The 128307-nt window shown below is 38.9% G+C and overlaps 14 protein-coding genes across 22 annotated transcripts in view; 4 read left to right on the top strand and 10 right to left on the bottom strand.

Annotated features, from left to right (window-relative positions):
- Positions 1-6733: 6733 nt before the first annotated feature.
- LOC146325055 (uncharacterized) lies at positions 6734-16341 on the top strand. The gene is made up of 3 exons (XM_084720834.1): positions 6734-7846; positions 9158-9475; positions 14091-16341. Exons 1-3 carry the CDS (start codon positions 7021-7023, stop codon positions 16103-16105), a joined length of 3159 nt encoding a protein of 1052 aa, XP_084576960.1. The 5' UTR covers positions 6734-7020; the 3' UTR covers positions 16106-16341.
- A 4190-nt stretch (positions 16342-20531) lies between these two features.
- Positions 20532-24675, bottom strand: LOC146325054 (cytosolic sulfotransferase 2-like). The gene is made up of 8 exons (XM_084720830.1): positions 24554-24675; positions 23723-23855; positions 23470-23598; positions 22708-22808; positions 22256-22382; positions 21822-21919; positions 21175-21349; positions 20532-21017 (listed from the first exon to the last, which is right to left on the bottom strand). The coding sequence occupies exons 2-8, from the start codon at positions 23853-23855 to the stop codon at positions 20905-20907; spliced, it is 876 nt and encodes a 291-aa protein (XP_084576956.1). The 5' UTR covers positions 24554-24675; the 3' UTR covers positions 20532-20904.
- Positions 24676-27336: 2661 nt separating this feature from the next.
- LOC146325053 (cytosolic sulfotransferase 3-like) lies at positions 27337-35234 on the bottom strand. Of its 4 annotated transcripts, none has more exons than XM_084720826.1 (8): positions 35093-35234; positions 34774-34912; positions 34545-34673; positions 33248-33348; positions 31981-32107; positions 31800-31897; positions 31536-31710; positions 27337-27777 (listed from the first exon to the last, which is right to left on the bottom strand). In XM_084720826.1, exons 1-8 carry the CDS (start codon positions 35111-35113, stop codon positions 27665-27667), a joined length of 903 nt encoding a protein of 300 aa, XP_084576952.1. In that variant the 5' UTR covers positions 35114-35234; the 3' UTR covers positions 27337-27664. The 4 variants fall into 4 exon arrangements, with proteins under 4 accessions (XP_084576952.1, XP_084576949.1, XP_084576950.1 ...); XM_084720823.1 differs by lacking the exon at positions 27337-27777 and adding an exon at positions 31297-31442; XM_084720824.1 differs by lacking the exon at positions 27337-27777 and adding an exon at positions 31297-31442 and having other exon boundaries at positions 34774-34909.
- Positions 35235-37211: 1977 nt separating this feature from the next.
- Positions 37212-40197, bottom strand: LOC146325052 (cytosolic sulfotransferase 3-like). Its single transcript, XM_084720827.1, has 8 exons — positions 39528-40197; positions 39117-39255; positions 38886-39014; positions 38209-38309; positions 37910-38036; positions 37722-37819; positions 37458-37632; positions 37212-37358 (listed from the first exon to the last, which is right to left on the bottom strand). The coding sequence occupies exons 2-8, from the start codon at positions 39253-39255 to the stop codon at positions 37246-37248; spliced, it is 882 nt and encodes a 293-aa protein (XP_084576953.1). The 5' UTR covers positions 39528-40197; the 3' UTR covers positions 37212-37245.
- Positions 40198-40896: 699 nt separating this feature from the next.
- LOC146325051 (cytosolic sulfotransferase 3-like) lies at positions 40897-43049 on the bottom strand. Its single transcript, XM_084720836.1, has 8 exons — positions 42883-43049; positions 42632-42772; positions 42450-42464; positions 42171-42271; positions 41877-42003; positions 41683-41780; positions 41411-41585; positions 40897-41316 (listed from the first exon to the last, which is right to left on the bottom strand). The coding sequence occupies exons 1-8, from the start codon at positions 43019-43021 to the stop codon at positions 41204-41206; spliced, it is 909 nt and encodes a 302-aa protein (XP_084576962.1). The 5' UTR covers positions 43022-43049; the 3' UTR covers positions 40897-41203.
- A 2173-nt stretch (positions 43050-45222) lies between these two features.
- LOC146325050 (cytosolic sulfotransferase 1-like) lies at positions 45223-48748 on the bottom strand. Its single transcript, XM_084720816.1, has 8 exons — positions 48598-48748; positions 48159-48297; positions 47919-48047; positions 47145-47245; positions 46389-46515; positions 46204-46301; positions 45932-46106; positions 45223-45838 (listed from the first exon to the last, which is right to left on the bottom strand). Exons 1-8 carry the CDS (start codon positions 48616-48618, stop codon positions 45726-45728), a joined length of 903 nt encoding a protein of 300 aa, XP_084576942.1. The 5' UTR covers positions 48619-48748; the 3' UTR covers positions 45223-45725.
- A 1700-nt stretch (positions 48749-50448) lies between these two features.
- On the bottom strand, positions 50449-55312 carry LOC146325049 (cytosolic sulfotransferase 3-like). 3 transcript variants are annotated; one of them, XM_084720819.1, is made up of 8 exons: positions 55138-55312; positions 54838-54976; positions 54597-54725; positions 53977-54077; positions 52715-52841; positions 52507-52604; positions 50916-51090; positions 50449-50817 (listed from the first exon to the last, which is right to left on the bottom strand). In XM_084720819.1, the coding sequence occupies exons 1-8, from the start codon at positions 55156-55158 to the stop codon at positions 50705-50707; spliced, it is 903 nt and encodes a 300-aa protein (XP_084576945.1). In that variant the 5' UTR covers positions 55159-55312; the 3' UTR covers positions 50449-50704. The 3 variants fall into 3 exon arrangements, with proteins under 3 accessions (XP_084576945.1, XP_084576946.1, XP_084576943.1); XM_084720820.1 differs by lacking the exon at positions 50916-51090 and adding an exon at positions 52235-52409 and having other exon boundaries at positions 55138-55296; XM_084720817.1 differs by lacking the exons at positions 50449-50817; positions 50916-51090 and adding exons at positions 51843-52140; positions 52235-52409 and having other exon boundaries at positions 55138-55296.
- A 1827-nt stretch (positions 55313-57139) lies between these two features.
- On the bottom strand, positions 57140-61215 carry LOC146325048 (cytosolic sulfotransferase 3-like). Its single transcript, XM_084720829.1, has 8 exons — positions 61089-61215; positions 59579-59717; positions 59350-59478; positions 58665-58765; positions 57895-58021; positions 57705-57802; positions 57433-57607; positions 57140-57327 (listed from the first exon to the last, which is right to left on the bottom strand). Exons 2-8 carry the CDS (start codon positions 59715-59717, stop codon positions 57215-57217), a joined length of 882 nt encoding a protein of 293 aa, XP_084576955.1. The 5' UTR covers positions 61089-61215; the 3' UTR covers positions 57140-57214.
- Positions 61216-62846: 1631 nt separating this feature from the next.
- LOC146325047 (cytosolic sulfotransferase 3-like) lies at positions 62847-66674 on the bottom strand. 2 transcript variants are annotated; one of them, XM_084720822.1, is made up of 8 exons: positions 66594-66674; positions 65765-65903; positions 65526-65654; positions 64769-64869; positions 63848-63974; positions 63348-63445; positions 63079-63253; positions 62847-62984 (listed from the first exon to the last, which is right to left on the bottom strand). In XM_084720822.1, exons 2-8 carry the CDS (start codon positions 65901-65903, stop codon positions 62872-62874), a joined length of 882 nt encoding a protein of 293 aa, XP_084576948.1. In that variant the 5' UTR covers positions 66594-66674; the 3' UTR covers positions 62847-62871. The 2 variants fall into 2 exon arrangements, with proteins under 2 accessions (XP_084576948.1, XP_084576947.1); XM_084720821.1 differs by lacking the exon at positions 66594-66674 and adding an exon at positions 66226-66284.
- Positions 66675-69237: 2563 nt separating this feature from the next.
- Positions 69238-77408, top strand: wdr46 (WD repeat domain 46). The gene is made up of 14 exons (XM_084720804.1): positions 69238-69316; positions 69607-69786; positions 70123-70203; positions 70309-70421; positions 70519-70606; positions 70760-70821; positions 71622-71726; positions 71856-72006; positions 72461-72696; positions 73228-73381; positions 75403-75550; positions 75699-75889; positions 76031-76144; positions 76859-77408. Exons 1-14 carry the CDS (start codon positions 69260-69262, stop codon positions 76976-76978), a joined length of 1800 nt encoding a protein of 599 aa, XP_084576930.1. The 5' UTR covers positions 69238-69259; the 3' UTR covers positions 76979-77408.
- A 17725-nt stretch (positions 77409-95133) lies between these two features.
- b3galt4 (UDP-Gal:betaGlcNAc beta 1,3-galactosyltransferase, polypeptide 4) lies at positions 95134-97870 on the bottom strand. The gene has a single exon (XM_084720813.1). It carries the CDS (start codon positions 96562-96564, stop codon positions 95449-95451), a length of 1116 nt encoding a protein of 371 aa, XP_084576939.1. The 5' UTR covers positions 96565-97870; the 3' UTR covers positions 95134-95448.
- Positions 97871-100868: 2998 nt separating this feature from the next.
- Positions 100869-115066, top strand: nr2c2 (nuclear receptor subfamily 2, group C, member 2). 3 transcript variants are annotated; one of them, XM_084720802.1, is made up of 15 exons: positions 100869-101012; positions 103728-103812; positions 104153-104248; positions 104485-104685; positions 104844-104949; positions 105120-105299; positions 106815-106971; positions 107097-107187; positions 108515-108660; positions 108875-109040; positions 109370-109491; positions 110456-110595; positions 112153-112290; positions 112430-112535; positions 113540-115066. In XM_084720802.1, exons 2-15 carry the CDS (start codon positions 103753-103755, stop codon positions 113712-113714), a joined length of 1884 nt encoding a protein of 627 aa, XP_084576928.1. In that variant the 5' UTR covers positions 100869-101012; positions 103728-103752; the 3' UTR covers positions 113715-115066. The 3 variants fall into 3 exon arrangements, 2 of the variants coding, with proteins under 2 accessions (XP_084576928.1, XP_084576929.1); XM_084720803.1 differs by lacking the exon at positions 113540-115066 and adding an exon at positions 113080-113327; XR_014770698.1 differs by lacking the exon at positions 113540-115066 and having other exon boundaries at positions 110456-110627.
- Positions 115067-118063: 2997 nt separating this feature from the next.
- Positions 118064-120763, top strand: mrps25 (mitochondrial ribosomal protein S25). The gene is made up of 4 exons (XM_084720833.1): positions 118064-118300; positions 119020-119126; positions 119218-119305; positions 120063-120763. The coding sequence occupies exons 1-4, from the start codon at positions 118167-118169 to the stop codon at positions 120250-120252; spliced, it is 519 nt and encodes a 172-aa protein (XP_084576959.1). The 5' UTR covers positions 118064-118166; the 3' UTR covers positions 120253-120763.
- A 2431-nt stretch (positions 120764-123194) lies between these two features.
- The window catches only part of rbsn (rabenosyn, RAB effector), a 10315-nt gene continuing 5202 nt past the window's right edge, over positions 123195-128307 (bottom strand). The window contains exons 8-12 of the mRNA XM_084720835.1: positions 127833-127903; positions 127653-127739; positions 127462-127564; positions 124546-124650; positions 123195-124463 (exon numbers count right to left, since the gene is read on the bottom strand). Coding sequence (XP_084576961.1) covers positions 123357-124463; positions 124546-124650; positions 127462-127564; positions 127653-127739; positions 127833-127903 — 1473 coding nt within the window. The 3' untranslated portion in view covers positions 123195-123356. The remainder of the gene's footprint in view (positions 124464-124545; positions 124651-127461; positions 127565-127652; positions 127740-127832; positions 127904-128307) is intronic.

Genomic DNA, 128307 nt, shown 5'->3' with positions numbered 1-128307 from the left:
ATACGAGTCAACAAAGGTGTTGGGCACTCATTCAAAGACAGGCTCTTGTAATCTTATTCAGTGACACACAGCACACGCATTTGTCCACACATATTAACACATCCTCTTGGAGACTAGGGCTCGGTCATTTTTAGCCACACTAGTGTAGTGGGCCGCAGCCAATTATCAATCAAGAGTTTAACTTAATGGACACGTGATTGGCTCACTGCTGCAGCAGCTACAGTCACATACACTCTGTGGTGTGGTGAAGTCCAGCATGGGGTATTTGACATAATTAGCAGCTCAGCAGTTAAAAATTGAACACAATTTATTAATTGATAATGTTAAACATGGTCCAAAAAATATTGTGTGTATACATTGTCCAAAAAATATTGTGTGTATTAGGAGCATTTTGAAGCCACTGATCACAAAATTGTATTTTAAATGCCACTCAAATGTACACATTAGCCTATAAAACACAACAACAACAACTCACTAAATATGTTATCTGCTCAGACTGAGCAGGATCACAGCGTCTGTGGGTAAATGTTGTCATTGAGCTGATGTTAGCTGCCAGCCTGCCACACAGTGTGGCTAACATTAGCAGTGCAGCAGTAAAAGACCATGTCTGTGCTGAATGTGGTTATGCATTGCTTCAGTGAAGTGGTTATATGTCAGTTTATTATGACACAGCCTACGTACAACCTGGTTTTCACTTTCTACATCAAAATACTGACAAACCGCTCTGTTTTTACAAGCTGTCATCTCTCCAACTTTGCTGATAATGACATCCAGGCCATAGGGGTGTTAGTTAGGGGAGAGGGAGGCTGCCGTACCAGCTCGTGGTGGGTGACCACATAACAGATGTATGGCGGTTTGGATAAAAGCATCTGGTAAATGAATTGTAAATTGTAACATCGTGGAAGCAACACTTAATTGACATAACAACACGTTCATAAACAGTTTAATCGACTAGTATTTATGGTGGTATCTACTGAAGGTGGCGACATTTAATCCTATAATCTACTAATCATGGACACCCCTAGTGTTGGCGTTGTAATTTTTAAACAGCCAAACTATTGGATGGATTGTCATGAGGTTGATTACAGACATTCATGTCTCTGTCAGGATGAACCGTCACAGCTTTGCTGATCCCCTGGCTCGTTGACATCAGGTATAAATTTACTTTGCCCAACATGGATTTGACCAAATACTTGTAAAACTACTCCCATTCCCTTCAGCCTCAGCTATGCTTTGTGTTTAGGGGCGATTAGCAAATGTTACCATGGTAGCACTCTAATATAGTTAATGTGGTAAACACTAGACCCGCTAAATACCAGCATGTTAATATGGTCATTGTGAGCATGCTTACAGTAGCATTTAGCTCAAAACACTGTTGTGCCTGAATACAGCCTCTCAGAGCTGTTAGCTTGCCTGTAGACTCATGGTGTTTTGATATTAGTGCTGATTTAATACCTGAGTTTCAGTATTCTGTAATAGTTTTCTTTCTATTCCTTACTTTGAGGGACATGTTTGTTTTTGTATAAAACCCTTTCTTTCGGAGGCCAAAGTTCTCAGACGTTGTTGTCTTAACCACAAGCAGCTGTGCAAGACCTTTGCCTAAATAAATTGCAGTCTAAAATTAGCAAAATTGTGATTTGAATCAGGAGCTGTCTGTCTGATCAACTAAAAAGATTACAAATCTGACCAGACATTCAATGTTATCTTAGACAGTTTTCCGTTCTCTAAACGGCGGACACATTTCTGTCATTACTGAAAAAGGTTTTGAAACCCAGCCCTGATTGAGACAAGTGTACATTAGATCAGTCTTTGTTGAAAAAGACACAGATCCCTCTGTCCACAAACAGACTCATGTCCGCCCCTGGAAATATTCTCTCAAATTAATGGAAATGTTGCACTGCCAGACTGTCTGGAATCTGGCAGAGCGGAGAGAGAGTGCATTTGCAAGGAAGAGGGAGATTCTCCAAAAACTTCCCTGCCCACCCCACTCCCCTCTGCCTGGTGCCTTATACATATATAACTCTAAAGCATGGACATTATCAAAACATATTAATACATTAGTGTAGACATGACATCACCACTGCAACGATTAACTGATTAGTAACAGCTGCTGTTGTACTGAGTCATATGATTGTATAACCAACAGGTCTATACTGTGGGCGAGGAGTTTATAGTAATCTTCAGATTGTCGCCTGCTGCTGTACTATTGGATAATCATCCGTGGGCATTTCCTGCCCTGGATAAAGAACGTATTGTGCGAAAAAGAATGACGACATCTACACAACATGCACACTCCCACTCCAGATGAAATACAGAGGCAGTCCTGCAGCCCCCGAGGGTCTGAACAAGATAAAAATACTCTGACTGACCGTGCACCCATCTTCCTTCTCCCTGTGGACAGTCACAGAGGGATGCGCTGTCCCATTTGTAAGTGTCTCTATTTTACTCACTGTAGAAAGGGGTGTAGGACACAAGTTGGGCTGCAGCAGTTATTTTAGTAATAGAGCATTCTACTGATCTGTTGATGCTATTGATTTATTAAAGAGCAACAGTAAATATACATGGAAGAAAATAATACAGGTCTTCTAAAATGAACAACTAATTGTTATTCATTTTTAGAAAAATCTACATTTTTATTGCTTGAATTGCATACAGTAATATTATCTGTCAAAACCACACCAAACACCCTGAATATACTTGCTGTATTGAATTGGTACATTTTAGGCTCCAATTGTGACTTACACCACTGGATATTTGGCTTTCTGGGGTATTTTATGCATCACTGTGAGGGGAGCGTATGTGGCTATTATGATGCTCAGGCTTTCACAAATTGACTAAAATGAGTAAAATACAGACACACTCAAGCTTAGACAACTTAAGCCCCTTTTTATACTGGACAAAAAAACACTAACACCCACTAACATCTGGCTTTTATCTTCAGTGGGAAAGCGTAGAATCGACATTCGTTCTCAGGCTAACAGACTCTGCTGCAGTCAGGGGTATTTAGTTCCAGCTCCAATCAGCAGTGATGGAAACATTACAGCCGGATGGACACAATAATTTTCACCCGTTTTCTGGCAGAGGCAAAGAAAGGGCTTGTTGCTTCTGTTGGTAACCTATGAATTTTGCCCCTTTTCCATTCATACACATGTGCTGCTTGGTTTGACTTGGTTTGACTCAAGACCTTTGCTCAGCACAGCAGTTTGCCCCTGCATGAAGGTGTGTATTTAACTCTTGACATGCAGCAAAATTAATAGAACTCTTACACAGGTGAGAGTGAACATGAAACAGTAAAATACAGCAGATGCCTGAAAGTACAAGCAGTGACACAGGAGAGAGAATAAACTTCAAACCACAGAGATTCAGTTGCAAAAGTACTGAGAGTTGAACTCACAGTTCACAGTTCTCTCTTCTCCTGCATACAAGTTTGGTCTTGGCTTTCCAGTTTATCTGCATTAAAAAAAACTATACGCACTACTATTGGTGCACATTTTTGGACATCATAAGTAGCCACCATATTACGTTCTTAACTGGCATTATACGTATGGGGCCATAATTAATGCAATTCTTTATTAGTCTTTACTAGGCATCTCAGCTAGCACTAATATTGATTTACATTAAATGCTAACATTAAAGCTACCTTGTGTCCACTCTGTGCACTGGATGCTCTATGCTGAGATGCTGAAGCATTGATGTCATGCTGTTGTGTTAGGCTAGTTTGATTTTACAATTGACACGCTGTACTGAAGTTTTGTTTCAGCTTGAAATTATCCCAGACTTGGGACACTTTCTGTCATCTTCTGTTGCCTGCCTTTTCTCTTCACCCGTTCCTATTTTCTGTCTTACTCAATGTTGCAATCTGCACCATCAAATCACATCTTCTTCACTTCGCGTGTCCACAGCATAAGCGTGTTTTATGACAGTAATAGTCATGTATGCAAAACTCAGTGCACTGTATATAACTTTGTTGATTAAACAGTAGTTTCTTGAGGAATCATTTCGGCCCCTTACGCAAGAATGTGTGATGGTGGGCCAAGAGCATGCAGATTTTTACTGAAGCCAAACACCAAACCAGCAGATTACACCTATCTAGTCTTTGTAGTGTTTGGTTAGAAATGAAATCCAACATCACACATGGCTGCCTGTTCCTGGGCTGTAATTCAGACCGCATAGAGGAGCTGCCAATCAGTTTAAATTTACTCCATTTGTATCAGCTCAATGGAAACTTGTAGTCAAATTCTCTAAATCCAGTCAAGAAAAATACTGTGAGGAGTCACTGCTGCGCGTGTGTGACTGTGTGTTTGTGCTTATGGTGAGTGTGGAGATGAGATTAATGTTGACAGCATTTCAAATACAGCAGCAGAGTGTTTCTCTCCTCTCGCTGAAGCCTATTTGGCCAGAACCTCCTCTGAGACTCATTAATCTCTGCTACCTACCTTTATACATACACACACATATAGGCTGATGCAGGCTGGATTACTTTGGATCAAGATAGTGGTATGTTTACTGAAAGCCATTTCTCAATTGTCAGGTTGTTTATCTGTGCCTGCCAGAGACTGCGCACCTGCCAGTGAACCTGAAGTTTCTCCGCATGCCTTCCTGGACACACTGCCATATCTGTGCTCGGACCACAACAAACCTGTTAATCCTGAAACACAATTTCCTCATGACTCTTCTTCTCAAATATTCAGCCTCTTAGATTTCTGTCAGTTTTTATCAACTAGCTATCTCAATAGCCTTTACCACTTCTCTCAGTCTTAATTTTGTCACAGATCCCCTCGATTCCTGCCCCCTCCCTTCGCCGTACCCTTCACTGTCAGCCTCATTACCATCACCATGCCTCCTCCGCCTTCTCCAGGCCTTCCATCTTTGTCTTTCCTCTCCTGCCTGTCCTATCTGTGAACGTGCTTCTTATCTCTGCATTCTTATATCCACCTTATCTCCCTATCTTCTACCCTCTCCTCGGAGCACGCTGTTGAGCCATACCGATACAAGGAGAAGAAAGAAAAGGGGGAAAAACGGGGATTAATTGGCCAACAGCCGACTAGACTGAGAGCAGAAGAGGTGGCTTAGACAGGAAAGAAAATAAACATTGAGGCTACTGTAAGTGGGTGGAGATTGAGATATACTACCATTTCTAATGCTCCACTCATGGACAGTTCTTCTCTTCAGCTGCTCTTGTGTAACACCACCAACACTTAGTAAACAGCTTAAAAGCAAGCCGAGATTCATTTGTTGTGCACTAATTTTCTCACACGCCTACAGTATGCTATGACATCCTGCTTGGTGACTGACCCCTTGTGCACACACACACATACTTTAACACGTTTTTTCCATGTGCTCACACACACTTACGCACATCTTACATGTGTTCCTGAGCACGAAATGCACATGCCAGCTGCAGTAATTTCTCAATTCTGGTGCTGTGAATGGGCCCTAGGTGAGTCATAAGCAGCAGCGATGAATCCCCCCATAGGCACTGACTTTTATTTTCCATGCTTTTCCTCTTCCTAATGTTTCAGTTGAAGTTTCTGTATGATCCTGACTGCTCCCCCCCCAAGGTTATCTCCCGCTGTGAGTCATAGGTAGAGGCTGATTTGAACAAGTGAGGTTTATGGAAGGGGTGTTTTTTGATAAGAAGTGCACGTTGAGGGGGATGCGACTAGCAGCTGTTTCGCTAGATGACTCGTAGGATTGTGTAATCCTCAAGGGCCCGGGGGTTTCTCTGTGTCACTGGGCTCTCTGAGCTTCACCACACTCAGCTGTACAGCTGTCAGCTCCTGGCATCCGTGACTCAAACAGAAGTAGCAGAAAAAGGGAGTAGAGTCCTGCTGCTTAGAACAAAAAAAAAAAGATAGACTTTGGAGGAGAAGGAAGTTGATATTCATCCAAAGAACATTTCATGGCACACATAGTGAGGAAGAAAGTCAATGTGTCCATCTGCCACTGAAAGAAACCATCTGTGACTCCTTTTGGTTCTTTTTGGCTTGATCATTTTGATGGTGTAACTTGTTATATGACTTACAAGCTGAACTTTTGCCTTTGTGTGTGTCTCCATGCGTCGGCATATGTGACATGTATTCTGAAACCATACACCTTAGTTACCACTCCCTGTATGGCTGCTGGTGTCATGCTGTTAAATCCTTGTGGGAATGTCTTTGACCTGCCCTCTGAATCAGCATAGCGAGGCTATAACACACACTCCTGAAAGTAGACATCATCACATATTTTTACTGATTCAGACAATTTCATGAATTGAAGGTTCAGTGTCTAAGATTTACAGTGATTTATTGGTAGAAATGGTTGGTTTCAAGTCTTCTTCAAAACAGTATGATGTTCATTTTGTGAATTATGGTCCTATTTAGAAAGAGTGGCTCTTGATACAGCTTGTGCCTCGTGGCTTACTACATGCTTTAGAGGGGATTGTACAGTCAGGTTCACCAGATGCACACTGTGGGTAAGCCTGCGATTGGTCACTTGTTTCAGGCAGCATTATACCTTGTTGCTAATGAAACCTACAAACATAAACAAGCTAGCAGTGTTACTATTTCTTTTGCAATGATTTAGACATTTAATGCCAGGGCTCACCTCAAAATGTGCAAATGTTCCACCAAAGCAGGTTTGACCCAACATCATTTTGCAGCGGCACCATCGCTGAATCATGGACTTCACCATCCCTAGAATAATTTTGATTGATGAGAGATACAAACAAGACAAACAACAATCTGCAAAGCTCACCACTGGACGCCACTAAATCCTGTACCCTGGTCCTTTAAATTAATTATGGGCCATTGCTACTAAATAGACAAGAATTCTGCAATGGAGCTGAACTAGGTTTTTAACTGTATTTCCACACCTGTGTGGTCTTATAATGTTTACATACCAAGAGTGCTTTTTGTGTTTGTTTGATTTCATGAAATGTGAAATGACGTGTTTTTCTCTTTCAACAGAAGCACAGTGGAAGTATGGTGTGACATTCGGACAGACAGCCAGAGGGACCAGTCACTGCTCACCACTCTGATGCAGACCATGGCTCCCATGTTCCTCCTCTTCCTGGGCCTCCTCCTCTCCCTCCTCCATCCTTCAGAAGCCCAGACTGTCATTGGCTCTTCCTCCTTCCCCCGTCTGGACCTGCCTGTTAATTCCTCACCTCAGCCAACCAAGCAGACTGCGAGATTCTGGCCTTCTTTGCCCTCCAGAGGGCGTAGTGATGTGCCTATCAGAGCCACTGCCTGGGTTAGACTGACAACTACGAACGCAGTGCAAGAGGGGCAAAGATTTCCCCGTCCCACTGAACAGTCCACTTTTATATCTGCCCTTTCTACACAGAACCTCAGCAGCGGGCCACTTTCAACTCAACCAACTGCCTCCAGGCCCAGGACTGATACAGCTAGTTTAACATTCAGCAGGGCTTTTGCAAAGGGAGATGCAACTACAAAGGGCTCAACCCCACTTCTGCCCACTTTGCCCTCCTCTGCTGTCGCTGAGTCTGCAGGTGATAAGCCTGTCACAGCAGGAAATCCAGGGGATGGATCAGTCAGAGAGACAGAGGATGATGATTTGCAGGGGTTGGGATCAGGTAGTAGTCCAACAGTAATGCTTGGAAAGGAAGAATCACCTGTTCCGACGCTTGATAATGAAATGGCACAGTATCAGCAACCGGCACAAACCGTGATATCTAAATTTTCGGATGTAAAAACACCACCACATGACAGTCAGACTCTGAAGCCTGACTTGTTTGTACTTACACCAGCCATCAAAATCACTACGACACCACAGACTGAGACAAGAGCCACGCTGTCCCCTGCAGTAACAAAGGCAACACCTCAGTCTGCAGTGCTAGCAGGTGAGATTTCAAATATGTTTGAATGAAGGCTTAGTTTAGTTTCAGTTTATTTCACTCATTTCAGTGTGTATTGTCTAACACTAGGTTTAGCGAAACAGATAATAGTCTCCATCATAATAATAGTCTAATAATAGACTCCATCATAAACCTCTTATATACACTTCATTTTTCAAGAAAAATCTAATATTACCTGCTAGAGCCCAACTGATACTGGATTTTTGGGGTTGATGCCAACATTAGGCAGTAAAAAAGTTTCTCATGTTGATATGATATAATGTACAAAGTATAGAATATATACATGAACAAACATTTTGCATTGATCTCTTTAAAGTGATTAACACTTAACACTTGTAATGGAGGCAGGATTATATACAGTTTATTATGAACTTTTTTATCCAAAAGGACATCTGGTTGCTGAAACAGTAAACTTTCACCAGTATTTTCACTAACTATAAATAAATATAGGTAAATAGAGCAAATGATATGTATATATTAAACCTGAATTAAGAAAACATATCAAATATACATAAAGATCCACTTATAAAGCTAGCAAATAAAACATTCTGCATTATGTTATGATTAAAGAAAAGTTTTCATAAAAGCACATATCGGACAACATATATATACTGATAGCACTATACAGACTGATACATCTGTGATAGGTCAATATCAGGCTCATAGTATTGGTCCATATATCAGTCAGGTTCTAGTGCTCCTTTCTTAATAATAACATAACATCATCAGTCAGTACAGATGGCCTTTTTCCATTTCACACATATTCACATACATTCAATGACACCTTAGCATAAATATTACTCACGTTCACAAGTTCATACTTGTCCCATTTTCTCTATAATTTTTTAAAAATGTTATATTTGAGCAACAATTCATTATTGTCCAGAGAATTCCACAGTTTCTCTTCATATACTTTAATTTAGTGTATGCATACAGAAAATTTTAATTAAATTTCCTTCTATGTGCCTCATAATTTGACCTCAACATAAACAACTTTTGTAGGTTTTCAGCTAATAGTCTGGTCTAATGAATCTTTTCTGTAATACACACAAAGGTTTAGTATTTGACATGAACATGTTGCTCCACACCTCTGTGCAGTATCCAAAATGTGAAAGAATAAGAGAACAGTACAGGATATGAAGTGCAGCAGAATCTAAAGTGTCCTTTGCTTTAAAACTGCAACACTTTTCTATTTATTTATTCTCTGAAGGGTGAATGCTTCATGACAGTAAGGTGCTGTTGAGGTCAAAGTCTTTACACCATGTCACACGTGTCTTTCCCATGTCATTTTTTTAGGTGAACTGACAGCAAACCCTCCTTCCACCGCCAGAGTTACTCCAAAGCATGAGATTGCTGCTGTGACATTACCCCAATCCTCGACTACCACCACCGGCTCCATCGATAAACAGTCACAGACTGCCAAACAACCAGTTACTGCCCAGAGCGGTTCAAACACCACAACACAGCAAGTGACAACTACATCTACAACCAGTGTTCTTAGAACTACTACACAGGCGACTGTGAGAATATCCCTCAAAACCACAAATCAGCCCAACAAAACAGCACAACAGGGAAGAAATACAACCAGCACAACTGTACAGTCATCAAGGACAGGTAAGAAATGAGTCTTGTCCTCTGTAGTTGACTACTTATAGAATGACCTTTATCCTGTGATAATTTAAAATGGAATTATTTGCGCAGCTGGGACTTTTTTACTGGAACAATCTGGAAAAGGCTTCAAAGGAGGGAAAAAAGTAGAGAAACGTTTCCAGTGGAAAGTGGGGAGGTGGTAGCTATAGGATAGAAAGTTTGAGCAAGAGGTGAGAGGGAGGGTTGAAGAGGGGGCGGGTAGAATTGCAGCCAGGCAAAGAGATAGACAAGGGGAAGGCAGCGTCTGAGAAAGAGACTGTTGGGAATACCGATGAGAGAGGAGATTTGGGTGGGTGAACGTGTGGTAGAAGAAAGGTACAGGCAGAGAAATGCTAGGAGCGGGGATGGTAATGAAATCCAGATGCACGGAGAAAGGGATGAAGGGAGGGGAGTTCAGAAAAAAGTCGATGGAAAAGGAAAAGCATGACACATGGGGCATATGAGCCAGTCTCTTAGATACCATGTGAACAACATCTTAATGACTTTTAAACATTCAGACTCTCCTATCCCATTACAGGACATTTAAAGTCAAGTACATTCTTTGGTAGGTCACTGACAGTATTTATGGCCTCCATCCACGGCTGTACCAGTCTGTTGAACATTTATATTTCTGACAACCTTTTTACTTTTACTCTCCAGATTTGTTTACTTTAGTTTTAAAGCATTTGAGTGGAATTATTGACTTTCCACCATCAAGACTGATTTCAACCTAAATGCACTGGGACACACACATGTCGATTCCTTGGTGTATGCATCACTGCAGGACTGACCCAAAAGGGCTCACCTTTATTCAAAGAAGTCTGAGAACCAGCTTCTGCTGAGGCTGAACAGAAGTTTTGGTAGTCTTATAGAGACGACAGAATTGACACTTCCTAAGTCCCACCCTTTTTCATTCCATGTTCCAATGACAGCTGAACAAGCTTGGTACCTTGGCCAACTTTGTCCTTTCCTGTGTCCTTCACTTAGATATGCTATGTGCTAGTTTCGTCTATGTTGAAAAGAAAAATATGTTCTGAACATGGTCAAAAGACATTGCTAAGGAACCTGTAAAAGCAAATATATTCACATCTTAAGTTAGCTAATGTTAGCAAAACACTAGCTTACTAGCAGGCTAATCTACATCAATCATTAGCTAGCTGCTTAGCCAGTGCTTGACCCTATATGTACAGTAGTTTTTACAGGAAAAGGAGAAAGCTGACTTAGGTACCAAGCTTGTTCGACTGTTATTAGAGCACAGAGCAAAATGAGGGGAGACATAGGAAGGTTTCTTACAGAATACAAAAGGTTCAAAGAGAACCGAAGTTTGTTCTCGTGTTAATCAGAACGTTTCAAGCTCTGTTGCTCACACTGAAAACTAATTTGCAGATTGAGGCACTGTCAATGTTCATTATTTTCATAATTTTGTTCTTAAAACTTTATTTTAAAGCTAAAATATGTAACATTTCCACATTAAAATGTCTCAAAACAACAAAGGTTATATATTGTGTAGAGTATTTTTCCTACAATGTTCAAATGCAGAAAAGGTAATGGGGTATTTCCTGCTAGTCGTTGCTAGCTAGTTGCTATTTCTATTACTTCCAAGACAACACAGCATACATCAGATATGTCAGAGAGTGAGGAAAAAGTTGGCTAAACATGACTAAACATAAATTTTATGACATTACCTTGTCCATAAACAAGATCTCTGCCAGTGTCATGTCTGATTGATTTTCATCAGCTGGTTGTTTAAAAGTAAAAGTAACGAAAAAAACTCCCATGATCCCACGCTACTTCACAATGTGAGAGAGACCCCTAGAGGCAGAATTTATATATTGTGCATTTAATAGTCTTTGAATTATTAACATAACGTGAGGGTCAGTTAGCACAGAAACAGTACTTTGAGTACATTTCAGGGTCTGTGCTTTTTCACTTTTACTTGAGCAAAGAAATTGAAATGGAAATCTTACCAGAGTCGTTTTTTTTGACACAAGTATATGTACTTCTACTTGAGTAAACAAAGTGTGTACTTTTGCCACATCTGACTGTATGTATATACCTATATCTGTATCTGGATTGTGTTTCCTATGAACAGGATATTTATTTTTCGGTTCATTGCAACATGTGGGCATATAAAGCTGCGCAAAGCAGCGTATGTGTGTGTTAAAGAGAAAACTCCAGGCTAGGGGTAGGTAGGTTTAAGTGTAACCAGCTGTGAAATGTGATCAGCACATCTGGAATGTGTCTGGATCTTGCTCCTGTAAGAAAAAAAGGTTTGAGGGAAGGAAGTAAAACATACCTTTATATAAATAAATAAGTGTGTCTGTGATCTGTATGCACTGCTTGCCTGTGTGAGTCTGAAAGTAAAACGTGTGTTATAGAAGGGAGTGTAAGTCAGGAAGTGAGACACATGTTGGAGTGAGTCATTAGTCAGTGTGTCAGCTTTATGGGTGTCTTCTACAGGGTGAGGATGGGGTTGAAAGCCCTGCAAGTGTTTCATGGTTTGAGTGTTTTACCACTGATCGTATTGTTCCATCATTCATCAAGTTTAAATGTGAGTGTTGGAAAGAATTCCTTATACATTATTCTAGATAGATGACCTTTAGCCACCATTGTTTCTTATTTCCCTGTCAGTCACGCGTCATTTTTTATGTTTGCCGGCTTATCTCTATAAAATACTTTGGTGGTATCATTCACATAATTTTATGGTGCTTACTCAGCTCTTGTATGCTTTGTTTTGTTTTTATGCTGAGTTATCTTTACAGTTGAGTCCACAAAGTGTTCAGTGATGAATGACCCCATGATTATAATGCGGTTGGGTGTTTCCAGGGTATTGCAGGAGAAGAAGGTGGAGTGCCTTGAACAAACAGAAGTATGTGTGTGCATGAGAAAATGAGAGAGAGACAGAGAGATAATGAGACGTCACATCTCCAAGATGTTGTCTTGTCCCATGAGGTAGTTGTGTATTGTATAATACTACAAATTTACTGCAGATTTATCCCCACTAGTGGATGTATTGTGACACTGCTTTGGTTGTTGTGTAATGTAGATGTTCTTGTTAATTATATAATCTAATCCAATTAAGCCACACAATTACTACGCAGCTATCCTGAGGAGTTCTGAACAGCATAATAGCTCATATATTTACAATATTAAGGTTTTCAGTGTAGATGCTTTGATACTTTTGATATTATATATTTAAAATGAAATATTATCCATTGCTTATAGTATTGAAAGTACCGAAGCTGTAAAACAAATGAAGTGCTCAGTAAAGACCTCGTTTTAGTTCTGTCTTGTCCTGCGAGAAGTTTTTCCTACAGCATAGGAAAACCACACAGTGTTCAGTCAGTGTTAAATTTTCAGTGACCAGAGTGCAGGTTGTTGGTTGTTTTTTTGTTGGGTTTTTTTAAAAAATCTATTTTGTGTGCCTGGCCCTTTTGTTTTAGCATGGCATTGAAAGAGGTATTAAATATTATTTTTGTACTAGAATTGTATCAAAGTTTAAAATTCTGATGTCATTACAACTCTATTTATGATTATAATGTGGATGATGTCGTGGAACTGTATTCAAATCATACTGACATTTTGCATGTTGTAGTTGCTATTCCACTGATGCATAATTAGACTTTACATCCTCTGCACCCTGTATGCTGATATTAGCTGGTGTATGCCTTGTGTTTGGATAACAATTGCAGTTGTGTGTACCATGAGTACATATAGGCTTACATGATCTGTAATCTGCACAATTCTGCTTGTACAAAGGGGGACTATCTGTGGTTTAGATCTATTTTTTCTAAACTAAGTTTTGTTCTGAAACTCACAAACAGCAGAGAGAAAAGGAACTGATACAAATTTGATAAGATTTTAAAAATAGAAGTTATTGAGACTGCACAAGTTCCCTAATTTGATTAGACCTTGTCTTCATAACATGAAGCCCTGGGACAATGTGTCTGTGCAGAACTGATTAGGTTACGACGAAGAACTGAGAGGGTCAGTTGGTTCTAGCTTATGACTGTGGTGGTGAGCTACACCCCTCTAGTGGCTGTAAAATAGTATTTCATGTACTTTTATACTATTGCATTCACTGATTCCACTCAAACCCAACTCTTAGACCTTTACAGTTAGGCAGTAAAAAGAAAGGCAGATTCCATCACCAAGGACCTTTAAGACTTCTTCACCACTCCGTACAGCTATTCCATCAGGCTGCTGCTATGTAACGCCTCTAGCCAAAAAGAGAACTTACAAAAACTCCTTAATTGCCATTGATATATTCATTTTAAACAAGGCCAAATGTTGTACTATCACTATTTTTTAATGCAGCTTTCCACACCAGATCTGATTTAATTGTGGAATTGTCTGTGTTTTAATGCTATTTCAATTTTCTGAGTCTAGTTTTTTTTTTTTTTATCTTTGTGAGCCCCTAGCCTAAGATAATTTTCTGTCACTGTGTGATTAACAAAGTTTTTTTTAATCTTTTGATCTTGAATCTTTGCTCTGCTTTCAAGATAAATGATATTTACAATAAAAATTACTGCTAACATAACTACCTACTATGTACTTACTCAAAAAATTGAAAACCAAATCTCTGTTTCTCTGTTTCTAGGGATCACTTCCTTCCTTGCCACTGGTGTTGTACCCGTTGCCCGAACAAGAGTAAGCCCCACATATCAGACTATTGGTCAGAGGAACCGTTCCATTCTCCTCGGACATCCTCACCAAGCTCCTTACTCTACTTCTGACCCAGCCCCCCCTCTCCTCGCCAGTCCCTCCCCCAATGCCACACTTCTCTACTGGGGGGACCTGAGCCGGACGTTGGCCTTCGCCTGGGAGCTGCATGTCTACGGCTCAGCGAGCCTCTTCCTCCTCCTGTTTGCTGGTGCTGCTCTCGGCCTCACCCTGTCTCCTGGCACAAACTGTCCTCACCGGGGGGCGGTTGCACTTGCCAACGCTCTGTTGTTTCTGGCTGGAGGTCTCAGATCAGCTCTGTTTCTAATCGACCCCTATGGCACACGGAAATTTCTCCCTCGACCCGCAGTTACGGCCATCTACAACCTGCCTCTACACCTACTGGTGTGGACACAGGCTGCCCTGGCACTGCTGGCACTGAGGGTAGCAGGAGTGAGTGTGTTACCTTCGACTTTGGAGCGTCCTCCTCTGGTGGCTGTGTTGGCTGTGTTGCAGTGCACCTTGCTGCTGGCGGCTGATCTGCTTTCCCCAGCGCTGTCCCCTGTGGTGCCCGTCACCCTACAGGTCCTGTCCCTCTGCTGGGGTCTGGGTCTCTGTCTGGGCTTCCTCTGCTATGTGTTTCCACGGATTCGCTGCCCTCCTATTCCCCATCCTGGAGTCCCTGAAGAGGGCAGGAGGAAGGCTTGGACAGGGAGCAAGAGGGTAGGGGTGATCCTGGGGCGAGTGTTGGCAGTGTGTGCAGTTCTGGGGGCACTCTGCTGTGGGCTGCATGTTCATGCCACCTTATGGCTATATGGACTGCTGGGAAACTGGACCCGCTTCAACTGGGGATGGTGGCTGGTGCACTTCTGGGCCCGACTCCTGGAACTGGCCTGGGGGTTCTCCCTCCTTCTCCTGGCTTCCTGGGTGTTCTGGAGGCCTCAAGGTTGTCGAGGAAGGGAGGAAGGTGGAACAGATGGCAGAGCAGCCGGAGACCTGCCGTCCCCTGGCCAGTCAGTAGGCTCCACTCAGAGACATACCTGCTGGTCCAAGATTGTCCAGAGCCTGCGGGGAAAACCCTGTAGAAAGTCTGAGAGTAATGGTGTGGGGGGAGGAGGAGTTGGAGGACCAGGCGAGGTGCCTAACAACTGGGCTGGCCAGGAGCGTCCTGGAGCGGACATCAGCAAGAGTCTGATCAGGAACCAGAACCATGAACTAGCTGTTCCCCAGTCACGCTGTGTCAAAGACAGCAACCGACGCAATCACAGGGGCCACTCTCCAGAACGAGGTGTATCTGACGGCTCCACAGGCTCTCTGCTGCGACTGCAGGCGCTGGGCCGCCCTCCACAGCGTTCAGTGAGTGGCAGTCTGGACCAGGACAGGGACACTTCTGTGTCTCTTTATGAGTTTGATCTACGTCCTCCGTCTCCCATCGACCTGACACGCAGCATAGACGAGGCTCTGCACAGGGAACACCTGCTCGGAGGAGGGAGCTTATTTCATCCTTTGAACCAAATCTCACAGTCCCCCTCCCCGGGCTCAGGGGTCAGCCAGGGGCCCTGGCTCCGCAGGAACAGTGACCCTCAGATGCTGTCTGAAAGCAGTGAGGCCCCAACAGAGTCTTCCATGCCACTGGGGGGCAGCGTTCTCAGCAGTGTGCCCAGCAGACAGGTGACTGCTCCCCCCACACCCTCCCACCAGGGTCACAGGTGGGCTGGGAACACGGTAGGAAGTGTCCCTTCATCAGTGTCCTGCCCTGTGTCACTCCGTCCCTCCAGAACATCAACAGGACATCTGGGGGAGGATGGAGTGGATGACACGCGGCCATTCATCACCCCAGACTCAGAGAGAGCGCGGGGTAGGGCTGGGAGACCAGTGGGGTCACGGAGTTACCTGGAAGTCAGTCGACATGACGACTCTGCCAGTGTGAGCAGTGAGATTATTGATCTATGAACCAAACCTTGGACTCTGGGGACCAATGACTGCACATCAAACACACACATTTAACAAATGCTGTTCAGCAAATATTGGGAAAATCTGACCAGTGAACTGCCTAAAAATGAATTATTTTTAGAAGAGGGAAAATATTTAAAAGTGTCTCTGGGTGATGACCTTAAAGGAAGAGTTTGGATTATTTTAAGTAGGGCTGAATGAGGTATTTCTCTATAGTCAACGTAATACACAAAGTAGATGACAAGCAGTAATAGTTTAAGTGTACATTATATTTAGAATATTTACCCCCCCCTTACCTTGCCATCACCAAGCCTTTTTAGAATGTGTAATCAGCCAGATGTTGCTTTCTCCAAATAAACCAAACTCCATGGGCAAAATCCGTCATTTTACTTCACAGAACACATGATTTTTTTGGTCTACCACTGCGTTGATCTGTTAGTTTGTTTGTATTATTGTGTGACTTTGGTGTTTTAAATGGTTTGTTCAATTCACTGAAGTCACACAAACAAACTGATTGAGGCAGCACTAGCCCAGCAACTCTGCAAGACAAAATTACGGGTATTGCCCATTGAGTTTGGTTTGTTTGGAGTGATATTTGGCTTATATAACGGTGGATTCCCATGGGACAAAGCTCTCTGACGGCAAAGTAAAGCAGTGAAATAATTTAAATATAGCATACGCTTAAACTGATAAAGGGTTTTTGGGTGCACCTATTTTTAAGTTGATAAAATACGATTTATTGCCGATCCTGTCCACAGCAGTACCTTGCTTAGCTTCCTTCTTGGCTTCTCCAAACTGGGGGCATACTGACCGCCATCAACTGTAGGTAATACACTGGCTATCGATAAGTACCTCATACAACCTCACTTCAAATAACCCGAACTATTCCTTTAAAGAATATCACCTAGTTGCATTGTACCTTGTTACAGGGTTAAAAAAAAGTTGTTTGTGGCACAGATATGGTAAAATCTTTACTCTAGGAGTAAAACTGGGAGATATAGCACAGATAAGCAAGACAGCACACTCATAACACTTTTCTTCTTTTTCACACACACGATCTCCCGCTCTTTCTTGTCCTGTTTTTCTCTCAAGCACACACTCCTACATAACACTGGTATAACTTCAAGTACACTGGGACCATGAATACATTTCAACAGGGTTTAAAGCAGGTCCCTGCTTGTGACAGGTTTTAAATTTGTTATTTTTAAATTTTGATCTTCCCATAACTTGTGAAGTCCATAACATAGGTTTAGATCATCCACCCCCTGTCTAGAAACAGCACCATGGAGAGTTTCAGTAAGGTTGAAGAGTAAAAAACAAACGTGGCTCTAAGCGTCTGTGGGCCCCATTTCTATTGTTTCTGTGAAAAAAAAAATGTCTGCATATCAACTGTTGTGAACTTCATGGCTTTCATAGAGGTTTTTTTTTGCTGTTTTCCATATTTCAAGTTGCTTTGTGATGTAAAGACGTGCCATACATAACCTTGGTTGGTTCTGTGCTATTTTTATGGTTGTATAAACCCATTATTTGGGTTAACTCTCTATAGCGTCTTATCAGTATCATAGTGACTCACCTACGGATTACTACTTCTAAGCTCTTAACATGCTGCTGCTGTTGTTGTTGTCCAGTCTGCCTCGTACTGTTTGTTAATGTGAAGCCGATTACATAAAGAGACAGGCAGTTAACAACAGCCAGAAACATGCAGACGCATGCTTACATGTGAAAGTGCTGCTGAGGCTTTTAGCTATAGCTGAAATTGTCAGACTACAAAACAAGATTCAAGCATTCACCTGTGAGTTTTATGCATTTCATCTTATTATTTTGCTGTAGGACAAAGCTTTTGCAATCAATAATTATGTACGAGTAAAGCCTCCGACTGCATTTGATGAAAAATATTATTACATAATCATGATCCCGTCAGTTGCATTGAATCAAATCAGACTGTTTGATATGTTAACAAAATAATAAAAGCTGCATAGCTTTGCAGGGTTGCATCCCCAAACAACTGGCTTGGCATGAACCTCAGATCTCTTATACTAGACCTTATTCAATAACAGAGCACTTAACTGTAAGCCTGAGCACTAGACCTAAGTATTTTACTACTCAAGAGGAAAATATCTTTCAAATATATGATGTATAAGCAACAATGTAAATAATGTTATTTTTGATGTTCATGAATAAAAGGTGTATTTGAAACATAGCTGTAGTTGTTACTGTGAAAGACAATCTAAAGTGGTATTGCTTATGTGTCTGAGCTGTGCAGACAGTTATGCTATTGTGACATCAGACTGAGGTCTGTTCAGGACACGCAGAGCTGTGACAGTTAATACTCGCCTGGGTTATATCAAGGACTCTCTGGGCTGTGCTCAGAATTGTAATTATGCTGGTTTTGCATTAGACCGTGACAAAGATATCGGAAAGAAACAGACAAAACACTTCACATGGAACCATATGTAGTCTGTTAATTAGCTCGAATCTGTTTGGTGATCTTGAAAATAGCCCAGTCTCCTCAGTTTTACATTTAAAAAGTTTTGTTCCATCATGAGATATCTATTTTTTAACTGAGCCTAAAGCTGGCTTGCACCAACATGGATTAATTTTTTAAACCTGATTGAATCATGGTTCAACTTTAAATTGTTTCACCAAATTTTTACACTATCTTAAAATTAAGAAAAGATTCAATTTAGAGCTAAAACTCAGTTTAGTTTTCACTCCAAACCGAGATTAAATTTAATTTGGTTGTACCAACCTTTAAACTCCAATTGAAAATGTGATCCAGTATTAACTTAAAATGTACACTTGAGCAGGTGTAACTTAAAAAATAGTGGCATTTTTTAGATGGATTGAGAAAAATAATGAAGTTCCTCAAAAAAACAAGTTTTTCTCAAAGGAAGAGAAAGTAAAGCTTCTCTGGTGAGCCATCATGAGTAGGCTAACTAACTTTTTTAATTACTTAACAAACACTATAATGTGTTTGTTTTCTTTAGGTAGCTAACAATGCAACGTTCTGTTAGCTTTTTATTTTTTACTGCTTCCCCCTCTCTCACTAGGTCCCAGCGGCACTCAAATTTAACTTTTATTTATTTTAATAAGGGTAAGCAAGCAATTTACTCATTTTAAACCTAGTTTTGCTAAACTTTGATCAGAACTAATCTTAGATTAAATTCATCTTTGTTGATGCAAACCAGTCTTAATGACAGATTTCGATGAATGACATGTTCCAGTGGATTAACGTCATTTTGGAATAAAACTTAGTCCATGCCTCTGTTCCTCATTAGGGTCTGTCCATGACTTGTTTTCCGGTTACCTCGAGGTGACTTGCAGTACCTCCCAGTGATGTGAGATGCTTTTTGACTTGTTTAGTATTTACAGTACAATGGCCTTGTGTTGTTGTCTACATTCCAATGAACCTGTACGATTTCACTGTATCAGCTGTCCCTGTTACCTCTTTCACTTCATGACCGGGGTGGTGCCTCCAGCACCCGTAGTGTTGTCCCTTCCCCTTCAAAGCAGTACGTGCCATAGAAAATGCGATCAACGTGCCCCCTCCGGTCTGTAGTCACAGTGCAGAAGTACAGTGTTAGATTAATTCGTTTATTTTGCTCATTGAAATCTTTTCTTGTATTTCTTGCTGCATTTCATGTCTGGATTCAAATAAAAGTGAGAAAACTTGAAGCCCTTTATTATTATTTTGGTTTTTTTTCCCTTTAAGTATTTCACTTAAGCAAACAAGTATATCATCTTAGTAATAACAGCTTATTAATGTTCTTGCCTGAGGGGGTTCCCAGGCATGGTTTAGCTCAGGAAGCGACTCTTTCATAGAGTGCAACTATCTGATATACAGAAGGTCCAGGATGTAGGACGCCCACATGCAAAATAACCTTATATCTATCACAGTTATTCTGATGATCACGCTCACACCAGACCTCTGCTGCTGCCAGGTCAAAAAATTATTAGAACATTACTTAAAAAAAAAATTAAATAATAATTAACCTTTCATCAATGTGACAACCTTTCCGAAAGGAGTGTGGTTCATAAATGGATCAAGCAAAGGACTGTCACTCAGGAGACGGGGTCCAGTGTCCCATGTGGAGCTAAATGTCACTGTTAAGTTCTTGGGTAAGTTTGTCAAGAAAACTATGTAGGCACGTTTAGGCACAAAAACAACTGGAGTGGGTTTTAGAAACAAGAGCTACTTAAAATAGACTCTACTCATAATGTTAGACAGGCTTTAAGAACAATTAAGACATGTTGTCGAGGCAACGCAAGAGAATTAGCCAATCCGAGCACACTAGTAGTAGCCAATCACAGCAATATAAAAGCCCTACTCTCAACTGAAGAAGGGCTGAGCAGCATTGAGTAATGACATGTCAGGTGGCATAATTACCAGGTCTAGTGATGAAAATGAATAAATTCTTTTAAATAATGAGAATTCAAACTGCATTTATTTTTACACAAAATTTTCAATAGATGACATAAAGTAGCCTGTAGTCTATTGGATACTGTTTCCATTTAATTTCCACAGTGTTGTGACATATGGACAGATCCACAAACATGATAAAAGGAGATTTAACATTTCTGACAGTCACCAAGCTTCAGTTTTTTAGATTTTTTTTGATGATTTCTTTACACTAGTCAACATCACTATTTTGGGAAATGTCCCACATAGATAAGCCAATATCCTTGACAATCAAATTTAAGCAGTAAAGTCATCATTATTATCCATGCTTATCATTATTATCAGTTTATCAAAAGAAACAAAACAGTTCGGTGGACTCTTGCACAGCCTGGCTGGGCCTCTAAACTTCAGTACGAAAACGCAGTGTAGGATTCTTCATTTTCTGCCTGTAGTCTTCATCAAAAACTTCATTCTGGGCCACAGTGAAATGGTTCTTCCAGTCACCAACTTTGCCTTGAGAATCAGAGAGCATAATTCAGGTAATTTATTAAAGATCTGTGATAAATGGTTTGAGCAGATTTTGGTGCTAATAAAGTGCAGCAGACATTTTTGAGATAACTTTTGTCATGATTTGGCATTACAGAAAAAAATTAACTCGAATTCACGGTACCTTTTCTCAAGAAAGGAGACACCTTCTGATTCATAACTTGGACATTGGAATAGTTGGTCATTTTGTTTTGTTTCATATTGTCAAACTTTGTTTCCGTTGCAATTCTTTGTTTCTCCTCAGCTGAAGGAGACAAACCAAGGAAGGAACAGAGTCGGTCTATCTCTCGTCCAGAGTCCTGCAGAAAAATTTTAGCATCTCAGCATTAGTCTTGTGATATGCAAATTCCATGATACAGAGTGGTTACCTTTCTCACCAACATTTAGTCTTAAAAGGCTAAGTTTTTGTTATTAATATTAATTTCTATTAGTCATATAACATAGTAAAGGTCTACATAAAAAAATAGCTTGACATTTTTAAGAATATACTTTACACGCTCTCTTGTCACGAGTTGATAAGAAGTCTACACCATATAATTACCCATAATGTCAATCTAGTGCTTTCATTATAGAGCATGTTCAAAGTTTTTAAGCAACCAGCAGATCTGGAAACATGAAGGTTTAGCTGTGGTCACATACATTTCCTTTTTCCCTTAAACACAGTGTACTGAATAAAATCAGTTTGTAATGAGGACTATGTTGATTATGTAACACAGTAATGACAGTTTTGAAGGCTCTGTTGAAAACAACACAGGCACAACCTCAGCTCACCTCAATCAGATCTTCATAGAACATGTAGTGAAGTTTTGGATAAGTCTGTTTCTTCTCCCACCAGCCGTTCACATGGTCATACCACGATCCAAACACCACTGAAACCAAAGAATAATATATGAGGAAATGAGATGTAATCGTGCCTCCCATTGTGCTCAAAGTGGGTCAATATTGCATTAATAATAGCTCTGCTCTTAGGTTAAATCGTTGCAGCCATATCATTACATCTTCAACTGTAGTGATTATAGTGTGACCCATGTATTGTGAATTTCTTGTCCGTCAGTGTGGTTTTATTTCAAGCTTTTTATGTTAATATTTTGTGTGGGGTTGGCCTTTGGCTTGAAAATTGGTCCAGTCTGTTTCAAACGCCAGGTCTGTGGTTTTAATCCAAGTCTGTCACTGTTTCCTCCCCAGTAAAAATACTTTGAACTCACCCTTTCCCTTTATGAAATTCTGCAGATAGGTGCTCCAGTCCCCCGGGTCTGGCTGACTGCTGTTCATGCGGCCGAAGTGGAAATAGGACACTGCATTGTCCTTTGCATTACGAGCCACATAGACTATCTACACAAAGAGAAAACACTAAATTGTAAGCCAGCGGTTTCCAAACAATCAATTATAATTTGTGAAGCAACTAATAAAAGAGGTTTTTGGTGAAATAAAAGTCAGCATGATAGCATCAACAAAGTCTTCTTTGTTTATTTCCCCTACATAAATCATTTTCATTCAACTTTTTTCACTGTGTATTTCTCCCCTGGTCGTCCACTCCCCCCTGAAGTGTCTCAGGGGAGCGCAGGGGAGGCCCACCCCTCAGTTCTGCATCATAATTAAGTGGTGTTCATAACTCACATATTTCACAGGCTAAATACTGTATGTGCATGGCCTTTACCCTGCAGTTCTGCTCCCAGAAGGACTTGGGTATGAATGGGACTTGTAGATGGGTTTTCATGATACGAGGAGTGGTGGGAAGCTGGTCTGCCATGGCTGTACCTTTGAGAACAGACACATTAGTCACTGACTGATTACAGGCGTAGATAGACTTGTTTACACACCGTGATGAATAGCAAGTAAGTTTCCTCTTTTCCTCCTACACATTTTACTTGACTTCATGACTTTACTCACCAAAAAACTGGTAATAAAACACAAGAATATGATTTTAAAGCAAATTAAATGTATAAAATTATATTAAAAAAGATTAAAGCTGCTATTTTTACTGACACTGTAATAAAAAGAAACAACAAAAAAACACACTCTTGCTCTGTACTTTGTGTGCTGCTGTGCTGCACATTGTCTTGAAGACAGGAAAGATGAATTTAATTTAAATGTGCCACCAAAAGCCAGCTTATGGTCTAAAAATACTATGTCCATAGTGATAAGGGCTACCACAGAGAATGAATGGAAGTAAAGGGACTTAAGCTCTATGGGGGCAGCATATGTGTGCCCATGACAGATTTCAGCGCCCGGCTGCACTGTTGATATCCCATCAAAGAAAAGTGTTACCAGTAAATTTCACACACTAGTAATATGCACACAGCAATCATAACAAAGAAATTATGGTGGCAAATTGAAGCAATGAAGTGACATTTAGAGCTTTTTTTTCCTTTTACAATGTAATAGAAAGACATGAGTGATTGTGACCATATGATTCAACCTGTGGGCAGAGATGGTTTGCAGATCTCCAGAAATGGCACTCTCTTGTTAAGAGGAATGGACGTCTCACGCTCTGGACAGGTCTGCCCAAAATGCAGAAGATCCAGGATGTAAGAGATCCATGTGGTTCCTGAGAAAACATTCTGCTCAGTGGGATTAACATAGAAAACATATCATCCAAGGACAATCATCATATCATCAACAGAACATGTTTAGTATGACAAACTTCTACACTCTTACTCACACAACCCCACCTGCTTTAGGGTAAGTAACTATGAGTATGTCATCTGGTCTGGCTTTGAAGTTCTGTATGTTGTCCCAGTTGTCAGTGAAGTATTTGGTCATGGAGACTCCATGGAAGTCAAACATCGTGGGTCGCTGCTCCATCTGCAAGAATTAATGCTTTTAAATTTCAATTTAATATTATGAATATTGTCCATGCTGCCAGGACAGACAAACAACCAAAGAAAATAAAAAGTTAGTTATCATCGAGTCCAGTCTAGATGAGAAATTAGCAGATTTGTATGTTTGCATTCCCTCTGTGCAATGTTGCATAGAGGGAAACACAAATATTACAACCTTCCTTTTCAGCTTTGTGTTCCCCACCAAACCAAATAAAATACACAGAAATATACAAAAGAACAACAGTAGCCTACTGATTACATTAAAAAACAAATTAAATAAAATCCCTTTAACTTCTGTTCTTTTTTTCCGTGAGTACAAACATAGCAGATCAGTCACTGGAAACGTCTGATTAAAAGGCTTCTTTGCCTTTCCGGTTCACTCTTGTTAACTTAAATATTATCCAGAATGAGTGTGAATGAGCTGTGTGCCTCTGCATTTTAATCATTAATCTCTGCAGGTACGCGATAATGTATTTAACTGTTAAAGCTGCTTGGTGTAATGTTTGTTGCGTATAAGCTGTAACTTTAAGAACATGAGCTCAAATATCATTAATCTGGTCAGTTAAAGATCAGACAAATAAATTTCAAGTGCAGCATATTTTTAAAACATGCATGTTTTAAACCCTACCATGTTATTTTTTGTGAATATTCTCGTTCAAAGCAGCCAAACTGCACACTCACCGTGCTGAGTGGGTATTTCCTAAAACAACGGCTGTATCTGGATCATCCACACCAAAGAAGTGTGCAATACTCACTATAACATGCGGCACAATGTCCTGAAAGGAATATATGTGTGCAAAGACGGTTGCCATGTGTTGCTTTATCAGCTTTGAGTCTGACTGATCAAATATTTGACACACTGTTATCAGGTAAAAGGAATATTCAAATATTCAGGGATTAAATGGTGCCGGATCCTGCTGGAACACAATCTGAGACCTCTAGGGGCATAACAACAAAATGGTAACATAAAATAGAATAAGGTTGAACCAGGTTGAATCCGGTCATAATATATTTTGTTGCACATATTAAAAAGTAGCACCTCATAAATGCCGGTGTCATAAAAATCAAAATACGATACCTTTAGCTACAAATACAAATTGTCCTTTATTGTCCTTCAGCAACATCAAAGTAAAGTTGTCACAGCTGGTGTGAGCAGAGCAACAGAGGCTGAAACCAAATACAGATGATGGAGGCAGAGCCAACTGTGTTCAATGACTTACTACAAAGTAAAATTAAAGGCTTACAAGAGCATGGAGCAGGCAAAGGTCAAAGCCAGAGAGGCAGGCAAAAACAGGAAAAAGAATCCAACAATCCAATCCAACTGTCAATCAAATTTAACATCTGACACAGTAAAGTCAACATTATTATCAAATCATTCACACACCAGGACACTTTCATATGCACCAGTGGGCTAGGCCTCTAAACTTCAGTGTAGGATTCTTCATTTTCTGCCTGTAGTCTTCATCAAAAACTTCATTCTGGGCCACAGTGAAATGGTTCTTCCAGTTACCAACTTTGCCTGAAGAAGCAGAGAGGATCGTTCAGACAGTCGAGTAGTAGATAGTCCATTCTATATGAGAAATGATCAGATTGGAACTGGTATTTGCACCATAAACAGTAAAAAAAAAAAAAAACATGCATTGGGGCCTTACTAATACAGGGCTAAGTGTTCCCCACCCAAAACAAATAAATACACAGAAATACACAAAGGAAAATTTATAACATACTGCTTACATTAAATACCTTTAACCTTTGTTCTTTTTTTCCCTTAAGTAAAAATATGGCAGATCTATTGTTATCAGCAACTGATTAATAGGCTTCTGTGCCTTTCTAACAGATTGTGAATGAGGTGTGTGCATCCACCTTTTAATCATTAATCCCAGCAGCTACACAGTCATATATTAAACTGTTAAAGTGGCTTGTTAAAATGTTTGCTGTGTATGACCTGTAACTTTAAGAACATAAAGCCAAATATTAATCTATTAAAATTCAAAATTTCATGCATGTTTTAAACCCTACCATGTTCCTTTTTGTGAAGTTCAAAGCAGCCAAACTGCACATTCACCCTGCTGAGTGGGTATTTCCCAATACAGCGGTTGTATCTGCATCTACACTAAAAAAATCAGTTTGTTGTGCAGTAATCACTGACATGCTGCACAGTGTCCTGAAATGAATGTATGTGTGCAAATACTGTTGCCATGTAAAATTTTATCAGCTTTTACCGGTCAAAGGTGAACCACTGTTATCAGGTAGGTGAAGGTATACCAAACAAATCAGGTTAAATCAGGTCATACAACAAGATGCAAATGTTACAGACAATTAAAACCCTAAATACTTTGAACTTTGTACAGAGATTATGAAATATTAAACAGGGTGAATGATTCAGATGTTTGAGTTCAGTATTACTTTGTTGCACGCTTTAAAAAGTAGCGCCCCAGAAATTCCAGTGTCAGAAAGATCAAAGTCAAATACCTTTGGCTTCATGTAAAGATGATCCTTAGTTGTCTTTTATCAGCATCAAAGTGGAGTTGTCACGGCTGGTATGAGCGGGACATTTGGACCCAAATGCAAATGAGGGAGGCAGAGTCGATGTACTTCAGTGATTTAATACAAAACTACAAGAGTGCATTCCAGACAGTGCAGATCCCTGCCAGGCAACAAATGGTGATGCCACCATAACTGCCAGATGCGACCTGCAAGATTTTCAAAGTCCTGTCAGCATTAACATGAGCCCCCATATAGGTTGTCCCCAGCTGATTTCAGCTGTTGTTCAGTTGTTGATCACTTGCAGCCCCTAGCTGCTAGTTAAGAAGAATGAGAAAACAGCTGTCAGTGGTTGTATAAAACAGAGCAGTGAAAATATAGAATTCCTGCCTTACAGTTGTGTGCCTCCACTAACCAGTGAAGTTGCAGTTTGCATCTGTAACTTTGAAGGAATTTAATAAAAGTTATTAAGTGTATGAAAAATGGAACTTATCATTATATTAACATGTGATTCCAGTGAACAATTTCCAGTGAGGAACATGCTGTCTTCATTCTGAGACTGTTTTTTTTACAAACAAGTGCAGAGGACACTTCTGTGTGAAATGTTGACTTGTGGCCAGTGTTGTGTTAAGTGTGGTCACTGTGACCTTTGAGCACCAAAATCTAATGAGGCATATTGTATTTATTTTGACTTACATAGTGAGTGTGATTTGCGATAATATTTGTGGGAAGGATCATTTTTGCATAACAAAAAGGGGCTGGCATTTGTAGGTTTGGTGACCTGACTGATGAGGAAACTCTGAGGCCGTATGATGGACAAATGAAGAAATGCAACAGGCCTTTACAGAGAAGCAAGGGGCTGGGAGAAGTGGGATGTGATTATAAGGGAGGACAGTGAGGCAGAATGGGCAAAAATAAACACAAGTAAGGCAGATGTGACACTGGGTGAGTCTTCCTTTAAAATCATTTAATATACCCTGACATTATTTCCAAGAAACTGTTGATTGTAGCTGTTATGTACAATATTAATGGAAATACAGTATGTGCACCTCAATCTAAAGAATTTCCACACACTTGTGACATATTGCAGTTTCCCAAGTACAGTAAAATGAGCTTCAGTGTGTTCATGTTATTGCTAATTTTTGATGATTTTATAACATATTCAACATCACTATAAAGGGAAATATCCCACACAGATTAGACAATATCTGTGCCAATCAATGTTAACATCTAATTCAGTAACATCAACATTATTATCAAATTAATCACAGATCAGAACAATTCATTATGCACAGCAGAGCTGAGCCTTTAAACTTCAGTGCAAAACTGCAGTGTAGGATTCTTCATTTTCTGCCTGTAGTCTGCATCAAACTCTTCATTCTGGGCCACAGTGAAATGGTTCTTCCAGTCACCAACTTTTCCTGGAGAAGCAGAGAGGATCGTTCAGGTAATTTAGAATAATCAGGGATAAATGGATTGAGTATATTTTGGTGCCAAGAGAAGAAATCCTAGCAAGGAACTTCATTCCCCTTTGACTTTTCTCACTGTACCTTTTCTCATAAAAGGAGACACCTTGTGATTCATAACTTGGAGGGTCGAATAGCATCAAAACTTGATCCAGCATTAACTTTAAACTTAGACTTGTTAACCTCAACAAATCTCAAGTTCCTTGAGGACAGTTAAAGGGTCTTTTTTTTTTTTTTTTTTTTTTTTTTTTTTTTTTTTTTTACTTTTTAGCTAGCTCGCAATCAATGCAACATTTCATTAGAGGAGCAGCAGACTGTTTAATCTATCATCTTAAATAACAAAACTTTGATTTCCTCATTTGAAATTAATTTTTAATTGTGCAACAGAGCTCTGCTTAAGATTAAATCTAGTCATTTCAAATCTAGTTTTGCTAAACTTAATAAGTAATTAAGTAATTTTAGATTAAATGAATCTTTGTTGCTGCATCCCAATCTATGTACATGGTTTTTACCCTGCAGCTCTGCTCCCAGCAGGATTTGGGTATGAACTGGACGGGTAGATAAGTTTTAATGAGACGAGTAGTGGTGGGAAGCTGGTCTGCCAAGTCTTTGCCTTTGTGAGGAGAAGAATTAGTTACTGACTGATTACACGCATAGATAGATTTGTTTACACACCATGACTGATAGCCAAAACAGTGAGTTACCTTTGCCTCAATTTACTTGGCTTCACAAGATAAGATAATATATACTTTAATCAGTGCTGCAGGCAGCTGCTATCAACTTAAATATAAAACAATACTGTGCGAAGCCAACAAAACAGTTCAGTGGTACACAATAATAAATACAACAATAAAAAGATTTGTAAAATATTTCACATGACCTGTAAGATAAAAGATATAAATACATAAAATGAGGAATAAAATGATAAAAACCCTAATATATAATTCACAGAGACACTACACAAGTAAGGAGTGAGGTGGCTGTTTGTTAGGTAATGTGGATGCTGGAAGGAAAGAAAACTTGAAAAGTGGTTACAGTCACTGGCTCTGTAACATCTTCCTGACAGTGATAGTTTATACTCTGAATTTATGTATGAGTTTGTATACTGTATGAGAATGCAGGTCATGAGTTCACAGACTCAAAAACCGGTGATAAAACACTAATAGTTTAAAAGTAAAATTAGTAGAATATGTCTGAGCTGTTCACAAATGCACCAGAAAGACGCCAGGACATCAAATACATATATGACAATTATATTCCGGGTTGGACCTGAGCGTCCCGAGCACAGGAAAATAATTAGAATATACGAAAATACAGTCAGAGGGCAGGGTCTCTGCAGATACAGACACCAGCACAAATTTCTAGTGGGTCATAAGTGCTAATTTTTAGAAAATGTTGCTTATTATGGTTTTAATGACTATCAAAAAAGTTGTACAGCTACATTTCATTTTAATCTTAAAACTGCCACTCTAGTTTTTTAATTCACAATGTGTCATAAAAACAATGTGACAATGTGAAAGGTGTTGCACGTAGTGATGAACATACAGACAAGTTTTACTGTGGGTTCACCGGTTCAGTCTTACTCATAGCATTGCATTAACAGCAGACTAATTCCTCAGCACCAAATGGCAGGCAAACACAGTAAGCAACTAGTATTGTGTCCATTGTGGATCATTTACTGGTTGATTCCACCAGGCACGGCATGTCTGTGCCATGGTTGTGATCTGTTTTCCACATGGCTGACCCACCAACAGCGTTTCAGTTTCAGCAGCAGAACATTTTGCCTGGCTGATTATGTTGACTTGCTCAGATTTTGTAGAAGGTATGCTGATCTCCAGAAATGGCACTCGGTCATGAAGAGGAATGGACGCCTGATGCTCTGGACACGTCTGCTCAAAGTACAGAAGATCCAGGATGTAAGAGACCCATGTGGTTCCTGAGATTACATGAAAACATTATTTTCAGTGGCCTAAATATAGGAACCATATAAATCTAGGACATTCATCATAATATTAAAGATGTAACTATAATGTCACAAGGTTCCCACCTGCTTTGGGGTAAGTAGCAATAAGGATGTCATCTGGTCTCACTTTGAAGTTCTGTATGTTGTCCCAGTTGTCAGTGAAGTATTTGGTCATGGAGACTCCATGGAAGTCAAACATCATTGGTCGATGTGGCTGCTCCATCTGCAAGAACGACTTCATTTAAATTTAAAATACTAATTTGACTTTTTGAATATTGTGCATTCAGTCAGGGCAGACAAACTAATAAAAATAAGCCTGTTATCATCTAGCTCAGTATAGATATGAAATGTGAGAGTGGATGAGAACAAAAATATGTTTTTTTAAAAATATGTTTTGTTCCTGGAGAAATCAGATGATTTTAAATGATTCTGTGGCATTTTTAAAATTTACATCAGCTAATAATAATGCTGCCAGGATGTCTTTTAAATTGTGAAAGCCCTTGACACCACATACAGTCAAATAGTTACATGTCACTGACCTGACAGCAATGAAGGCTAACTACCAGCTAGTCCATCAAAATGGGTGACATAAAGACAAAAATAGCCAGTGGAGAATAGCAGAATGTGGACAATACATAGCTGAAGGACATATCAGACTAACTGTAAACAAACTGTTTTTTGAGAGCCACAAACTAGGCACATCATCACTGAGGAAACACCTTTGCAACTGCAGGAGCACAAGCCCTGCACCAACTAACAAGAGCACAAGTATGTGACTGTCTCTGTGTTTTATCATTGGTTGGGTTGCAGGACTTATATTAACATGCTGGGACTGGTCCCAGTGTTGCCCGCTATTTTGAAGCTAGCACTAGCTTCAAAAGTCATTAAAAGTCAGCAGATGATGTCATACGCCCATTTGCTTATTGATGTCTCCATGCCACAGTCATTTGCATAAACTTTGCAAGTGAGAGATCACCATAAGTCATTCTGAAAGGTTGACAGAGAAATCTTTATCCAAATAATTACAAACTCACTACAGAGTCACTTCCAAGTTTCAGAGCAAGAACATCAACCTGACCATAGAAACTAAATACAACTGAGCTGCCAATCCTGCAGCGGCGTCCTCCTGCATGCCAGCATGGTGCAAAGGCAGGAGAGGGACAGAGACACCCCGGCACTGTTTGCAGAATAAGTCGGCTGCACCACGTCCACCAGAGCAGATGTGAGTTGGAGATAATTCTGGATAAAGAGTCGATTCCAATAGACAGGTTTGCGAGTGCGTGTTTGAAAAACTGTACCCGTGCAGGACTCTAATCTGCGTGCTCCCATGAGATGAGAAGTGCAGGCTGCAAATCAGGACATGCTTGTGCACAAAGTTAAAAAAAAAGAGAGGGAGACCTGTTTTTTGGTTGTTTATTACATGACCATTTCAAGATGAAAACAAGGAAACACACAGTCTACTACTACTATGACAAAACCTGAGAAAACATACTGAAATAAATTATTTAAGGAGTGGATGATACACGGGCCCTTCTGCTATCAAGTCAGAATCACGTTTGAAACTGAAGTGTGGGATCCTTCATCTTCTTCTTGTAGTCTTCATCAAACTCTTCATTCTGCGCCACAGTGAAATGGTTCTTCCAGTCACCAACCTTCCCTGCAGAACCACAGACAAAATGTCAAGTATTTTAGATTTTTTTTTTTGTCGTCACACATTTAGTGATTTAGTTTATTTATAAAACTTAGTTACCTTCTCTCATGAACGGACAAATTTTGAAGTCCATAAATGGAATAGTAGAATGGTTGACTATGTTGTTCTTCTTCATATTATCAAACTGCACTCCAGCTTCAATTTGTTTCTTCTCTTCGGTTGAAGCAGACAAGCCAACAAAGCCGCAGAGTTTTTCTATTTCTCGTCCAGTATCCTGTAAACACAATGGACAGAAATGGTCATTTCATCATTACCAGCTAGTGGAGAGCATCAGAAAAGAGCCCACAAAAACAACAGACATACCTCAATCATATCTTCATAAAACATGTAGTGGATTTTTAAATAAGTCTGTTTCTTCTTCCACCAGCCGTTCACATGGTCATACCAGGATCCATACACCACTAAAGCAACAGAATAATTGTGTTCAGTAGAAGTTTGTGCATCTCTGTCATCCAATAAAATCAACTCTATTATTCATACATACTCTTTCCTTCCATGAATCTGTGGAGGTAGCTGCTCCAGTCTCCAGGCTCCGGCTGGGCCTTGTTCATGCGATCAAAGTGAAAGTAAGAGACCACACTGTCTTTGGCATTGCGGGCCACATAGATTATCTACACCAAAAGAAAACACAGAGACATGATATACTTTGACACATCCAGGGGCATCACTTTGTGTTGAAAAGTGGTGGTGCCGACATGAGAGCTAAGATGAAAAAACATCCTTGCATGTGTGTCAGTCAGACCAGAGATAATTATATCAAATATCACTGCCCTAAAGTATGTCATAATAGAAACAATGAAGGGAATAACATGAACAACATTAGCTATATAGGTGGGTTCTACCAATTCCATGGTCGTGGAAAGCGGAAGATTGTTTCTCAGTGGATTTGTCATCTATGAAGGTTAAAAAATAATAATTTAGCAAAAGTTTTGAGAGCCCTGAATCCAAAATGGCTATCATCAGCCATGTTGGAAGTGAGCCTTCATATTAGGCTCTAATGAAAGCTAGGCTCATGCTAAGTTGAGTTATAACAGTTAAACAACAACTAAGTTCACAAAAGTTTCTGTCTCAGTTTCTGGTTAATGAGAAACAAACCAAAGTCTCAGATTTACTAGAGATGAGCAAACCGATTCTGAATTAATTCAGTTAAATCAAATGATAAAGGTATTTATTGGAATACCTTGGCGTACATTTGTACATCAATATGAACTTTATGGAAGTAATATTCAACCTGAATTTGCAACTTAAATACCATTACTTATTTAACTAATCTGAATCTGTTGGTTCTCCACACATCTCTCAACTCATGTTGCCTGCATTTTTCTAAGAGACATGACAGCTAAATTTCTTTTTTAACCTTAATAGGAACATGTCATTAACCACCCAGCCAAATGTGACAGATAAAAAATAACAATAAACCACTCTCCTGATTCAGTGTCAAACACCACAATGACCTGAAAACAGCCTGAAACATGGATGCTCCATCTAGCTCCATCACGTCACTGAGCCATGTTTCAGGTTCACCCAAAAAATCCTGAACGCAGAAATCGTGAAGAACAGTCTACCGGTCTAATTCCAAAATTTAGTACTACATAGTTCTCAGTTTTTTAAACTATGTTCGTACACGTATAAGGAAAAAAACTTCCTTTTTAAATTAAAAATGAGTCCTTAATGCTGCAGAAGTTACTTTGTCCTCTGCTTCAGCATCTTGTGATCAGACATTGATACAGTTCAACACACAAACTACTGACCTTGCAGTTTTGCTCCCAAAAGGACTTTGGCACAAACTGGACTGGCAAATGAGTTTTAATGAGTCGTGGAGAGGTGCTGAGGTTGTTCGCCATGTCAGTTCCTGAATAAAGAGGTAAAGATGGTGTAAGCAAAACCTTGATCCTTTAAAGTGCTTAAGTAGTTTTTTGACTGCTGCAGGGTGGTAAATCCAGTGTCGGTTAGAGACATGACACCACTAAAAAACAAATGGACCTTTCAGTTATAATGATAGTTCAAGCAAAGGGTTAAAAATCACCATACTGTACCCTTGAATAAAAAGTGGTGCAGACTTATTAATTGAGTGACATCTGAAAGTTGAAACTACTTCCAGCCCCCTATCGATTTGTCGATAAACTAAACTTGCCCAGCATTATCACATTATAAAATATAATTTGCCTGTAAAACATTCACAATAACACAATAAATAACATGTACATATTTCAGAGGAGTTCCACAAACAAACATGACTACAGTAAACAATAAAGGAGAAAGTTGAGTGAAGTTTTACTGGATTCCAAGTTTTAAAAAAGGTGCTGCATTTAGAAAGGGTCACTTGTCACCAAAAATGTCTCTTTAAAGCGTAGTTTGTCCAGTATTCATTATTCAGTTAGCAAAATAAAATTCCAAAACATGAATACAGAAAAATGTTGTGGTGTTTCCGTTTATATTGCCACTGCATGCCTGGTTGTTTAAGTTCATTAAGTAAAATACACAAGAGTTGGATTGTGGACAATTTGGAGCATGATCGTCCATGGAAGAAGTCCTTACTCACTGTAAAAAAAACAAAAAAAAACAGACTCAGTATGCATGAAGTTGTGAAAAAAAGAGAAAGCAAGATTAATTAGTTGTGGACTAAAAACCGGAATAAAAAATTTAAATGTAATGGAGATAACAGGTGACACACACTGTTCTGCTCGCTGACAGCTAATTTCATGCCAATAATTTACCCAATAGCTGTTAAGATTATTTACATAACCAGAACTGGGTCAAGGTAACCCAGCATTCTATTACTGATAAATTGGACCCACACTGGTAATTTTTAACAGTATTTTTGGCTGACTTTTTGCTGCCAATCTCACCACAATGTCACTTATACAAGGAACACTATTTGTGGGTATATGTATGTGCACTGCTGTAGCCTGTTTTATCAGTTGAATTGCTTGTGTATAGTATTTTAATTCTATTCTTATTTTCATTTTTATTTACTGGGAGGTTGATAAAGGATCGGTGATGCATGTCTCACTGTGTTTGGTGAGGATTTTTGATTGTATGTTCAACCTGAGGCCACAGACGGGATGCTCATCTCCAAGAAAGGCACTCTTTGATGGATCGGTCTGGATGTCTGACAGTCTGGAGCTGTCTGACCAAAATACAGCAGGTCAAGGATGTAGGAGACCCATGTGGTTCCTATAAGAAAGACAAAGAGAGAGGGGGAAATAAAAGGATCCCAATCCCTCACCTCTATACACATGCCTAACTTAAGTATTTACAGACTGTTTACACTGACCTGCTTTGGGGTATGTAGCGATTAGTATATCATCTGGCCGGGCCTGAAAGTTTTGAACGTTCTCCCAGTTGTTCGTGAGATAGTGGATCATTGAAAGTCCATGGAAATCAAACAGCTCTGGCCGAGGAGGTAAATCCTTCTTTTAAAAAAACAAAACAAAAAGAAAACAAACAGCATTGTTCACCATCAGATGCAGACAGTGAAGTCAGAGGAACGGCTTGTTCCTTGAATGTTGTCCCATGGCAAACATGTACTGAGCTGCGTTTGAAAGTAAAGCACACTGCAGCTTTAGAGAGAGATTCACTTATTCTAGACCTACCTTGTCCAGATTGGCAGACATTCTGATCCCTGCTGGTTTCCTCACATTATCTCTAACACTTTTCTTTTCTCCTGCTTTCTTTTGTCAGAAAAGCAAGCATTTCCGCCCCCTCCTCTCCTTACTCAACACTGTCTCTTTTGTAATTGGAGGATCAGTCCCAGATGTCACATGAAAGTCCAGCCCCTCACTACTCAGATTTCCTCCTGATTTCCAGTGCTTTTACATTTCCTTCCTCTTCCTTTCCCTTCGTGTTTGCAGTGACATGCTGGTGCGTGTCTTAAGAATTTGAGCAGGACAGATGAATGTAACTACTTAACAGCTCTGTTATTATGTTTTTATTACTTTTATTATGATTATTATTTGTATTATTATTGTTGATGAATGTTGCAGTTACACCTTGTGTTACTAACTATATGTAGTCCATCCATCCATCCTCTTCCGCTCATCTGGGGCCAGGTTGCGGGGGCAGCAGTCTATATGTAGTTCTTAGTCAAATTAAATAAAGTTTTTTGTACAGTGCTACTTTATATGCAGTAAAATGACATAAAGCACTTAACGCTGTGGTGTAACAGTACGGATGTTCTATATGTTTAAATACAGCTGCAGGTTCAGCAACTAAAACCTTTATTCTCCAAGGGCACTAAATAGTTAGAGTTGGCCCTGACTCAGTGTAACTATGATGTCAAAGCAAGAAAAAAAATTTCCAGTACCTCTAGGTTTTACAGGTTTATGTTTTCTAACCTACGCTATGTTTGAATTGTGGACCATTTGCCACTGGGCTGTCCATAGAAGAAGGCCTTTAACAACCACACATTTTCCAGCTATATAAGGAGAAACACACTAAGCTTTTAAAAGACATTTTTTTTAGTGAAAATTGACCCTTCCTAAGTCCTGCCCATTTTTCTCTCTGCTCCTGTTGAGCAACCTTGGTACTAGGCAGAACCTTAGCCAACTATCTCCTTTCCTGTTTCCTGTGGTTGCATCTAGAAGGGAACCCTTGATTTGTGAAACTCTTAAGAAATATGTACATGTTATTTCTTTATTGTGCACATTGTACAAACTAATTATATTGTGTGTTGTGTATTATTTAATAATGTGACAGTGCTGTGGTTAGATCCTGGGTAGGTTTAGGGACAAAAAAAAACACTTAATGCCTGCCTTCAAATGGAACTTGTGAACTCGCAGGTAAGTAACTTATAATATAAGGGGGGCGTTCAAATGGACCCCTCTCATGAACACAGTAAACACAAAACCATTTGAGGGCTGCATCATGGCTTGGGTTAAAATGATCACTCTCGCAAGATCTGTTGTGAGTCTGGGATTCCCTTCTAGGGATGGTTAAAAGAAGTTGCTGGAAGTCCCATAAAAGTGACAAATATAGTCACATCTTAAGTTAGCTAATGTTTGCAAAATACTAGTTAACTAGCTTGCTAACAATTGATGTAGATTAGCTATTTAGTTTAGTCGCTATGACTGAGATCTGAACAGAAAAGGCTGTGCACATGTGGAGAGTGGTCCATGAGCTCAGGTTAGTGGTGTGGGTGGTGAGAGGGCTGTTCTGTACAGGTACTGGACGTACTGGTGGATCATTAGCCTGGAATGATAGTTCAAGACTTGCAACCTTTTCTATCCATGGGAGTCGGTCCTGGGTGGTTGCAGGAGGGGGTGGGAGGAGGCCAAGGCACAGGAGGAGTGAAAAAAAAAGACAGAGCGAGAAAGAAAGCTTGGAGGAGAGTTTACCTTTTGTAGCTTCAAAAGGCTTGTGAGTGAACCTCTGTGATTTGATGTTTAGTTTCTCTCCTGACACCTTATGTTAATTATTAGTTAACATTTCACACACAAAAGACAATAATACAAAGAATACAAATAAACTCTTATTGTTTTATTGCAAATATAAAGAATGAATAGAATGAAAACCTTTGGATTCATTTTACTCGGCCTAATCTCTAAGTCTCATTTGAGAGGATCAATATGAATGGTGCGGTCATACAGCTGACCTTTAGTTACACACTAGCCTTTCATTCTTGGAAAGAGTCACGCTAACAGATAATTGGATAATAAGGTGTATATGATTCTATAGTGGACAATGTCTATATTTTTTCTTTGTTTACGAATTTGTGGTTAATTAAATCATCATTTACTACTGCTGCTTATCAGATTTCAGTGCGGAACTGAAGTGTGAGGTCCTTCATCTTCTTCTTGTAGTCTTCATCAAACTCTTCATTCTGGGCCACAGTGAAATGGTTCTTCCAGTCACCAACCTTCCCTGCAGAACCACAGACAAAATGTCAAGTATTTTAGATAAATGTGGAGATCTGGTTTTGTTTCTTGTCACGCAAGTTTAGTGATTTATTTATCAGGTTACCTTTTCTCATAAAAGGAGACACTTTGAAATCCATAACTGGGTTCGTAGAATAGTTGGCCATGTCGTTCTTCTTCATATTATCAAACTGCACTCCGCCTGCGATTCGTTTCCTCTCCTCGGCTGAAAGGGACAAACCAAGAAAGCTGCAGAGTTCGTCTATTTCCCGTCCAGTATCCTGGAAACACAATGGTCAGATAGCATTGTTGTATCATTACCAGCTCGTGGAAAGCATTAGAAAATAACTCAAAAAGATAAACAACGTACCTCGACCATATCTTCATAAAACATGTAGTGGAGTTTTGAATAAGTCTGTTTCTTCTTCCACCAGCCGTTCACATGGTCATACCAGGATCCATACACAACTAAAGCAACAGAACGATAGTGTTCAGTAGAAATCTGTGCATCTCTGTTCCAGTAAAACAACTTGTATTGTTATTCTATTTCATACACACCCTTTCCCTCCATGAATCTTTTGATGTAGCTGCTCCAGTCTCCAGGCTCTGGCTCGACCTTGTTCATGCGATCAAAGTGAAAATAAGAGACCACATTGTCTTTGGCATTGCGAGCCACATAGACCACCTACAGGAGGAAAAAACAACATGACACATTATAAACTTTCACACACCTACAAGTGTTTGTTGTAGTAACTCTAAATTAAAATCTGTATAATACTGCTGAAGTTATTTTGTCCTCTTTGTCCTCTTTTTCAGCACAGTGGGATTCATACACATAATTCAAATCAATTAATAACCTTGCAGTTTTGCTCCCAAAAGGACTTTGGCACGAACTGGACAGGAAAATGAGTTTTAATAAGTCGTGGAGAGGTGCTGAGGTTTTCCACCAGGTCAACTCCTACATGAAGAGATAAAGATAGTGTAAGAAAAACACTGATGCTGTAAAAAGCAGTTCTTTTTTTACTGCTTCAGTGTGATAAATATGGTGTCTTGATGAAGACATGATACTCAAAACATGGGAACCTTTCAGATACAATAGATCAAGTTTTTTTTTTTAGATTATTTTTTGGAGACTTTTGTCTTTAGTTGATAGAGACAGCTGGGGAGAAACAGGGAAGGGGGGAAAGACAGTCACTGCAGTAAGGCCGCAGTACATGTACTCTCTATAAGCTACCAGGGTGCCTCATAAATAAAGTTTATTGAAGTTTAAGCAAAAGGCAGATAATCACCACAATGTTTACTAAAGGTTGAATGAGATTAAGTGTTTGCGGCAGTCACTGAATCATCCCACCTATGGTACCAGTCAAAAGTTTGGCCACACTTCTCATTCAGTATTTTTTCTTTAGTTCTACAAGAAATGTTTCAGATTATACCAACAGTGTGCAAAACATTCATCAAAGCAAAATTAGCTTCATGACATGTTTGTGATGCATGTTCTTGAAATATGGTGAGTGTGTTTGATTGTCTGTTCTACCTGAAAACACAGATGAGATGGTGAGCTCCAAGAAAGGCACTCTGTCGTAGATTGGGATGGATGTCTGACGCTCTGGGGCTGTCTGACCAAAATACAGCAGGTCGAGGATGTAGGAGACCCATGTGGTTCCTAAAAAGGAAGACAGACACAGAGATAGAGGAAAACAAAATAATGCCAACATTTCACCCATATACATATAACTCTTATGAGCTGCAAAGCATTTACACTCACCTGCTTTGGGGTATGTTGCAACAAGTATATCATCTGGCCGAGCCTGAAAGTTTTGGACGTTCTCCCAGTTGTCTGTGAAATAATGTGTCATTGAGACTCCATGGAAATCAAACAGCTCTGGTCGAGGAGGTAAATCCATCTTTAAAAAAAGAGAAAAGAATGAAAAACATACAAAACATATGATCATTGTGCGAGAGTGGTCAAACTGCAGCAACTTGATTGTGCAAAAATTAATACAAACAACGCTGGTCAGTGACAGTTGCAGACAATAAAGTCGTTGTTTCACAAAGTAACTAACTCTTAAAAGGAGAGAAACAACAAAATCATAGCCTTTGCATTCATTTTACTACTACTTAATTCAGTTCTCATTGGCTTAGCATTACTTTACATTAGTTTAACAAGTACACATACCGTGTGCAGTTCAGCAGAAATTCTGTTCCAATGCCGGTCTGTCCACTGTTACTCTGACACTTTCCTCCTGCTGAGACAAGTGAACTGTTTTCCTTCCTCTCTCCTCTCATTGCATAACTGTCTCCATTGTAATTGGATGCTCAGTACACGATGTGATATAAAAGGCCGGCCCCTTCCTGTCCTCCAGATTTCCCTTTCTTCCCCTTCCCCTCGTCTCTGTGTGGTCATATTTGCAGTGACATGCTGGCGCGCGTTTCAAGCCCAGACTTCGCTGTTGATGGGAATTCCGGCTGTTGTTAGTGAGCAGATCCTTTGACTCCCAAACATCTCCGTATTTCTTACCACTTCTGGCTTTTATAATTCATAGAAATTTAGCAAAGATTGTGTGCACATATATCACTTAAGTTGTTCAATGTTATTATACAAAACCTTATAATTTCCAGAATACCATAATCTCTAATTATGTGTGGTATAAAAATCTTAACAGTTCACTCCAAAATCAAAAAAACATAGTTTTTCCTTTACACGTAGTGCTGTTTATCCATCTAGATTGTTTTGATGTAAGAAAGAAGGCCTTCGGTCCCCATCAGGTCTATCAGACCAGTAAATATGAAGAAGACCAAAAGTATCACCGTCCAAAAAAGATCACAGCTACAGAGAAATTACCCAAAAATTAAAAAAGGTGGGACACCAAACAAAGACATACATTTATTATTATTATTATGGTTTGTTTTGTCTTTGTTAGTTATTTCCTGTTTTATTTTATAGTCCTGGTCCTCCCTCATGTGTTTTGACTTTGCATCCCGTGTTTGTACTTTTATCGCCCAGGGCCCCGTTTCCCAGAGCCTTCGTAGCGCTACGTGTGTCGTAAGTTGTATTTTAAGGTCTCCCGGGCTGTTTGACTTGTATCTGATTGGGTACAATGGGGGAAAACTGAACAAAAATCTAACTGAAACCCTGTAAAAGTATTCTCTGGGAACAAAGAAAAACCCAAAAGTCAAAAAATCCTTGTGCAGTGTTGGCTGCCAAATGTTATTTCCTGCTACAAGAAAAAGACACAATTAGTGGGACACAGAATTGGCTTACAGAAATGTGGAAATACAGTATAAATGATACTGTATTCAACATTTATCAATACAATCTCCACAGAGCTTGTTGTGAGTATTTTCCCTCTACTGGACTGTCATCTCTATCACCAGAACGCAGAGAGAGGTGTGCATCTAACTAATGAACTAACTAACTCGTTAGAGATTTGAGAATATTAATAGAAATGATGTAGTCACACAGCTGCTCTTTAGTTACACATTAATTCTTCATTCTTGTGATGAGTCAGAGTAACAGATAATTGGGTAATATGGTGCACAAACTACAAACACACCTTACATTTTTTTCTTTATTAAGCATTTTGGGATAAAATAAATAAACGGTTAATCTTTTTACACATACAGTGCATTCTCCTGTTAAGAAACATTCACCTTCAGACATGACTAGTCATCTGATTTTTATCTTGTTTCATAATAAGTAGCCATTAATCAGATAAAAATCACATCACACTCCAAACCTCTGCTATCACATTAGAGCCTAATATCATTTTATTTTATTGTTTTCAGAGAAATTCCACATGTCCACTCAGTCATGAACAAATCTCCACATGAACACAGCCTGTCCAGTTCTGTTCAGACTTCAGTGCGGAACTGAAGTGTGGGGTCCTTCATCTTTTTCTTGTAGTCTTCATCAAACTCTTCATTCTGGGCCACAGTGAAATGGTTCTTCCAGTCACCAACCTTCCCTGCAGAACCACAGAGAATCAGTCAGGTAATATAGCTGAAATTGGAGATTTTTTTTCCATGTCACACACATTTAGTTATTTATTTTGAAGTCACCTTTTCTCATGAAAGGAGAAACTTTGAAATCCATAATTGGGTTCGTAGAATAGTTGGCCATGTCGTTTTTTTTCATATTATCAAACTGCACTCCGCCTGTGATTCGTTTCTTCTCCTCAGCTGAAGGAGACAAACCGAGAAAGCTGCAGAGTTTGTCTATTTCCCGTCCAGTATCCTGAAAACACAACAGGCAGAGATCATCATTATATTATTACCATTATTATTAAAAATGTTGTCTAAATAGAAAGAACCCACAAAAACAACTGAAGTACCTCGATCATATCCTCATAGAACATGTAGTGGAGTTTTGAATACGTCTGTTTCTTCTTCCACCAGCCGTTCACATGGTCATACCAGGATCCATACACCACTAAACCAACACAACAATACATGAAAACACATCAGGAGTGTTCAGTACAAATATGTATATCTCTACAGCTCTATTATTACTGTATTTCATATATACCCTTTCCCTCCATGAATCTTTTGAAGTAGCTGCTCCAGTCTCCAGGATCAGGCTGGCCCTTGTTCATGCGATCAAAGTGAAAAAAAGAGACCATGTTGTCTTTGGCGTTGCGGGCCACATAAACTATCTACGGGAGACGAAAACATTTAAATTATCAGAGGACCAACATGAGACATGATTAGTTTTACACACTGAAGTGTTTGCTGTCATAACTCAAGGTAGACATGCTGCAAAAACTACTGCACCTCATCATTCAGCCTTAAAATCAAATATAATAACACACAAACTACTGACCTTGCACTTTTCCTCCCAGAAAGACTTTGGCACAAACTGGATTGGGAAATGAGTTTTAATGAGTCGTGGAGACGTGCTGAGATCTTTTGCCTGTTCAACTCCTATATGAAGTGATAACGATGGAGAAAAAAACATTTGTTTTATCTTAAAAAAGTTAGTGTCTGGGCTGCCCTAAAATTTAAGTTGTTTTAAGTTGTTAAGAAAACAAGCAACATGACTTATCTTTAAATGTATTTCCATTAAGACACATGACAAGTTTTGATCATGTTTTCTTCAAACTATAAAAAGAAGGATCTCAGGAGAGTTTTAACTCTCAAACAATGAAACAAACACTTTTGCTATTCACTGAATTTAATTGTTGTTGTTCTTCCTCCTATCTTCTTGAGATTGCAGAAGCTACTAGCAGGTCAGTTTGGCTCATTGCTTTCTGATGCATGATCTGGAAATATGGTGAGTGTGACTGTCTGTTCTACCTGAATATTCAGATGGGACGATGATCTCCAAGAAAGGCACTCTGTCATAGATGGGGATGGATGTCTGACGCTCTGGGGCTGTCTGACCAAAATACAGCAGGTCAAGGATGTAGGAGACCCATGTGGTTCCTACAAGAAAGACACATGGAAAGACAGGAAAATAAAATCATGCCAGCCTCTCACCTTTGTACACATATTTTATGAGCTATAGAACATTTACACTGACTGTTTACACTCACCTGCTTTGGGATATGTTGCAATGAGTATATCATCTGGCCGAGCCTGAAAGTTTTGAACGTTCTCCCAGTTGTCTGTGAAATAATGGGTCAGTGAGACTCCATGGAAATCAAGCAGCTCTGGTCGAGAGGACGTATCCATCTTCAAACAAGAGAAAAGAATCAAAACATATGATCACTGTGTGAGAGGCATCAAACTGCAGCTATTTGGTTGTGCAGAAAAGAATAAAATCATTGTTTACTGTCAGTTCCACACAGTGAAGTTGTTTTAAAACTTATAAAAGTTCTACATGATATCTTAATAGGAGAGGACAGTTTATTTTCATTAGCTCATCATTGCATGTTTAACCAGAAATGAACTCTACTTTAAAGTAAAGCACACTTTAGCTTTAAAGAGATTAGTTTACTGTAGAGACATACCTTTTCCAGATCAGCAAATATTCTGAACACTGTTGTTTTCTCTACTATATTTCTGACACTTTTCTCACCTTCTGCTGTCAAGTGAACTGTTTTCCTTTCTATCTCTTCTTGTTGTTCACCACTGCTTGCTTTATTATTGTCAGCTCAGTCCAATATCTGATGTGAAAGTCCAGCTCCTCCCCATACTTCCAGGTTCACCCGGGTGCATGAGGTGCAGCACAGCAGAGTTTTTGCAACTGCTTTAAAGTGTGTATTAAACTGATGATTGCTCCTCTATTGTCAAGTGTCCAAATGGTGGATTCTGTTAATTCTTCACCACAAAGATCTCCTGATATTTTGTCTTCCAACAGCTTGTATTACGACGCAGCAAAATCAAAAAATGTGTTTTCATCAGCAGTAACTTCACACAACGCTGAACGCGAACATGAAACAGTAAAATAAAGCAAATACCTGAAAGTACAAACAGCGAAGCATGAGTAAAACTAAGCTTTAAACCACAGAGATTCACTTAGAGTTATAAAAGTCATGAGTGGTGAACACTTTTAAAAATATCTTTCTCTCTGCTTTCCTACACAGACATGAGTTCAGATTCAGTAATTTATATTGAACAGTATTATAGGCCTATTTGAATTACACAGTACAGCAGTTTGAAACATTGCATTGCATACAGCATTGGAAACAGCTCCACTGTAAAAAAAAAAAAGAAAAAAAAAAAAGAGGGATTTAGTGGCATCAACTAATGTTCTCATTAACCAAATGTAAATACACAACTTTTATTTATCCATGTTGATTAAACATAATATGTATAGTATTTACTTTCAGAACTTAAACAAAGTTCAAGTTCTAACTTGAAGTATTTTGACTTGAATGTACTCCACAGAGTTCAGTCAACTCACTGAATTAAGTTTCTAAAGAACCATGATCAGCAGACTCCCCAGCATGCATTGTCTCTTGAGATCCCTCTTCCCTGTGTAACTGTTGGATCAACTTAATATCTTAAGCTTATTGAACATGTTTTCTTAAGTACAACTGAATTAATTAGAATTAAACTGGAACAGTTTGTTCTGAATCATTATCAAACTATCCTCAACTTGTCTCTGTAGTGGGTAGTGATAGGACCCAATTGCAGCACACAGAAGATCCAGAACAGTTGGTAATAATGTTTAATACCAGACTTAGTAAATAAACAACAATATAGTTCGACACACACAACCAATCTCCTCAGAGTCTCTGATTGTCTGGTTTGTTCAATGGGCCAAATTGAACCTGGAAACAGGTGTGAGGGTGATGGCGAATGCTCCAACACAAACACAGTTCAGGTGAAGGCAACGGTACGAGAGAGGAGCAGGCAGGAGACGTGTTTGAGGAGGCAGAAGATCTGGCACCAGGTGAGCGAACAAACTGTAACAAGGTAAACCTGTATCAGCACTTTCATTGTAGCTGACCTTCATTCTAGTGGCGCTGACTGGGAGTGGTTTTGTGTGTGCAGTGGTGTCTGTGTGTCGGGGGGAAGGACTGCACTTTGCTGTGAGCCAAAGGCTGTAAGGCAGGCACTGATTGAAGGCAGGTGTGATTGAGGCGTCTCACTCTCTGGGGTATTTAAGCCACACGCTGCAAACGCTGCTGTGTTTCAATCAGCAGGCCAAGGTCTGCTGTACATGCCGCAGCCCTAAGGCCAAGTTTGGGTTCTAGAAAGGTCTAAGAGTGACGCCAGCCTAGTCTATAGCGACAGTCTGAAATCAGCCAGCAAGTGAAATTTAAGTGCGGCAACAAAGGACGACTCTAGAAGCAACCATGCAAACCAAAGCAAAGCAAACATGATGACCATAAGAGTTTTCCACTGTATTTTCTTCAACATTGATCTTCTTTTTTTTTTTTTATCAAATGTCTCACATATGAAGAAAACAATACAAACAAAATGAATGCACTCTTTTTTGTTTTATTGCAAACATTAAGTATGGATATGAATGACAACTTTAATTTTACTGATCACACTAATATGCTGGTTTGATTTGAGAATATTGGTGAGAGTAAATGGTGTCGTCATACAGCTGATCTGCAGTTACAGAATCAGAAATACTTTATTGATCCCTGGGGTGAAATTATTCAAAGTTACACTTTAACTTTTCATTGTTGTGAAGAGTCAAGAGTTACAGAACAGACAAAGCCTGCATTTTTTCTTTATTTCAGGATTTTTTGGTTAATTAAATAATTGGTTACTTCTTATAAATGATGTGTCTAATCATCTGATTTGCAGTGTGTACCACTGTATGAAGCTTACAGCCTTACTTCAGATAAAAATCAAATTACACTCCACGTCTCTGCTATCACATCAGAGGCAACTATATAACTTGATTTTCTCACAGAAATTCCAACATGTCAAGTCAGTCATGGACCAATCTTCACATGAACACAGCCTGTTCACTTCAAACTTCAGTGCGGAACTGAAGTGTGGGGTCCTTCATCTTTTTCTTGTAGTCTTCATCAAACTCTTCATTCTGGGCCACAGTGAAATGGTTCTTCCAGTCACCAACCTTCCCTGCAGAACCACAGAGAATCAGTCAGGTATTTTAGATAAATGTGGAGATTTTTTTCCATGTCACACACATGTAGTTATTTATTTTCAGGTTACCTTTTCTCATGAAATGAGAAACTTTGAAATCCATAACTGGGTGTGTAGAATAGTTGGCCATGTCGTTCTTCTTCATATTATCAAACTGCACTCCGCCTGTGATTTGTTTCTTCTGCTCGGCTGAAGGAGACAAACCAAGAAAGCTGCAGAGTTTGTCTATTTCCCGTCCAGTATCCTGAAAACACAAAAGTCAGAGATCATCATTATATTATTACCATTATTATTAAAAATGTTGTCTAAATAGAAAGAACCAACAAAAACAACTGACGTACCTCGACCATATCTTCAAAGAACATGTAGTGGAGTTTTGAATACGTCTGTTTCTTCTTCCACCAACCGTTCACATGGTCATACCAGGATCCATACAACACTAAACCAACAGAACAATAGTGCTCAGTATAAATCTGTACATCTTTGTTCCAATGAAAACAACTCCATTATTAAATATCAAACGTACTCTTTCCGTCCATGAATCTTTTGAAGTAGCTGTTCCAGTCTCCAGGGTCTGGCTCGATCTTGGTCATGTGATCAAAGTGGAAGAACGAGACCACATTGTCCTTGGCATTGCGAGCCACATAGACCACCTACAGGAGGAACAAACAATTAAATTTTCTGAGGACCAACATCAGACTTGATTACTGCACGCACATAAATGTTTGTTGTCATAATTCAAGGTAGACAGGCCTCAAAATCTACTGGTCCTCTTCTGCTTTTTACATTATACACACACACACACACACACACACACACACACACACACACACACACACACACACACACTATATATATATATATATATATATATATATATATATATATATGTATGTATGTATATATATATGTATATATATATATATATATATATATATATATATATATATATATATATATATATGTACAATTTGATTCAAAAGATTAGTAGGATTTGTACAGTGTACAGATATTACTCTAAATGTCTAAATGTGCATTAGCCTATAAGGAAGGAGTGGCTGGACAAACCATAAACCTTTGAACTAATATAATACATATCAGGCCTAACAATTTGAACATATTTGTACTCAAAAAGTAACAGAAAGTTACAGTACTTTAATACTGTGATACTTGGATTAGGTTACTTACTACATTTTTAAACAGGTAATCAGCAAATGTATCGGCACATATTTTAAAGTAACCCTCGCAAGCCTGAAAATATAATAACACACAAACTACTGACCTTACAGTTCTGCTCCCAAAAAGACTTTGGCACAAACTGGACAGGAAAATGAGTTTTAATGAGTCGTGGAGAGGTGCTGAGGTTTTCCACCAGGTCAAGTCCTATATGAAAAGATAAAGATGGAGTAAGAAAAACCTAGATCCTGTAAAAAGTAATGTTTTTACTGTAACAGTGTGGTTAATACAATAATAATAATAATAATAATAGAAATATGCCCCAAGCAAAAAAACAAAAATAACCACAAACTGATGACAAAAACCTCACAATTTCAAGGGAAATTACTGCAATAGATTTTTGAGTTTCAAAATCAGGTTCACAGCTCACTGTAACCAATTTTTGGATCTTTGATTTTCTAAAACTCAAAGATTCAAGTTCGTCTACAGAAGAAAGATAAATTATCCAAAGTAAAGATTATAGGTCAGCAAAACTTTATGTAGTTTATTAAATCAAGAGTTATAGCTGGGCTCAAAACTCCCAAAAAATACTGCTGTAAATTGCCTTGAAAGTTTGAGTTGTTTCTACTTTTTCTGTTTTTTTTTTTACTGTGCAACAACTTCATGTTTATATTATGAAAATAAATACTAGAAATTTGAAGTTTAATCATTTTGCATATAATAATAAAACCATTTATGTTAATGAGAGAAAAAGTTGATTCCATTAAATTCCTGTAGGAGTTTTATACAGTACAGTATACTTAAGGTTGAATAAGAATTAGTGTTTGTATTTTTGTGATGCATGTTCCTGTAATATTGTGAGTGAGATTTCCTGTTCTACCTGAAAACACAGACGGGATGATCATCTCCAAGAAAGGCACCCTGTCATAGATTGGGATGGATGTCTGACGCTCTGGGGCTGTATGACCAAAATACAACAGGTCGAGGATGTAGGAGACCCATGTGGTTCCTAAAAGAAAGTCACACAGAAATAGAGGAAATTAAAATGTTTCCAACCCCTCACCTCTGTACACACATCTTTTATGAGCTATAAACCATTTACATTGCTGTTTACACTCACCTGCTTTGGGGTATGTTGCAACAAGTATATCATCTGGCCGAGCCTGAAAGTTTTGGACGTTCTCCCAGTTGTCTGTGAAATAGTGGGTCATTGAGACTCCATGGAAATCAAACAGCTCTGGTCGAGAAGATATATTCAACTTCAAACAAGAGAAAAGAATCAAAACATATGATCATTGTGTGAGACTCATCAAACTGCAGCTATTTGGTTATGCAGAAAACATACAATCATTGTTTGCTGTCATTTGCAGACAGTGAAGTCAGATTGTAACTTCTAAAATTTCTACATGACACCAGGAGAGGAAAAACATTGCATGCATTTTAAAACTTCAGTCCATTCTCAGTAGCTCAGCATTACATGTTTAACCAGTAATGAACCCCACTTTAAAATACAGCACCCTGTAGTTTTAAAGAGAGATTAATTTCCTCTAGAGACATACCTTTTCCAAATCAACAGACATTCTGATCACTGTTGGTTTCTCCACTGTATTTTGGACACTTGGCTCTTTTCCTGCTGGCACTGTTTTCCGTCCTCTCTCTCTTGTTACACAACAGTGTGTGCCTTATTTTTGTCCATTCAGTTCAATATCTGACATGAGAGTCCCGCCCCTCTATTTCCTGTATCAGCTCAACACAGCAGATTTTGTGACCACTTGAAAGTGACTATTTAACCAACGACTGCCTGCCTCAAACGGAATTTCATTGTACCCCTTGCAATGACAATAAAGCTTCTTAACTTAATTCAAGTCTTTTTTTCTGAAGCAGATAAATCAAGAAATGTTGTGTTTTCACAACATCAACTTAACACAACTACTAAACGCTGAAAGCCAATTCAAATAAAGCAAATACCTGAAAGTACAATCAGCAATGCAGGAGACTTCTAAAATACTTTTAAAAACCTCTTTCTCTCTGCTCTGCACACGCATGAGCACTCACTCTGTGTGCACAGTGCAATCACGACAGGAAATAGTTAAGTTATTTTCTCTCAGTGAAAAAGTCAGTCAGTGGTCGGGGAGGCTCCCTGACAGACCTGGTAAACCAAAACATGTAATGATGGTGACCTCAGAACGTCCGCCATTTTTTTCAGTAGGTCTTGAACTTTCACCTCTGTACAATGCTTCCATTGCAGAGGTGGCCCGACGGGCTGCAGCCTCGATGGTCGCTGAAGGAAAAACTCAAGTGTGGGAGGAGTTCAGGGAGGCTATGTAGAAAGACTTTTGGATGGCCTCAAGGAGCCTCTGACAAATCATTCAGTGACTCAAGAAGAGAAAGCAGGGCTTGGCCCAGGCAGTGTTCAGCCATGGAGAATTGCTGACCCAGACTGGGGATATTGTCGGGCGATGGAAGAAGCATTTGAGGATCTCCTGAACCCGACTAACGTATCATTTGAAGAGGAGGCAGAGTCTGAAAACTCAGAGGAGGCCTGTTCCATATGGTAGAGTTCTCCTTGGAGGCAAGGCGCCAGGTGTGGATGAGATTCACCCTGAGATGCTGAAGGCTCTGGACACTGATGGGCTGTTTTGGCTGGCACACCTCTTCAGTGTCACATGGAGGTCAAGAATAGAACCTGTGGAGTGGCAGCCAGGGGTAGTGGTTCCCATTTTGAGAAAGAAGGACCAGAGGTTGCTGGAAAGAAGGCTCCTGCCAATTGTCAAACCTCCGATACAGGAGGAGCAATGCAGATTCTGTTCTGACTGTGGAACAGCAGACCAGCTCTTTACTGTTGTGGCAGTGCTGAGGGGGAATACCCTGCTGCCACCACAACACCGGATAAGCAGAAGAAAATGGGTGGATGGATGGATCTTGAGCTTTCTGCTAATAACCTTAAATTGTCTTTTTTATACACATCAACTTAAAATTGTAGGGCATCCTGTGGAAGATGAGCAATTTTGATGAATCATCAATGTATTGATTTTGGGATTCAGGAGGGAAGATGAGCTTGATATTGCAGATCAGAACAATGATTAGAAAGTTCATCAGTCTATTCTATTTATCACAGAAAAACTTCAATCAATTACATTCATTTTACCTTGATTTGGTCAAAAACTGTAAAGTGTAAACTGAAGTAAACTGAAGTGTTCTCCTCATCTCGGTCATCACAGGACAGTGTCAGACTGGCAGCATGTGTGTGAAGTTTAATTGTTTAATGCTCAGTTTTCATGTTAGACATAAACAGCAGCATTAAGATCACATTCAGTCATTTTCCGACAGCATTATTTTTCTCCTGCTTTATTTGCAGCAACAGTGTTGCTTTATCCACAACTCTCAATTATAACAACAAACAAAATGAATAAGCTCTTAATGTTTTATTAAAAAAATAAAGTACGGAAGTGTATGAAAACCTTGGGTAAATGTCACTGATCACACTACTATATTGGCTTGATATGAGAGTATCAATATAAAAGGTGGAGTCACAGAGCTGGTCTTTATCTACATACTAACATTTCATTCTTGTCAAGAGTCAGACTAATGGAATAGACAAAGCCTACATTTTTCTTTATTTCAGCACTCAGTCATTGACCTCCACATGAACACAGCCTGTCCACTTCAGATTTTAGTGCGAAACTGAAGTGTGGGGTCCTTCATCTTTTTCTTGTAGTCTTCATCAAACTCTTCATTCTGGGCCACAGTGAAATGGTTCTTCCAGTCACCAACCTTCCCTGCAGAACCACAGAGAATCAGTCAGGTATTTTAGATAAATGTGGAGATCTGGTTTTGTTTCTTGTCACACACATTTAGTCATTTATTGTCAAGTTACCTTTTCTCATGAAAGGAGAAATTTTGAAATCCATAACTGGATGCGTAGAGTGGTCAGTCATTTTGTTCATCTTCATATTATCAAACTGCACTAAACCTGTGATTCGTTTCTTCTCCTGGACGGAAGGAGACAAACCAAGAAAGCTGCAGAGTTTGTCTATTTCCTGTCCAGTATCCTAGAAACACATCCATCATCAATTTATTACCATTATTCTAAAAAAGTTGCCTGATTAAGAGGAGCCCCCAAAACAACTGATGTACCTCAACCATATCTTCACCTAGTGTTAATAACAAGTTGATAAAAACTGAGTTAGGTGAACTCAGTATTTGTAATTAAACTTGATGTTAGTATTTACAGTGCACATAGGAACCCAGTTTACGAGCTGTCAAGACCTGTCATAGCCAACTCCTGTGACTCATAGGAGTCATGTGCTGTTATCCAAACTAAAGTTATTCACCAATGACTGTATATTTTATTTTGAAGACATTTTGTATTTTATTACAAACATAAAGTATGAAAATGACTTTATTGATCACACTAATATATTGATTTAATTTTAGAGTATCAATGTAAACATACAGCTGATCTTTATTTACATTAACTTTTCATTTTTGCAGAGTCACACAGACAGATTTTTGGGTAATATGGTGAATACTGAGTCAAAGCCTATATTTTCCCTCTTCTAAATTGTCCATAGGTGTGAATGATTGTCTGTCTCTACGTGTTAGCCCTGCGATAAACTGGCGACTTGTCCAGGGTGTACCCCACCTCTCGTCCAGTGCCAGCTGGGATGGGCCCCAGCCCCCACGACCCTTTAAGGATAAGCAGTCACAAACAATGAATCAATGAATGAATTTAATAATTTAATTGGTTATTTTTCTATACATACAGTACTTGTGTTAAAATAGAGTTATTCACCTTACATCCAAGCTAATCATCTGATTTGCACTTTGTACCATAACATGCAATTAACAGCCTTAATTCAGATAAAAAATCACATCACACTCCACGTCTCTGCTATCACATCAGAGTCAACTATAACTTGATTTTCTCACAGAAATAAAAACATGTCAGTCATTGACCAATCTCCACATGAACACAGCCTGTTCACTTCAGATTTCAGTGTGGAACTGAAGTGTGGGGTCCTTCATCTTTTTCTTGTAGTCTTCATCAAACTCTTCATTCTGGGCCACAGTGAAATGGTTCTTCCAGTCACCAACCTTCCCTGCAGAACCACAGAGAATCAGTCAGGTATTTTAGATAAAATTGAAGATTTTTTTTCCATGTCACACACATTTAGTCATTAATTTTCAAGTCACCTTTTCTCATAAAAGGAGAAACTTTGAAATCCATAACAGGGTTCGTAGAATAGTTGGCCATGTCGTTCTTCTTCATATTATCAAACTGCACTCCGCCTGTGATTCGTTTCTTCTCCTCGGCAGAAACAGACAAGCCAAGGAAGCTGCAGAGTTTGTCTATTTCCCGTCCAGTATCCTGGAAACACAACAGTCAGAGATCATCTTTATATTATTTGCATTATTATTAAAAACGTTGCCAAAATAGAAAAAAACTACAAAAACAATTGACGTACCTCGACCATATCTTCATAGAACATGTAGTGGAGTTTTGAATACGTCTGTTTCTTCTTCCACCAGCCGCTCACATGGTCATACCAGGATCCAAACACCACTAAACCAACAGAACAATACATGAAAACACATCAGGAGTGTTCAGTAGAAATCTGTACATCTCTGTTCCAATAAAAAGCCAGTCTCATTATTATTCTACTCTGTACATACTCTTTCCCTCCAAGAATCTGTTGAAGAAGCTGCTCCAGTCTCCAGGATCTGGCTGAACCTTGTTCATGCGATCAAAGTGAAAATAGGAGACCATGTTGTCTTTGGCATTGCGGGCCACGTAGATTACCTACAAGAGGGGGAAAAAAACTATTATAATGGATTACATAATATGGATTACATACACAACAGGATTATGTAATCAGGATACCAGAAAAAGGTAACTGTTGCAGTTACAAAAAATATAGATATATACAAATTATAGTTCCACTTAGTAAAAATTGAGATTATGTGCAGATTACAATTTTAAAATACATTTTTAAAGAACAACATACTTCCAGTCCGCAGTACAGTACTCACATCACTCTGGTCCCAGTGAAAGCAGCTAATCTTACCAATTCATTATCAAGGCCTCTCAGGAAAAAATACTTTCACTGGATGGAAATTTTACCATTATCTTGTCTTGAAATGAGAAAAAGGTCACATCACAGTACAGTGATAGTTCTGCCTTCAGCTGCGAAAAATACTGTAACTTTTAATGTTACAGGTAGGACTATCGCTAACTATATGTAAAGTATATGTTTGTGGCAATTTATTTTTAGTTTGAACATTTTTGTGCATCACAAAACAAGGAATAGCTGGGCAAACAAATGTCACATGAGGGTTTAGTGTGGTGGTTGGATCACTCTTGTTGAGAATAAACAGCAGGATAGAGACAGTTTCTTAAGCAGCACTTTACTTTTCTCCACACATGAGCAGCTTCACAACATTTCCTGGTTACACTTCCTTGTTATGGGTCACATGTGTTGTAACTAACCAATGAGAAGCTAAAAGGACTTAGACTGAAGTAAAAGTGTGTGAGAATCACAGAGGTAGATCCAGCAAATTATTTTAACTGTTTTTAACGATGCTGCTGTGAATATTTTAACATGCAAATATGTAAATAATAACTGTGAACATAAATGCGTTAATAGTTAACTGTACAAACATTGTAAAAGGTATTTTAGCAAATTACTAAAATACATGAATTATGATAATTATGAACTTAACATGTAAACCTTGCGCAATTAATAAAACTAAGAGCTAACACAAAACATAGGTTAAACAATTTGGTGTTGAGATAATCAAAATGTAACATAAAGTAATGAAAATAATCAAGTTACATTATACTTTAATAGTGTGATACATGGATCAGCATGTATTAGAGTATACGTTTAAAGTAACCCTCCAAAGCCTGAACGTATAATAACATACAAACTACTGACCTTGCAGTTTTGTTCCCAAAAGGACTTTGGCACAAACTGGACAGGATAATGAGTTTTAATTAGTCGTGGAGAGGTGCTGAGGCTTTCCACCAGTTCAACTCCTATATGAGAAGATAAAGATGGAGTAAGAAAAACCCTGATCCTGTAAAATGCCTGTAAAGTTTTCTTTTTCTTTTTTTGTTTAACACGGCCCTTTTAAAAAGCAAAAAAGTCACCACACACTGTCAAAAAAAAAATGTTTTAACTTAAAAAAGTTAGTGTCTGGGCTGCCTTAAAATTTAAAGTTGACTGAATTTGAAAAGACAAGTTGAAGTAATTTTGTAATGATTTAGAAAACATGTTCACGGAGGATCTCAGGAGAGTTTTGTTTCATTCTTCCTGACTGCCAGACAGCGGCGCTTTAGCACTCGCATATGCACAGGTCGAGCCATTATACCCACAAAGTCACCTGTGATCAAGTGATGAGGTGGGCTGCATGTTCCAGTATAAAAGCCTAACATCATCACACAATCTGTTCCTTCTATCTCCTTGAGATTGCAGAAGCTAATAGCAGGTCAGTTTGGCTCATCGCTTTATGATGCATGTTCTGGAAATATGGTTAGTGTGATCGTCTGTTCCACCTGTATGCACAGACGGGATGGTGAGCTCCAAGAAAGGCACTCTGTCATAGATGGGGATGGATGTCTGACGCTCTGGGGCTGTCTGACCAAAATACAGCAGGTCAAGGATGTAGGAGACCCATGTGGTTCCTAAAAGACAGACACAGACATAAAGTGAGTAGAAAATAAAATGATCCCAGCCACTCACCTCTGTACACACATATCTTATAAGCTATAAAGCATTTGTGACTCTTAAACTGACCTGCTTTGGGGTATGTTGCAACAAGTATATCATCTGGCTGAGCCTGAAAGTTTTGAATGTTCTCCCAGTTGTCTGTGAAATAATGTGTCATTGAGACTCCATGGAAATCAAGCAGCTCTGGTCGAGAGGACGTATCCATCTTTAAACGAGAAAAGAATCAAATCTTAGACAACATATGAACATTGTGTGACACTGATCTAACTGCAGCTAAACATTACATGTTTAACAGATAATGAACTCCACTTTAAAGTAAAGCCCACTGTAGCTTTAAAGAGACATTAATTTACTGTAGAGACGTACCTTTTCCAGATCAGCAGACATTCTGATCGCTGTTGTTTTTTCTGCTGTATTCCTGACACTTTTCTCTTTTCCTGTTCACGAGTGAACTGTTGGTTCATTCTCTCTCTTCCTGTTGCATAACACTGACTACTTTATTACTCACGTCTCAGTCCAATATCTAATTTAAAAGTCCAGCCTCTCTTAGTACGTCCCGGTTTCCTGTTCTTCCTTTCCTTATGCTTGTGTCGTCATACTGAAGTTTGTTTAAAAATTTCAGCAGGACAGATTTGTAGATATGACTCAGCATCAGCAACCGTCTATAATCCTTATGAACAGTCCCTGCTATGTCCATACCCTGATTTGTTCTTTTTAACCACTGCAAAGTTAAAAATAGTCTTTTAAATTATTTCAAAAGTGTTGGGCTTGAACATGTATGCACATTTAAACAATACCAGGAACTTGGGAACTGTCTGCACAGAGAAAATTTGTTCAACTCCAAACACATTCTTTCTGCTTTAAAGTGCCTTTGATGGAATAAGAGCCTACAATATAAAACTTACTTGAAAGGGTTTCTCTTAGATCCACAGCTTTGTTCTGGCAAATTAAAAACACAAAGTCTGTGGTGTGCCTGAGAACACGCCTTTCCCTCATATGTGTAGATAAAGAGTCTTGGCCCATTTTCAAAATCTCTCATACGAGCACTTATCCAAGGGCAATGCACATTTGTGAATATGTCACAGCACTTCATGCACATGTTTGACATGTGAATATACATATTACACCATGAATATGTGCCAACACCACATAAAACTGGGTGTCTGGTATACAGAGTGATGAGAGTGACAGAAACAAATCATGTGTGGTGAAGGAACAACTCCAAAACATGTCCAACAAGGATGAATAAATAAGATTTCAGACAAAGACTAGCTGAGTGCTGTACAGACAGAAAATGACAATTCAGTTTATTTCTATACTTCAGATTTAAGATTTCATTTCACAGTTTTCAGCAGACTACACCCTCTCATGTGTGAAATGCTTTTAATAGAAATGTGCCAGAAGTTGTCTGCGCATTCATGGGTTAATGTTCACATTTGGTATTTTAGCCCTGCAGTAAACTGTCATATAAATCTATTGAGCTCTCTGATAGATGACACAGTCACCAGAGAAAACTTTACACATTCCTGCACAAAAATGCAGTTTTCTAACTTAAATAACATATGGTGAACATTTTTGTAATATTGTTCTTTATGCTATTGTCAGTTTTCTATGTATGCGTCTTGACTTGCGGTACTACATGATCTAGTTTTATCTTTCTTTGTATTTTTCTCCCGTACCGTCTTTGTTGTCATGTAAGAAAACACCAAAGCAAATTCCTCATATATGTGTAAACTTACTTGGGAAGAAACCTGGTTCTGATTCTGCTGTGAAAAACTTTCTCGACCCTGACCTCATTTACTTTTATCCTACTCTCCTATCATACTCTCACCCAAACGATGAGCAGTCACCCTGTGTTTCCCCCTGGCTTTATAGCTAAGCCTTCATTGTATTGCTTAAATACATGGGCTGGCCAATTTAATCTGCATATCATGGTCCACTCAGTTATCATCCTGATGGCTTGTATTCAAATGAATACAGTACAAAGACAATATTAATGCTGAAAATGAGAAACTTTATTTATTTTATGTACATGTACACTCATTCTGAATTTGATGCCTGCCACATGTTCCAAAAACGTTGGGTCAGGGACAATAAAAGATTTGGAAAGTTGTGAAGTGCTCAAAGAAAAACCTGTTTGGTGTAGTCATATAGCTGATCTTTAGTTACACATTAACTTTTCTTTCAATCACAGAACAGACAAAACTAGTTGATTAAAAATTTGGCTACTTTTTATACACGACATGTGTAATCATCTGATTTGCACTGTGTACCGTAACATGCAGATATGTACTTTACAGCCTTAATTCAGGTAAAAATCACATCACACTCCACGTCTCTGCTATCACATCAGAGGCAACTATATAACTTGATTTTCTCACAGAAATGCAAACATGTCATGTCAGTCATTGACCAATCTTCACATGAACACAGCCTGTTCACTTCAGACTTCAGTGCAGAACTGAAGTGTGGGCTCCTTCATCTTCTTCTTGTAGTCTTCATCAAACTCTTCATTCTGGGCCACAGTGAAATGGTTCTTCCAGTCACCAACCTTCCCTGCAGAACCACAGAGAATCAGTTGGGTATTTTAACTAAAATTGGAGATTTGTTTTTTTTTTTGTTTTTTTTCATGTCACACACACTTATTTATTTTCAGATTACCTTTTCTCATGAAAGGAGAGATTTTGAAGTCCATAAATGGGTCCGTAGAGTGGTTTGTCATTTTGTTCTTTTTCATATCATCAAACTGCACTAAACCTATGATTCGTTTCTTCTGCTCGGCTGAAGGAGACAAACCAAGAAAGCTGCAGAGTTTGTCTATTTCCCGTCCAGTATCCTGGAAATTAAAGGAGTCAGAGATCATCATTATATCATTACCATTATTATAGAAAATACGCCTGAAGAGGAGGAGCCAACAAAAACAATTGACGTACCTTGACCATATCTTCATAGAACATGTAGTGGAGTTTTGAATAAGTCTGTTTCTTCTTCCACCAGCCGTTCACATGGTCATACCAGGATCCATACACCACTAAACCAACAGAACAATAGTGCTCAGTAGAAATTTGTGCATCTGTGTTTCTATAAAAAACAGTTCTTATTATTATTCTGTTTCAAACATACTCTTTCCCTCCATGAATCTGTTGAGGTAGCTGCTCCAGTCTCCAGGCTCTGGTTCGAACTTGTTCATGCGATCAAAGTGAAAGTAAGAGACCATGTTGTCTTTGGCATTGCGGGCCACGTAGATTACCTACAGGAGGAAAAAACACCTAGATCATTTAAAATCAGTCAGGCACATTTAATTTAAATAAACCTTTAATGTTACAGTAACATTAGCTATACAGAAATCCAGTTAGCTACCTAACCTGTCAGTTCTGCTACTACTGAAAAATGTTTTGAGACTGTAGGTGGTGATGCTGGTGACTGGAATGGTGTGTGGGTAAAAATGAAAAGCCATAGAATAAGTTAAGGGCAGTTTACTTGAAGTTTGAATGTGAAGTATTATTAAATACTTAACAAAGAACATTTAAATGTGCATAATTACACTGTAAAAATAGTTGACTTGATAAAAATAGTTGTCCAGTTTTCTCACCTTTTTCATTATACCAGTTAAATACAAATACCAATTAATCTAAATGTGCATTAATGCATAAGGAAGGAATGGCTGGACAAACAATTAATAAACCTAAGGACTAACATAAAGCATATTAGACTAAAACATTTTAACATATTTGGCACTGAGGTAATCAAAAAGTAATAGAAAGTTACAGTACTTTAATACTGTGTTTCGGTAACTGACTACAATTTTTAACAGGTAATTAGTAAATATAGCGTAACACATTTTAAAGTAACCCTCCCAAACTTGAACATATAAAAACACACAAACTGCTGACCTTGCAGTTCTGTTCCCAAAAAGACTTCGGCACAAACTGGAGAGGAAAATGAGTTTTAATGAGTCGTGGAGAGGTGCTGAGGCTTTCTACCTGTTCAACTCCTATATGAAGAGATAAAGATCGAGAAAAAACATTTGTTTTATCTTAAAAAAGTTAGTGTCTGGGCTGCCCTAAAATTCAAGTTGAGGTAATTTTGCAATGATTCAAAATGAATAAGCTTTAAATTTTCATTCAGCTGTACTCAAGAAAACATACTTGCAATGTTTTCATTATTGCAAAAACAAATAACCTTGACTTATCTTAAAGTGCATCAGAAACACAAAAAGATTTTATCTGATATGTTTTCTTCAAACTATAAAAAAGAAGGATCCTGGAGTACATCCAATCAACTCATCATTTCAAGTCAACACTATACAAATGAAAACGTGAAACTCAAATTTCCAGGCAACTCATTGCAATAGATTTTTGAGTTTTGAGCCCAACTCAAAGTCTTAAATGTTGTGAAAACATTTCTCAACTACTAATCTTTTGTTGAGATAATTTACTTTTCTTCTTCTGATAAACTTCAGATACAAACTCACTGAGGTGAAAGTGAACAATGTGCAATAACTTAATATTTTCAATTTAAAAATACTTGCAATTTTTACAGTACCTTGTACTTAAAGGTTGAAGATTAAGTGTCTACCTGAATATTCAGATGGGACGATGATCTCCAAGAAAGGCACTCTGTCATAGAGCGGGATGGATGTCTGACGCTCTGGGGCTGTCTGACCAAAATACAGCAGGTCAAGGATGTAGCACACCCATGTGGTTCCTAAGAGAAAGAGCAGAAAATAAAATCATCCCAATGACGCACCTCTCTACACACATCTTTTATAAGCTCTAAACGATTTATATTGCTGTTTACACTCAACCTGCTTTGGGGTATGTTGCAACAAGTATATCATCTGGCCGAGCCTGAAAGTTTTGGACGTTCTCCCAGTTGTCTGTGAAATAATGAGTCATTGAGACTCCATGGAAATCAAACAGCTCTGGTCGAGGAGGTAAATCCATCTTTAAACAAGAGACAAGGTACTTTTAAATAAGGTACACAAAGTTGAGTAGGAACCAGGAAACGAATGAGGAACGAATGAAGAACTAACGTGCTAGTTAAACATTAGTTGATGAGTGATCCCCATTAGGTTTTATGCCCTCTCAAAGTTTAATTTGGGGGTGCAGCGGCCCCCTATTCTTGAGCCGAAAAGAATGCAGTTATAAAATAGCCATGGACTAATAAATTTAATTGATATTTGACAGGAAAGGAAAATAAATTCATGGCATGTTGCTATATTACTCTTAAGATTTAATATTGATGCGGGCTCGTTTGTGTGTTTTGTTGCTCTCATGTGTTACCAGCCGAGTGCTCTGAGCGCTTTAATTATTTAGTTAACAAGCACAAAGTGCCATGAATTCAAACACCACTGATCATTAACGCACTTAATACAGGAACTTTTTGCTCTGCCATCGAAGTGAGACACACAACAGGATGTCTGCCACCAGCTTTGTGCAGAAATACTTCAAATTATTAAACAATGAACATTCAATTGTATGCTGCACTGCAGGGATAAGTTCCACTGGACTGAGGTTTGCTGCGGCATTTGAAATTCCAGATGAAATCCAAAGTTAACAATGAATTCATTCTTTATCCAGAATACTTGTGGGTGAAATACTGCAGCACCCAATGGATTTGCCCATGACTCTTCAGTACATAATGACGAATTACTAGAGAACACAGCGGGAGATCCTGTGTTATTAAATCACTATGAACATCTGTGAATTGATCATATTGATCTGGTCTCAGCCCTGAACTGGCTGGTGAAGGACACAAAACTAGCACTGACTCATTAATTACTGATTACTTAAACATGACTTAGTCTAAATATTACTTAGTACTATTACTTTTTACCTAATGCTTCACTAGCAGTTAGTTCCTCATTCGTTTTTTCATCAACTTATCTTTAAGTAATCATTAGCAACACATTAAATAACGGTTAACTTGTTAGTTCTTCATGTGTTTCTTGTTTGTTCTCTGGTAACTTCTCAGTTTTTGTGTAAATTATTTGTAAAGTGTTACAGAGAAAAGAATCAAAACATACAATAACATCAAATATGATCATCGTGTCAAAGTAATCAAACTGCAGCTATTTGGTTGTACAGAATAACACAAACATTGTTTGCTATCAGTTACAGACAGTGAAGTCAGATTACTTTAAAACTGATAAAACTTCTACATGACATCTTTAAATAAGATGAACAACACTGCATTTTAAAATTTGAGTTACTTCTCATCAGTTCAGCATTTCATGTTTAACAAATACTGAATCCCACTTTAAACTAAATCACACTGTAGCTTTAAAGAGAAATTACTTTACTGTAGACACATACCTCTTTCAGATCAGCAGATATTTTGATTACTGTTGGTTTCTCTGCTGTATTTCTGACACTTTTCTCTTCTCCTGCTGACAACAGATTGTCTTCTGTCTTCTCTCCTCTTGTTGCACAACTGTGTGCAGCGGCTGGACAGAGTTGTGACTGGACTTTTATATGGGCTGGACTTCTTGTTTTGATCTGGTGCACACAGGGATCTGTTAATCAGTGTAAAAAACTTAGTCTTATCACAGAGGTTAATGTAACCTGAAAAGCAGGGACTTAGTGTGAAAACAGTGAACCACTTATGCTGATCACGGCAGTGATCAACCGCTTATACGGATCAAAAACTTTGATCCATATGCTCTTTAAATACTGTAATTTGCTCATATACATATCAAATACAGTGTTGATTTTGGGCTTTTCATACATAACAGCATATGTAAAATTGTGTTAAAACTATGGTAATTCTACTGTTTTCACTTTATTCCGATGATACTTTGCCTTGTGGGTAACCCGCTGAGTATCTGAGGCTTGTGCTGCGAGTACACTGACATCATGACAGGAAATATAAAGTAATTTAAGTAATTTTCTCTCAGTGAAGATGTAGTCTTCTTGAAGGTTCTGGCAAACTGCCATACACAAGCCAGTGAGATGCATTAGCAAACTACAGTAAACTATATTTTATATACAGTACTGCAGTGTATTATAGTGTAGGAACTTGTTCTTATTTTTACTCTTGGATGCCATTTTCATGAATGAACTCATCTGACATATGGAGCAGGAAGCGTGGCCTCATGTGGTATTATTGAGATGTTATGCTAATACAAGTCTCAAACACGTGCACTCAAATACACACAGACTGGTCATTTACACAGTTATCTGAAATTAGGAGCGTTTGCTGAATCTGATCTATCATGTTCGTACAAGGCCGTTGTATAAAAAAAGAGAAACTGAAGATGAGAATGCAAAATTTTCATGCATGATGCCCAATATTGACAAGTTTTCTCAAATGCAACTGAATTAATACCAAATTTATTTGACTGGAGCAGTTTATTTGTTTTAAATCATTACAAAATTACCTTAACATGTCATCTCAAATTCGGTCAACTTAAAATTTGAAGTCAGCTCAGACACTAACTTTTGTTAAGTAAAAAAAGTTAATAGAATTTTTACAGTGTTTTGAAACAGTTAGTAAAATTCATTAAAATGGCAAATCTGTCTGAGTCATTGCTCTATAATTATGTAATAAATACACAAATGTCAACAATGAAAAAATAAAAAAACAAAAGAAAAAACTTCTCTTATAATCATATGTTTATAGTGATTAATTTGTTCCTGATCATTTTGATATTAAATGTCTCACACATGGAGACAATAATGCTAATAAAAATAAATGAGCTCTTATTAAGTATGAAAATGAATGAAAAGCTTCGGATTAACTTTACTGATCACACTAATATATTGATTTGGTTTTAGAGTATCAGTGTAAACATACAGCTGATCTTTATTTACATTAACTTTTCATGTTTGCAAAGAGCCACACAGACAGACTTTTGGGTAATATGATACTAAGTCAAAGCCTATATTTTCCCTCTTTATTTAATGAGTCAGATTTTTAGAAAATTGTGTTAGCTAATCATCTGATTTGCAGGCAGTTAACAGCCTTAATTCAGATAAAAATCAAATTACACTCCACGTCTCTGCTATCACGTCAGAGGCAACTATAACTTGATTTTCTCACAGAAATGAAAACATGTCAGTCATTGACCAATCTCCACATGAACACAGCCTGTTCACTTCAGATTTCAGTGCGGAACTGAAGTGTGGGGTCCTTCATCTTTTTCTTGTAGTCTTCATCAAACTCTTCATTCTGGGCCACAGTGAAATGGTTCTTCCAGTCACCAACCTTCCCTACAGAAGCACAGAGAATCAGTCAGGTATTTTAGATAAAATTGGAGATTTTTTTTCCATGTCACACACATTTAGTTATTTATTTTGAAGTCACCTTTTCTCATGAAAGGAGAAACTTTGAAATCCATAATTGGGTTCGTAGAATAGTTGACCATGTCGTTCTTCTTCATATTATCAAACTGCACTCCGCCTGTGATTCGTTTCTTGTCCTCAGCTGAAGGAGACAAACCGAGAAAGCTGCAGAGTTTGTCTATTTCCCGTCCAGTATCCTGTAAACACAAAAGTCAGAGATCATCATTATATTATTACCATTATTATTAAAAATGCCTAAATAGAAAGAACCTAGAAAAACAACTGAAGTACCTCGAACATATCTTCATAGAACACGTAGTGGAGTTTTGAATAAGTCTGTTTCTTCTTCCACCAGCCGTTCACATGGTCATACCAGGATCCAAACACCACTAAACCAACAGAACAATACATGAAAACACATCAGGAGTTGAGGAGGATGAGGCGTTGAGGTGCTTCGGGCATCTTGTAAGGATGCCACCTGGTCGCCTCCCTAGAGAGGTGTTCCAGGCACGTCCAACTGGGAGGAGGCCATGGGGCAGACCGAGGACTAGGTGGAGGGATTATATCTCTGCACTGGCCTGGGAACACCTCAGGATCCCCCAGTTAGAGCTGGTTAATGTAGCCATGGAAAGGGATGTCCGGGGTCCCCTGCTAGAACTCTTACCTCTGCGACCCAATTTCAGATAAGCAGATGAAGATGGATGGATGGACATCAGGAGTGTTCAGTAGAAATCTGTATATTTCTGTTCCAATAAAAAGCAAGTCTTGTTATTATTCTACTCTATACATACTCTTTCCCTCCAAGAATCTGTTGAAGAAGCTGCTCCAGTCTCCAGGATCTGGCTGAATTTTGGTCATGCGATCAAAGTGAAAATAAGAGACCATGTTGTCTTTGGCATTGCGGGCCACGTAGATTACCTACAGAAGGAAAAAAAACTTATTATCTGAGGGTCATGATGGATTACATTATATGGATTACATACACAACAGGATTAATCAGGATGTAATTTAATCAGGATACCACAAAAGTAACTGTTACAGTTACAAAAAAAGACATCAGATTACAGATCAGATTACAGCTACATTAAGTAAAAAAAAAAAAAAGGAGATTATTAGCAGGATTACAATGATAAATGACATCATTCTGGTCCCAGTGAAACCAGCTAATCTTACAATTGCCAATTCATTATCAAGGCCTCTCAGGAAAAAATTACTTTCACTGGGTGAAAATTTCACCATTATTTTGTCTTAAAATGAGAAATAAATCACATCACAGTACAGTGACCGTTCTCCTTATAACTTAAGATACAATTTAAATAAACTTTTAATGTTTCAGGTACGACCGTCGCTAATGTTAACTATACGTAAAATATAAGTCTGTTGCAGTTTACTTTAAGTTTGAACCTTTAAATATGCCTAATTACTGCTAATAATCTAAACATGCATTTGCACATCACAAAGGAAGGAATTGCTGGAAAAACAATTAATAAACCCAAGAACCAACATACAACATGTTAGCCTTAACAATTTGAACATATTTCATATTGAGATAACCAAAAAGTAACATGAAACAATGAAAGTAATCAAGTTACATTACTTTAATATTGTGATACTTGGATCAGGTGACTAACTAGGTAATCAGCATGTATCAGAGTATATTTTTAAAGTATACATCCAAAGCCTGAAAATATAAAAACACACAAACTACTGACCTTGCAGTTTTGTTCCCAAAAGGACTTTGGCACAAACTGGACAGGGAAATGAGTTTTAATGAGTCGAGGAGAGGTGCGGAGGTTTTCTGCCTGTTCAACACCTACGTGAAGAGGTAAAGATGGAGTAAGACAAACCCTGATCTTGTAATTTCTTTTTCTTTTTTAAAAACATGTTACTATTAAAAAGTGTCTGGGCTGCCTTAAAATTTAAAATTGACTGAATTTGAAAAGACAAGTCGAAGTAATTTTGTAATGATTTAGAAAACATGTTCACAGAGGATCTCAGGAGAGTTTTGTTTCATTCTTCCTGACTGCCAGACAGCGGCGCTTTAGCACTCGCATATGCACAGGTCGAGCCATTATACCCACAAAGTCACCTGTGATCAAGTGATGAGGTGGGGTGTATGTCCCAGTATAAAAGCCTAACATCATCACACAATCTGTTTCTTCTATCTTCTTGAGATTGCAGAAGCTAATAAGCAGGTCAGTTTGGCTCATTGCTTGTAGCCTTGTAACCTGAGAATTGGTGCTTCGATTTTTTTTATTCACCAGAGGCTGTGGCAAGCTGCTTTTTCACTCAAGCTTAACTTAACTTAAATTTAATTTAATAAATTTGCATAAATAAAACTATTCATGTTGATGAGAAAAGATAACTTGATTCCACTTAATTCCTGTATGATTTTGTTTTACCGTACACAGTACAGTATGTTTACGATTCATGTTCTGGAAATATGGTGAGTACGATCGTCTGTTCCACCTGTATGCACAGACGGGATGGAGACATCTAAGAAAGGCACTCTGTCATAGATGGGGATGGATGTCTGACGCTCTGGGGCTGTCTGACCAAAATACAGCAGGTCAAGAATGTAGGAGACCCAAGTGGTTCCTAAAAGAAAGACACAAACAGAGTGAGTAGAAAATAAAATGATCCCAGCCACTCACCTCTGTACACACATCTTTTGTAAGCTATAAAGCATTTGTGACTCTTAAACTGACCTGCTTTGGGGTATGTTGCAACAAGTATATCATCTGGCCGAGCCTGAAAGTTTTGAATGTTCTTCCAGTTGTCTGTGAAATAATGTGTCATTGAGACTCCATGGAAATCAAACAGCTCTGGTCGAGAGGACGTATCCATCTTTAAACAAGAGAAAAGAATCAAATCTTAGACAACATATGAACATTGAGTGAGACTGATCTAACTGCAGCTATTTGCTGTGCAAACAAACTGTACAAACAACAGTGTTAGCTGTCACTTGCAGACAGTGAAGTCAGAATGTTTGAAAAACTTTTACATGACATCTTAAAATGAGAGAAACAACAAAATCCTAACTTCTGCATGTATTTTAAATACTTCAGTATATTCTCATTAGTTCAGCATTACATGTTTAACAGAACTCCACTTTAAAGTAAAGCCCACTGTAGCTTTAAAGAGACATTAATTTACTGTAGAGACGTACCTTTTCCAGATCAGCAGACATTCTGATCGCTGTTGTTTTTTCTGCTGTATGTCTGACACACTTCCAGACTCTTGAGAATTGTCTGCACAGAGTAAATCAGATCAACTCCAAGCACATTCTTTCTCAATTAAATTGCCTTTGTGGTTACACCCTGATTTGTTCTTTTTAACCAATGCAAAGTTAAAATAGTCTTTTAAATTATTTCAAAAGTGTTGGGCTTGAACATGTATGCACATTTAAACAATACCAGGAACTTGGGAATTGTCTGCACAGAGAAAATTTGTTCAACTCCAAACACATTCTTTCTGCATTAAAGTGTCTTTGAGGTTACACTGCATGAGCATAAGAGTCTGCAATATAAAACTTACTTGACAAGGTTCTTCTTAGGTCCACAGCTTTGTTCTGGCAAATTAAAAACACAAAATCTGTGGTGTGCCTGAGAATACGCCTTTCCCTCATATGCATAGATAAAGAGTCTTGGCCCATTTTCAAAATCTCTCATACGAGCACTTGCCCAAGGGCAATGTACGTTTGTGAATATGTCACAATACTTCATGCATGTTTGACATGTGAATATACATATTACACCATGAAAATGTTCCAAAATGTTTCCCATGTAAAGAGAATATGTGGAAACGTGTTTGACATATTTCACATATGATTTTGCTCATGTGAAATTCATGGGTTTCACATATTACACCATGAAAATGCTCCAGAACCACATAAAAGTGGGTGTCTGGTATACAGAGTGATGACAGTGACAGAAACAAATCATGTACAGTGAAGGAACAACTCCAAAACAAACAAGAAACAAGAACTTGCTGTACAGGCAGAAAATGAAAATTCAGTTTATTTCTATACTTCAGATTTAAGGTTTCACTTCACAGTTTTCAGCAGACTACAATCCCCACCCTCTCATGTGTGAAATGCTTTCAATAGAAATGCTGAAATGTGCCAAAAGTTGTCTGAGCATTCATGTTTGTTCATGTTCACGTTTGGTATTTTAGCCCTGCAGTAAACTGTCATAAATCTACTGAGCTCTCTCATAGATGACACAGTCACCAGAGAAAACTTTACACATTCCTGCACAAAAATGCCCAGTTCATAACTTAAATAACATATGATAAATATTTTTGTAATATTGTTCTTTATGTTATTGTCAGTTTTCTATTTTTGCATCTTGACTCGCGGTACTTGATTTTATCTTTCATTGTATTTCTCTACTGTACTATTTTTGTTGTTATGTACCAAAACACCAAAGCAAATAGACCCTGACCTCATTTACTTTTATTCTCCTGTCATACTCTCACCCAAACAATGAGCAGTCACCCTGCATGTTAGGACATGGTGTAAAATGTAAATATATTAAATAAAATATTTTTGGACTTGTATTCAAATAAATACAGCACAGAGACAAGATATTTAATTCTGAAAATGATAAACTTTATTGATTTTTGTAAATATACACTCATTCTGAATTTGATGCCTGCACTATGTTCCAAAAAACTTGGGACCGGGACAATAAAAGACTGGGAAAGTTATGGAGTGCTCAAAAAGCACCTGTTTGGAACATTCAAAAGCTAAACAGCTCAGTTGGTAATGGTAATAGTTTCATGACTGGGTATTAAAGGAGCATCCTCAAAAGGCTCAGTCGCTCACAAGTGTGGATGGCGAAGGTTCACCACTTTGCAAAACAACTGTGGGCAAAAAGTCCAACAGTTTAAAATGTTTCTCAACACAAAACTGCAAGGGTTTTATGGATTTCAGCACCTACAATCCATAATATCATTTAAAGAAGTAGAGAATCTTCTCTCTGAGAAAATTCTGCATGTAAAAGGCAAAGCTGAAAACCACTATTTAATGCCTGTGACCTTTGACCCCTCAGGTAGCACTGCATTAAAAACCACATTAAAAACCCACATAATTGTGTTAAGGATGCTACATGGGCCTGAGAACAACATTGTCAGTAAACACAGTATATTCACTCTGCAAATGTAATGCAAGTTCAAACTCTACTATGTAAAGCTAAAGCCAACTTCACCCAGAAACGCTGCAGACTTCTCTGAGCCCGAGCTCATCTGAGATGGACTGATGCAATGTGTTGAAGTGCGCCGTGACCTGATGAGTTCACATTTCCGATTGTTTTCAGAAATCATAGATGTCATGTTCACTAGACTAAAGAGGAGAAGGACCATCCAGACTGTTACCAGCACTAACTTCAAAAGCCAGCATCTATGATGGTATGGGGATGTAATTAATGCCCATGGCATCATGGGAAATTGTCTGTCACATCAGTGAAGGCCCCATTGATGCTGAAAGGTACGTAAGGTTTTGGAGCAACATATGCTGCCATCCAGATGACGTCATTTTCAGAGCTGTCCCTACTTGTTTCAGTCAGAAAATGCCAAAAAACATTCTGCACGTGTTACATTAGTGTGGCTTTATAAAACAGTGGCCTGCTGGGCTTACACAACGTCCCAGTGTTTTTGGAATTAGGATTGTACATTTGCTTAAAGGTAAAGGCAGGGTCTCTGCAGATGCAAACACCACCACACACTACAAGGGGCTGATTGAAAGGGATTATGTTTATGTATATCTTTTTTTTGTCAAGGAAAATGTTGCAAATCACCTTTAAGTACAATTTAGAGGTCATTGTACTTTTCTTGAGTATGTCCATTTGTGCTACTTCTTTTGATTTGATTTGCAGTAGAACATTTCAGAAGAAATTTGAAAAAGATATCAGACTAACAAAGATTATTCTATTACTAATTTTTAATAATCCCAATTTCTTTGCAGATGAAAGGTACATTATTAACTTTACTGAGCAAACTATCATATCCATAAACTCATATGGTTTAAAATAAATTTAAATTTAAATTAAAATAAAACTTAAAATTCTAAATAGGTGAAAGCTGAGAACATTTGCTTAATGACGCTGAAAGGGCAAAAAATAAAAATAAAAAACGGATTTTAAAACCAGAAGTGACGTTGACAGAAGTGACGCCACGGGAAGTTGAAAACGTACACAACAAAGATGGCGTCTCCCAGTGAGGCAACGGTGAAAGATTCACACGTGGAGAAAAAGAAGAAGGTAACTAAGAGTAAATAATTGTTTAGAAGACTTTGCTTTCTTTAACGATGTCGAACTTCTTATATAATCAGTTGTAACAGACTAGCACAATGTTTCGTTGTCTGTCGGACTTAACGTAGCTGATTATTTGCTAACATCAGGCAGCTAACACAAGCGCCGCGAGTGTACGGGATCCCGGAGGAGGCGAGCACACACCGTCTCTGGGCACAAATAGATACACCAAACTCTCAGTCCTCTCTTTAAAGTCACTGCTGCTCACTAACCTGCCATGATTTTCTCCTCACTGACAGCCTCCAGCTCGTTACTGGCAGGAGTCGCAGCAGGACGGGGAGAAAAATGAAAACGAAAAAGTGGGAAAAGATGGAGAGAAGACCGAACAGACTGCACAACGAGAGAAGAAGACGACACAGAGGGCAAAGAAAAGAAAGCAAGAAGCGGATCACAGCGATGGAAAGAAATTCGTATCAGGGGTAAGATAAGCGGTGTGAACGACTTGCATCGTGTGTAGTTTGGGGATGCACAATGAACTTTTTACAGCCAGTATTGATAACCGATGATTACCTGCTACTATAAGATAAACGATAATTTCTAATAAATGTATGTAATTGGTAGTTTCTGCACACCAGTAGTGAGCAAAGATGAATAATTTAATGTTTTATAGCTCTGATCGAACCAAATCCAACTGACTTAACTAGTACTATTTTTATTTTATTTCATTTTTATTCACAAATTGCATATTTGTAAATAAAAATGTATACAGCAATGTAAAACAAGTGTATTTTTCTTATTATTGTTTGTTCCCTCAGAAAACGGACCCTTTCCCTGGTCCTGCTCCTATTCCAGAAGACAGGATGCAGAAGTTCAAGAGGAAAGAGAAAACCAAAAAGGTAAGCACACCAATATAGCTTCTTATTTACAGTTTTTAGTAAATAAGTTATAAGTTAGCTGTTGTCAGCTGCCAGCATCTCATTGTTTAATTCTCCTCCTCCCAGCGTCGCCACCAGCATTACAAGCTAAAAGACATGATTGCTCGCTCAGAAGAAGCTTCAGAAATGGCCCAGAAACAGGCTGCCCGCTTTGACCTCCTACTCCCAGAGGATGCAGGGTAATTTCTTCTGAAGGTTGCTGGCTGCTTCGTGTCACAGTGTATGATGTGGCAGAGATTTTCATTGTGGTTGTGACACGTCTCCCTCTAATCTCAGGTTTCTAGAAGGAGATGAAGACGAGGACACATGTACGGTCTCTCAGGAAGATATTGCAGATGCTGTGGATATAGCATCCGGGGCAAAGGTGGGACATTGAGTCGACATGAGTGTAGATGCTGGAAGATTTCAGATTGGGATTTTTGTTGTAAAGTTTCTCAATTTTGACCTTGTTTAAGGTCAAGTGTTGTTTGGTATTTTGTGCACAGACTTGATTAATTTGATTCCTCTTCTTCCTCAGTATTTCAATCTGAAATTGTCTCAGTTTGGACCATATCGAGTGGATTACAGCAAGACAGGACGGTCAGTATCACACGCTCCATACTCATACAAGCCGTTTAGAAAGAGTTGCTTTCATGCTATCAGTTCAAGATTCTGTTTTTTTCATCACAGAATACAGGATTTCACAATAAATTCAGTCCAACCCCCTGACAAGCTGACAATTATGATCTTGCCCCTGCTGGTTAACAGATTACACTCCACTTAAAGAGCTTTCCCAGCCTTTAAGCAATGCAATGGAAATGGGAAAGGAGTGGACCCAGTGTTAAAGGTCCATGAATTCGTGACATTACGTAATTCTAAGCATAGGAAGGGCCTTTAAATATAGCAGAGTCATCATTAATGTTATTAATTACACCTGTGCTCTTCCTTCTATGACAAGTCTAGTGAATGGAAGCAAACAGCAACATTATCATTCATTTTAAGTTGTGTTTGTGTTCACCTGATACATAATAACTGTGTTTCAGCACGGTAATATCTGGCTCTCTAGCTGCCCGGTGCTCTGCTGTGTTCACTAGATTGTCATTAACTTTGTCTGACATTGAATGCAGGTAGTTCTCAGTAGGTTTGCGAAGTGATTTGAAGTCTGAGAGCATTGAGACTGAACCAAAACAGTTGTGATTTTAAACCAAATTAATGAAATGTAAACAGATGCTAAAATGTTCCATAGAGCTGAGGGGCGTTTGGAAGGGAGTTTTTTTTTATTACTCACTTTTCAATATATGCCGGCCCTTACACATTATGTACAATCATTTGATCTGTTATCGATAAAGAAATGTTTGAGTTGTGTGAATGTTGTTAACAGTGTGTTCTCTTCACCTCAGTCACCTGGTGCTTGGTGGGAGGAGAGGCCATATTGCTTGTATAGACTGGCAGTCCAAACAGCTGATGTGTGAGATAAACGTGATGGAGTCTGTCAATGATGTGAAGTAAGTTGTCCAACCTTACACTGTGCAGCACTACATAAAGCACAAAACTTTAGATATAACACACATGCATCACCTACCAGCACCTGTGAACATAATTTCTCTAAATAAAAGCACTTTTTTTAAATTCAGGTGGCTCCACAGTGAGGCCATGTATGCAGTAGCTCAGAAGAAGTGGCTTTATATCTACGACTCCAATGGAATAGAGCTTCACTGCATCCGCAAATTCAACGATGTCCTTCGTATGCAGTTCCTCCCCTACCACTTTCTGCTCGCCACAGCAGTGAGTTCATTAAAACTTTTATTATGGGTTTTCACATGATGTATTGCATTTTTATCTTTATCTTTTTCAGTGATTTCTAAGCTGTGTTCATAGACATGTCTTTGCAGTGGACACTAAGAGTATTGAGATTTGATTAAGTTATGACTGAGAAAAGGAGTTCAAATGTTGACGCAAACTTTGGCATTCAGACACTAAGTGGGTTTTAAGTAATCTAAATCCCTCCATGAGCCGTGTGTGTGTTGCTAAGCAGCATAGACTAATTACCTCACATATTATCTTTTCCTCTCATCTCCTGCTGCATCTCACAGGTCAAAACCCACTGACCTAGACTAAAGTAAAAATAAATTTGACGTCAAACACGCAACTATAGATGCTGTTTTCCGGATCTTTTAAAGCTTTTTCACCAACAGTAATCAGCACTGACAAACCCTCCTGTTCTCACTCTTGTCCTCAGAGTGCCACGGGTTTCCTGCAGTATCTGGACGTGTCTGTGGGAAAGGAGGTGGCAGCCATTTGCACCAAGACCGGCCGGCTTGATGTGATGTGCCAGAACCCTCATAATGCGATCATCCACCTTGGCCACCACAACGGCACGGTCACCCTCTGGTCACCCAACCAGAAAGAAGCCCTCGTCAAGATGCTCTGTCATCAGGGCAGCGTGCGGTCTGTTGCTGTAGACAAGACGGGAACGTGAGTCACCACAAAACATTACACTTCTCATATAGAACCATTAAAAAAGTGTGTAAACATTAAGGCAGACAAGCAGGATCTGGGAATGTTTATTTATTATTTATTAGAGCCTGATTACTGTGATCTAACTTAGGCTGTCCATCCAAATAGAGCCAATGTTTCTGTCTCATCGCTACTTATTATGGCATGTTAAACAGATATTTCCTGGTTATTTTTGTTGTCAGTATGTTTATTTATTTACGTTGCCATCACAATTAAGTCATGATATAAACAAATACTTCTGTCCAAATTTTTTTTGACAAAATGAACACTGATAAAACCCAACTTAAAAAAGTCTTTGAGAGTGTTTGTAATCATTGACAGAATCTTTGTTCTTTTGTGGTGGTTTAACAAGTTTGCAGAAGAAACCTATAAATGATAAATAGCTTTATCATGGTCAGGATGTTACTGTTTTTGTTGTGAGCAGTGAACTGCAGTTCCTTCAGTGTCCACCAGAGAGCAATCTGTTGTCCTCCTCTCCTCTCTTGGCAGATACATGGTGACATCTGGCATGGACAAAAAGCTGAAGGTTTATGATATTAGAGCCTTTAAACCCCTCAAATCCTACTTCCTCCCTGCTGGAGCTTCCTGTTTGTCACTGAGCCAGAGGGGGCTTCTGTCTGCAGCCACCGGGGACATTGTTCAGGTCATTATTACCGCCACATGGCATGACGAATTAATGATTTTTCGTTGAAAAACTATCTAGCACACAGGAAGTGAAGCATATGGAGCAGTGGTTACGAGTGAAAACAGTTGGATATTCACCATGAGCAGAAAGAACGCTGTTGTTTAGTGGAAAACACAGACACTGGATGCTGAAAAACAAACGTCACTATTCTACTATTTCCTATTAATGATGAGGGACGTTTTCCTGTAAAGAACTTAAGTGAAAATGCAAACACAGTTCAGAGACATACAGTTGAGGTGGTGTTAAGTTTCAAGCTGCAGTCATTATTGTTTAATTGTTTTGAGACATTTTTTAAGAAGAAAATGTCCTGATTGTCTGTTTTCCATTTCTCAAATGTTAATATTTTCTGGTTTCTTTAGTCCACCAAGACAATAACTCTCTAGTCTGTGACTGAATATCTTTGGGTTGTGGACAAAACAAGACATTTCAGGATGTCACCTTTGACTCTGGGAAGCTGTGATTAACAATTTTCAAAACTTTCTGAAATTTTATTGACCATACAACTATAAATCAACAAATTGAGAAAGTAATCGTCAGATTAATTGATCATGAAAGCAATTGTTAGTTGCAGCCATAGTTTAATTTAAAAGTCATTGATTTTTAGATTAATGTCACTGCAGCAATCGAACCACAATAGACCTTTTTAGTGCAGCAGAAAAATAACTGACAAACAAAACTTCAACAATAAAATTTGTTGCAAGATATACTGTATTCGAAACTGTAATCCTCAGCATGCAGTGGACCAGTCTACCTCACTTATTGTATCCCACAATGCAACATGCTGGAACAAGTCACAGCAACCAGCCCAGCCAACGAGGGAAAGGTGTTTTTTGTTTTCCTTTTTATTTATTTTATTTTATTTTTTTACATATTTTGTGTGCCATTTCATCACTAAATTCCCTCCCGAGAATTTTTGAGGCAATAAATCAATTACATAGATTCTGAGTACTGCAGTGGAAAGCCAGTCCCACAACTGTTAGATATTTTTAATTTTCATACTGCTGTTATTCTGTCATTACGCTGCATTTTTTGAAATAATTACTGAAATTATGCAGCTAATTACCAAGGGGCAAATTTTTTACAATATGACCAAACCAGCATGGATATTAACATGAACAAAAGTCATGTAAGTGCCATGAAGAGACATCCAGTTTGATTCAAGCAAGGATAGAAAGGATTAAGTCACTCAAAAGTAACAGAGAAACTGAGAGAACTAACTCTGAATTGGGTTCCTTCCATGCGTCAGATAGGCGTGTGGAGAGGAATAGCAAAGGCGCTTCAGTATGACGGTGGTGTCTACATATCAAGCTTCAACAGTTCTCCTCTCTTCCTCAATATTGGGTGTACCTAGGTTTGTTTTATTTACCGCTCAACAGATTGAAAACAAACTCCTTGTTGCTGCTGCTTGAAGCGTCCATGATGGTGAGATGGTGCAACGGTTACTTTGTGGTGGAAGTTACTGAATGAGCAGATTTATGTCAGACTTGGTTTGAAAGGTTTGCATGTGAATATGCCACAGTTTCTTGTTTTTTGTTTCGTTTCCAATATAACAAGGCCTTGCAACTTCTCTTTTTTTTTTTTTTTTTTTTTTTTAGAGCGTTGAGTAATGCTACATGGTTCTGGTGGTTTATAATTAACTGTGCTGTTTTTTTTTACTTCCACACAACACTGGCCTTGCATACTGCAAAATATCAATTTAAAAAATAGATTAGAAAACAGTTTCATACTGCCTACTAATATAAAAAGCTGTATGTAGTACAAAGTTGTCTGTACTGAATACAGCCGTGGTTCCATTCCATCCCGTTTGCACAATACCAGCAGACTGAAACGACAACCGTAATTCCAAAAAAGTGGTGCCGCTGTGTAAAACCAAATTCAGAATGAGTGTATATTTATGACACACAAAAACTTCATTCATTTGAACATGAAATATCTTGTCTTTGTACTGTATTTAACCTTTTACCTTTCCCTCCCTGCAGGTGTACAGGGACGTGTGGAGCACTCCAGTGACTAAACCCTACATGGCTCACAGAGTTCGAGGGACAGTTTGGGGGCTGCACTTCTGTCCCTTTGAGGATGTCCTTGGGGTGGGACACGGAGATGGTTTCACCAGCATGCTTGTACCAGGTCCTACTCAATTTCACATTATACCTTCATATTTAACAGTAGATCAGAAAATGATGTTTTGCTGTATTTTGAAAATGAGCCAAAACATTTTTTTTTCTGTGAAACTGTTTCCATCTTTATCCCTCTCTTCCCCCATTTGCATCCACAGGTGCGGGAGAGCCTAACTTTGACGGTCTGGACGCGAATCCATACCGCAGTGCGAAGCAGCGACAGGAATGGGAGGTTAAAGCCCTGCTGGAGAAGATCCAGCCAGAGCTCATCAGCCTCAACCCCACTGAGCTGGGACAGGTCGACCAAGCCACCTTTGAGCAGAGGCACCAAGACAGGATCGAAGCTCTGGTCAGTGTCTGGAAGCATCTTATCATCACACATTAAATTTTCTTCGAAGATACAGATCTGGACATTTTAAAATATTGACTCTTGATCATAGCGGGCTTATTTTTGTTCACAGCTATCTAAAAGCATTTCTTTTCTTACCAGGGCTATGATCCACTTGCCAGAGAAAAGTTTACTCCCAAGTATAAGAAAAAAGGTCGTAGTTCTGCTGGTAGTGTTGAAAGGCGCAAGAAACAAGTGGGTCATGAGGACCAAAGGGTAAGTAATTCAGAATATAAGATAAAGATTGATGCAGTCACACTGTGACAGGGTTTCTGCAGGTCCTTAAAAATCTAAAATGCAATTATCTGTATTTGAGGCCGTAAAATTAATTGATTGAATTATTAAGTTACTGTTACATTTATAAAGCTAACGTTGTCTCGCTTTTAAATGTGTTTCTAGCTAGCAAAAAACAACTTTTTTATGTATTACACATTATTGTGTAGAAATGTTCATGTTGAATGTGTGGGATTTTCCTTCATATCCTTCATACTTGTTTGCCAGTTTGGACATGAAATCATTTTTAAATTGCAAAAATAATGTCTTAAAAAGGGTTTAAGGAACAGTGAGTTGGATTTAGTGGTGAGCTTGCAGATTGCAAGGCATGCAAACCATGCCTTTGGGAGAACCTTCAGTGGCCACAAAACACAAGAGGCAAAGTCTGGAACCAGGATTTGTCCCTTCCGGGCAATTGTAAAAACATGGCTCATTCTAAGATGACAAAAACCCAACAATTTTTATTGAATGAAAACATTATTATTATTAGAATCCCCTCCTGCCATATTCTGCCAAAGAATAAATATAAATCTTAAATACTGACCCTCTACATTTAACTTTTTTAAACTTGCAGAAACCCTGTATGATCTTATTTTTTTCTTGCTGAATCTGCAGTGTTTTAATAATCTGTTTTGATTTTTTTTTTTTACCCCTCAGAATGTAATCAGGAAAACTGTGGAGGACAAAATGAAAGTGGAAAAAGAGAGAAAGGAGCGTGAGAAGAAGGCGGCAGCGTTATCTAGTCAGAAATCTGCTCTGGACAGATTCAAAAAATAGAAAAGGAGGCCCCATTGTGCAGCCCCAAACCCAGTGACATTCTGTGGGAGTGACCTTTGAACTACACATAAGGGACACATTACTCCACTGTGGGAACAAAACACGAACTGCAGAAATTCTGGATGTAGTCGCTTCCATCAAGTCGAGCCTCAACTTGTGATGGATGACAGTTTGCCTGTAATCAATGTTGAGTGCAGTGATCGGGCCAATCCCATTTAATTTGTCCTGGAGCGCTTCCTGTTCACATGGGTAGATAATGTGAGGTACCAGGACTGGCATGGGTGTGAGAGAGTGACCCAGAATTTCTGTGTAGTATTTTTTTCTCTACTGATGAACAAAATTTTCACTCATTTTTGAACTTGGCTGAACTGACTAAGTGTACGTCAAATGTTTTATATAAATATGTTCTAAAAATAAACAACATAATGCTTAGCCTATGAAATCAGAGTGTTATTTGAAATCACAAACAAACAAAAGTAAAACATGAGAAAATATGCTCATCCATTGTCAACACTTAATTTCGTTGTTAACTCATTTAAGTAAGAATATGCGTGATTTTTCAGTTGATGTTGGTAAGCACATCATTCACATTCGCTTCCTCTTTCCCTCCCTTCCACTTCCCAAAGGAGACAGACATTACTTTGTTATTTTTTCACTGCAATTATGTTGTAAAGTGCAAATTAACATGCAGACACCTCTGCACAATGCAGGTTTTCTGTGAATACAGCCAAAGTGAACCTACATCCTGCTGTGTCCTCAGTCTGCTCTGCCTGTGTGTGTCCATGTGTGTGTGTGCTCTCTGCAGCTCGCACAGACATCGAGCAGAGGAAAGATGCAGAGACAGCAATTTAACTAGGGATGGGAATCAATACTTAATGATGATGTAGAAGATGAAGTATTGCAATTATGTGATAGGATGAGTACTACAGCAACATAAATTGTGATTTATTACCTTTTTAAAATGCAAAGCATGTGTAAAATGTAATTATTATTATTATTACCAAGCTGAACCTCAGTTCAGTGGTGAAGTTTTGTGTCAGCTGATGTTCATGGACTGTGTTTGAGTTCACATCCAGAGTTTTCACCATTTGGAAAGCTTCTGTTTTGTATGTCCTAATACATAAGATGTGAAATGCAGTATGGCCAAGTTACCAGGATGTCCTGTTGCATCCGGTGGCATTTTGCAGGATGCAAGTCAGTGTGATTTTCTGGCTATTCTTACCCACAATCCTTCGTGATGGGTGATGGGCACATGTGGGCACAGTGAAATGAGAAGTACTGCCTCAAATGTATGCATACTGCATGCTACAGCATGAAGTGCAGGAGCAGTGTGAAGTGTGGAATGCAGGGCTTGTTCACAACTGAGGTTACTGAATTCAGGTTCAGGCTTGACTCACGGCATCCGATGCAGAACATGCTGGTGAAGGTCTGTCCATAACTGAGTTGACTTGGACATTTCTTCACCTCAGCTGCTTTTTGCACATGTAATTTGGGGATTGTGTCCCCTGACTTGATGAACTTATTATTCATTTATTGCCTGCTTTCTGCCTCAGTTTCTGCTATTATTCATGATACTTTAAAACATAGTAACATATGTAAATGTTATTGACTGGCTGAAACGTACTGAACACAGCAAAATATGAGAAAATAAGAATAATTCAGAATGATTGAGAGGGATTTCTTTTTGAGTCGTTACATTGTCTTTTAGGAAAAGAGTACGTTTGTCTAGTATGCCTTTGAGTCGCAGTTCAATAACTCATATTAGCACAGCCCCCGTCCCTCCCAACCTCATCAGTCGGCGTATTTGTCTCTCTCTCACTAGTAATAGTGACAATATGTGAGTGGTGCTGCAGAAAATGGTTTTGTGGTCTTCTTTTTTTTTTTTTTGAAAACCGCAGTGATTAATAAAATTATACATGTGCTATACTGGTATATTTCTGATAAGAAGGAGGAGGAAGGATTGCTATAGCAATTCAGGAAGTGATGTGACAACAGAAGCTACATTGTCTGACTGAAGTTACGTTCACATCCTCTGTTGAACTCAAAGTGACAGAGCAGATAACAGAAAGGTTAGCTTTAAGCATTCCTCAAACCAACGGAAAAGGAAAGACTGGCTTCCAGTAACACCTCACCACTGGAGTAAACTGTCAAGTACACTAAAGTTAGAGACTCTCATTCCCCTGAGGGACATGTAACTTCTAATTACTGATGTTATTGATAATATTTTAACTTGTGCATCTCTGTGTGTCTGTTACTTTGAGTATTCTGTTGTTGTCTGGTCACTCTTGCATGAAATCATGAAAAAATGTGTATATCCCATTAAGTGTTTAGTTCTTTGTCAATATTTCATCCTCTTTCAGTCAATATCTATAGATAAATGTGATGCAATTGAACCAAACTTCATTACTACTGATGAAAAAGTTAGGACTGTTATGCCCAAATAACTGTTATTGTCCCCTTTGGCTAAAATCACCTCAATAGCCAAGGCAACGTTCCCATAATATTCCTGGACTGTTGCAGGTTTCCATTCGGCAACCCTCCAACTCCCCATTTTAAAAATAGTGTGCAAATATTTTTGTGCGATATAATATTCCCAAAACATTGTAATAACCCCATGAAACAATGTTTGGGGGTCATTTTTGTAACATTTCCCTGATGTTCCCTGCTGGTAGTCTTTTGGGTAACTCTCCCACAATGTTCTAAGAATATTGGGGAAATGCTTTTATTCAATGTTACATTCTGGAAATGTTCTAATAAACACATTAAAGGTCCCATATTATGCAAAATGCAGTTTTTCATTGTTTTCCAATGAAAATATGCATCCCCGGCCTGCCTACAGTCTACTCTCCCTCTCTTGCTTGTTCCACCTTTCAGCAAATTTGAGCTAAAATGCTCCGTTCAGATTTGCCTCTCAATGTGATGTCAAAAGGGGAGAAGCCGCCGCCTCCAGGCGGGTGACACTCACCATGCAGGGTGTCGCCCACTGAATCCGAGTGAGTCCACCTTGCAGTCGCCATGTTTTTTTTTTCCTCGCTAATGTTGCTCTGGTAAACAAACAAGGATGTCGAAGGTACGAACAAAATGCACCAACTGCTCGGTTACATCTTTGATTTTCTCTGTACTGCACATCCAGACTCTGCCTGACTGCCATGTATTACATGCAGAGCAAAACCAGTGAAGACTGAGCCAACATAAGTCATAAGTGCTACATTCTTTTATTTTTCACTAAAACAAAAATAAGTTATGTACATGTTGCATTTACTGTTGCACTGTAACAGTTATTGTAAAAGTTTCAACACAGTGCCCACATAGAAATTTAAAAGTCTAAACTAAATCTTTGTAATGTTGCACAGGGTATGTGGCTGACTTAATGGACCTCAACTTTGAGAAAGTCTTTCTGGACTCAGCAGCAGACATGGATGAAGATCTTCATTCCAGAGGACCTGAGTGCACAGAATGAGCGACCAGATGAGGAGGAGGGCGTCACCAGCTGTGTGTCCTGGTTCAACCAAGGGGAGGTCTCAATCCAACATGGAGGCCTTGGGCATCAAGAAACACTGTGCGAATCCTAAGAACCACACAGGCTGGACTGACGAGGAAGTTTCAGCACCAGCTGACAAAGCTCTGACAGGCTGATACCTGTAACAACTGACACAACTGGAAAAGGTGTTCAGGTAACAGCTTAGCTTCACAAACATCAATCTTTGTTGTGTCAAACATTTTTTTTCATATGCATTCAGTGAATCCCTAAGTTTTTTACTGTCATGGATGATATGTACATCATTTGACATGTTATATGTTGTGATATAGATGAGATAAAATAAATAAATGCTGCGCATCATGTGTAAGAATTGTCTGTTCTGAATTCACGTTTAATATGCACAGTATCTGCTTACTTTGGGACATGTTACTTTATTCGTGGTGTTTTGTGACCACTAATGTTATGCCCACTGAAGTAATGTAAAGCAAACTGCAAAGAATCTGACATATTCATCTTCATAACTGTTACAATATATTATGAAAATCTTTTCTATCAGTATTGTGAAATAAACCCTGACAGGCTGATGCAGGACCCTGACACAAAGCAGTGGGGTCTTACTTCATCCTGAATTGGTTTATTTCACAATACTGACCTGCTCAATGAACATTATCCCGCTTAATATACAACAACTTCCCATAATAAATAAATTTGACCCAAAATATTGGTTTTAAAATAATTTTACAGCTCTTTCAGAGTTTATTCTAACCCACGTCCATATTAGAGTTCAGTGTAAACATAGTAGCATGGCTCTGAAAGGGTCAAACCACACCCACCTCTTGAGAGGCAAGACTAGTCACACCTCATTTGCATTTAAAGCTACAGGCACAGAATCAGCTTTTTCAGACAGAGGCTGAAATAGAGGGGTATAAAGGCATGCTGACCTGCATGATCCAAGTGGTGTTTTAAGCAAGAAACGTCAAAGGCATGTTTCGAGGATCTCTGAGACATTTAAAAACTTGTCAGAATGGAGCATAATATGTGACCTCTAAGTAACATTTGTGTGTCATTTTTGTAACATTCCCCTGAGATTCCCTGTTAGTAGCCTTTTAGGAAACCCTCCCACAACATTTTACAGTAGAAAAACTTGCTTTTGTGAACAGAATGTTAAGGGTAACATTAAACAAACCTTCCTGGAACATTCTGGAAATAACAGTGTTACTTTTATGTCAGAGAGTTCTCCTTTAACATCCAGGGAATGCTAAGGGGAAATGTTAATGAACCTTTCCTGAACTAACTGTCCCAGAACTTTCTGGAAACATTTCCAACGCTTGTTTTATGCAAGGCTAACTTAATGATTTTAACTTCAAGGGAGCGTTTAGGGGAAACATTCAAATAACCTTCCTGGAATATTCGGCTAATTTTCCAAGAACACTCTGGAAACCTATCAATAATGTTGGTTTTATGTCAGAAAAACCTGCTGTAACATCTGAGGGAAAATATTCAAGCAACCTTTCCAGGATGTTCTGAAAACGTATCAATAACGTTTTCAAGGAGAAAAAACATTTTAACATCCAGGGAACATTATGCAGGAACATTCAAGCAATGTTCCCAGATCTAAAAACAAGCGTTCCCACAGCATTTTGGGGTAGATGTTTCCTGTGACTGTCTACCTGTCTCTGACACTGAGTGGGAGAGATTTTTCCATTCCTCCATGCAGAATTCTTTCAGCTGTGAGATGTTTGGGGGTTTCTTGCCTGAACAGCTGTTTCAAATCACCCTACAGCGTCTCAATAGAATTTATATTTAGGCTTTGACGTCCTTTCCTGAACTGCCTTTTTCTTTATCCCAAGGAATGCTTTGGTGGGTCTGCTGGAATGTTTCGGGCCATTTTCGGGTTGCATGGTTCACATGTGCTGCAGCTTCAGTGTTTGACTTCACATTTTCCTCAAGCAATGTCTGAAGGATGCATAGTTGATTCTCTGTTTGTGAGCTTTGTGAGCAGCCCCAAACATGACATTTCTACCCCCAGGCCATGCTTCACAGTGGGTTTAAGGTTCTTGTGCCCAGATGCTGTGTGCAGTTTGTATCAAACAAGTCTTCTGTTACTGTACCCAAATAATATCTATCTATCTATCAATTCATCTGTCCAGAGCACATTTGTTCCAAAAAATCTTTTGCCCGGTTGTATAAACCACCTTAAGTGTCAGACTTAAGTTCATCCCTTAAGCAAAATATTTCTTTAAGCTGTTGGGATCACTTGAAAGCGTTGCATAAAGGCTCTTAGGTTGTCTACTTGTCTAAATGTTTAGACTATGGCTTTCATGGCAGTTAAAGGGAGTTCACCCAAAAGTGAAAGCTGAGTCATTTTCTATTCACCCTCATGCCAAATGCAGGTCAGGTTTAGTTTTATAGTTCACAAAACACTGCTGGAGTTTCACAGGAGAACTGCACTGCGGAATCTCCCAAACAATGGAAGTGAATGGTGACCAGTTTTCAAACATAAAAAAAACAAGAAAACAAAAACATAAACTCCTTCATACTGCTCGTCTGGTGTAAGTCAAGTCTCCTAAAGCCCCAGCATGCAAAGTTGACATAAAAAATGTTATTTTCACCATGATTTTAGTCTTTTTCCTCACTGTAGACCCTTAGCTTGAAGCCATGCTCATGTGCACATGCACAGTGTGTGAACTGGGTGTGTGTGTTGTGACACTGTGCAAATGTCATGTCAGTACTTTAGGAGACTTGGATTAGGTCAGACAAGCAGTATGACAGCATTTTACGTTTTTTTCCAGTTGTTTTTAAAATTTTGTTGTTTGTTGTGTGGACTAACAAAATAAAACAGGCCCTCAATCAGCATGACAGCGAGTTGATAATGACTAAATTGTCATTTTTTCGCTAACACATGGTGAAATATCAGCAGTAACAAGTGCCTATGAGATTTGTGAGTCATATATTTTATGATCTTAGCCACATCCAATGTTAAAGTTAGCTTAGTTGTTTATATTTCAGGCAGATGTGACATACAGTGCTGCTTCTCCATGTCTTACCTCGCAGTTAGTCAAGAGCAGATTTCTTATCATGTGAAGGCAGCATTAATGTGAGTTGTTCACTAGCTTACCTAACACACTTAGTTAGCACGTGTTAGCTAGCTTAACAACAAAGGGCAACAACGATAATACCAAAAGGAAAAGAAAGCCAAGCTGGACATAAGATAAGAGTGTTGTTCTCGAAGAAGCCAGAACAAATACACACAAGCAGAAAATGTGGCAAGACGTAGTGTAAACTGACAAAAACAATTCAAGAAATCTGCTGTGAAACTACAGTGGCAAAATATGAAAATATTACTGGGACAGCCAGAAAGGAGCCAGACATCGGCAGGAATGGCCGAAATATTGTGAGTTTCAATAAAACAATAAAGCCAAAGTTAATATATGAGGCAGAGTGTTGACATTTAGTGTAAGTAACTGCAAAGGTGCTTGTGCTAACGTTAAATTTATACTCTCTAACAAGTTGAGTATAGTGTCCAATCACCATAAATTCAGAAACTGCCAAGATTCACAAATTATTTCACTTTTAATGGACTGTTATGAGTCAGTAAGGACCTTATAGCAACACATAAGATAGTGCTTATGTAGCTAAGGGCAAACAGAGTAAATTAAAGGATTCTCCTGAGGAAGTCCTCATGGTGATTTTATGCAACTATTTTTTTCCTAAAGCATGCTTAGATTAAAATTAAAGGGAAAAACCTTAGACTAAGTGGTTTCTATGCCAACAGGCACGTGTATTTGTCTAGTTGTTCTTTCTCTGATGTGTTTTGGTTTGTTTTTTTGGTTCTGACAATACGGGTTTCCTCCCTGCAAACCTCCAATGAAAATCAAACTGCAGTCTCTTTCTGATGGCAGATGCACATACTGTTACATAAACTGTGGCAAGAGCTTCCTGTATGAGACTTTTGTAAGTATCTTGTGGTTCGCTCTTTGCCTGAACTTGCTTGGACGGCGTCACCCGTTGTTGTGTGTTCTCTACTTGCACATTATGTCCCGGACTGTAAAATGGCTCATTTGTAACCGATTGGAGATCTTGTAAAACCCCTTCTTAGACTCATGCAACTCTGCATCTTTCTTTCTGAAGGCCTCAGGGAGCTCTTTTGATTTCACCATGCAGATACTGCTCACTCCAACAATCAAGAGCAAACCAAACTAAAGCTGTGTTCCAATACACATACCACCATACGACTTACTAGGTCAGAAAAAGATTTAGTATGTTGCAATACAAAGCCAACAACACCAGAATGTCCTCCTGCATCTGGCCGAATTTTGCAGTATGCAGTCCAGAATGTGTCTGGCTATTGTGACCCACATTCCAGCAGAAGCTACGTCACCTCGACTGAGAGCACAGAAAGAGCACAGACAGATGATGGCTCATTGATGCTGCGGTTCAAATTGCATGCTTTCCTTTTTCTTTTTATTGCTTTGGTTCTTTTTATTTACTTTGGCTGAACGGGCTACACCTAAAATATTTCAACATCCTCCTGGATCTATATTCTTTCCAAACTTTGTATCATTTTTTTTTTTTTTAATGGTTTATTTATTAGTAAAGTTGAGGCTTCAAGTAGCATACAACTGCAATTTAACATTTTTCAACAATACAAATAGAAGAAAAAAATAAAGAAAAAAAACAAAACAAACAACAATAAAGAGAAGACAAAGGGGAAAAACAAGGATCTACAAGAAAAGAAGTGTACCGTGCACTTTGTCTTCCCTTACAATAACAACATGAAAAAAAACAAAACAATAAAGAACAAAACAACCCCCCACCCCCCCAAAAAAACAAAAAACTGTATTTAATGATTCTTTACACTCAGAGTAGTGTTAACCTATAAACACTGCCATATTAATAATACAAATATGAAAACTGTATTTGTGTATACACATACATATATACACACACACATTCAAACATACATATATAAAGAGAAGAAAGTCCAGTTGCAAGTAAAACTACAGTTCAATCATCACATTTAAGGTGAGGTAAAGCATCTATGAAGGCTCCCCATATCTTTCTAAACGTTGTGGGCCTTTTTCTGACATTATAGAGAATCTTCTCCGGAGTACAGTATGATGTTAATTCATTGATCCAGTGTCTTTGTGAGGGAGGGAAGTCAGATTTCCAGTTTACTAAAATACATTTTTTCCCAGCAGTACTAGCGAATAAAATGAAGTGCTTGACAGAGTTGTATAGTTTCATTTGATTCAAATCTCCAAGGATCCAAATTTGTGGATCTAGTGGAATAGTATTTTGTATAATATCTGAGGTAGTTTTAATAATATATTTCCAAAACTCTGCAATCACTGGGCAGTGCCAGATCATATGTAAAAGATCTGCATTTGTAAACTTGCATTTCTGACACACAGGTGATATGGTATTATTAAATGTGTGCAGCTTAACAGGTGTATAGTACGTTCTGTGCAAGATGTTGAATTGAATTAATCTGTGCTTGGTTGAAGTTAATAATGTTTGAGCTTGTTCTAAAAGCTTATTCCAATCAGCATCATCATATGAACAATTTAGGTCCATTTCCCATTTGTGTTTCGTGAGAGATTTTCCATTTTCAGGACAATTATTATTGAGGATATTATAAATAACTGACGTTAGACCTCTGGTTGATGTACGTAAGGTGTTAAATAACTGTTTCTCCAATGGAGTCTCCTCCAGAATGTCAGGGAATCTATCAGGTGAATTTGCTTTGACCCAGTGTCTAATTTGCAAGTATTTAAACAAATTGTGTTGAGGCAAATTAAATTTTTGGGACAGTTGCTGAAAACTCGAGAATATACCTTCTGTGTACAAGTCCCCGACTATTTTGATGCCTCTATCCACCCAGCTTTTGAGTGTGCTATCTGCTATGGGCTTTGGAATATATGGATTGTTCCATAGCGGAGTGTTCTTCAATAGTGACCCTTTCAAACCAAGACTAAGATGGGCCTCCTGCCATGCAGCAAACGTGTTTTGTATGATTTTGTTTTTGGTGATTATACTCAGGTTACTTTTATTGCCTATGAAGGGAACTACTTTCAATGGGGTTGTTAGTAGTTCTTGTTTTTCTATTGATATCCATCTGCTTTCATCGTCTTCTGAATGTAGCCAGGTCCATATGCTTCTAAATTGTGCTGCAAGGTAATATTTTCGGAAATTAGGAAGATTTAATCCACCCTTTGAAAATGGCCGCTGTAGAGTAGTAATTTTCACCCTCGGTGGTTTCTTGTGCCACACAAATGATGACAGAACCTTGTTTAGATCTTTAAAAAATTTTACAGGGACCTTAAAGGGGATGCAGTGAAAAAAGTATATATATTTAGGCACAATATTCATTTTTATTGTGTTTATTCTTCCAATTAAAGACAAGGGTAAGTCCATCCACCTTTTAAGGTCAAGTTTGGTTTGTTCCATTAATTTAATGTAGTTTTCTGTGTATGTTTTATCAAATGATTTTCCAACCCAGATTCCCAAATACTTAATTCCATTAAGAGACCATTTCAGAGGTGATGTGATTTGCTTAATTTGGGTATCATGCACATTAAATGGCAATATTTCACTTTTAGTAAAGTTAAGCTTATAGCCTGATGATGTACTGTATTCTTTCAAACATTCTAGAACTAATGGAAATGAGGTTAATGGGTCCATAATATACATCAGAAGGTCATCCGCGTATAATGATATCTTGTGTTCGGCATCACCAAGTTTAATTCCTGCAATTTTAGGATTAGATCTAATTGCGCAGGCCAGGGGTTCAATGGCCAAATTGAAAAGCAAGGGTGAAGCTGGACATCCTTGCCTACAGCCTCTTGAAAGAGAGATGCAATCAGACAAAACACCATTAGTTAGAATCCTGGCTTTCGGAGCATTGAAGATTGTTTTAATGTATTTGATAAAGGTATTTCCAAAGTTCATTGCTTCAAGAGTCTCAAGTAAGAAGGTAGGTTCAATTCTGTCAAATGCTTTAAATGCATCCATTGAAATTATTAACATAGGATTTTCTTGTTTCTGAGCTGCGTCAATAATATGAAATAATCGACGCACGTTATCAGAGCCTTGTCTGCCCCTGACAAATCCTGTTTGGTCTGCATGGATAAGTTTTGGGATAACTTTCTCAAGTCTGGTCGCTATCAGTTTGGCTAAGATTTTATAGTCTGCATTCAATAAGCTTAATGGCCTGTAAGAGTCACATTTTTGTTTATCTTTACCTGGTTTAGGGAGCAATATTATAGTTGCCATTTCAAGCGAACTTGGCAGCTGTTGATTAGTTAGTGATTCTATGATCATGTTTGTAAGCGGGGAAGCCAATTTATTGAGGAATACTTTATAGTATTCTACAGGAAAACCATCGGGGCCAGGTGATTTATTATTTTGTAACAAGTTTACTGCTTCACAAACCTCAGCAACAGTTATATCAGCATCTAGTAATTTTTGGTTCTCAGCATTTAATTTGGGCATTTTTAGTTTGTGTAAGAATTTCTTTGCTTCCGTACTGTCAGAATTAATATCAGATTGATACAGAGTTTCATAGAATATTTTAAATCTCCTGTTAATATCTGTGGGGTTGTTGATAAGTTCCCCCTCCTCTGATTGAATTTCCTGGATGAATTTATCAGTTTCTTGTTTCTTGATTTGCCATGCAAGTAATTTACTCGTCTTCTCTCCAAATTCGTAGTAATGGTACCTTGTCCTTGCCATTGCTGCTTCGGCTTTGTTAGAGCAAAGATTGTTGTATACAAGACGTTTCTGGGTTAGTGTATTGAGGGTTTCTTGATTTTTAGTTCTGCAATGTAATTGTTCACTCTCTCGAATTTCTTTCTCGAGTTTAATCAACATTTTCTTTTTTTCTTTAACTTTATGTGAACAGTAAGACAAAATATGACCTCTCATATATGCTTTGAGAGATTCCCAGATAACTGAGTGTGATGCAGAATTCAAGTTAGTCTCTAAAAAAATATCAATGTGGCTATTCATGAAGCTAACGAATTCTGGGTCTTTCAATAAATAGGGCTGAAATCTCCACATGCGTTGGGGATTTTGTATGGTGTCAGTCTCCAAAGACAACATAATGGGGTTATGGTCTGACAATGTAGCTGCAAGGTAAGAGCAATTTTTAACCATTGTTAGCATATTCTTGGAGACTAAGAACATGTCTATTCTAGAATATGAATTATGTACACTAGAGTAAAAAGAGAAGTCCCTGTGATTAGGATGAAGTTTACGCCATATCTCACATAATCCCAAATCTTTTAGTGCTTGAATAATGATTGTAGCTGATTTAGTTAATGACAATGGCTTGGATGACGTACGGTCCATAGAGGGGTCCAGAACCAAGTTAAAGTCACCACCAATGATACACAGACCCTCAATAACGCCTAATTTCATCACTAGATTATTGAAAAAAGTTGGATCATCATAGTTTGGTCCATACACATTAATGAGAGTTATTTTATTGTTATTCAGTGTGCCATTTACTATTAAAAGCCTGCCATTTTTATCTTTATCTATGTCATTCAATTGAAAATTCAAATTTTTATTTATCAATAGGGCTACTCCTCTTGCTTTGGAGGTGAAAGACGAGTATAATATATTGCCAACCCAGCCTGTGCGCAGTTTTAGATGTTCTATATCAGATAGATGTGTTTCTTGAATAAAAGCAATGTCCACATTTTGCCTCCTAAGGTAGGATAGTATTTTCTTTCTCTTGATTGGGGAGTTTATGCCTTTAACATTCCATGAAATACATTTTAACTGATACATCGGTTAAGAGATATTTAAGAAATTTGACCAAAGAAATGAGATACTTTGCTGTTTCTGGACTTCTTATCATAAGTGCAAAGAGAGAAAGAATCATGGGCAAAAAAAACAGAACCCTAAAAAACCCTGAACATTAACCCCTCTTTTAACATACTGTAACAAAAACACTGAGTATGTTATCATCTACCTACTCTAATGAACTCCACAGCTGCTTTCAGCTGTTGTAAACAAATTACTACAGATCCGTGTTGAACAGGAATATAACTGAAAAATTATAAAAAATAAATAAATAAATGAATAAATAAATAAAGCAGAGTAATGGATATATACATACAAATCTACCGCTTTGCGTGATGCAAAGTCTGTGTTGTGACTAGCTTGATAAAACAATGAGAAAAGTAAATAGATTGACAGCCCTTACTAAAGTATGGCGTGGTATGAATATTGGTGTCCGTGACAGTATAACATTCACAAACTAGAAGACTAATAAAGAATATTAAATAGATTTGTAAAGTCCCAAATAAATAAAAGAGAAGAAAACTTAAAGAGAATGCTATCTAGAGCATTTAGGCACCGTTAATTATTCATATTTAGCTTGGTGTAGAGTAAAGAGAAAGCATTCGGTGGGTGCAGTGTCACTGTTAGTACTTTCTCACACTTCAAATGTCATTACTCACTTCTCTAATTCCGTGAGGAAACTTTGGACGTCGGCTGGCGAAGAGAAAAATCTAACAGATCCTTGGTGCCGGATCCTTAGTTTAGCCGGGTAAAACAGGGCATAGTCAATGTTTTTCTCCCGGAGTTTCTTTTTCACTGTGCTGAATTCTTCTCTTTTGCGCTGCAACTCGGCGCTGTAGTCCGGGTAAAAGGATATCTTCTTGTTGTCCAGAAGAATATCACCCTTTTCCCGTGCAAGACGGAGGACCTTTTCCTTATGGCTGAAGTTAAGGAACTTTGCAATGATGGGTCGTGGCCTGTCTGAAACTTTCCCAACGCGGTGAGCTCTTTCGACCACAACGGGGGATGCAAAGTTGTCTCCGCCAAGGAGTTTCGGTATGAGCTGCTCCAGGAACCCCGCTGCGTCCCGTCCTTCCGTCTTCTCCGGTATGTTGATAATCCTCACGTTGGACCTTCTGCTACGGTTTTCGAGGTCATCGGCTTTTTCTTTCAGAACAGCCAGTTGTTTTTCCATTTTCTCCATGCGGCTGCAATATTCATTAATATTGTCTTCGTTAGCGCCAACTCGTGTCTCCAGCTCTTGGACTTGTTCAGATAATGTAGAGAGGGAGTTTTCAATTTTGGTTAATGATGTTTGTATGTCCGTCGTCTTTTTGTCGATGTGTTTAAGCAGGTCTTCTTTGCTATCATGAATAGCTTTCAGTAAACTGTCATGTGCTTCTTGTCCGTCCGCCATGCTAGCGCTGTTAGCTTGGCGGTCGTCGGGGCTTGTATCACTGTAACTGGCTTGTTTGCGATATTTTTTACTCCTGAGGTTTGCCATGCACTGATGGGTAGAGTAGCCGGATACTATAGTAACGTTGATAGACAATAAATGGTCAGGATAAAAGCAGTTGTAAGAGTTCAACTTTGGGAGCTCACGAATGCGCGTCCATACCTGTCGACGCCCCCTTGTGTCCACTTTGTATCATTTTTAATCAAATTCTGTATATAATGTGATTTTGTTGTTCAGTTCTGCTTTGTACTTTCGGTATCTGTTGCACATCTGCTCTTCCCCTGAATGGGGTACTCCTCCCCTGTGGTTTTTGGGGACTTTTCTCTTTCTCTTTCATAGGTCTAGAAGACCGGGGGTGTTGCTCACACTGTACATATTGTTAAGCACCCTGATATTCAGCTATATGACTAAAATTGGACTTGAATGTTTTGAAGAGGAAGTGTGTTCCAAATTTATGCATACTGCATGAAACAGACAGTACTTTGTAAGGACAGCTGCAGTACGGACTGAAAGTAAAACAAAGAAGTATGACATTTGGAAGGCATATTAATTGTCTGAGGTTTAAATAAGACCGACTCTTCCAAACTCCTCTCTAAGGACGTTCTAATCATTTGCATTTGATGCGGTGCTCCTGATTCTAATTTTAGCCATGGTAGAAATAAATGTGGGGGTGTCACAACTTTTTCCTCACAAGAAAATTGAATTTCTCTAATTCGGTTTTACAAATCATTTGTCAAATAAAGTCTCTCAGTATTGCTAACATAAAGATCAAATGTCCACGTTTAAATGCACTGAAAAAGACAAAGGTTTTCTATCTGTCTCATATGATTAAGTGAGTAAGTGATCTTAATTTCAAGGAGACCTGCTGAACAAATAAACTCTTTGTTCCCCTAAATAGGATGACTCATATTGTTCGTCTGGTGTTTATGTGACAGGCATCTGTGACAATCTGTAGTATGATACGGTGCAGTCACTAATGGCAGTGATTATTTTATGAATTGAAAAGGACAAGAATTGGAGAATCTTAAAGGGACACTTCAACTCAGCCTCTAACTCTCTCGTCTGTAGTGATATTTATTCATAGTTTCTGGTATGAATTATCATGTTTTGGTGATGCTGGTCATAGAGATATCTGCCTTGTCTCGAATTATGGTTGGGCGATGTCTAGAAAGTTGACATTTCATGTCTACAATGAAATATCACTGATGGATGATGACATAATTGTTGTTGAGAGAGGTGGAGTTTGCTGATTTGCTCACCAGCTGTAGTCACCGACGCCTCTGATGGCAACCATCTCACTCAGACAGGCACAATCAGGCGTTGCAGCAATTAGCCATAAGGATGTGCACAGCGTGTGATTTGTAGAACAAAAGAGTAAAACAGAGGGGTGGGGGGGCATGGCAGTAATGCACCATTAGGATGGTTGCCAACCACCATAAAACAGAATTAAGAACAAGGGCAGGACATTTTCTTATTTAAAAAATGTAATGTCATAACATTGGCATAGACACAGTGGTTTTTTCTCTGCATTTTTTGGCACAAAAAACAAAGTTGCAATTTCATATTGGTATTCCCTTTCAATATCTAGCAAACATCAATTCTTAGCTAGTTATTACCGTTTATAGAAACAGTTAACTTAACAATGGCAATGTATATTTTTCCCCTAGCCTGTAGTGCTATTTATCCATCTAGATTGTTTGGTGTGAGTTGCTGAGCTTTGAAGGTATTGGCCACATATCCGACATCTCTCAAATATAATGGAACTAAACAGCACTCAGCTTGTGATGCCCAAAGCATCACAAAATTAAATGAGCAAAATTCAAAACTACTCTCTCTTTTATCATGGAGATACTAAAAAACCTAATTTGATGGTAAGAAAGACATCAGACAGCCTTAACATAAGATACGGAGTGGTTTATTGATGACAGTATGTGATTCAAACATATATTTCCTGAGTGTAAACACACCGACTTTCTCTTCATTTACTTGGTGAATGAAACAGGACAGCCTTTATCCTGACAGAGTCATCTGTCCGTTAAAATGTAGTCAGACCAGACACACCAGCACAAAGCTGTCACCCACACTCTACTTAATTATTAGTCTGACTCTCTACTTCAGAGAAAGCTAACAATAGTTGAGTGGTATAGCTGGGTTTCACGTCAGTTTTGTCATTATATTTTCAGCAACAGAAAACTTCCAGTTTATTAACCACACATGGCAAAATGCATTTCAGTTTCTCCAGTCAATTTCAACCATAATACTGACAAGTTGCACATATCGTGTTGTTTTACAATTGAGAAAAGTAATACTTAAATTTCTTGAATACATCCCGTACTTTGGTGATTATTTTCCAGTCTTAAACATAAAAGGTTTCAGCTAATATATTTTATATTACTGGGTATATGGAGCCTGTGGTTTCATATCTATTGTACTATTGTCTGGAACATCATGCATTTAAGCATCTTAATTGACTAACATCTACAATTGAAGTACCTAGTGATTGACTACACGGGTGTTAAATACATGAAGGTAGCAGCAAATAGATGTGAGTGTGAGTGTGTTAATTGAAATACTTTTTCCACTGTGCATTCATCACATAAGCAGCTGTATTTCCCCACATTATGCTATCAGCATGCCAATGGTGTTTGTTCTACATCTACAGTACGTATCAGTGTAACAATGAAGGATGCTGTAACAGTCCTAGGACAGGTTAAAGGGACATTTCAGCCTAAAATCCAGAATACCTTTTTTTTTTTTTTTTAATCGGGCCAGTAGTGTTATTTATCCATATAGATAGTTTTGGTGTAAAGGAACTAGATGGCACTCAGGTTGTGAAGTTCAAAGTGTTAAAAGATACATCTAAAACTGAAATTAACAGCAATGTGTCTTTGCAGAAAATCATCAACCAGACACTCACAATAAACCACAAACATCCTTACAAGCAGTTTCATACAGAGGTGGGAACCACCGTAAGTACAAATACTTTGTCAGTGTACTTGATTAGAGTTTTCAGGTATCTGTGCTTTACTTTACTTGAATTATTTTTCTGACAACATTTACTTTTACTCCCTGCATTTAATGTGATGGAGACCAGACTTGCCCGTTCTTTGCTGCCCACTCACTGTTAGGATGGGCAGGATCCTCTCCACTTTCAGAAGAAGTGTCAGAGGCACTCACAGAAGTGGAGGATTCAAGTGAGCATTCCATGTCAGACTCTTGTGTCTTCAGATGAGTCCTGCAGCTAAAGCATTTCTAAAGCCTCTTCTGCACTGAAATGCCTCTTCATTTTTGCTCCTTCTTTTTGCTCCAAGTCTTTCTCCTTCTCTGCTCATTAATGAAATGACTCCTCAGCCAAGCTGCATGTTTATCTTTGGCTGTGAATGCAGGCGCATATACACACTAACAGTTGTTTTTGTTTTTGTTTTTGAGTACAGCAAAGGCAGAAGCACCTCTTCAAAGACAAATGACACACATCCCTCAAAAGATGCCCTTTTTTCACCCCTGAAATGATCAGTGTGTGCTTACAGATCCACACACACTCTCTCTCACATGCACGCACACACACACACACAAATCAGTCTTGGGGCCCCCTGATAGTCACATGGCTCCATAATATAACCGGCAAAAATACAAGAATTTCATGCATCGGCCTACAATGGGAAAACAGTTGAATCTGATGGAATACAGTAAAAATGTCAAATATCACTACTTTTCTTCAAAATGAAATGCTGACATTACAGAATGCATTGTTGTATATTGTAATGGCAGTGAGATTAAAAAAATTTGGTTTTAATGGAAATCAATGAGCCATTTTTGGCCACGAAGGTGTCCAGAGGGACTGGCACTACATAAAAAATACGAATGCAATCAAATCAATTTTGTTGATAATCTCTCTCATTAGTAATTCAAATAATTAAACTGGCATTTAAATGGTTAAAATCCTGAAAATGATTGAATGTTTGGTAGTTTTGAGCAAGTCTTAAGTTGTTCAAGTGATTTATGAAAAAAAAAGCAGAAAAAAAATGATGTATTGATGTCAATGCATCAAGGGAGTATTGAATGACGTGTAAGAGTAAAAGACATTGGATTTCAAAAATTTTACACAAAAGAAAAGTTCTTACAAAAATTCATGCCACAAGCTGTAACACAGCCAAAATGATCACCAAATAAAAAAACAAAAAGTTGAGAAAAATGTACAAAAATGCCCGAGGAGGGCATAAGGGTTAAGTAGAATTCAGCAATCATTAATACACCTGTGAGTATTTCAGTATGACGTCAAAATGTCTGCTGTGCAACCAGTTAATTCAGAAAAGGTGACCAACAGTAGAAGTTCATTACTGTGTTTGCCAGCTATTAGCTCAGAGACATGTACCTGCTGGTGTGCCCCCTAAAAAGAACTCTTCTCAATCAATCAATCAATTTCTCATGTGGCCCCACCACTGATTTAAATGGATAAATAACACTACAGGTACGAAGAAAACTATGTATTTTTGATTTTGGGGTGAACAGCCCCTTTAAAGAATACCATAACAATTCTTAGTACCAGCTGATCATCCTGCTTTTCTGCAAAAAAAAAGCCGGTTAAATACATTATACTGTTTAAAAAAATAAAGCTATAAAAATAAAGTGACATTTTTTTCAGTGCACAGAGTGGAGCGTCATAGCCTGAGGAGCACTTGTGCTGTTCACAGTATTGAAGCGAGGCACAGCCCCAAAGAATGAGTCCAGTTTTCAATTTAACCCTCACAAGCCCTGCTCCAACCCCAAAGCTGACCCCAGCATCGCCCGGACTTTGCACATCCCCAGAGAAGCGCGCACACTCAGCCAGGAGCAGGGCTCTGACGAGTGGACGTCAGCCCAGTAGTGCAGCATCTCCCTGGGTGGGGTGTGGTGGATGGACACCATTGCCTGGTAGCAGCAGCGCCCGTAAGGCACAGCTGGGCCACCGGAGAAGAGAGGGCAGTGTGAGGGCAGCACCCCAGCTGCCCGAGCGCACAGACCCACAAACACATCCTCGGGGGGCAGAGGGGTGGAGAGTGGTGCTGCAGAGGCTGCCAGGGAGATTTTGAGCAGTGCAGAGCGGGACAGGACGTAGGCTGTCCCACTGCAATAGTCAGGAAATACAGATGGAGGGTAGGCTCCTGAGGGTAGGTAATGCTTACTGTCTGGGTCACGGTCCGGAGCCACATGGAGGTGCACCCTGCCCAGGTACAGGTCACCTTGTTCGTAGGGGTTGCGGCTCTTGTTGAGGAAGTGCAGGAGGGCGCTGGGGTTGAACAGGACGTCATCGTCCACCTTGGCCATGAAGTGAGCCTGAGGACAGAAGCGGCGGGCCCATCCCAGCATTGACAAGGTCTTCAGGGTGAGGTTGGAGTAGGTGTCCAGAAACCTCCCCTGGATCAAGTCTCCTCGCTCTCTGGCCTCCTCTATGAGCAGCTTGGCCATTCCGGGGTCGGACGCCACCCCAACCATGAAGAGGGTCATGACCCGAAGGCCCCTCACTTCCACCTCCCCTCCCCAGGTGTCCCTGATGGCTTGGCGTGCCCTCTGATTGGCAGGAGCCGAGGTAACCATGGTGATGAGGTAAGGCTTGGCACGCTGGCACACGAGCGGGCTGGGCATGAGCAGGAACTCCTCGGGTCTGGTGGGAGGGACGCTCTGCGGGGGAATGATGCCGGCGTGCGGCTCCACCACCTTGTTCATGCGCATGGAGGTTACCCAGGACTCGATGAGGTCCACAAACAGCAGAGCCAGCAAGGCTAAGAGTGTTACCACCGCGCACAGGACAGGCAGAACACCCAGCCGGCTGCCTCGCTTTCCAAACCGGGGTTTACATAGCCACAGCCCCCGTCCGACCATGACCAACCCCCACCGCCTCTGCTCACTCTGAAGACCGCCGCAGCTGATGCAACCCGCCCGTTTCTCTCTGTTCCCCCTGCTCAAATGCCTCCACTGCTACACTGCTGTCATTGCGCCTCTTCCGCTCTTTGCTCAGAGGTCCAGACGCCCGCAGCAGCAGGAGGAGGATCGGAGGAGAGTGTCGGTATCCGTGTCGGCGAGGATGCGGTAAAGTAGCTGCTCCTCTGGTGTTGATGCTGCAGCCGGTCACTCACTATTATAAAAGTGGGATATGCAGCTGCGCAAATGAAGCGGTCGATTCGACAGCCTGGAGCTATTTTTTTTTTTTTGCCCTGACTCCTCTTCACTATATCGGCGACTGTGAGGTAGATTGCGACACACAAATGATCGGAATAACTCCACCCTCATGTGGTTAAAACGCGCTCTGATGCTCTGATGCTGCCTCTGATGAGCTGTGTGGTTTTCTGGTCATCAGCCTGCGACTGTCCTGTCGTGTGGATCAACCAGCCGACTGCAGGACCTCCAGATTCATTTGCTTGTTACTGCAACCACAAATTTTCACCTATAGCCTAATGCATAAAACGTTTTTTTATGTTTGCATGCACTATGTACAGTCTACACAGTCTATATTTGGTACCATGTGATAATTAAAAGGCTTTATCAATAATAAACCTATAACCTGAAGAAACCGGATTCAATACATGGATAGGAAAATGTGAATTCATAGTATTATACCCTACATAATTTAATAATAGATCCAGATTCTGATTATTGTTGCAATATGAACAAATAATCGCAAAGCATCTATTGGCCGCAGGGATGGAGATAAAAAAAAATCGATGTACTGTAGCCTTTTGTGCAAGCAGAGTCTGTAAACAAGATTAAATGGAGAGGAATTAGACAAAGGACCCTATTTGATAGAAGAACACATCAGAGGGATTTTTTTAATGAGGGTCATTTGAATATGTGTGAGCCTCTGCTGTACGCCTTTTGTTCTCCTGCACAACTGGTGGTGCAGAGCGACATCTGGTGGTCATTCAGAGGCACGTTTATGGTTTTTTTTTTTTTGCTGAGGCGAGGCAAGTTTATTTATATAGCACTATCACACAAGGCAATGCAAAATGCTTTACAGGAGCATAGAAATGAATATAAAATAAGACATTAAGAAAAACATTAGAAATTAATTTAAAAGACCAGGCTGTATGGGGACAGGGCAGTGTCATAGATCTGGCATCAAAAATTAAATTTACACTGAAAACAGATAACTTCATTATTCTTGTAAAATATTCATCTACATTAGTGCAATATTATTATTATTACTATTCTCATGCAGTAATACACTATCCTAATGAAAACTGAATTTTATTTATTCTTTTATTTTTCTTATTTTAAATTACCAGTTGTAGTTGTAGATATTCTACTTTCTAAAAAGAAACATTGATACCGAAACACTTGTTTTGGAAAAAGTTGTATTGGCACTGACAAATCTGAATAATAAAATGGACATTAAAGATAATTTAATTTTATTTTGATATTTCTTTTTAGTATTCTGATGTGTTTTTCTGTTAATTCAAAATACTACATCATTGATGATTGTTGGAGCTTGTGATGCAAGACGGACAATAACGTGTTACCTCACCTTATGTCAGTCTTTTAATTTTTATTTAATGTCTTTTTCTGTTACTTTTTACTGTCAGTTTTTTTCAGTGTTATTGGTATTCAATTTCAGCTTTCTATGATCATTTTGACACGGACAGGAGGAGTTTGAGAGGAGTGTTTTAATGCCAATGTTTCCTTTTTCATTTCAGGTTGTGTTTTCAGTGCCAATTGAAATATATTGCCAATTTATTTTCTGTTGTGGCTGGACTACAGAGGTCAGTGGTTTGAATTAAATAGAGAGGAGGTCATGTAAATGTTGGCAAAATGGTTCATGTAAATACTGACACTGACACTCTGCTGCTCTGCTTCACAGATCTAACTGAATGCACCGATGGAAAGACATCGATGCAGAAATGTGCCTGAGGAGTCTTCACTTAATATATTATTTAGGGTAGTTGTTTACTTGATGGGGGCTGTGCAAATAACACAGCTACATTACCTCCATTTGTAGCAATACAAGCTAAATAAAGCTGGTGAATACAGACAGTATAAAAAAGATATATAACAATGGGATATTTTTGTGACTAGATGAAATCTATTTAAGGACCCCTTCCAAAAATGTTTCAGACATATAAAAATACTCTGGTTTGCATAATAATTTGTGTCTGATGTCTCTTGCTGTACTTCACTGAAAAGTCCTTTGTCAGATTCTCCACATATGTCATGCTGCACAGTGAGTGAAGGTCAAACATACAAGTGAAGCACCAATTAACAACACAAATGTTTGAGTGGAAAGAGAATTAAATGTTCAACTTCACATGTAAAAGTTTTGGTGTCTTGACAGTACTTTTGTATAAAACTTTGACTATATAAGCACACTGTGTTTAATTAATAAAATTAATTAAATATAAATTGTTTTATTGTAAATTGGTTGGATTTTATTATAAACCTTTAGAAAACAGCTTGGTCATATACACAGTGCTTGCGCTGTCTTTCCCTTTTAAAATGTGTCAGACTTTATTAAAGTTGTTCACAGTTTCTGAATGTTTCTTGACAGCGTAAAGCCACAGGAACTAACAGTAACTGGTAATTTCTCTGTCTCAGTCTTTTGGTTCCCTCTGATGACTGCAGGGACCTATGAACTGTCAACCTCTGAGTTCCTAATGACATTCTTATTGGTTCTTTTTTACAGGCAGCTAAAAGTCAGTATAATGACTTTAAAATTAATGCTACATATAGAACATTTGGGAAAGTGTGTTGTCAATCTCTATATAAATACATTACTGTCATGGCAGAGACCGGATGGCTGGCTTCCTCTCTGCCACCTAGTTAAAATTATTAACATGTTCAGGGAGAGATGTGGACTTCAAAGCTGAATATTATCAGGAAGTTATTATTTATTATTATTATTATTATTATAGGCTCAATGTGACATTTTTTTATTTGATGGCATGTTGTTCTTGATTCTGAGAACAAATTATGTTCAAAGTGAATTGAGGAATTGAATTTCATGGTGGGTAAATTGGGTCACTCAAACTAAATCCCATTAACTGTCTGTTATAGAAAAAAATTTCTGAGTGATATCTCTGAATTTAATTTATACAAAGGTAATTTTTTTCCTTTTATGTATTTATTCTTCTTTCTAAAGTCTATCTGCACATATCCGTTTTTATTATGATGTATTTATTACTGTCATTTTATCAATCTTTACCTTTACAATTTGATGTGTTTGGTGACCCATGATTACATGATTCTCTTAATTTCATTATAAGTGTGTTTAGTATGTTTTGTAATATGTCTTATGTCCTATATGTTCCTGGGATCTGGCCCTGGTAATAATGTAACCTGACAACATGTTTTATCAGTTATATGATAAACATTATATGCACGGTATACATTGAGTGTACAGACATTATTCAAAAGTCAAAAGTACAGAAAAAATCAAATTTGAAGAAATGACAACGTAAATAACAACAATATCGAGTTGTTCTACTCCACTAGCAGACCAAACATGAATTAATGATGGAGAAACAGTACTTAAGAAATTCTCATTAATTTTTTTCACACACGTAAAACTGCATAAAATTCAGATAATGAAATCAGAGGGTCAGACGAGGTTTCTTACAACAATTAGACCTCCCCACTCTACTACTACTGCTACTACTAAAATAATAATAATGATAATTTCAGGAAAATGGAACAAAAAATGCCCATGGCCATATTTCATAAAAAGGAATGTGAGGATGTTCATGAATGAGTGAATTTGAGAATGAAATTTGTAGAAGTTGTGAAATAATTATGGTAAAGAAAAGGGCAAGAACACATATTTTTATGTATGCACACATATCAGATGGTGGGTGGGGTGTCTTTAGAGTTTGAGTTGCCAATATTACAAATCGTTTTTACAGCAAATAAAATTTAGGTTATTAAATTGGAGGGGCATTTCCCCAACCCCATAATATATCATAAACCAAACAGGGACGAATCATTGAATAAGATAAAGTTAATAAACAAGAAACATTTATGAAATGATGCAACACGTCTGTTATTACGCCTTTTCTTTAATCGCGTTAATTTTATAACACATAAGAACTTGACAGTAAATCCCTGGATAGACAGTCAGACATGATGACGTCAGTTCTGTCTGGCTCGCGCTGAGGGTGGGAGGAGGAGGGGGGGGTTGAAGGCGCGCGGGGACGCGAGAGAGGAAGAAGAAAAAAAAAAAGCTGAACATCACCGACGCGCTGCGGAGCGGGGTCACGAACTATGACCTTTAACAGAAGAAAACCAAAACAAATATTTTATAAAATAGCAGACAGCCCTAAATCTATGACCGCCGTTTGTCGGAGGTAAGTCTCAGTCCTGACTTGAAAACCGTAGAAAGCTCTCCGTGATATACTGTATGATAAAAGAGCGCAGCTAATCTCCCTGCTAGCCTGTTAGCCTGCCGGAGCGGAGCTGCCGTCCTGCCCGACTCTGGCTGCTCGGGATCCGGGGAGGGAGCGTGAAGCGCTAGGCGCTGTCTGTATGCGCTGACAGGCTTTACAGACAGTTAAAGTAATAATTAATTTGTGACACTACTGTTGACGTAGGCTGAGTGCAACTCCTGCATGTTGTAATGACAAATCCAAGGGGAGAGACGGGTGCTTGCTGCAGCCCTTACTGCGTTTACATGTATGAAGCTAGCTTAAACAGCTAACACTGGAGAGCTGCTGCAGCTGCAGATGAACTCGACCCTTTTACCTTTGCCATCCCGGGGACAGAAGTGGGCTGACATTACCATGACTGGGACTTTATTCACCAGAGCTGCATTTTTATATTTATTATCAGTATATTGAAAGACGTCCATTCTGCTGTCTACAAAGAAAATTGCTCCAATATATTTATCATAAGGATTCGTCTCCAGTGTTATTGGCTGACTGCCAGGTTCTCCATTTTGTTCTGTTGTGATGCGTTTAGAAAGGAGGTATTGATGGGCAGTGTGTTGGACCAATCGGTCAGCATAATGAAGCAGCATGCTCCTCCCTGCAAGGTGCTGCTGCAGGCACATAAATCAGTTCTCACTCATGCTGTCAAATTGCATTTGTTATCATGATGATAATTCTGCCAAATGCTTTGTGTCACTATAGATGTTCAAATACAAATAAACTGTAGGGGAAATGAATGACTCTGTTTTTGACTTTGCACCGTTAGGTGTGTTACTATTATTTAAGTTGTATTGAAAAGATAGATGGACTTTATAATACTTTATAGTGGTCAACTGATATGGGTTTTTCAATAGACCATACTGATATTTAGAGAACAGGATGGCCAATGAGTGATTTACAGAATGCTGATATCAAAATAAAGAAAAGTAATATTTAACTTCATGATTTTATGCATGCTACAATCTAACAATAGACATGCTTAGTCAGTAACAGCCTGCTTTAGATTAAAATGATTTTTAATTACAGAATATAAAAATACTTTGAGTTATGCTGTAGATTTCAGAACGTGACTGATATTTTAGTGGGGTATAGTGTGTTAAAAGCGTTGTAATTCACTGCATTATTCTATACATTATAACTAGGGCTGCACAGTTAATTGTAATATTATTGAAATTGCAGTGTGGCCAAATGCAATATCTAAACAGAACAAGAACCAGATCACAGTGTTTTGAAAAAGAAACAGTGAGTGAGAAAATAGCATTTTAATAAGATACTGTAGAGCTGCAGATATGCTCTGGAGGAAATTTTGGCAAATGTTTGCAGCAGGATGCGAAGCAGCCACATTCACAAGGCTGCCTGCTGATGTGCCTGCAGACATTCTTTTGTTTGTTGGCCTCATCACTGCAGGCATCGGTCAATGCCAGACAGTCACCCCAATTAATTTACTGACAATTAATCAGTTTATCACCAGTGCTCTATTGCAGTGTTTCTCCACAGATTTGATGAACGTCTGCCAACTGTATTCAAAGGTAGTGATCACAACTTAAAATGCATTCACTTAACTTTGAAAGATTTGTGGTTCTTCTCCCACAATTCACTTTGCTTTTTACGCTTAACTCTTACATAAACAACATGTTTTGTAAAATATTTAACAATAGTGCAAACACTCTTACTTCTCTGTGAGTGAATATGCAGAGATACAAAACCTCTGACTCCATAATCAGCATAAAGTCACATGTACAGGCACACAGCAGGTTCGTTACCTGCCAGTTGTTCACATAAATGATAGCAAAGATTGTAAGAAAAGCAGCTGTGATGTAGAGATGTGCATATAAAAGATGGTAAATTTCAATGGAGGGACATAAGTTGTTCACCTGTGTTGCTTTGTCATATTGGACACCGTGAGGCTGCAGTGTAATCTGGTTATCAACAGTCTCTGAAATCTTGTGTCACACTCAGAGGTCACAGATTTGTTGTGGTGACATCACTGCAGTCATGCCCTGACTGGATTTGCCACACATATATTTACATGAGGAGTCTGAACAGGACGAACATTAGTTGTAATATATATGAAAATCTATTTCCTGATGTTATTGACTGGCAAGATATGAAGCGGTAATAAATATTTTGTTTATTGTGGATTTTGTGATGTTTGGTTGACGCAGACAACAACAAATGATGACAAATGTCATTGCTTTCAGTGAAAATGAAGATTGTAGTACAGTAATTACCCCTAATCTTGAATCATATTGTAATAGCATCAGTCAAAATTCATTCCAATGTTTTTTTTACCACAATATGCAGCCCCAAAAACGTGTTCATGTATTGGTTTCAGCATCAGCAATCAGCCAAAATGGGTTAAAAAATATTGCATATCTGCAAAAGGCCATTATTTTGCATCCCTACTTTTTTAGACATCTCATGTTTCAAACAATTGAGAAAAACTATAATCCTAGTGAGAAATTATTAAATCATCAAGAAGAAATAAGCTTTCATTATAGATTTATAATGAATGCTCTATGATCTACCAGCACAACGTTACATTTATAAAACTGTTCCAGTGTTGACCTGCTCGTGCTCTTCTGTGACCATTGGCACCTTTGTGGTTGATTAATGTCTGTGGCATCTTTCCAACAGACCTCACTAATGACCTTACATCATCATGACGACCAACCTCAATCTGCTCCCTCAGCAGAAAGTGGACTCTGAGCACGAGGCAGAGGTGAGCATGCAGAGGGAGACTTTTATCATGTACTGTTAGCTGGCAGTCTGAGTCATTTCATGTGACCCATATGAAGGCTGTTTTTAATTGAAAATGCTGTGGTGCTCGTCTCTTTGGCTGTGTGATACTGGATGCTGCCTTTATTTGTTGCCATAGAGACATGCCTTTTGTAGACAGAGGTCCTCTAGACAGTTCTGACTTGTATTTACGTAAATGTCTTGTATAATAACATTTCTATGCTTTATACAGCAGACTCAAGTAGAATATGTAGTTATGTTGTAGACATAGTGATAATAATTTTTATGTGTTTGAGCTTGTTGAAATGTGTTTCACATTGCAGGTGTCATCCTCTCCTTCAGACTCAATGATGAGTGAATCTCCACAGCGCTTTCAGGTCATCTCTGCTGAGCCTGCCGCAACACCACAGCGAATACAGGTTACTGCTCTCCTCTCAACATCAGTTAGCTTCAGAGAGTGTGACACCGCCGCTACCTGTTGATGTTGTCCTCTTTCGCCACGTTAGCAGCAGCGATGAACAAGTTGAACATGTGACTTAGCTCTCGCACCGTCAATGTCACTCTCTTCTCTTCTTTTACTTCAGCCCCATTGGTGCATGTTAATTTCCACCTCCCTCTCTGTCTGTCTCACTCTTCCATCTCTCATCACCCCCAGATTGTAACCGACCAGCAGACAGGTCAGAAGATCCAGATAGTGACAGCGATGAAGCCGTCCACTGCTCCCAAGCAGCAGTTCATTCTGACTACGGCTGACAGCTCAGGGGCAGGCAAGGTTATCCTGGCCTCACCAGACAGCCACAACACTAAGCAGCTCATCTTCACTGCTGCAGACAGCCTGATGCCAGGAAGGATACAGGTACGGTTCCCCCCATACTATCACCCCCTGTATAGAGTGTGATGATACTATTGTTAATATCTTTGTTATTATTTTCAGACAGCGTTCTAATTATGATAATGACATTGTGTTAAGGTGAAACTCAAGATTAATGGCCTGCTTTTGACTTTGCTTTTCAGATCGTCACAGATCCCGTGTCAATGGAGCGGTTGTTAGGGCAGTCGGGGGACTTGAGCCGGCCACAGCCAGTGGAGTATTGTGTGGTGTGTGGGGACAAAGCTTCAGGTACTAAAACTTATATCACCAGGTGATGTGAGGATTTGTAGGTGTTTTTACTGATGTATGCTGATGCCAAATCCAGCAGTATGTTTCACTGCATATTGTCAGCAATCAAACGTGCACCCACACACACACACAGTGAGTCACACAGTCTGACTGGTTTTCTCTGTGTTCAGGGCGTCACTATGGAGCCGTCAGCTGCGAGGGATGCAAAGGCTTCTTCAAGAGGAGTGTGAGGAAGAACCTGACCTACAGCTGCCGCAGTAAACAGGACTGCGTCATCAACAAACACCACCGCAATCGCTGCCAGTTTTGTCGGTTGAGGAAATGCCTTAAAATGGGGATGAAGACTGAGTGTGAGTTAGCATTCAAATTCAAGAGACAACATGCAAACATGTAGACAAAAACACAGAGTCACTTAGAAACAGAATGGCTATTAGCAATTATCTGCTGGTCTCAAAAAGTATTAAAAAGTTTTGTTTAGTTCCCTCAAAAAGAAAGTCTTAAAAAGAATTATAAAGTCTGAATTTTTCAATGGAGTATTAGGGCCACAATAAGGGGAAAAAGGAGAGGAGAAGGAGAGGATTTTTTCTTAAATTTTAAATTTTGATATTAAAGTGGTACTCTAAGCATTAGTAAATCAGAGGGGGATTTTTTAAAATTTGCATTATGAGAATAAAATTGAAATGTGGAGAAGCTGAAATACCATGTTGAGAATGAAGTCAAAATGGTATTTCAAGTTAATTCTCAAAATCAAAATGTAAAAATTAAAAACATTGTCCTCCTCTGATAATTTTTTTCTTATGCCTGCTACTAATATTGAAAGTTACATTTTATTTTCCATATCTCAACTTAATAATATAAATCCAAAGTTAAAAAAAATCCTCTCATTTTTACCTTATGCCTGACCCTAACACTCTTCTGTATAAATGTAATTTACAAAAGTTTTTTTTTTTGCCAATCACAGACAGTCACAATAGTTGGAACTTTTTCTCGTGTGTGGTTGTGGGCTGTCAGGAGACATCGTAAATATATAGACTAAAGGGATATATAACCCTTTTCGTGGAATTTTACCATCAGATCTGTAGCAAACAAAGTCCCTACTCACTTGTGGGTGAACATGTGCATAGGAGAAGTCAATATTTAATTAAAAAAGGCAAAAAAAGACTTGCACACTGTCCTCTATTCTCTGCAATCAAAGATTAAATAACAACAATGTTAGAACAATGTAACTGATTGTAAGCATAGAAGACAGTGTGCAAAAGTCTTTTTTGATTTTTAAGAATCTAAAATAGGAAATCTTTTTACCTAGTTTTAACATTTTTGCTTACTGCAAAATGTTTCCAAACTGTATATGATACTAGAAAGGTCTTTAAAAGTCCATCCATCCGTTGTGCCAAACCAGTTATCCTGACGAGCTGCAGGGGGGCTGGAACCTATCCCAGCTGACACTGGGCGAGAGGTGGGGTACACCCTGGACAAGTCACCAGTTCATCACAGTGGCTGACATATAGAGAAAGACAACCACTCACTCACATTCACACCTACGTTCAATTTAGAGTTATCAATTCAGTATTATTACTGCATGTCTTTGGACTGTGGGAGGAAGCCAGAGTACCTGGAGAGAACCCACATGGACAGGAGCAGAACATGCAGACTCTGCACAGAAAGGCTCTGCCCCAGCCACAAACTCCCCAGCAGGCTGTGGGATTCAAACTCAGAACCTCCTTACTGTGAGGTGACAATGCTAACCACCGCACCACCATGCCGCCCCTTTTAAAAGTCTTAAATCTTCTGAACACTGCAGACACCCTGTTAGAACTATTAGAAAAAAACTAAACATGGTTTGTCTACCTGCTGTTTATTCTCAGCTGTCCAGAGTGAGAGAAAGCCCATCGACGTAGTGCCCAGAGAGAAGCATGCCAACTGTGCTGCCTCCACCCAAAAGATCTATATTCGTAAGGACCTAAACAGTCCGCTCATCGCCACACCAACCTTTATCTCCGACACAGAGACAGACGGCTCCAGGTCAGTGGGATTCAGACAGAAAGACAGACCTCAGGCCTGAGCTCTTTGTTGTTCTGTGTCTCAGCCGTTGATGCTGATTTCGCTGTTACGTGAACTGGTTTTTGATAATACTCTGTGTCCTGCAGATCCAGCCTGCTGGACCAGGGGATGCTGGTTAATATCCAGCAGCCGGTCATTCAGAGTGATGGAACTTTGCTGCTGGCCACGGACTCAAAGGTAGGACTGCAGTTACTGTAAATACAACATCTTCCTGTTCTGCTGCTTGTAATGGAAGTATTATCCTTCTGGGGGAGATGTTGCAGGGTTTTGTTACTCTTATATAATGAAGCTGCTACATTTGGTGATTAATGGTGTAAACCAAATAAAGTCTGAGCTTGAAAATCTATAAAACTGGCCAGTCTAGTCTGGTAGATAATAGGGCTGCATGATCAATCGCAATATAATCAAAATTGCAATATAGCCAAGTGCAACATCTGAACCACAGGACCAGAACCAAATCACAATGTTTTGAAAAAGTTTTTTTTTTTCAGTAAAAATGAAAATTTGAGTGCAAAAAATGTCATTCCCACTAATCATATCGCATATTGCCATCACAGTTTCAGTCAAAATAACTGCAATATGACCATATTGTTCGGCCTCAGTACATAATCTATCTGATTGTCATCCTGCATCATTATGACCCAAGTGGGGAAATCAAAATCTGCCAGATGTTAATGCAGCACTTCAATGCTTCAGATTTGTATATTTATGTTCTTTGGTGTCACAAAGAGCTCAACAAGAAACAGCTGATTATATGCTTTATTAGTATTATTAGACTTGAAATCAACCACATGTTATGAATTATTCCAAACAGGTCGAGACAGGATGAAAAGGAGGCGTCTTATACAGTAATTATTCAGTGCTTATTACTGTGGGATCCCCCTCACACTTTTTAATGGACTTAATGAACTGAACTCAATACGCTGCAGGTTTAACAGCTTTTAGTCAGGGAATGTACTCACGCTGACTTGCACACATGATTTAGAAACATAGACAGATAGATAGCACTAACTTGGAACAAGCACCAGAGTATGTTTTACCTGAACCAAAGAGGTTAGTTGTGAAAGCACTGAGTCAAGGCCACGGGTTTAGCCACGACATTTGGTACTCCTGTAATATTAAAACAAGCTCATGACAGTTTATATCAGATCTTAAGACAGCAGCCACGAGGGAAATCAGACTGTGGAACTGCTCAAACTGAGAGACAGCTGTTCAAAATTTCTGACCTGCCAAAAGTCCACTAGATCGTCCCAGAGCCAGATTGATGATCGTTCAGGCATTGCGACGTCCTCAGACTGCACATCAAATGACAACTGATCTGGCAGCAGTTCTCACCAGATTATAAAATTAGTCGAGGGCAACCAAGTGGGGGCTAAAATGAAGCTTCATCTGTAGAGTGTCTGTTTGTTTTTGTGCTTTGTTTCAGTTTAGGACACCATAATTTTTTTTGTCTGTAATGGCCCAGTTGATGGAAAATAATCTGCATTGTTTCATTTGTCTTCAGATGGAGTCTGGGCAGGGGGACTTGGGGACACTAGCCAATGTGGTGACATCACTGGCCAACCTGAGTGACTCACTAAAAGAGAATCTAAACAATGGAGATACCTCAGACTGCCAACACGAGGAGCAATCTGCCAGTGAGATAACACGGTCAGTCCAATCAGCAGTGTACAGAGACGAGGGGTGTGTGTTTTTGAGAGGTATCTGAAATGTTTGTCTCTGAAGACCCAGAAATGGTTAAAATGAGAGACTTAAGCGTACATAAAATCAAAGGCTTTCAAGAAGAAGACACATTTCTATTTGTGTTGCAGAGAATTTTCTGTCAAATCAATTCCTGTGAAGGTGTGTGTGATTGTCTCTACAGTGCCTTTGACACCCTGGCCAAAGTTTTCAACCCACCTGAAGTTGGACAGAGACTAGCAGATAAATGTGTCAGTGGAACAACCATCCAGCTGATCGGTCGAGACCAGGAGACCCCCATCATTGAGGTGGAAGGACCGCTGCTCACAGACAGCCATGTCGGCTTTAAGGTGGGTGGAGTTAACTCGTACAGACACACTTGACTTGAATTATGAATGAATTAGGGACACAGATTTATTCAGTTGTCCACAAGTGAGGGAAGGGGACCCTGAAGGAATTTAAGTTCAACTGTGTTGTGAAATTACAAAAGTCTTTTTTGGTGTATATTTACACTTTAGTGTTGAAACATACTGAAACTGTTCAAGTGGCTTGTTGTCAAGTGCAGTTGAGACATTTGTTCGTTCGTTCGTGTCTCTTTTACTCCTGTATTAATCTGGAGGTTGTCATTTGCCAAATGTTTTTAATTAATTTCCTTTCCTTTTTCTTCTCCTCTGTGTAGCTGACGATGCCTAGCCCTATGCCTGAGTATCTGAATGTACACTACATCTGTGAGTCAGCATCCAGACTTCTCTTTCTGTCCATGCACTGGGCGCGCTCCATCCCTGCCTTCTCAGCTCTTGGGTGAGGATACATTTGACACTGGAAGACTTGAATTATACTGTTATGCACCTCCCAGACATACACACCTTTATGTTAATCTAATGGCAATGACATGTTGGTGTCATGCCTGAATAAGCACCCTGGTCACTTTTATGTAAAAGTGACAACAGCAGTCTCACAAGGTCAGACCATGTAATATTGTTGTAACATTTTGGACACAGCACAAGTCTGAACTGAATGCTGCTGTATGGACATAAAGGCTGCAGAAGTACAAAGTGAAACATGCAGAGAGATAGATCAACTGTGTGTCTTGAAACTCGCCTAAGATAATTGTAATAAATGTATAATCATCTCTTTTGTATCTCCTTATATCAGATCAGTCACTCCTTGCAGTGTGACTGAGATAATCAGACCAGCATGTCTATATTTTTAGTGTTTATTAATCCCTACGCTCAACTAAATGGACTAAATCATGCGCACAAAGTGGAATTAAACAAGAAAATCTAACACCCAGTCATTGTTCATGTCAGCTATTATAAAAAAGTTAGCAGAATTTGCTCACTAATAACATTAAATGGCGAAATTTGTGTAAAATGTGTCAGTGGCTTCACTGGGCACAGCAGGGGTGAGTGTCCCTGCTCTCACAATAGTCATTAATTAAAGTTTCAACTGCAAAATAAATTTTAAAATCAATCAGTGCTGCAGCAGCCTGTGAAAGAACAAAAACATCACACATATAAATAAAGCCGTAATGAACATTATCGTAAAACATTTCTTAATGACAAAAAGTGGTTACTTTAACAGCTTAATGACGCCTGCAATGTTTCAAATTCCATGTCTGAAAAAGGCTTTTGGAAATACCTTAACACTGGAAGCTCCTATCTAGTTACAGTGTATGACTCTGTGAACACTGCAGGAATGCAGTACATGATTAACTATCTACATGCTCACGCTTATCTGTGTTTTGTGTGTCTGTCTTTCTCAGTCAGGAGGCAAACACCAGTTTGGTGCGAGCCTGCTGGAATGAGCTGTTTACTCTGGGCCTCGCTCAGTGCGCTCATGTGATGAACCTGTCGACCATCCTCACTGCCATCATCAACCACCTTCAGAGCAGCATCCAGGACGGTATGGACCTCAGACCTCGTCATCACTTCTCAGTAGGACACACACATATTAACAGAAAGCCAAGAAATGTGAAATATGAACATTATTGTTCAAAACATGACAACAACTCACCAAAAGCTTCAGCTTTTCAGTCCAAACAGGATCACAGTGTTTGCGTGTTGATGACATTGTTTACCCAGAGCTGATGTTAGCTGACAGGCTGCCAGTCAGTGTGGCTAATGTTAGTAGTGCAGCAGCACCAGCCTGCTCTGCTTGCAGATTGTTTGTGCCTGTGCTGAATGTGGTTATGTGTTGCTGCAGTCAGGTGGTTATATACTGGTTTATTCTGGTAGAACAACAACATTATTCAACTTAATTTTCCTTTTCTAGGTCAAAATACTGACAGACCACACTGGTTTTATCAGCTGAGCTGTAATGGCTGGCTGAGTGCTGCTGTCTGCTGGGGCTGCAGCCCTGACTAGTGGTGGGCGGCTGCATAACATCTTACAGGCAACAGTTAACTGGCATTGCACATGAATAAAATATCGATAAATAGTTTAACCAACTATTATCTCCGGTACCAACTAATTCATGAGCAGAAGGGAAGATTTTGACCATATTTCACAGTTGTTCCAATACTAAATTAGTGATACTAATCTCAGGCAAAATTGTGGTGATTATGTAGCTCTTCTGTGCTGCCGGGTAGAGGTGTAACGATGCATCGATCTGGATCGATATATTGATTTAATGTTCACTGATCTTTGTTGATCTGTATCGTCATCTTAAGGTATGCCTTTATTTCAAAATTCCCATGGCATGTTTGTGTCACACATGTCTGAAAGAGTGCAGTCATTGTCATATCATAATGTAATTTCTTTTGTAAATTGTAACAGAATGTGTTAAATGGACATCGCAGGCCCCTGAATTGAATCAAATTGAAACTGTTTTGTGGAAGAATTTGTGATATCAGCAAGTATTGTCTCGCTGTCCAAAGAACTGATACAATATCATATTGTGATAGAACTTGTGATTTCCATGATGTGTGTTATGATGTGTCCATGTTCAAGCATTTGTGGTGGATTTGCAGCAACATCCCTGTTAGAAGCATTGTAGTCCATGTTGCACATGTGACAAAACTCTCTCTAAGTCCTCTGTAATATAGTCTCTTAATGAAAACAACATGTCTTTATATATATACATATATCCATTCCATCCAAAAATATACTTCCTACCTTTTATTCAATTTTAAATCTTCATTACATACATTTTATTAGTCTGGACAGACATGGATGTCAAATGCAACTTGACTGGTTGGTTGAGCCATAATTCTGGTCTCCAATTACTTGTTGATTAGATTTCGATGGCATTCTTTAATATGTTTTACCACTTTATTGTTACATTTTCCAATATTACACTTATGAGCCCCAGATAGTGCTGCATCTTTGTCTGTCCATGTGACAAATTGAATTTTGATGTAAATTAGAGAATTTATGGTGATGACAGTTTTTTTTTCCTGGTAAGATAAATCTTACACTGCTAAAATAAAATTTGAATCTTGGCCTTTTTCTTTTCTCTCAGACAAACTTTCTGGGGAGCGGGTGAAGCAGGTGATGGAGCATATTTGGAAGTTCCAGGAGTTCTGTAACAGCATGACGAGGTTGGAGACTGACAGCTATGAATATGCCTACCTGAAGGCTATAGTGTTGTTCAGCCCTGGTGAGTCTGCTTTGCTTAATCAAGTTCATATTAGAGACATTAAAGACCTTTTGTCGGTCAAATAAAAAGACTGGACTATGGAAGAGTGAAAGATGAATGTACATTTTTTAAAACGACTGTTGTGTGTTTGGCTCATCAGATCACCCTGGTGTGGATGGCAGCGGGCAGATTGAGAAGTTCCAGGAGAAAGCTTTGATGGAGTTGCAGGACTACGTGCAGAAAACATACCCAGATGACACCTACAGGTACATTCATACCTCCAGTCTAACCAGTCAGTTCAACCAAGTGAGCCGCAGTGGTAGGAAGTAAGGTTGTCAAAAGTATCAATAGTTAAATACTTTTTCAAAACCACATATTTAAAATGATACAGTGTCCTTTAATAATATTATCAAAAGTGCTGAACCTTTTTTTAATGTTTTAAGTGCTCATTCAAGACCCCAGTACAGGTCAGTCTTTATTGTCCAGCCTGGAATCTGCAAAACCACACTGTTTAAAGTGACTTTATCTGTAAAAAAGAATTATACATAGGTCCTAGGATTTTTTTTTCTTTTTGCCGTGGTATCACAATAAGTATCGAGTTATAGAGGAGAGAACAGTGTTTCTCAAATGGGGCACTAGTAACCCTAGGGGTAATGTAGATTTTTTTTTTTAATGTGAATTTTAAAAATATCTGTCTGGCATAATTTCCTGGAATAATGATACTATTAAAAGTTCCATTAAAGATGTATATCTATGTTCAATTAAACCACATTTCAACATTACTATTTTGAATGCAATTGTTAACTGCAGAAAACTGTCAGCTGCAGTAAGAAGAAGAAAGCAACACACTCAATCACGTTCATTGTGAGCGGAAAGCCATTTAAGGTATTGAATGACACATGAAAATCATGAAAATGGATTTTTGGTTGAAATGCGGCAGTAATAAAGCTAAAAAAACACTGAGAGAGAAATGATAAAGAAATTGAAAACAGAGCCAGTATCTGATCAGGAAAAATATGTTTTAAAGCAACCCAACACTGATGGCTCAATGCTGTATTGTGCCTCTTTTTTACTTAAAAAAAACCTTTGCATTGGTCAGGGGGTCGTTGGCTGAAAAAATACTTCAAGGCAGTAGATTATTTTGTAAACTGGCATTATGAATGCACAGTTAGGGAAACACATATGAGCTCATAAGAACAACTAGTTAAGAAAAGGAAAAACGTGATATCAAGATGACATTGCAGGATTTGTTATGTGTTTGCTTCTTCAGGTTGACTCGTATCCTAACTCGTCTCCCGGCCCTGCGCCTCATGAACTCCAGCATCACAGAGGAGCTCTTCTTCACTGGCTTGATAGGAAACGTCTCTATTGACAGCATCATTCCCTACATCCTCAAGATGGAGACGGCTGAGTATAACAGCCAGGACTCTGACCCTGCAGAATGACGCCCTATCACTCCAATACCCAGAACTATCAAGTTAAAGATTCATGAGTCTCCACTTCAGGTACTTTCCTTGTCTGTCGAGGTTTACTGGTGAACCCCAGTCTGAAATCCTGCAGCGTCCCCTTGTTTTCTAACGATGCATGGAGCAAAGTCATTCAGGAATCCCTGGTAGATTAAGACGAGCTGTTGACTGGAGAGCCAGGACGACACTTGGAATGTTTTCTGGCCTCAACTCACTCACTCTGAACTGAATGAAAAAGGAATCGTCTGCAGCTGCAACTGTGCTCATCTCCTTTAATGTCTCTCTAGCACTTCAAGCTAATAACATGTGAACTTTGAGCTAAGCCTTTCAAACTATACTAGTTTAACACAAGCCTTACAGTGCTCTCATGTTGATCACATTCATAAATTAGCTCTAGCTTTCGTTGCAAGATATCAGATGAGCTATGTTAACAGTCCCAGTCTGTAATATAAAATCACAAACAGAAATCTGACATTTGGAAGTAGAATTTCACCTATTTAAAAGGTCTAATATTAAGAATAAAATATATCTGAGTACTTAATTTAAAGGTGCGCTTTGAAGCTGTAAACTGTTTGTTTATGTAGGTATTTGGGAACATTGGAAAAGTATAAACTGGTATTTTTAATGAGAATTAAGACTTTTAGAAATACTCAAGGGCCATCCACACCAAGAACAATAACTGCAACACTAACAGTAATAGTGCTGTGGGGAAAAAATAGTCTTGGATGCATCGTGATGTGAATGTGGAAGATTCTGTCAAAAAAATGATTTTCTAATTGTCAGTTAATGTGTAGACTTACCTTATAATTAATCTTCACAAAAGGCAGTGGTTGCAAGCATGTTTTTATTGAATGTCTAAATAATTACCTTTGTGAGATGAACATGAACAAGAAGTATATTTTGAATAGTTTCTACACCATCACCTAGAGACTAGCATTAAAGGACTAGAACAGTGAACAGCAGTAACAAGTGAGACTAGCTGACCAACACACTGTGCAGCACTGAACAACACTGCTCCAGCTGTGCTGGCGACGTAGGAAAATGGATGTTGATGACCTCCTACTGCCGTTTGTTGTGCAGAGAAACAAAAAGAAAACCAGGAGGATATGGGTTCACGAAATTCTTCAAAGACAAGAGGAGTTAGGAGAATCTAGTGCTCTTTTATGAGAGTTGTTGTCTTTTGAAGACTCATACACATACTCATATAAGAACATCAGCAAGGACCAAACAAACTGCAGACACCCTCAAGACACTTTTTCATGTGTAACTTGCAGCTAATATTAAGTTATATATCGTTAAAGACATTGTGGGTTATACCCAGTAAATCTGGGTGGCTCCCAGCGATATTGTTCGCCGCTGTGTGCACCCCGCCATCCACTTGTGACAGACTGCTTTTTAAAACGACATATTTATAGTTATTGTTATAGATGTCAGTCTTGGTGTGGACGTCCCTTAAGTATGACTTTCTGAATGTCGTACAACAACAAACTGAAACAAGCTTTGTAAAAAAAAAAAAAAAAAAAGAAAGAAAAAAAAAAAGAAAATCTCCCTTCAATTTTGAAACTGACACAGTTCCCTAGGAGGTGCAAGACATTAATGTACAGATCTTTACGTAAAATACATTTGTTTTGATTGTTGGAATGAGAACTGGAATCAGGTACAATAACTAATTTTAACCTCAACTAATTAATCTTTAATGTGTGTGTATATGGGTTGGCTGTCATACCACACAGTGCATTCTTAGCCCATTATAACATGACCAACGTCTTTCAGTTTCATGTTTAATTTATGTTTAGGTCACATCGGCCAAATTAGGCATTTCAATTGACCATAAAGTTTTTTTTTATACTGAATGACATCTCAGAGGTTTGGGGGTGTTTCATGTTTAGGTACACTTGTTTCTGGGTTATCATGAATATGTTGCTAATATTACCTGTGCAATCACCTCATCACTTTTCCCTTTACGACAATCAATTATGTGTTATTTCCTTCTGTCCCATCTGTGTCATGACTGTTCTTCTCAACCTGCGTTTTGTATGTGTATTTATCAATGGCAATTATTTCTTTTTAAGGAATTAGATTATCTTAAAGATTTTGGCCTGAAAAATGTTACTTATGTGTAGCTATGCTACTGTTTTTGTACTTGCGTTTGCATTTGTATTCTTGCTAAGTGCACATCAATCAGCTTCTGTGGCATTCCACTGTGTTCATGCTGACTAAAACTTTGTGTTTTGTATGTTTTCTAAAAACTTTTCATTTGATGTGAACAAATTTGCTTGTTGCATACTAAGTGTACTTAAAGTACTTTTGGGCAGGTCTCCCTGATTTAGGAAAAAAAAAAAAGAGATTTTGTGGGGAGCTAGTCTTGAGTGCACTGATGTCTTGAAGACCGTAGGTGATGTGCATCGACTAGTTTACCCACGTGTATAATGCAGCAAGATGAATGGTAACGGGGATGTAAAGAAGTAAACAAGGATTATGTCTTGTGAAATAAATGTCAATTGTAATATTTGGGTTTAAAACCCATACAGACTTTGTAAAGGCACTGTCGTGAAATGACCTTTGTACATGTAATTTCATAAAAATGAGTGCATGTTGTTTTTAAGCGGGGTTTTATAATCTTGTCGCTGTCTGTCCTAATAAGGAGCATTGTTATAATTTTTATAGTGCATTGCAGTGCATGAAGAAGTTGCTTAAGTGCATTTTATTAAATGCTGTATGAAAAAAGTTAATTTAAATGTTGTGGCTTTAAAATATTTACCACGAGCAGCTCCTACATTAGAGAATATTAGATCAGAGAAGATTTTTTTTTTCAGCTTTGTGGATTGAGTATCCTATGGTTAAAATTTTATACTCTGTAAATGTACTTTGTTTTTCCTGCTCATGTAAAATTTCTTCAAACATTGAGAATGAGGAATTCAGACAACATTCATGTTTTACTCAAGTTTGTCACAACCCTACATTTCTACCTCACACCGATGACGATATAAAACAGATGTATTAACGACTGAGCTCCTGTATCAGCATTCCAGTCTGAGGCTGGCTTCTCTAAAGCCACACATTATAAAAGAAATAAACAAGTATGAAATATGACATGACTGAGTCTGTCTGTACATGCTCAAAAGGACCGAGTCTGGAGTCTCATTCCCAGGTCGTCAAATACAGACACTTTGGGTTTGAGTCTCATTGTTTAACTGTCTTTCTCCATACTTCACTTTTAATAAATATTTGGCAACAACATGCACAACATCGCAACAGCTTTTTGTCATCAAGTTGAAAGAAAGAGATCTCACTTTAAGCACATAGATATTAAGTCTGTGATTAAGTTGTTTCCAAATTGTCCTGATGTCAGAAATTAATGTAAGTTGACGTTTTGAAGCTGAATCTATAGACCACTCATAACCTTGTAAAGGTGTGAAACAACACACGTCAGTGATACTTACCTTCAATCATAATTTGTGATGTCTTTTCCCACAAATGTAGATGCTTATCTTCTACTTCTATCAAAAATCCAGCAAACAGAAAATCTATAAAGGTCATTAAATCCTTTCTGAATATGAGATTTTAACTTTGTCAGTTAGGATCCCCTTCTAAGAATTTTTCTTTCTTCCACACATCTTCACAATATCACATTGGTCAACTTTACAAACAATTTTTAGGAGCAAAAAGAGGAAATAAAGTGCCAGGAAATTCAGTTAATTTAAAAAACGACACTAAAAATAACACTCAGTAATAGGACTGACATTTGGTAAAGATTAAATAATACATAAGAGGAGGAAAAAAGACAGAAACTAAAGAAAACAAAGTGTGGCAGATTAATAAATGGGTAACATTATTTAATGATTTCTCATTTGTAAATAATTGGGTCTTTGTTGCTTTTTTATTTTTCAGTTTGACTTGTGCATTATAATGTATAATGTTTATATCAATTAGAAGTAAGGAGATCTTTGAGGGTTTTTTGTAAATCCCTTTCATTTTATATATGTAGAATTAGCCAAATGTTATAAACGGGTGAATTAAACACGCATTTTTGTCCATTAAGTGATCATTTAAAAAAGTAAAAATATCACTACCATATAGCACGACGATCTGATGTGTTATCTAGATAGAAAGTTATATATCGGTCCAAAATATTTTGGATTAAATACAATGGAAAAATAAGCGAGCGTTTCTTTGTTTAAACCACAAAAATCACAGGAATAATTGATAGTTTGATACTTGGATAGTTCAAACATTTCCAGAAGCTGCTTTACGATTTATACTCTATGTAAAATTATGTGTAACACTCGAGTTTTAATCGCCGCTCTACTTGTCACTCGGTCGGGTAACGACTCTGACGTCATCAAAACGCGCCTCCGTCTGGTTTGTGCGACTCGAGAAGGCGCAGGCTGCTTTCAGATGATATTTTGTAAATAAAAAAAAGACTTTAAAATGCCTATGAAAGGAAGGTTTCCGATCAGGAGGACTCTGGAGTACCTCCAGAAGGGCGACATCATCTTTAAAAACAGAGTGAAGATCATGACGGTCAATTACAACACGCATGGAGAGCTGAGCGACGGAGCAAGGTCAGGGCTAACTACAGCTAGCCGAGACACATTTCCTGTTAAAACACCGCTAATATGTCCCAAAACAGGTGGAGACGGTGTGCATGCATTGTCCTGTCCTCATAATATTACATAGAAAACATTTAGCTACATCGCTGATGCCATGAAAGAAGGCATAGACTTAAATGTCAGTGCTGTTGCGAGGGTTGTCATTAATGAATATTTCCATCATCTTCTCGATTGATAGATTGATCGGTCAAAAAAAAAAATGAAAAATGCTTTTTACAATTTCCCAAAGCCCAAGTCGGCGTCCAAAATACAAACACATCCAGGTTCTCATATAGAGGAGATGTAAATACATAAAAGTTTCAGATTAGAGAAACTGGAAGCAGACAGTTTTTGTCATAAGCAAGTAATCAGTTATCAAAATAGATTAATTATTAATTTTCTGTCGACTGACTGTGTAGAGCTGCAATAATTACTTAAATAATCGATTAGTTGTCAACTGTTAACTTATTTTCCAGTTATTTTAATAATTGCCCAATCGATTTGACTCATTCTTTAAGAAAAAAGCCCCTGATTTCAGCTTCTCGGATGTGAATATTTCTTTTTTCTTTATTTTCCCTGTACAACAGAAAACTGAATATCTTTGATTTGTGGATAAAACGACTTGAAGAAAATCAGACTGCTGGTTTGTGAAGCTGGTCTTAAATTTTGTACTTTCTCTCTTTGTTTTGCAGAAAGTTTGTGTTCTTCAATATTCCTCAGATTCAGTACAAAAACCCGTGGGTCCAAATAATGATGTTCAAAAATATCACACCATCACCGTTCTTGAAGTTCTACTTGGGTATGTGTCCTCGCACTGAAGTGCATTATTGTTATTACTGTTATTATGTATTGTATCTAGGTTGGGCTGACCTCTTCTGTCTCTTTTGCAGATGACGGGGAGCAGGTTCTGGTGGATGTGGAAGGGAAGGACCACAAACAAATTTCACAACATGTTAAGAAGATTTTGGGAAAATCAGAGTAAGATATTCAGAATTATTAAGTTAAAGGACCAGTGTGTAAGATTTGTGGGAATTTATTGGCAAAATATTACAGCAATAGAGTGTAGTATTTTTTCATTAGTGTATAATCACCTGAAAATAATAATCATTGTTTTTGTTACCTTAGACTGAGCTGTTTTTATCTACAGAGGCTGCCATGTGCCACTGTTTCTACAGTAGCCCAGAATGGACAAAACAAAACCTGGCTCTAGATATGGTCTTTGATTTCTTTGTGTGAGTTATGTATATAGGTTCCATAGGTTCTCCTAAAAGCTTAGAGAGGGAGGGTGATGCAAGGTTTTTGCAGTTTACAAGCTCACAGCTAGATGCCACTAAATCCACGCTGGCCCTTTAAGTGTTCCATCACACCTACATGACTGTTCATTTGTGATTAGGTCTGGGTGATCTTAAATCAGTGGTGCCCAACCCTGGTCCTCAAGTTCCCCTGTCCTCCATGTTTTAGATGTTTCCCTGCTCCAACACACCTGATTCAAATGATCAGCTCATCATCAAGCCTCTGCAGAAGCCTGACAACAACCTGATCATTTGAATCAGGTGTGTTTGAGCAGGGAAACATCTATAACATGCAGGACAGGGGTCCCTGAGGACCAGGGTTGGGCACCACTGTCTTAAATGAATCAAAATATTAGATACTACCTATAAATAAGTCATGGAAATAATTTGAGGTCTTCTATAATGATCTAAAAATCTATTCATTCATTTCTTTTTGTTTACAGAGAAGTGTTACAAGTTGAGGCTCAAGCCAAGATGCAGGCCTCCAACCCCGCCAATTTTGGGCCAAAGAAGTACTGTCTGAGGGAGTGTATCTGTGAGGTGGACGGCCAGGTGCCGTGTCCTGGCACCACGCCGCTGCCCAAGGAGATGACGGGTAAATATCGTACCCAGATGGCAGCGTCACAAGAGTGAGAAGCTGAGGAGAGATAAACTGGACAATATTATGGCATTGTGTTGTTGCATTTGATTTTGCACAATTCCATAAAAGGACTACTATATTGCATATTTTGATATAAATATGTGTAACTAAATGGATCCTTTGATGCTGTGCACACTGGCTGGACTGAGACCTTCCAGGCTACTATAAACAGGTGGAGCCTCCCAACACATGACTTTGTTTGGGCAGTCAACTCTTTGTTCTTTTGAATAACTTGATGCCACAGTGGCTGAATAATCTACACATCCAGAAGCATTTTATATCCAGGACAGTGTCAGTATTGCAATATAAACATTCAAATAAAAACTAATTTGCCCGGGTCATTGTTGCTCTATTTAAACACCAGGAAAATCAAAATCTAAGTATGAACAGACACAATATTTATGACAAGAACGAGAAATGCAAACGTCTTACATACAACTTTTTTTTATTGGTGATGAAATGGAATTTTCTAAAGTTAATAAACTGATGTCTGTGTGTCCAAAATGTTGCAATTGTTTTAAATGCAGGGGTGTTGCTAAAATCAACTGCTAACACACATTAACGAAGCTCCTGAAGTTATTCACACTGTCACAAAACATTTACAGTGTCACATGATTTGCTTAAAGTCTTCTGTGGACATCACAGATTAGCACAAAAACACTGTTAATGTCTAATGAAGAGAAATATGGACATTCTGACGGGCAGGACAGCACTACGACAAATCCATGTAAGGACTGAGCAGTACTGTGAGTGATAATACTTGCTGGCATTCATGTAGTGTTAATTTATCTGACAAAGAAAACCCTTGTGTTTAAAATGTCGCTTTGACCTAAGAATTGATATTGTGTGCACACCGGTATTATCTGTTGACTTAAAGTTGCCTACAGTGTGCCTTGGCAAATAGTGTTCAGTATGTTCATGGTGAGTGTCGGCTGGATGGACTTCTTAGATCAAACTACTGAACAGATAACATGCTTTAGATACAGAGCTTGTCTGAGAGCACGGAACAGTTGCAATGTGTTGAGAGATTTTCTGAAGCAGGAAGACAAGCTTGGCCACGAGCTCAATAAGACAGACCAGCATCAAACAGCTCTTCAGAGAAACACAGACAAATGAAAATGCAGCCCAAGTGCTCAGTTGGATCAGCAGTGTCACTGTAAACAGTAAGATCACAACCTTTATGGGGTCGCACAGGAGGACATGGAAAACATTATGTTCACTTGGCTCACTGTGGCATTTAAGATGCTTCAAAAATTTTAAAAAAAATAGCTCTAAAATGCAACCATGCCAAGGCCAACATCATATAGACAAGATGCAGAAAAAAAAATTATCAGTTAACCAAATCTGCTAGAGTTAAACTCAAATTTAAACCATGCAGACTGACAAAGAAAATGTTAACGTTTCCATGTTGTACAGAAAAAGCAACATTCACTGAAACAGAAATAAACAGCTGTTAGAACAAATACTTTGATCACAGACCTGGTTATTAACACTATGATTTAAGATTAAAAGCTGAGTGACAGTTACATGACAGGAGCAACAAGAATGGCTTGATTTTGTGTAATGTGCCTTTAGTTTACCTTATAAAGCTATGACACAATCTGCAACAACTGGTCCAAGTCCTGTGACTGAATTAGTAAATTAGGCCTTTGATTAAACTTCAGTGTGTAATATATCTGTTGAATGATCAGTTTCCTTCAAACACCAGGCTGCCCAAATATGGTCATAAAAAATCTGTTTTTGTTTCTCATCATATCATCAGATGGTTCTTGTCTGAGTGTTTGAGGTTTGTGGCCCAGTTAGAACAGAGATGTGTAGTTTGGTTCTTTGGCACCAGTTCAATGAACAGGAGGAATTTCAATTACAAATAAAAACTTAAATAAATAAAAATGTAAAAATAAACTTAAGTTGTAGGTACAAAGAAAGAGTGTCTCTAATATGGAATTCAATTTAATTAAAGGGGTACGCCACCAATTTTTCTATGAGGCACTGGTATTGATAATTACAATTATATAATGCATATACTGCAACATGTGGGTTATTGTGGCATGAAAATCTGATACCTTTGCAACTATACTAGCATAAGATATCCAAATCTCCAACCAAACTGTCAGACATCGAGATGCACGGTGGCTAATGAAGGTGCCAGGTTTTGACGGGGAAGATGAATATGTGAAATAAAAAAGACGATAACTCTGGTTACTTGTTACTTGTTAATGCACACAACTATATTATTTCAGTGCAGTTATTTTAGTGAGAACTCTCAAATTTTATTCATCATTGTAACCACTGTCACTGAGAGGAACTATTAATACTCTTGATCACTAGAGGGCAGCAACAACAAGTATTCCTACCTGTAAGTTGCCCTCAGACTGATTTGGATTTGTGCTGCTATGGTAGTTGATAAATAATTATGATGATGAACATATTGACTATATTAAACTGTGAAATTATGTGATAAACAGTCTTAAGTCTTAACAGTTGTCCGCTGTTTTCTAGTAAGACAAAAGTAACAAGTAATGAGCCATTTAAATTTCAGTAATTGTAATTGCGTTATTAATTTGAAAAAATAATTTGTTACATGTCTTGTTACTAGTTACTTTGTAATGTGTTATTCCCAACACTTCATTGACTTTGCCAAAGAGTCAAATCATACATCCTGACTTCAACAAGACCCACACACTCAACTCAAACGACCACCTGACTGTCCCATTAAAAAATCTTTTAAAGGGGACTTTTCTATCTTCTATTGTTAATTTTTTGAAATGACACAATAGGGTTAATATCTTCAGCAACATGCCTGTGCAAATGACTTTTCACTTGCAGTGCTTAAAAATTGTGCATGCTGGGACAGGCACCAGCCCTCTGTGACCCTGTACAGGATGAGTGGTTTAGAAAGATGTCTAGAAATTAAGGGAGCCACTCAAGGCAACTGAGCTCAAGAACATGTTTAATTTTGGGACTAATCTAATGTTTTTTGTGGTGCAGCAGACCTCACCCAAACTTAAAGCAGTGGGCTCATAAGTCATGTAATGTCAGCTAGCCTCGCAGTACTTGGTAAGTAGCGGGTAATCAGGGTGGGGTTGAGATAAAGGTGTCAGTGCTTCTTCTTCTTCTGCTCCTGTAGGGTGTGCTGTAGCTCTCGGAGGTTCTCTGACAGGAGCTCCACCTCGTCGAGACGGCCGCTGAGCTTGGCGTCAAAAATGTAGGCCCTAATGTTGTCAATCTGCTGCAGCAGCAGCTCCTCCTCTATCATGTCCACGTCAGGCAAAACCTCGTCATCGTCCCCATCGAAGGGGTTGTTGGAGACTTCTGGAGAATTTCCAGAGGCCTCCAGAAAAGGGTTACCTGCATCACTATCGTCCTCCTCCTCAAAAGGGTTGCCAGGTACACTCTCAGCCTGTTTTTCCTCTTCGGCATCTTCATCTTCATCAAACGGGTTGTATTCTTTCTTCCCATTGGTTACCTCTTTGTGCTCCCGCTTGATGTCCTCGAAGAACGGGTTGGATGCATCTTCCTCAATGGGAGTAGAGTCTTCCTCATCAAAAGGGTTAAGGGAGGTGCTGTTCTGTCCTTCACCACCAGGCGGAGTTACATGCCCCCCTAAGCTCCTCAGCCTGGGAGGTGACTCCTCCTGGCTTGTGAGAGCAGGGAATGCTCTGACAGAGGATGGACTCCTGTCAGCTTTAGGAGTCAGCTCCTCTGCTTCACCGTCCTCCTCTTCTTGGAAGCCCCCTCCTGGACTGATATCCAGAGACCTCTCCCAGGTGATGACAGGCTGGCTGGACCCCACAGCAGGGCCCCAGTGCTCCATCTCCTCCCTTTCCTTGGCTTTCAGACGATGGAGCTCCCCCTGCTGCAAGCTCTCCTCCTCAGCCAGCTTCTGGGAGAGCGCGATGGCCAGGCTGGTCTGCTGCTGGTCATATTCATCCTGCAGCTGACGCAAGTTCTCCTCCAACATGGCCACCTCGTCGGTCCTCTGGGCCTCTCGTGCCTGACGAAGGAATGACTGTATGTTCTCGATCTGCTGCAGGAGGGGGTCCTCCAGCTCACTGCGTGCATTTGTGGAGTCTGCAGAGGGCAGCCAGCCACCGGCTTTGGTCATGCGTGGAGCTCTGGGGGCTTGGGGCAGCTCTCCATTCGAGCTGGGAGGTGGACGGTTTCTTTCAGACTCCTGACGCCTCTTCAGAGCCTCCTGAGCTGCCTGCTGGGCAGGAAAATATGTAAAGTATAAACATTTAGTATGTATCAAATATCAACAGGGAAGTATTAGTACACAATCTCACCGTTCTCTCTTGTTGGATTCTCTTCTCTTGTTCCTGTTTCCTCTTTTCTTTCAGCTCCTCATATTTCTCCTTAGTGGGTAAAGACATGAGTCCTAACAGCTTCTCCTAAAAAACGGAGGACACAAAGAACAAGTCAATTCAGGGAAGAAAGGGATCAAAGAAGGCAAGACATACAGCACTGTATAACAGAGTGATGATTGGAAAGAGTCAGTTTGAATGTATTTAGGTGTAAATCAATTATTTCGACTGGTAGGTGAAGGACAGTATAATAGGGGAGTCTTCCTCCACTTGTCACTATTGCTCATCTGGTTGCCTCCGAGCTCTCCGCTCAGCAACCTCATTTTTGTAGTCCTCTGCGGCCTTATCAGCTAGTTCTCTCCTGAATTTGGTGTTATGGATCTTCAGGTAAGTTTTGGTGAAGACCATTAACCCACTGTCATCAATGTCCCAAGGGCTCCCAATCCACTGGTAGGCACTAATCCCTGTTTGGCTGGCAATAGTGCGTGTTCCCAGTGGGGATCCAGTTTATTGCTGGAATGTGGTCATCTTTCTCCATCTTAGATCTCTGAGAGGTGGCCTCCATTCTACCATATTTTTCAATATTCGCATCATCAGGGAAACATCGCTGGTTATTGTGGTTGGAAGGGCCAGATTCTCCTCTGGGGTATGAATCCCCATGTTGTCGGCATTGTCTTCCTCTTCTTCTTCCTCAAGGTTGGAGCCAGGCTTATAGTCCTCTTCTGAGTCAGCGCCTGAACTTCCTGACCCCTGGGCAGCTTTCATGCTTCCAATCTGGCTGTGTTCATCATCCTCTTCCAGGGGATCTTCAGCAAAACTCATAGGTAGCTGACTCTGCTTTCCTTGCTGGTCACCCAGCAGCACTGCTTCCCTGCAGGGCTGCTTGTCTTGGGCGCTCGGGCAGACGCCCTCTCCGCTGCACGCTTCTCTCCAGCTCTCGGGCAGATGTCCTTTCTGCTGCACACCTTGTCTCTCTCGGGTCGTCTCACACTACCTGTGTTAGAGTTTTCGACGTGTTTGATCCCAAGTTACCCCTGTACATGAGGTACTCGACCAGCTCTCCGCTTAAAGGTTCCAATCCTCTAGCCTAAGGGTGTTACCCCATTAGGCTTCAACAGGGGATAGTTTAAGCTGGTGGCGAGGAGATTCGCCTAGCTTCTAACTGCCTTCATCCGGACGTTTGCCGTGCTTACAATTGCACAGCACTTGACTTAATAGCCCTAGAGTCAAATACTACTCCAGCCACGGCCATTAACGGCAGCTCTCTTCTTACAGATCTGAGCACTTGGTACAGTTTAATTTGTTTGGCTAGAATAACCTGTAAGAACCGTAAAAGACATTAAACACTCTATACCTAAATAAATTTTAATTTATTGCAAAAGTTAAGCAAGGGCAAGCATACAGCTCATATTGATTCAAAACCGATTGGTTAAATCAAATCATAACAAATACTCTCATCACAAATAGTAGTAAGTTAAATGCCAGATTCCTTACGAGGAGGTGAGAAACTTAACTTAACACTGAGTGAATTTGGCTATTACAGTGATGTACTTGATGAAATAAATACATTTCATACACATTTTAACTTCAGTTTGTTGAATTCTTTATCAATTTAAACATGTGGACATTATGGTAATTGTTAGATCCCAAGGAAAGTGCGGTACGGCTAATACAGTCTGAGCCGAACTGTTGGTTCCTGGTGAAACTCATGACTTTGTCCAAAGTCCAAAAAGTCTCTAACAAGTCCACAGTCCTTGATGGCAGGATGAACTAAAGAAATGTTTTCTATCCAATTGTAATCCTACAGCTGGGTGGAAAAGGTTAATTCTCATTTGCACAATTCTCTCATTTCAGCTGAAGGTAGCTGAATTCCTTTTCTGCGATGTTTGGATGTTCATCTACTCCGTCTCTTGAGTTGTTTTTAGTTCCAAGCTGCGATGCTCTGATGTGGTCGAGCTAACTGCATGCTCCAAACACAAGAGTCAGTCGAGGACTAACACAGTTCTCTTCTCTGTTCAGTCCTTTATATCATATTCCTCTGCGATATCTATGTGTCACAGTCATATATTGTGCAAAATCCCATCTCCTCCGATGGAACCAGATGTATCCTGTTTGTGCCATCTAACATCCCTTTTTTGCTTCTATCTCTTCAGGCAAATTACGGTGATTCATCAGGTCAAGGTCATCGCCCTGCCGCTCAGTTTCTTACTCAACATTAAGCATGATTTACTTCTGACCGTATTTTTCTTATTTTTAACGTGTTTTCATACATTTATAATCATTACAATCAAACAGTCGGTCACAATTTTTCACTTTTACCTGGTTTCGGCTTGATCAGCACTCTTTCCTCTCCCTCCTCCTATACTTCTATGTCTTTGCACCGAGCCAGTTGCCTGTTTACATTTTCAGGTGACAGAGGTTCGCTTCATCGCAACTGCAAGCTGATTAATTTCCGGCTGCTGATTCAAACTATAGGTTAGGCCAATATAACAGAACGTGCGTTAATTGCGGGTCAATAAATAGTGGCGTTAAAAGGAATTTGTGTTAATGTGTTATTAAGACATTAATTTTGACACTTATTACATCAATCACAGCATTATCTCATTCAGATAAAGAGTTCCTCAATGTTCCATTCTTATCCTTTATACTGATGCTAAAAAATGGATAGAGTCTCCTGTTTTCCACTGCAGGGCCTGATAGAGTCCCATATTCATTTTATGCTGGTTTCAGCGGATTAGGGATCTCAAGTCTTTTGACACAATTCATGACATACTGTTCTAGGTAAGGTGAAAATAATTTGTTGCCCAGCTCCCTGTTTAATTTATTTATTAATTTATTCTGTCCAAATGGGGCTGTATGTCTTTTTTCATGCTGACAATTATCTGAACTTAGTCTCACCTGGACGAATAGTGTGGCTGTATAACGGATCATTCTCTGCAACTGGAGGGCCTTTGGATGTGGCGGTGGATCATCTTTTGCTCCTAGTGTTAAAATCTTCTTACTGAAAAGAAAACACATAACTTGTAAAAAAGACAAACGTGATAGAACAGTCTTCAATTTGGAAACCGTCAATTAGGACTGAAATCTACCTCAGTGCGTCGATGAGTTCATAGTATTTCTGTACTTCCAGTCTCAGTCCACCAGCAGTGTCTAGATTGTATGTGGTCTCTCCGGCACTGTGAAAGCAAACAGCAACAATCTCTCAAATCGCAGATCCAAGGATTATTTCTCATGTCAGAAGTGCATTACTACTTTTTAATGGGGCTTACTTGAGAGACTCGGCCATTTTGATGTATTCTGGAGCCCTTTCATCCACCTTCTCCATGCACATCCTCAGCCTCTGACAGGAAGACAAGTTTGGAGCAAGTGAACAACAGGAAACCCCCAAATTAAAACACTGAATGACGGGAAGGATACAACAGTATAAACTCAAGACGGGGTTCATGCAGCTTTCAACCACTTTTGAAGAACTTTAAAGGTACCTAAACCAAAAATTTCTTGACTCTCCAAGTCTTTATCACCACATCTAAATTGTTATTGTAAGTGCAATGACAAATTCCTTTATATCCTCAGCAATTGATGAATATTGTAACTTTTGTTATTTTACCAGCTGTTCATATTAACTTTGATTATGTATTTTGATCAGGATTATTTAATGCTTGATAATTTTCAGAGTAAGGGATCAACAAAGGATTTTTGAGGATTAAATATTTTTCAAGAAATTACATTCACTACATTCCAATT

This window comes from Lutjanus erythropterus, chromosome 6 (genome assembly GCF_056507025.1).
Source record: "Lutjanus erythropterus isolate fLutEry1 chromosome 6, fLutEry1.hap2, whole genome shotgun sequence".
Taxonomy (NCBI): Eukaryota; Metazoa; Chordata; class Actinopteri; order Lutjaniformes; family Lutjanidae; genus Lutjanus; species Lutjanus erythropterus.
This window is presented reverse-complemented; position numbering and strand designations above follow the sequence as displayed.

What these genes read in the sequence shown, in the direction of transcription:
- LOC146325047 (XM_084720821.1), bottom strand. Translation starts at nt 66,246, where the DNA reads ATGTCTGCTGATCTGGAAAAG. An exon ending in CAGATTCTTGGAGGGAAAGA is followed by an intron (nt 63,446 to 63,847) that starts GTATGTATAGAG and finishes CTGTTGGTTTAG; the next exon opens with TGGTGTTTGGATCCTGGTAT. An exon ending in TTCTCCTTTCATGAGAAAAG is followed by an intron (nt 62,985 to 63,078) that starts GTGACTTCAAAA and finishes GTGCTTCTGTAG; the next exon opens with GGAAGGTTGGTGACTGGAAG.
- mrps25 (XM_084720833.1), top strand. Translation starts at nt 118,167, where the DNA reads ATGCCTATGAAAGGAAGGTTTCCGATCAGGAGGACTCTGGAGTACCTC. An exon ending in GAGCTGAGCGACGGAGCAAG is followed by an intron (nt 118,301 to 119,019) that starts GTCAGGGCTAAC and finishes TTTGTTTTGCAG; the next exon opens with AAAGTTTGTGTTCTTCAATA. An exon ending in GTTCTTGAAGTTCTACTTGG is followed by an intron (nt 119,127 to 119,217) that starts GTATGTGTCCTC and finishes TCTCTTTTGCAG; the next exon opens with ATGACGGGGAGCAGGTTCTG.
- LOC146325049 (XM_084720819.1), bottom strand. Translation starts at nt 55,158, where the DNA reads ATGTCTGCTGATCTGGAAAAG. An exon ending in CAGATTCTTGGAGGGAAAGA is followed by an intron (nt 52,605 to 52,714) that starts GTATGTACAGAG and finishes CTGTTGGTTTAG; the next exon opens with TGGTGTTTGGATCCTGGTAT. An exon ending in TCTATGAAGATATGGTCGAG is followed by an intron (nt 51,091 to 52,506) that starts GTACGTCAATTG and finishes ATGTGTTTCTAG; the next exon opens with GATACTGGACAGGAAATAGA.
- LOC146325055 (XM_084720834.1), top strand. Translation starts at nt 7,021, where the DNA reads ATGCAGACCATGGCTCCCATGTTCCTCCTCTTCCTGGGCCTCCTCCTC. An exon ending in TCAGTCTGCAGTGCTAGCAG is followed by an intron (nt 7,847 to 9,157) that starts GTGAGATTTCAA and finishes TCATTTTTTTAG; the next exon opens with GTGAACTGACAGCAAACCCT. An exon ending in TGTACAGTCATCAAGGACAG is followed by an intron (nt 9,476 to 14,090) that starts GTAAGAAATGAG and finishes CTCTGTTTCTAG; the next exon opens with GGATCACTTCCTTCCTTGCC.
- LOC146325052 (XM_084720827.1), bottom strand. Translation starts at nt 39,255, where the DNA reads ATGGATTTACCTCCTCGACCAGAGCTGTTTGATTTCCATGGAGTCTCA. An exon ending in AAGATTCATGGAGGGAAAGG is followed by an intron (nt 37,820 to 37,909) that starts GTGTGTATGAAA and finishes CTGTTGCTTTAG; the next exon opens with TTGTGTATGGATCCTGGTAT. An exon ending in TTTATGAAGATATGGTCGAG is followed by an intron (nt 37,633 to 37,721) that starts GTACGTTGTTTA and finishes TTGTGTTTCCAG; the next exon opens with GATACTGGACGGGAAATAGA.
- LOC146325053 (XM_084720826.1), bottom strand. Translation starts at nt 35,113, where the DNA reads ATGTCTGCCAATCTGGACAAG. An exon ending in CATCCCGTCTGTGGCCTCAG is followed by an intron (nt 33,349 to 34,544) that starts GTTGAACATACA and finishes CTCTTTATTCAG; the next exon opens with GAACTGACATGGCGAACAAC. An exon ending in TTTATGAAGATATGATTGAG is followed by an intron (nt 31,711 to 31,799) that starts GTATGTCTGTTG and finishes TTGTGTTTACAG; the next exon opens with GATACTGGACGAGAAATAGA.
- LOC146325048 (XM_084720829.1), bottom strand. Translation starts at nt 59,717, where the DNA reads ATGGATTTACCTCCTCGACCAGAGCTGTTTGATTTCCATGGAGTCTCA. An exon ending in CAGATTCATGGAGGGAAAGA is followed by an intron (nt 57,803 to 57,894) that starts GTATGTTTGAAA and finishes CTGTTGGTTTAG; the next exon opens with TGGTGTATGGATCCTGGTAT. An exon ending in CTCTCCTTTCATGAGAAAAG is followed by an intron (nt 57,328 to 57,432) that starts GTAATCTGAAAA and finishes GTGGTTCTGCAG; the next exon opens with GGAAGGTTGGTGACTGGAAG.
- LOC146325051 (XM_084720836.1), bottom strand. Translation starts at nt 43,021, where the DNA reads ATGGATACGTCCTCTCGACCAGAGCTGCTTGATTTCCATGGAGTCTCA. An exon ending in TCTGGGAGGAAAAGTGCAAG is followed by an intron (nt 42,004 to 42,170) that starts GTCAGTAGTTTG and finishes CGTCTCCCGTAG; the next exon opens with ATAGTTTATGTGGCCCGCAA. An exon ending in TCTATGAGGATATGATCGAG is followed by an intron (nt 41,586 to 41,682) that starts GTACTTCAGTTG and finishes TTGTGTTTTCAG; the next exon opens with GATACTGGACGGGAAATAGA.
- b3galt4 (XM_084720813.1), bottom strand. Translation starts at nt 96,564, where the DNA reads ATGGTCGGACGGGGGCTGTGGCTATGTAAACCCCGGTTTGGAAAGCGA.
- nr2c2 (XM_084720802.1), top strand. Translation starts at nt 103,753, where the DNA reads ATGACGACCAACCTCAATCTGCTCCCTCAGCAGAAAGTGGACTCTGAG. An exon ending in AATGGGGATGAAGACTGAGT is followed by an intron (nt 105,300 to 106,814) that starts GTGAGTTAGCAT and finishes GTTTATTCTCAG; the next exon opens with CTGTCCAGAGTGAGAGAAAG. An exon ending in ACAGAGACAGACGGCTCCAG is followed by an intron (nt 106,972 to 107,096) that starts GTCAGTGGGATT and finishes TGTGTCCTGCAG; the next exon opens with ATCCAGCCTGCTGGACCAGG.
- LOC146325050 (XM_084720816.1), bottom strand. Translation starts at nt 48,618, where the DNA reads ATGTCTGTTGATTTGGAAAAG. An exon ending in TGTCTGTTGATTTGGAAAAG is followed by an intron (nt 48,298 to 48,597) that starts GTATGTCTCTAG and finishes TCTTGTTTGAAG; the next exon opens with TTGAATATATCTTCTCGACC. An exon ending in AAGATTCATGGACGGAAAGA is followed by an intron (nt 46,302 to 46,388) that starts GTACGTTTGATA and finishes CTGTTGGTTTAG; the next exon opens with TGTTGTATGGATCCTGGTAT.
- wdr46 (XM_084720804.1), top strand. Translation starts at nt 69,260, where the DNA reads ATGGCGTCTCCCAGTGAGGCAACGGTGAAAGATTCACACGTGGAGAAA. An exon ending in GATTACAGCAAGACAGGACG is followed by an intron (nt 70,822 to 71,621) that starts GTCAGTATCACA and finishes TCTTCACCTCAG; the next exon opens with TCACCTGGTGCTTGGTGGGA. An exon ending in TGGGTCATGAGGACCAAAGG is followed by an intron (nt 76,145 to 76,858) that starts GTAAGTAATTCA and finishes TTTACCCCTCAG; the next exon opens with AATGTAATCAGGAAAACTGT.
- LOC146325054 (XM_084720830.1), bottom strand. Translation starts at nt 23,855, where the DNA reads ATGGAGCAGCGACCCACGATGTTTGACTTCCATGGAGTCTCCATGACC. An exon ending in CAAACCATCTCTGCCCACAG is followed by an intron (nt 22,809 to 23,469) that starts GTTGAATCATAT and finishes CTGTTCTCAAAG; the next exon opens with GTACAGCCATGGCAGACCAG. An exon ending in GAATTTCATAAAGGGAAAGG is followed by an intron (nt 21,920 to 22,255) that starts GTGAGTTCAAAG and finishes CTTTGGTTTCAG; the next exon opens with TGGTGTTTGGATCGTGGTAT.